Source organism: Cottoperca gobio, chromosome 1, assembly GCF_900634415.1.
Source record: "Cottoperca gobio chromosome 1, fCotGob3.1, whole genome shotgun sequence".
NCBI lineage: Eukaryota > Metazoa > Chordata > Actinopteri > Perciformes > Bovichtidae > Cottoperca > Cottoperca gobio.
In genome coordinates, this window is record NC_041355.1 from 1,677,256 (window position 1) to 1,792,628 (window position 115,373).

General features: G+C 43.4%; 6 protein-coding genes, 1 long non-coding RNA gene and 1 pseudogene across 8 annotated transcripts in view; all 8 read right to left on the minus strand.

The window, feature by feature from the left end:
• LOC115026449 (MICAL-like protein 1) overlaps nucleotides 1-203 on the minus strand; it is a 16,950-nt gene extending 16,747 nt beyond the window's left edge. Inside the window, exon 1 of the mRNA XM_029459324.1 lies at nucleotides 1-203. This exon is cut by the window's left edge and continues 132 nt beyond it. Coding sequence (XP_029315184.1) covers nucleotides 1-11 — 11 coding nt within the window. The 5' untranslated portion in view covers nucleotides 12-203.
• Nucleotides 204-2,569: 2,366 nt separating this feature from the next.
• On the minus strand, nucleotides 2,570-16,847 carry gaa2 (alpha glucosidase 2). Of its 2 annotated transcripts, none has more exons than XM_029458166.1 (21): nucleotides 16,693-16,847; nucleotides 16,107-16,200; nucleotides 15,170-15,745; nucleotides 14,046-14,191; nucleotides 13,728-13,893; nucleotides 12,108-12,204; nucleotides 10,921-11,040; nucleotides 10,287-10,405; nucleotides 10,063-10,194; nucleotides 9,831-9,941; nucleotides 9,383-9,496; nucleotides 9,205-9,289; nucleotides 8,985-9,102; nucleotides 8,747-8,880; nucleotides 7,912-8,063; nucleotides 7,666-7,814; nucleotides 7,219-7,360; nucleotides 7,036-7,134; nucleotides 5,735-5,899; nucleotides 5,115-5,261; nucleotides 2,570-4,896 (listed from the first exon to the last, which is right to left on the minus strand). In XM_029458166.1, exons 2-21 carry the CDS (start codon nucleotides 16,197-16,199, stop codon nucleotides 4,834-4,836), a joined length of 2,928 nt encoding a protein of 975 aa, XP_029314026.1. In that variant the 5' UTR covers nucleotide 16,200; nucleotides 16,693-16,847; the 3' UTR covers nucleotides 2,570-4,833. The 2 variants fall into 2 exon arrangements, with proteins under 2 accessions (XP_029314026.1, XP_029313953.1); XM_029458093.1 differs by having other exon boundaries at nucleotides 16,107-16,230.
• A 1,025-nt stretch (nucleotides 16,848-17,872) lies between these two features.
• On the minus strand, nucleotides 17,873-25,234 carry LOC115026857 (endothelial zinc finger protein induced by tumor necrosis factor alpha-like). Its single transcript, XM_029459889.1, has 6 exons — nucleotides 24,889-25,234; nucleotides 23,368-23,501; nucleotides 21,495-22,447; nucleotides 21,164-21,347; nucleotides 20,942-21,070; nucleotides 17,873-19,467 (listed from the first exon to the last, which is right to left on the minus strand). Exons 2-6 carry the CDS (start codon nucleotides 23,483-23,485, stop codon nucleotides 18,776-18,778), a joined length of 2,076 nt encoding a protein of 691 aa, XP_029315749.1. The 5' UTR covers nucleotides 23,486-23,501; nucleotides 24,889-25,234; the 3' UTR covers nucleotides 17,873-18,775.
• Nucleotides 25,235-25,852: 618 nt separating this feature from the next.
• On the minus strand, nucleotides 25,853-44,426 carry LOC115007024 (zinc finger protein 658-like; annotated as a pseudogene).
• A 9,510-nt stretch (nucleotides 44,427-53,936) lies between these two features.
• LOC115007027 (uncharacterized) lies at nucleotides 53,937-62,303 on the minus strand (the record flags this gene model as incomplete). The annotated part of the gene is made up of 5 exons (XM_029429684.1): nucleotides 62,103-62,303; nucleotides 60,981-61,115; nucleotides 60,029-60,861; nucleotides 56,286-56,289; nucleotides 53,937-54,653 (listed from the first exon to the last, which is right to left on the minus strand). Coding segments are annotated over exons 1-5 (1,890 nt in total), but the record flags the coding sequence as incomplete, so codon positions are not given.
• Nucleotides 62,304-64,037: 1,734 nt separating this feature from the next.
• Nucleotides 64,038-65,846, minus strand: LOC115006428 (gastrula zinc finger protein XlCGF8.2DB-like). Its single transcript, XM_029428683.1, has one exon. It carries the CDS (start codon nucleotides 65,831-65,833, stop codon nucleotides 64,901-64,903), a length of 933 nt encoding a protein of 310 aa, XP_029284543.1. The 5' UTR covers nucleotides 65,834-65,846; the 3' UTR covers nucleotides 64,038-64,900.
• Nucleotides 65,847-80,036: 14,190 nt separating this feature from the next.
• On the minus strand, nucleotides 80,037-92,509 carry LOC115006716 (uncharacterized). Its single transcript, XR_003832106.1, has 2 exons — nucleotides 92,463-92,509; nucleotides 80,037-80,637 (listed from the first exon to the last, which is right to left on the minus strand). It is a non-coding gene; the product is annotated as an uncharacterized LOC115006716 (long non-coding RNA).
• A 662-nt stretch (nucleotides 92,510-93,171) lies between these two features.
• On the minus strand, nucleotides 93,172-95,690 carry LOC115027790 (gastrula zinc finger protein XlCGF26.1-like). Its single transcript, XM_029461327.1, has 2 exons — nucleotides 94,114-95,690; nucleotides 93,172-93,530 (listed from the first exon to the last, which is right to left on the minus strand). The coding sequence occupies exons 1-2, from the start codon at nucleotides 95,675-95,677 to the stop codon at nucleotides 93,376-93,378; spliced, it is 1,719 nt and encodes a 572-aa protein (XP_029317187.1). The 5' UTR covers nucleotides 95,678-95,690; the 3' UTR covers nucleotides 93,172-93,375.
• Nucleotides 95,691-115,373: the final 19,683 nt, after the last annotated feature.

Consider the following 115,373-nt stretch of genomic DNA (forward strand, 5'->3'; position numbering starts at 1 on the left):
ACGGCCGACATCCCCGGAGCTCAGAGCCGAAGTGATCCGTGTGAGAGAGCAGCAGCGCGGCTGTAGATCTCCCCGAGCTCCCCCCCTCCTCCCTCCAACAACAAACTTCTGAAAGTTTCCACAGAAGCTTGGACACACTGGATCCAGGAAATGACAGACAGCCGGGCTCTGTGTAAGTAAGTGTGTGTGTGTGTGTGTGTGTGTGTGGAATCACCCTCTCTCGACTGAGGAGAAACTGGATGTGACACCTGCGAAAGGTCGATTGTGACGCGACATGGGAGGAGTTCAGTCCGCTTTGTGTTTCTCCTTTGTGTGTGTGTGTGTGTGTGTGTGTGTGTGTGTGTGTGTGTGTGTGTGTGTGTGTGTGTGTGTGTGTGACACATGCAGAGTAATCACAGGGCTATAGATACGTTTTTAGAGATATGAGTTCATAAATCATTTAAAACGTGTTACATTATATGTATTTGATCTGGGAGTGCTGAGTTACATGTTCTGCTCATTGTATCTCCCTACAGGATGGTGAACTCCTTCTCAAAAACCCACCCAGAAACAAAAGTTTCCATAAAATAAATGTTATAGTGTAAGTAATAGATGGTAATAGGTTTGAATATTGAGTTATTTAAATAGGATGAATGGTGGAACCAGTTAACCAGGTGTGGTTGTGTCTTGTGAAAGTCGGCCTGTCCCGTCCTGTCTGCTGGGTGTGTTGAAGGAGGAGGTGAAGTTACCTGACACCTGCACACTTCACAAAGCAGCAGCAGCAGAGCAGCAGCAGCAGTGTTACTGACACACACTACTGACACACACTACTGACACACACTACTGACACACACTACTGACACACACTGTCTCTACTTTAGCTTCACTGTCGTCCAAAGTTTGTTCCTGGTCATTTGTATTTCTCTGTTGACAGAATGATCTGCAGATATCAAATCAATGAGGAGGAAAAAGAGTTCATGGGAAATAGAGAAAGGTTGTAGTTGTTGGTGCTGATAGCGCCACCATGTGTTCATTTAAAGAAACACCACAAACATACCTGTCATATAATCTCTCTCTCTCTCTCACACACACACACACACACACACACACACACACACACACACACACACACACACACACACCTTAGTGGAAGGTGAGATAGAGAATAGTGTTTGAATGTTTTGCCACATCTTGACTTCTTTGTGTCCATGTGAGACGTGTTTTCACTTCAATCATAACCAAAATCTAACTTTTAAAAACAGAAACCTCAGGATGTAAGTAAATAACTTGAGCTTCACAAAGCTGGGGATCTTGATGGATGTATATCAGTGGACATAAGGAGCACACACACTGAAGAGCTGTAGTTTGTTGGATTGTTGCCGGTTTGAAACTCGCACAGAAAAACAATGAAGCTGCTTTTAGCTTTAATATGACCCTCAAGACTCCGTTACACAATAACCATCTGGCAACAAGGATTCAAATCAAGTTGAACCTATTTTTACAACAATATCTAACAGATTCTTTTGTGACGCTTTCAGTATGAAATGTGTATAAATATACACAGAATACATTATGTGTATAAATATACACAGAATACATTATGTGTATAAATATACACAGAATACATTATGTGTATAAATATACACAGAATACATTATGTGGACAAACAATACAAAACCCTGAAACTAAATCACTTGTATACATCTGTTCCCCTCCTCCCACGTACGCATGAGGAGCAGTCGACTCAAACATGTACAGAATCCCCTAAAAGTCCCGTGAAGTCCTGCACTTTGTCCTTCTCCCCACATGCCGACCATACAAACACCCCCCACGCACAAATACTTAATCCTCCCAAATCCAGACAGGAAATGCCCTCGTCAGTAGAGCAGAATGCTTTTGACAGACCCCCGCTGCTCTCTCTCTCTCTCTCTCCCTCCTCCCCCTCTCTCCTCCCCCTCTGCTGAATGATATACGTGCCCTCCACAAACTGCCATCTGGAAACAGTTAGCCTGTGAACGTTTGCACAGAGCCAATAAAAACATGTCTATCTCAAGTCTATCAGTAGTGGGGGATAATTCACCCTCGCTATCAGAAGGGGAATTCAGGACGAGTTGTTTGCTTTCACTTTCTGGCACTGATGGGGGGGGGGTTTGTTTGGGACAATTACATAATTGTTTGGTGTCATGACTCATGAGATCTTTCAGCCTCTTTCAGAGTTCACAGCTTGTTTCCTGGTTAGTTTCTATGCAGCACACAACAGACACTTCCATTGCTAACATGCATCAGTGAAAACGCTTCACACAGACAGAAGTGTGGAGACATGACCGTGTGATGCATTCAGTGACCGTGTGATGCATTCAGTGACCGTTACACTCTTTTCTCCACAACCTGCAAAACTCCATATATTTGCAGCATCATCTTTTCTCAAATGCAAACACGCAGTTTGAGAACAGAATGATGACAAATGTTGTTTCTGTGTTTGAATATACAGAGAACCAGACCCTCCCCAGGTGTGGACCAAAGGGTTGGACAGTACGAGCGATACACCTGTACATGTTGACGGGTTTTTAATTATCACTGTAGCCATGGAAACTCAGGAAGTAGTTTTATTTTTCACAAGTAAATGACTATATGCAAAGACACAGAAAACATAAGTATATTAAAGCAAAAAGCTGCAATTGAATTATTAATGACTTGTTCCATATGGTTTACAGGATGGGGTTTCAACATGGGGTCTGTGCCCCCGAGGTGGTCCTCGCCGTTATCGCAGGGGAGCCTTTAAAGTGTTCTTTAGCTAAATATACACATTACAAGAACACTAATCCAACAGATTATAAGCAAAGATAAGTGTAAAAATAAAGAGAGATTTTAAAAGGTATGCACCATAAAACATGTTTATACAGATGTAGGGGTTCCCTGCTCCGGCTCTTACAGCCACGACCCCCCCTTTACTGATTTATGGGAAACATTATTGAAACTTCAAATATAAAACGTTCATCACGAGTGTAACGCTTCCTGTTGCGAGTGCTTTTACATCAGTGTGTTATGAGATTATTGTGAGACACGTATGAAGAGCTTGAGGAGAGAATACATAACTCACATTATTAATATTAATATTGAATGTGTTTCTGTTCATTTGAGCCGACACAGTAACTTTAGTAACTGCTGTACAATAAACATTCAGCTCACATGTTGCAGTGTCTTGGTCTTCAAAGGTTGTTATTCGCTCGAACAATGGGTATTAAAAGATAAGACTTACATCATACTTCAACGTTACAGTAAAGCAGTTTGTAGATTAACTTTATACTCTCGGTTACTCAGTACTTTGGACCCGTTGTGGATTAAATATCTGCTCTTCACATTCTTTAAAAAGTGTGTCCTCTAGTGGCACCTGTGCTCCGGCAACTCAAGGTTCAAATCCAAACACAGGAATATAAAAAGTATTTAAATTAAAACTGTTGATCAAAACGGGCAAAAAATAAAACATGAAAACAGGAATTTTCTTTGGCAAAATAAAAAAAAAAGATCCAGTAAAACTGCAGTTTATATTTTGTTTTTATAATTAAATTCAAGCAATTACAGAAAAATATAAGCACAACAATGATAAAATACTGCATGGTTTAGTCACCTTCACATGAATGACAGTAAAATATACTCTGTATCGTATCTTCACATGCTTCGCGTACTTTCTTTACAACACACATGCATCGACGATGTGCTTTGAGAAGGTGCAAGCTTTCCACAGCTCCGTGTTCTCGGAGAAAGACTAGAAATTATAAAAATCAGATTTTCACAGCATTACGGTCAAATTTAAGCAGAATGATCCTGAAAACTTCCCTCAACAAGCTGCAGGACCGCTTCCTGCCACCAGAGCACGCAGCAACAGGATCGCAGAACACGTGAGGCTGCTTTAAAGTAATCATCGTGCAGCGCAGCACTACGGTCATCAGCGTTTAGCACAGGCTCACAATATAAAGCGGAACAAAAGGGAACATCTGGAACAAAGTCAGACGCTCACGGAACACAAACAGGAATCATAAGGCACCTGCATCCATCTTTACAACACTGCAGTTAATTAGTGCAACAGTAAGCTGTGAGCAGCACATATTACATGATGAAGTGTTCGTCCTCGCTGTCACTTATTGCACATTATCTTCCTGCTGACGCTCAGATAAAAGATCAAAGATCACCGAGCCGTTTGTTTGAAACCAGGTGAAAGTTAAGCGATAAGTTATCAGGCAATAAATTAGATTCTTTTTTTAAACGTCACACTTTCAATATGAACACACGTTTGACCTCTCGCTCTGAGTAACTCTATCTGTTCATCTTTTCTGTTTGCTCTCTGGACTCCAGCACGTCAGAGACGACGTGAAACAACGACGTGAAACAACGACTACGAGGTGAAAGTGCTGAGCTTTCATTTACCGAGGGTCTTTGCAGCCACATCTGATTGACCCCCCCCCCCCCCCGAGGGTAAAAAGGTTGACGAGTCCTGCACTGTTCCCCCAAAACAAATGTGAAAAGGAACACGTGTTCCCTTCTTGTGCTGCGACTCTTATGATGGTATTTTATTCTCTTGACTCTTTAATTACCGTTTTAATTATATTTATGTCCTTTTATGCACTCGGTCTCGATGCTTTGGATGTTTTATGCAAATCATTTTGAATTGCCTTGTTGCTGAAATGTGCTTTATAAATAAACTTGCCTTTAACCTGCAATGTCGTCATCATCATCATCATCATCATCATCATCATCATCATCATCATCACTTCCCTAAAGGCTGCAGCGTGTGTCCGCTTGTAACTTTATGAGCAAATAAAACCAACGATGAACTTAAATAAAACATCTGATTGGTTACATCCAGCTGATGGTGAAGTTCTGACTGAGGTTGAGACCCAGATCTGCGACCGTCAACACCTGCAGAGAGAAAACATCACGTCAGCATGAGAGCGTTTTCATTCTGATCTAACAGAAGCCTCCTGCAGAACGCAGTGCTGCCGAGCTGTGACACGTAGAGTCACTGTTTCTGTCAGAGGAGTCTGGTGGCTTTGAGGAGAGTAAAGAAAGCAGCTTCAGCCCCCCCCGTCGGTAGAGGGCCGTCTGAAGGCAAACATACAACCCACGCCTGACCTCACCTGGTTGGCTCTGTAGGTGAACGTTGCATCTTGGGAGTTCACCAGCACTCTGCTCGGCTTCTGCTTCACCCCGTAGAAGGAGGCCGTCTCCACGGTGATGTATGTGGCCTCCACGTTGCTATGGAGCACCTGTGACGTCATCACGTTCTACGAAATAAGCAGACGGACGACTATAAGCAACACACACGAGTCCCCCTGCACACGCAGTTTAAAGTATTATACTCTGCTATGATTAATATCTCTTGCTCAGACATCTTTTATTTTATTCCCGCTCAGTGATCAACCCACCAACAAATATTCACCTCCGCTCTGTGGAGCGTTTCACTTTTACATCCCATAACTTTACTGTTGGGTTCATTCTCACTGCTCATCAACTGCCCAGCACCCAACGGCAGACAAAGTTCGCAACTACCTGATGAACAATTGGCTAAAAGAGTAAATATTGGAGCCGGTATCCATAGAAACCACTCAGAATGATGTTAATGCTGGATGGGTACTGTAAACAGGCAACTGTTTGATTTGCTGCAACTTTAGAAGAAGATAAAATGTCTGTTTTCACGACCAAAATATCAAACAAATACTGCTTTACAATTCCCGTCTTGTGCGTCACTTGTGAGCACCTGAGCGACGTTGAAGAGGATGTAGGAGTACAGGTTGTTCTCGTAGGTGTCGATGCTCTCTCCGTCGTCCCAGAACAGATCTCCGCTGGCTGCACCTTCGTCAGAGAGAGCGGAGACCAGATGGAGAGGCTGACCGCTGCTCACCCACAGCGTCAGGTTGGGCGCCTGCACACGCGCACATGGAGGGAGACGAACAAACGTGACATTAGAAATCACTGATTGTACGATGTGCATGTGTCAGATCCACAGGCTGTCAGGTGTGACAGGCTTAAAGGGCCAGTTCACTCAACCCACACCTCACGAGGGTCAACAGGTTTCACAGGAACTACTTTCTCCAGTGGATTTAGATCACCTTTTTAATATCATGCACAATATTACTTTTCTATTTCACTTTACTAAATGTTACTTTTATTGTTATTATATTAGACACGGGTGTCTTCTTATACACTTTATATGCATTACTCTGTTGTGTTTTTTATTCTTATTGTCATTGTAATTTCCTTCCGTGTTATTAAAGTGTTGTCTTCTCTTATCCAGAGTATATCGGACTTCCACAACTTTAGGGAGACAACAGAAGTTTTAGTTTCAGTTGCATTGCTAAATACTACAAAGTGTTAAGTTAAGTTAAGTTAAGTTAAGTTAAGTTAAGTTAAGTTAAGGCGACTACAGACAACAACAACAGCTCTTAGTGAACAATCTCTTGCTGATTTGGAGGCGTGTCGGGCGGTGTGATAAAATGCGCTGACATAGAAATATAAGAAAACCAGAAGCAAGCAGAGACTTGACATCCACCCCCATCATCGCCTCATGTTTTGAAAAAGAACTAAGCAGTTATAAAATGACAGCGGTCCGGTCTCTGCTTCAGTCGCTACGTAGTTCTGAAGAGACTAAACTCTTTCAGCACGATATAACAGCAGTGCAAACATGTGTTACTGTACACAACGTGTTGTTATCCTCTACTGTCTTGTTTGGAATATGTACTCCCGTCTTTCTTTTAAATATATACATGTTTGTATATTGGGGGGGGGGGGGGGGGCAGCATATACAGACGCCTTTAATCTAAATGTTGGGCTTTTTCCCATCTCACCTCTGCAATATGTTATTGTATATGTCTTTGCTTCCGTTTTATAGTTTTATATGCACAAATAAATAACTTAAATGTTGCAAAACAATAACCAAACTGTGGCCATGAGGCTGGCACGTCTTTGCATCGAGAACCTCCAAAAGGAGATTGTGGACACGGGGGCCTACGTGTGAGGACACTTAGAAGCATTGAGAAATAAACCAGGACTCTTGTTTACCTGTGTTGGTGTAACGGAGCCCTCACGCAGGTGCAGGTTGATCTTATCTAGAGGAGCATGGAGTCGAAGGTCTTCACCCTCACTGTGCAGAGAGTCGCCCTGAGAGGTACATAAATACATTTGTTCCCGACTCATACGACACTGTGCACTCCGCGTGTACTGCGCTGAGTGTGCGGGTCTTACCGTGTAGTAGTCGTACCACAGACCCGCTGGGAAGTAACCGTCCACATAGTCCACTTCAGGCTCCAAGACTGGCGTCACCAATAAACTCCTCCCCCACAGGAACTGCTTGTCAAGCCCAAAGGTTTTGACATCTTTTGGGAACCTTTGGAGTTCACACAGGAAACACACATACAGATCCTCCAGACTAAATAACAAATCAGACTTTGTTTTAATTGACATATAAAGTAGACTATGGAGACGTGTTGTCGGCTGTTCCTTCATCATCACACGTCTGAAACTCGCCTCACAAGAAGACGTCGACATCGACATCGACTGCAGTTTATTTGTTTCGTCTCATCATCTTTTTTGTTGAATGTTTTGTGTAATGGAGCTCGCATTGTGTCATTGTTGACGCACCCCCTTGAAAACGAGATGGCACATTCCTAATAAAGACTTTCCAACACTTACTCGAACATTATGGGCCGTGCGACGGTGTGTCCGTGCACGTGTGCGTGATGGAAGAGGGTGTAGAGGACGGGGAAGAGAGAGTAACGCAGCAGCAGAGCCTGCTTCATGGCTGTCCGAGCCAGAGGGCTGAACGCTGTCGGGTGTTGAGGCTGGAAATTAAAACAGAAAAAAAAACGGTTTCTAAAACAAAAAGGAGCATTTTTACCCATCATGCTTTGTGGTCACGTTGGAGCGGCGACGTCTCACCTTCATGTCGATGGCGTTGTGGTTGCGTGTGAAGGGATAGAAAGCTCCCAGCTGAGTCCAGCGGACACACAGTTCCTCCTGAGGCTCCTCGCTGAAGCCACAGATGTCTGCTCCCACCAACGGGATGCCCAGAAGGTTAAAGGTCAAGATACCTGAGACCAAAGAGAGGTGGGCAACTTGAGAAAGGTAACCATAAAGAGACGCCAACAGTGACGGAGAACCATCACCACGTGATTAAATGTGCACCGTTATACACAATTCTAAGAAATCTAAAAATAACACATCACGTGGACGTTACTCTTCCTCATCGTGCTGATGAGGAAGAGTACAAAGTAGAATAAATAAAACATGTGAAACCATAATGCAGATTTTTAGAGTTGCAGAACCTTCAATTGATCAGTTCTACAACAACATAAGGGTCAAAGTGCTATAAATATAACGATATGGCCACTTAAAGCTGCTGTTATTTGTTTGCCCACATGTCAGCAAACAGTGCTTTGTTTCTACACCCACAGAGACACGGAGCAACATCTGCGTTCATCTCGTGCCGTGCGTTTGTCCTCCCCGACTCCTGAGGGAAATATCTGGCTCTTTAGCTTTAGCTCCTCAGCTAGCTTCAGCTTTTCTTTTGTGTTGGGCATGTGGTGCTGAGAACTTAGTGTACAGTTGGTTTATCAGAACTGAAAACAGCTGGAGACAAACTGTCCCTACGAAGGAGCCCGTTCACATTACAACTAGGCATTTCATTGTTAATATACAAAACATAATAAGTGCATTTTAAATCCCTCGTTGAATGTTGGAGAAGCAGAAGAAGTTTTTTATTATTGTGTCTAACCTGCTATAGAAGTGTACAGGTCCCTCCACTGGCTCCTGTTGTCCCCCAGCCAGTGACCGGAGTACATGCCCTGACTGGGGAAGGTGGAGCGAGAGATCACAAAAGGTCTCTTTGCCACGATCCGCTTCAGAGCGCTGGACACGAGGACACAAACAAGACAGGCAGAAGATTTAAGGGAAGTGCACAAACTGTGTGTGTGTGTGTGTGTGTGAGTGTGTGTGAGTGTGTGTGTGTAAACCTTGCAGACGCCTTAGCTTCCATGAGTCCATAGAGGCTGTGCATATTATAGTGTACAGACTGCTTCTGCTGTGCAGTGGCGCACACAGTTTTGGCTCTCAGTAAACCTCCTAGTATACCTAAAGAGAAGAAGGAAACATTTTCAAACTTCAACAATCATAAGTAACTCTGTAATTGTTTATATTTTACGTTTGTTGTAGGATTTGTGCCTGAGATCCCACCGGGTGTGTAAGGAGGATTTTCTAGACTGTTTGATGGACAGCCATTGGTCGACCCATCCAGGAAATTCGACGGCTCATTCATGTCCTAAAAACAGACGAGACAACAAAGGTCAGGGAGAAGATGTCATCAAGTCCAGAAAGTCAGTTCTTCAGTAGTAGCTCACGTTTCTATACTTACAATCCATAATCCGTCAAAGGGCACCTTCTCATGGAACCTCTGAAGGTTGTCGTACCACCATTCATGCGTCACATCATCAGAGAAGTCTGGATATGCTGTCAGACCAGGCCACACCTGCAGGAAGAGATGGAGAGTCTTATTTCTGATACACCCAAACCTTCTTAAACATCAAGATCAAGGACGTTCCACGTCAAATTCAAAAGGCAAAGTTTGAGACACGATAAACAGTTAAACTACAAACACACAGCTTTCATTTCATTTGCTTTGGAACAATTAGCATTTAGCGTGCTGTGGTTGTGTAAAACATCATATCAACATGTTTATGCTTATTATTGCACAAAATATAAAACATTAGATTTACAAAGTGTTAAAGACCCATGGGAACCTTGCCTTTGGACAGCGGGGAGGGTAGAGATTGTGAGGTGAGAACATCATGACAGCGTCTCACCTTCCCAATGAGTGTTCTTCCTTCAGCGTCTTTAATAAAAACGTCTCTCTTCAGCCCGTCATCGTACGGCCAGTACGAGCCCGCCACCTGGGAGCTGCTGATACCCGGGTCCTGCAGGTGGAAATATAACAGTTAAACCAAAACACACACACACACACACACACACACACACACACACACACACACACACACACACACACACACACACACACACACACACACACACACACACCAGGATCATGACGTAGCGCTGGTCGTGAGCGTGCAGGTCCTTCACCAGGTCCGGCAGTGTGCCAAACTTTTTAGAGTCAAAAGTGAAGTCCAGAAATTGGTCCATGTAGTCGATATCGTTCCACTGGACGTCCTGTGAACAAATAAAAAAACACACAAATAATAGTTTCCACAAAAGAATGGAAGAAAGAAATCCTGACAAACAGTCTGCCGGGTCCACTTCACCTGGGGTATCCCAGAATCCCTCAAGCTCTTCACAACCTCCCAGGTAGCATTGCTGGTGTTGTAACCCCAGCGGCAGAGATGGTACCCTAACGCCCAGTAGATGGGCATCGTCGGGTAGCCTGGGAGAACGTGGAGGGACGAAGAGAGAGGAGTGAGCACATCATCAGTAACGTGTTGTGTACTGCATGTCAGGTGTGGAGCTCAGGACGATTACCATCAGAAAAAGGGCATTCTTACAATAAACAAATACAATAATTATATACATAGACGGAGCCATAAAGCAAAAACCAGGAAGTCAAAACTGCACAGTAATGGTCTGTGATACGGAGGCAGGCGACACTAAAACAGAAGTCTTCTGTGAAGTGTCTTTTCTCTCATCTTCATCGGCTTTCTTGGAAACTAAAAGCAGCGTGGCTCCTTTACAGAGAGAAGTGTTCACAGTTCTGCCCCCTGAAGTGTTCATGTCCGTGTACTAAGGTCATCTTATTCACCCAGGGTTATGATGTAACGTCCATCAGGTGGATCGTTGCTGGAGTTCCTCAGAGCGACTGAAATGTGAGTAACAGTTGAAACATGCTACAGTCATGCAGCTGCTGTACACAACAGTCCCACCTCCCAGCAGACTCCCACTGACCTATGACTTCCACATACTGTGCGATCACCGACGCAGGATCAGGACCAAGGAAAACGTAAAAGTCAAGGATTCCACCGATAGTGCGCCAGGTGAGGGCCGGGGCGGGCTGCAGGATGACATCTGAACAAACGGGAAAAACTGCTGATGAAACATTTTGTTATTTGTAAGAAAATCCTTGTAAATAAAGTTACAATTAGGGACCAGTGAGAGCACGTACATGAAGCAGAGAGCAAAGAAAGAAAGACGGTATGTGGGATATAACCAACAGCTGATTACGGAGCAAACGGATGGAAACAGAACAAGAACAAACATCTGCATTAAAACATCAAAATATAATCTTCAACATTCCTGATTAAGATGCCAAAGAGAAAAATAACATAAGTTTGCAAACCGCTCAGTATCTTTGTTAGGAAATACAACATCACCTCTACATGACGTCTTTGCACAACGCTGGAAAAGTGATATTCACTCACACACAGTCACACACAGTGACACACAGTCACACAGTGACACACAGTGACACACAGTCACACACACAGTCACACACAGTGACACACAGTGACACACAGTCACACACACAGTCACACACACAGTCACACACAGTGACACACAGTCACACACAGTGACACACAGTGACACACAGTCACACACAGTCACACACAGTGACACACAGTCACACACACAGTGACACACAGTCACACACAGTCACACACAGTGACACACAGTCACACACACAGTGACACACAGTCACACACACAGTGACACCACAGTCACACACAGTCACAACACAGTCACACACAGTGACACACAGTCACACACAGTGACACACAGTCACACACAGTGACACACAGTCACACACAGTGACACACAGTCACACACACAGTGACACACAGTCACACACACAGTGACACACAGTCACACACAGTCACACACAGTCACACACAGTCACACACAGTGACACACAGTGACACACAGTGACACACACAGTGACACACAGTCACACACAGTCACACACAGTGACACACAGTGACACACAGTCACACAGTACAAACTGCCATTTAGGGACTTCTGTTTTTTATAAATTGCTTAATGTTGTTATATGAATATGTCATATGTTGTGACACTGTAAGAATCATGATGTGTATTATTGCACGTAGTGAAACCTGAAGGGCGACTAGCAGACTGACCCATTGCATTGCTGTTCAGCAGGAAGAAGCCGTGTGCGTTCCCGCCGTCGTCCATGGCCAGGTAAAAGGGATGAGCTCCGTAGAGGTTCGTCTGTTCCTACATTGTAGAGAAGGTTCAAAGGTGAACTGCACATTCAAGTCAAGCCATAATCCTAAGTAGCAAAGTCCAGGATGTTATATATTTTGGCCTTTGTCACATAAGACATTTTTAAGAAATAGAATTAATGATTGCTCGGTGCTACTAAGTGTCTCAGAAAGCTGTTCCAGGGAGCCGGCGTGCACAACCCCCGGGCCTCCCTCAGTCGGGTGCAGCCATCACTGATGCATCAAATACATCCGAGCCTTTCATGCCACGACGTGTCAAAACGTGTGGTGTAAAATAAAATAATGGTCTATTGTGCATGCTGACTCTCTGTCATCGAGCCATCTGTGCTTTTCCAACTGAAAGTAAAATGTTTTTATATTTTATATGGAAATGTCCAATACTTAAGCAATTTTGGGAAGACATTGGTCCAGTAGTGCAGAAGATCTCATCACTAGCTGTGAAACCAAAGTGTTTTGTCCCTGGTATCTATCAGGAGGGAGGGAGATCTTTGTGTGCCGTTTTTACAAGACAATCCAAAGCATTAACATGGAAATGTACCAGAAGAAGAAGTATCGGGCTGTGGGTTAAGGACAAGTCTCTGTTTACCTGTGGAAACAATTACATACACACTTTATCTGTGGCCCATTTATAAAGTATCTTAGAGACAAGGATCTCATATGTTGAACGAGTCTAGGGAAGAATAATTATAGAATATGAATTAGAGGTTAATTAAGCAACTGTTCTAGTTTGATTATTTAGGTATTGTAAATGAGCTCAGTGCTTCCCCTACCATTGTCTTGGAGGGGCGCTGCGCCGCCTGAAATTCAAGGTGTTTTTTGTTTTCCTTCTCAAAATATAAAAAGAAAATATATTTTTTATTCACAACTCACTTTTCACATTGACAGGTCTCTTTTATTAAATAAACTAAACACTTATGCTATTGATCTAATTTATGTTTAAGTTTCAATTTGTACGGTCGACTTTGCTCATTCACATTCTCTTATTCGCTCCGTTTTGCGAAGGGCGGGGCTTCGCACCTGACGCGCACACACACACACACACACACACACACACACGCCTATAGAGCGGAAGAAAGGAGAGCTAAAGAGAAACCGCGCGGAGAGAGCTAAAGAGAAACCGCGCCACACACACACGCACAGTTTACACCTCTTTTTTTCTTTTCTTATTGTTATTACTAGAATTTATGTAATGCAAGTTAATTTATTAATTATTTTAATATTGTTTGTCCATTAATATTAATATATATATTAATATTAATATATATATTAATATATATATATTAATATTAATATATATGTATATATATATATATATATATATATATATATATATATTACTATATTACTATATTACTATATTACTATAATACTGGATATCTGTAAGTATGCATACATAATGTTTTTTATTAAATATTGAAAACGCAATAAAAAGCCTATTAATTGAATGTTAATATCCGTGTCTGTGGCTTTAATGTAACTATAAGCAGAGCATTGACAATAACAGGAGATCCCTACCATAGGAGGCACATCTCTGGCCCACATGGTGAGTGTGTTCCAGTGCACATCGTGCAGGAAGGTGGAGCGGTGCTCGCCCAGCCCGTAGATGAACTGACTCTGCAGGGAGGTGGATAACTGGAGGAACTGATCCGCGTAGAAGAGAGGAGCCACTGTGGTGTTCAGGCTAACAGGTAACCATTGAAAGGAGACAGCATTATATTGTTAATTATCATCATCATTCCAGTTCAAGAGAGTTTATGTATATAATATATGTCCGATTGTGACCATCGTCCTTTCTTTACGCAACCTAACGAGGTCTATAGAAGTCAGACTTACAGCACGGCTCCTGTAGAGCTCCTCTTCACGATGAGACCAAACGGCTGCTTTGAAAACTCAACGATATATTCTGGACTTTCTGCCTTCTTGGTGGCAGCTGGAACAGAGATCGGAACCTCGAACCGTGAGTTCGACGGGTCGGTAAGCTAGATTGAGAAACATGACAAAAATGTACAGTTTGTAAATAAATTAAAGTGCAAAGAATTTACAGCAGTGTGTAATAAATATGATATCAACTGACCCGTCACAGATATTGTTTTCTCAAATGAATGATAGGTTGAGATTTCTTACTTTTTTTTTTTTTTAAATAAACTTTAGTTAATTAAACAAACAAAAATATGTGTGATTGTGGCAATGGTGTGCGGTTTGTTTAAACTATTAACTGGTCATTTCAGGGATGTCTTCACAGTCAATCACACAGAAAAGGGCTCGATGGCGTTTCCTTGAAGGCCTCTTTCTTGCACTTATGGGGTTTGGTGACCCGAGCAAACGCTAAACTTAACTCTGCCAAACTTCAACATCAAAGGTCGAATCGCCGGGAAAAAAAACCGTTAAACTCGTCTGTGTCGGTGCAACATAATTCACAAAATAATCATTCAAATGAAGAAAACACTCATTCGTGTATAGAGTCTAATTAATTCCTTTAATTTACGCAAGTAAAATGTTTCAATTCTTTTCAAGCTGCACTTTACTTCAGTGATAATAATATATAATAATATTGGCGAGACAGAAACAAAACAGGGAAGTTGTGAGCTGCAAAACCAAAACAATATGCTGAAAGATGCTAAAACACTCCATAGAGCTGAGGAAGTGCAGAACTGCTGAGTCAGGTGATTATTGTTAGGTTCCTAGCACTGGCTCTTATTGCATTTGATTGATTGTTAATAGATAAACATTGATTGACAGTCAGTAAAGGGGAGCAGCTGCTAGGACAGCTGACATCAGCGCTTTTTAGCATAACAAACTGGGTAAAGTACTAAATATTCTGGCTCATCTCTCATATGCCTTAGAGGAACTTTCAGTAGGATTACATGAACCTCGAATACATGCTAGATCCCTTATGACGCTACATGTCTTCCGCACAGATATAAAGAGTAAAGTTCTTGAGTACCTCGTTCACTCACCCTGACACGTAGCCGTGTGTCTGTCTCATGACGTACTTCCACCTCTAGGGTGAGGATGTCTGCTGGGTAGTAGGTCTTCACCTCCCTTACGAGCGTACCTTTCTGTCCCAGCGATGTGTCGTTTATTGACACAAGCGAGTAGGAAGGAAAATCCTGAGGATAGAAACACCACGGGATACCATTTCTGTCTGATGGGCGGGTGGCAGAGGAGGAGGGAGAGGATGCGGGGATAAAGCAACAGTTCCTTGCCTCACACAACTCTTGGGTCACAACCACCCCTCTTTCAGGGTAGCAGTCAAACCTCCACGCTTCAGGGATTAAACTGCAAGTCTCACGGCGGGAAGCAGCTGCAGTGTCATTTACTCCTGTTTTTACTTGAGTGTCTGGTGTTTGTGCAGAGGCCGGTGACGGAGGTCTATGTGGCTGTTGGTTAGACGGACGGTGCAGCCAGAACATGGTGCCCAGTAACCAGCCTCCGCAGATGAGCAGCAGCAGGCAGCCAATTACCAGCAGGCCTGTGGTGACGGAGCATGACGGCCTCCGTGGAAGCAACGAGGCTTCCTCTGGCTCCGGCACCTTAAACACATGACAACAAAATCAATTAAGAAACACACTCAAAAGCAACCAAGAGGAACCAGACTAATTACTTTATACGTAAAAAGGATTCTGATCCTTTCCAGTACGGGTAACCATCAAGCGAGAGCGTGTCCAAAACAGGCAGCAACAACAGTGTGTTACAGACTAAAGACGTGCAGAAGTTCTGCTCTTTTACAGAATAAAAACATTAAAGAAACAATATACAATATTGAGTAACAATATAAAAAGTGGCACCTTATTAAAGCATTATTTAAAGACCTTCTTAAACCATAACAGAAATAGAAACTAGGGCTGAGGTTGGAGGCAGAATAAGAAGTATACATAAAACATATCAACTCACTGGAACTTCTTCATGGACTGGACGGAGCTCTTCTGATAAAACTGCACTGGAGAACTGAACATCTTCAGGGTTCAGTCGCTTGTATGACACCATCCTGAAAGTGTGTGTTCGTCAAAGTGAGTGACTGAACACATGAGAGACAGCAGAACAAAGTTCATTTCCTGCTGTTTGGAGAAGTGATCCAGTGAAGTAAACATGATAGTTGCATTGTTTCGACAGTTGATTTAGATGGTTTGACTTGGTGTACGTCTCAAACCCCGTTATTATAAATGAATCTCGCGTTATTATAATGTAACGTTGAGGTAATACGAAGGCCCATACTGATATAACGTGTAGCACATCTTGTCCAATATGTTGCAGCTAACTGTAGCTAGCCCTACACAGGAAACACATGAATGTCAAAGTTCACCAAGGAGACATTAAAAAAATGCAGTTTTGTCAGACAAGACATTATAGCGAAGAAAAAACGTTAACTACCGTTAGTGATGTTACGTTATTGTTGCAACGGTTTTCGCGTTAGCTAACTTTAACAGCTGTGTAACTTTAGCTAACGTGACGTTAGGACGTTAACGTCAGTTTCACTTACCTGGATATTATTTTAGTCTTACACACTGAAATAAAGACAGCATACAGAGCAGCTTTTCCTTTAAATAAAAGTATCGTTAGCTAAATAATCCATAACGCTGATAACCTCAACCTTCTGCATGGTGTGCGCGTGGTGTGTGCGTCTGTTTATCTTCATGTCACGTTCACCAGAGCTCGTAATTTTGACGACTTCCGTTTGAAGAACCCTCCAACAATCTGTAAATGTAACTCTAAATGTCGTGTAACATACTTATTTCAACATCTATATGCTATATAAAGAGGATTTATTTATGATTGGTCATGTTGTATTCTTTTCTTTTCTTTTTATTGAATGGGTTAGGTCTCCTTTCCACAGTGCTGCCTTCAGGAGCAGCTTGTAGACCTGTAGATGAACAGTTCAATATGAGTTCTGAAGCAATGCAGGGTCAAGAAGATAGATGTAATATTTCACAATAATATTGTTCTGAGTCATAACAGGATGAGCTTACTACTTGTAATAGTGCTTTAAATGGTAATAATTATTTATTTACATAGTACACCGCAAGGGATGAGCAGTGTGATGAGGTTGATGAAGTGAAGCAATGTGGTGTCTTGGTAAAACAAAAAACACAATTTGTCCACGTATTTTTCCTTGTAAATAAAGACTTTATAAGAGAATATTCAAGTTTATTCTCATTAATTTACAACTCTTAATTTCTGAGAATATAATTTTTGTGGAAGTTTACGACTTTAATCTCTTTTCTAGGGATATAACCCAACACCCTGGCTCTGTAATTGTTTTGTATTTTTGTTTGCTTTTACCAACAATGGAAATTAAATTGATATTGCCAAAATATTGGTACAAAGTGTCTTACATAGCCTAGCAAAGTAAACTGTATATATTCCTGGCACATGCTGATTTATGTACAATGTTATGTATGTTATATGTAATATGTTACATACAGACTAATCTTGAGCAGAACGGCACTTGTCATGCATGACCAGGTAACTCTCTGGTAGGATTGGCTGAAACAATAATATTTGCAACTTTTTCCATGCATCAGTTAGAAACCTACTGCGTGGCTCACTGTGCCACCTTTCCAGTAATATGTTATATACTGTATATCTTAAATATTCATGGTTTTGTGTAGATATATTTGTACCTCTTTTAAATTAACTCCTGCAGTCAGAAACCCGCAAGCAAAACAATCTTAAGTACTTTCACTTTTATTCTTCCGTATAACATGTCCCATACAATTAGACAAGAGGCAGCACGGGGCGAAATTGACCATCGACGTGGTTTCAAAATGCCTTTCGTCTCACAGCCTTTAGGATGACTCCTTTATTCACAAGTTACTTGGCCTTTAAGACTTGTCTAAACCAGGTGAGCCTGATTCATGATTTGGTTGTTGAATAGCATAAAGAGATATAAAGATTAATCACCACTAAGGCAAAAAGGTTTTGGCAAACAATCTGATGAACATCATGATCCCATTGCTTTATTACTGGATAAAATATTTCTGACATTTCAGTAGCTCATAACCAAAGAATGAATTCCAGTTTCACCTGATTCGCAGACTGCTCACTGGCCGTCGTAACGTCCGATACAGAAACAAAATTACTCTTCAATCCATTTTCCACATACACTGTTAGTTTAAATGACAAATACTGCATGGAAAAATGTGAAATCACAGACCTTAAATTAGTTATTTGTTCTACAATAAATACTCTAACGGTGAGTGCGATATTTCGATGCAGCTAACATAGGTAAGAGTGATAACAGAGAGTAAATATGACCTCTAACATTTCTCCTCCAACAGTTTCCAAGATAAAAGTGTTTGTAGTAAATATTTGTTTGGTCATTTTGTCTGAAACTGTGTTGTTAGTTGCTGAACATCACCTGGTACGTGTCCGTTTATTCATTTCAGGGAGTTAAATATTTTAGCTTTAATACTTTTTTGTGAACCACCACATAAAGTTTTAATGACGGCCTATTCACAGAGGTAGTCTTCTTCATTTCCCTCCTTCTGCTCATGTTTTACTGCCTAAAATCTTGTATCCTTATACTACTGGTACATATCTCTATGGTTTATATAAATACATTATCAGTCATTTTTGTCCGCTATACACATATTAATTGGAGAGTTATCGTCGCTCTGTGATAAATCATCGTTCTTCCCACTGAAGTCCTCCTCGGTGTGATTCGGCTCGTGTTTGCGTTTGTGGAGCCTCAGGCTCTGCGAGCGGCTGAAGCCTCTCCCGCAGACGTCGCAGGCGTACGGCCGCTCTCCCGTGTGAAGCCTGAAATGGTTCTTGAGGCTTGAGGCTCGTGTGAAACTCTTTTCACACTCGGGACAGTCAAACTTCTCCCCAAAGTGGATTTTCTCGTGTTCCCTCAAGCGGCCGGACTGGTTGAAGCTCCTGTCGCAGACGGAGCATTGGTAAGGCCTCTCTCCCGTGTGTGTGAGCCGGTGTCTGTTCATCGCCCCCGAGTGGGCGAAGCTCTTCCCGCAGTCCGGGCAGGAGAACGGTTTCTCTCCTGTGTGGACTTTCTGGTGACCTTTGAGTTGACCTTTCTGGGTGAACTGCTTCCCACACAGAGCGCATTGGTAAGGTTTCTCTCCTGAGTGAATTCGCATGTGAATCTGAAGAGCAGACATCTTGTGACAGTCTCTGCCACAGAGCCCGCAGCAGTACGAGCTCTTTGTCAGACTGTCGCTACTCTGCTCCTGCCCCGGTGAGGCTGGAGGACTTTCTTTATCGCTGTCAGACACATGTTCCAGATCCTCTCCAGACACTGTGGAAACATAAACGACAAGTTGAAACACGCCATTTAGACAAATGAACAACTCATATTAACCTCCTTCCTTGTTAAGACTCGGCTCACTGTGGAATCCAACATGATACAAGATTGATAAGAGAAATGAAATAAAAACAAATGATCCCATTATAGTCCAGTCAAGAAGTGAAGCTCATGTTGGTTTATGTTTATCGAGTAAGACAAAATGTCCACAGCAGCAGCGTTCATCCTAGAGCTGCAGCGGTTAGTCCATCGACAGAAAAAGAATCAACAACTCATTTGATAATCAATTAAGTCTTTCAGCTTCTCCTGAGGATGACCTCTTCTCTGTTTTATATCATATGAAAGGAAATCTTTGAGTTCTGGACGGACAAAACAAGACATTTAAAGACATCACCTTGGACTTTAAAAAACTGGGACATTTCTCACTACTTTGTGAATTTAATAGACTAAACGATTATTCTACAAAATAATTGGCAGATTAATCAATAATGAAAATAATCGTTAGTTGCAACCCTAATGTATTCCCCTGCCATCTCTATGGGCACAGGTTGAGGCTCCACTTCGCAGCGTCGGCCAGTGTTTCACTTTAGTATTCCGCTGAATTGAAACATCGAAGGTTTGACAGAAGATGCAACGTTACAGTTTACTACTCGGTCCCTAAAGGAATCTAATGTTTAGTAAATGTCTAATTAATCATAGTGAATTTAATAAAAACCTATGAATCATATAAGAAATAAAGGAGCCTTAAGAAGAAACACAAAATCAACACTAACCACAAGTGCAGGGTTCTCATTTTCAAAGCAGTCAGTCAGAGACAGCAAAGAGTCAGTCGGAGTGAACTGAAAGAAGACACAGTCCCCGTTCTATCATTTCAAATATCAAAAGAATAGAGTGATGGTTCTTTCTCCAAGAATCCACCTTTGGTTGTGAGACAAACAGTATTTTTTAAAAAAAGGAGCTTTTAAAGAGCACATTAACCAGACAAAAGCCAATCATTTCATTTTAACTCATAGCATTAAACTACAGGTAATGAAATGTCATTTTATCAGGCTACAAAAACATCGGCTAAAAAATGAGAAGCCTGCTACTCCAATCTTCAGGTGAACTGTGTAAACTCAGACTACGTCTACACTATCTTAATCTAAACAATGTGTCTTTTTCTTTCCCTCCCAGCAGCATGCGAGCCAGCATGTTAACTATTTCTATTGAGATTATTCATGTCCTCAGAAAGATTCAGGGTTTTATTGCCTCTAACTTTGTGAAACAAGGGTTTTTGTGGATATAAATCTGAAGATTAGTGAGGACGTAGACTCAGCGTACCGAGGGTAAGTAGAGAAGGCTGGGCTGAAATCAGTTGTTCAATTGAACACGGTCGCAGTTAATGACTGAAGTGAAGACCGTAACAGTTCTGAACAATATCTTTACTGTGCCGAGTGACATTTGCACTCCGGTAAATGAATTCCCTTACTGTTCACAAGTTCCTCTTCTTCCTCCTTTACTGTAATCCTAATTTCTGTGTTGCTTTCCTGATGCTGCTCCTCCGTTTCCTCCTGCACGGTGCAATCCTCACTACCAGACATCTGGTCAGGAGCTTCTTCTATAAACACAAGTGAAACAATCCTTAAATGTTACAAATATGAAATTCCTTTTATTACACAAGAGGGCAATGTGGAATCTGATGTTTACGTACCACACAGAGGTTCCTCTTCTTCCTCCTCCTTCACTATTACATTCATATGCGGACTGGAGGCGACATCCTCCGCTCGGTCTTCTGGTGCTCGCAGGTTATTTTCACACTGAGCTGCTTTGTCACCGTTTACAGCCTCTGAGGTCTGGGGCTCAACTGCACTGGGCAAACTCTGACTGTCAGACACCTATAACAAGCCATTTAATGAGAACAAATGTAGGCAACAAAGGTGTTAGGAGGTTTTAAAGGACCGTTTGAATAAATGCAGGAGAATAAAGATAACAGAAGTAATCAAACGAGAAAGAAAATTGTAATTGCTGTGTATCGTCTCTACCTCAGCGCTGGTGTTGTTGGCCAGCTCTTCCTGGGAAGATTCACCAACTGCACCTTGAAGTGGCTCTGAGACGTCACCTGTAACCGATACATTCTTGTTCTGTGTACACGACCTTTTGTGGTTTCTGAGCGTTCCCGCCAGTGAGAAGTGCCTCCCACAGTCCTTGCAGGTGTACGGCTTTTCTCCCGTGTGAATCCTGGTGTGCCTCCGAAGCTCTCCTGGAGCTACAAAAGACTTATCGCACTGTGTGCAGCTGTAGGGTTTTTCTCCCGTGTGAGTCCGCATGTGTGTCGTCAAAGTCCACTGCTGTGCAAATGTCTTACCACAGTCGGAGCAGTGGTAGGGCGTAATGCCAGTATGCAGACGCTCGTGCCTCACAAGTGTACCCGACAAGGCAAACCTTTTGTCACAGAAAGAGCACTGGTAGGGCCTCTCTCCGGTGTGAGTCCTCTGGTGATCTCTCAGCTCAGCTGCTGAGTTACAGCTCTTATCACAGTCCGAACACGGAAACTTCTTCCTCGTGAAGCCAGCGACGACCTCGGAGTGCATCGCCTCCAAGTGAGTTTTCAGATGCCAGTGTCGGGAAAAGCTCTTGAGGCAGATGGAGCAGTGATACGGCCTCTCACCGGTGTGTGTCCGCCGGTGCAGCCTGAGCTCACCCTGACTGGCAAATCTTTTCTCACAGAAAGTGCATGGGAATGGCTTCTCCCCAGTGTGGACCCTTTCATGGATCATGAGCAGCCCCTTTTCTGGAAATCTTTTCTCGCACATGGAGCAGGGAAAAGGCCTCTCTCCTGAGTGAGTGCGTAGGTGTCGCTGAAGTTTAGAGGCGTAAGGGAAGTCTTTCCCACACACTGAGCAGCTGTGAAGGGACGGAGGTTTTTCATTCTCGCTTTGATCCAATGTCTTGGAGGGAGTCTCTGCAGGTACAACGCCAGGGAGGGCATTCTCTCCTGCGAGAGCGGAAAGATGAGAAAGCATTTTATTTAGGAGAACAAGAAGGTGAAAGAAACATTTTGAAGTCTTATATACGCCAGGTCTTTTCTCCGCAATAAAACAATTAGTCTTTTGTTATATTATAAATCTTAAAACATAATTTACAGTCATAGAATTATCTCACAGGCAAAATAAAGTAAAACCACATCATACTGGGACTTAGTTTAGAGCAATACCCTGATTATAGTATCAGAGTGGGAGAGAAAAGTGGAATCATTGCATCTCTATGCTGTGTGCAAGCTGTCAGACATGGTGCATTCAGGGACCTTCACATCCTAATCGAGATGTCAAGCTTTGCTGGGAATGCATAAAAGTGGCCATGGAGTTCAGAGTAAATGTGTTTCACAGCAGATGCGTGCAGTGCTCCCTCTGAAGTCAAATCAGCATGACATATGTAGATGTTTACCATCTTAGATCTAACTTCCCCTTGTTTATATATGCTGTTGCCAAAGTTACAGACTGCTGTATTAAGATAATTACTAATGTAGCCTTGGGTCTGTAAAGTGTGAATTCATTCATTACTAATCATATTTACAGACATTTGCATCCTGTGTGATGTATTGCGATGCAATAAAATAAATATTTCTTCACTTAAAATGTTGTTTTCAAACAAATACTTCAGTAGTTTTAATGTTTGAACCAGTACTTTGTTGAGGTTTACTGCACAGCATTATATTAGGAAGGTGTTTCTAATATATTGTGAATATAATTTACGACAGAGCACCACCACAAACTACAGAAGCTCAGTGTCAACTCAAAATATTAAGTTTCACTCAGTTAGCATTTATTACACGACCGTCGTATTGGATTGCATTCAAATGTGCTCTATTGTTCCCGTCACTTTGTAAACTTTGCTGGTTACAATCTATTTGCTCACTGAGATCTGAGAAATCCACTTCTTCTCCATCAGAGTTGATCAGGCCTCCGATTTCTTGCTGCTCTTCCTCAGCGATGATCACAGCTGGTCCAAAGTCCTCTGGGTTTTCAGAGCCCATCTCTCAAATATAAAACCTTGAAGAGGAAGAAGAAAAAAAGAGTTTCAAGACATTCAAATAACAATTTATATCAAGTGACTGAATATATAAAATCAAACCAATGACTGAGGAACCACTGCTGGACTATTAGTAAATTATAGAGCTAAACTAAACGCTATTTTTAGTGTGAAATACACATTTAAAGAATAGTTTGAAGCTTTATTCGTACCGTTGACATTCAAATTTTATTAACATTTGAATGCTGCTCAGCTTTCCCTTTTTTCTTTCTTGTCTATTTATTGTGTGTAAACCTGTAAAGTCTGCAAAGTTGCAGATAAAGATTAGGCTACAGTCAATAATAATCCTACTACATAGTATAGGCTGTTATACTGTACATATTAATACACATTATTTCAAATGTTACAAGCGTAAACCGAACCTCCCTTGACAGATAAATCCGACAAAAAGATACAATTTCCTTTATTCCTCAACATATCCGATGATACACGTCAGGGTTCTTGTTATTAGGTCTAAATAATTATTTCAAATATTAGTGACATACTGGTGTTTGTGACAATATTTGATTATTATATTTCAACCCTGTGCTTCATCTCAGTCGTTTTCTTCCTATTCTATCTTTAGATGTTCAGCCTCCAGCACCAGATCTCTTTGGGGGACGTGTTCCTCGTCCCTTGCTCTACAACAGAGCCCCCTCCCTGGAAGACATCCATCGTCCTGCTCAAGGACACTTCAGCAGGGCGGATGCTTTATTGTGATAGGGGTTTACACATGGCTGGGCCCGATGGACAGTCTACCTTAAAAACGTGTTGTATACACAAATAAACTATTCAGGTGCAACAGCATTAGTAGTGGAGCTGTTATAGTGTACACCATCAACATATCTGACAGGGCTTTCAGGTGAATGTCAGGGGACGCACTCAATAGCCAAGTTAGCTAAGTAGCTAGCTTGATAGGAAACACTTTAAATCTCACATTAATTGTAATTTGAGTAAAGCAGCAACCTAATTGACAAACCTGTTATTGTGTCATATTTACACCCATTACATCAGGAGCACCCTGCCACACAGACGCCAGTATTTGACCTCTGGAGGAGATGTCTCGGCGGCGGTGACCAGCGCTTTGGTGGCTGACCACCTCTGCCTTTGAGGAAACTGTTATTAGCCAGCTAGCCACCGACATGGCGTTCACTAGCATTGCTGATATTAGCAATTAGCTAACAGTTGCCTCCCCTTAAGCCACAGCCGCTACTCAACAATAACAAATAACAGTTCCGACAGATTCACCATCAACTCCAACGTGCAAATAATACGTAAATGATGCTGCAAACATCCCCTCCGCTTGTGTCACACTCGCTATTTCAGCTAGCTAACGTTTAACAACAGACAATAGACGTTTTGACCAACCTCAGCATTGATTTCTCCCTCAGGTAAAAAGTAGTCGTTGGAATGAAGTTTATTTAAACGACTTGGCTGTATTTCTACTTCTCTCTCATGTTCATGCTCATTATGTCCTAACAATGTGTCAAATTAATGCCACCTTACTCATGAGTTAAGTTAAATAAGCGTTTGGCTCTGATGATAACCTTTCTAGCTTTAGCTGCAAGCCACTTCCAGTAGTGTCGGAACTTCCGGTTGACTTTTCAAACCAAAATAAAAGCCCCACTAATACAACTTCTTTCATTTTAAGTTTGTTATATACTTTTATAGTGTTAATTATAATACATCAATTTAAAATATCTATTATACTCAGAGTAATTAAATGTGGTAAGTAAATGATGTGTTAAAAGTATTTAAATATCTCAATTAACGACTCTATTTCCTTATTCTGTATTTACAGTAATTGAATTAATAGCGATGAATAAATGTCAATGTTGTGTTTATAGTTTGTTTTGTTTTCTGCAGCTTCTACAAACACACACGTGAACACTAACATAAGTGAAAGTATCAGCAAAGTGTAATGTAATTAAGCACATTCACACCATAAGTATTATTATTATTATTATTATTATTATTATTATTATTATTATTTTGAAATACTTTCAGAGGGAAATATTGTACTTTTTACGGCACTAAATCTATTTGACATGTATATTTACTTTTAACATAAAAAAACATGATATGCTTATATGAAATGATGCAGCACTATACTACTAATCTACCCAGTAGTATACAAAGTATCTAATGTGCTACTTCATGCACCACTGCCAAATGCTTAACAGTAAGAAAAGGGTGAAGTGTGTGTTGATATATTATTATTAGTGTGTATGTTAATATATTCCGTTGTGGTTGGAGTAAAAGCCGATCCTTTGTTTTGGAAAAGATAAACTGACAACGTAACCTTTGGGTCAAAAATAGTAAAACAAGCAGGAAAGTTCCAAACTTTTTATTTGTTATATTGTTCAATGATCCTAGATGCCTCAGACTAAAGGTTCTCCAGGCAATCAGCTTAAGTCACTGTAATATATTTACTTTCCAGTTTATAGTCTCAGACTGTTGTGAACTCTCAGGTGACATTATCATTAATTTACCACTAACAGCTGTTGCTTTGGTCGCCCTAATGTTTTTTTTGGAGGTTTTGGCTTCTTGTCGTGAATCGTTAGATGCTTTCGATACCCTTGAGAGTAATAGAAACACTTGCCACATTTCTCACAGGTATACGGTTTCTCCCCGGTGTGAACTCGCAGGTGGACCTTCAGAACAGATGCTTTGGAGTAGCTTTTACCGCAGATTGAGCAGAGGTGAGGCCGCTCGCCGGTGTGAGTCTGGAGGTGCATGTTGAGGTTGTAGGATTTTGAAAATGCCCTCCCGCACTGATCACAGTGGAAATTCTTTTCTCCAGTGTGTGTCAACTCGTGTTGTTTAAGTGAAGCTGCCGTGAGAAAACTCTTCCCGCACTCTGAACAGAGGAAAGGTGAATCTCCTTCCGAGTGAACGCGCTTATGTATTTTAAAATAATATTCGTTTTTGAACGTCTTGCTACAGTCAGGACACTCGTAAGGGTTTCTGTGACTCTGACGGTGTTCCTCCAGCTGTTGCTTCTGAGGGAAGTCCATGCCACACTTTTCACACACGTGAACTGTTGCAGGAGCTTCTTCAGGCCGACTCTTCTCTTGAACTAATGTCCAGTTTGGTAACTCTCCTGTGAGAAAAAACAAAGGCATTTAAAGTCATTCTGCATGGTTAAGGTCACACCAGCATTTATAAGATATTAATATTTCACTGTGAAATCAATTCATATCAATGAAATCACTGCAATCAGTGGATGACTGCAGTTCTCCTGAGAACATGAACAGAGCGTTCCTCAAATAAAGACAAAGGAGCGTCTTGTTGCCTCTGACCTTTGTGGACTTTCATGTGTGTTTTGAGGTTTCCGCTCTGCGTGAATCCTCTTCCACATATGAAGCACTTGAAAGGTCTTTTCCCCGAGTGAATCACAAGGTGTCGTCGCAGAGAGGTGTTAAGAGAGAAAACTCTTCCGCAGGTCGGACAGTCGTAGTTCTTCCTCAGTCTGCGAGGCCCCTGGCATTGTTTTGGCCCCTCAGATGGCTTTTCCTGAGGCTGTTTGTGGCAGCTGCTGTGTTCAGGTTGTTCAGGCCGTCTTAAAATTCTGTCTAAAAAAAGGGGGAAAAAACACAAGGTAGTGCACAAATAATGGCATTTTCCAAGGAACATTTAGGTGCTCCAATAGTAGAATCGTGCGGGTCGAAAATGGCATCACATTTGATGAAGAGCACATTATGACTTCTTTAGGACTAGAAACTCAAAGTTCAGGACTTGGGACTTGACTTGAGACTTACTTGTGTCTTGTAAAACAATGACTTGGCCCTCCTTTTGGAATTTGAACAACACGATAGACCAGAGTCTTGATTATAAATGTATAAGAGGTGTGTGTGTGTTTACAAGAAAGACATAATACCACCACAGTCGAACTCACCTGTATGTGCTGTCCTGTGATCCTGCTCTGTGTTCTTCATGGTGAGTCTCGCTCAGGTGCATCTTCTCTGACGTGGTGTTGTGTGTGAGGGCTGTGGGGAGGGAAGTCCCACAAGGCCTGGGGGGGGCTGCTCCGCCGCACAGCTCTCTTCAAAGTGCTCCTGATCCTGTGACTATGACAGGTTTTTAATCACCACCACTTGAATAGTAATAGGGTTTCATTTCATTGTCAACCAAAGTTGCTCACTAGTATTTATGATATTAGCAATTAGCTAACGTTTCGACCCCCCGTTTAAGCTACAGCTGTTAATCAACAATAACAAATAACAGTCCCGACAGGTTCTCTATCACGATAAGATAAGACGTTAAATCTGCTGCAAACACCAGCCCCGCGTGTGTAACACCTGCTATCTAAGCTAGCTAACGTTCACCAACCGTTACCAACGGACAATAACGAGTTTGACCAACCTCCGCATTGATGTTTCCCTCAGGTAAAAAGTAACGTTGGTCGCTCGGCAGAAGTTTATTCAAATTACTTGGCAATATTTTTTACTTATCTCTCATTTTCATACTCAAAACGTTCAAACAATGTGGGAAATTAATCCCCGCTAACCAATAAGTTAAGTTTAATAAGCGTTTGGATCTGATACAATTTTTGGCTAGCGTTACAGTAGTGTCGGAACTTCCGGTTGGCTTTTGAAACCACAATAAAAGCCCCACTAATAGAGCTCATTTAAATACAGCGTGTTACATTCATGCACCTCTTAAATCCTTTAAATCTACCGTATTTCTACTGTTTATTTCTATTATTTATTGTGTTTTGTATGTTTATGCTGATACAATTTTTGGCTAGCGTTACAGTAGTGTCGGAACTTCCGGTTGGCTTTTGAAACCACAATAAAAGCCCCACTAATAGAGCTCATTTAAATACAGCGTGTTACATTCTTATACTTATGCACCGCTTAAATCCTTTAAATCTACCGTATTTCTACTGTTTATTTCTATTATTTATTGTGTTTTGCATGTTTATGCTGATGCACTTTGCCTTAGTGTCTGAAATGTGCAATATATAAATAACTTTGCTTATATTGGAGGTCGTTTTCTACAGCCTTTTCGCAAACACACGTGACTCACATATCACATAAAATAATACTTAGGCCTACTTAGCAATCACTCATTCTTAAAATATAGACGTGTATTATATTCACGTCAGCTATATTGTGCCTAACGCCATACTTGTAATTTATTTGAGTTTTTAGTGTAAATGTTATGCTACATTATACTTCTACTCCACTACAGGGAAATATTGTACTTTGTTACTGGAATACATTTATTTGACACGTATTGTTACTTTAATAAAAAAAGCTTAATGCAGAACTATTACACTAATCTACCCAGCAGTATAAAAAGTCTCCGCTTTGATAAACTGCAACATTAAAATGCTCTTACATGTATTCATAAGTGATTAAAAAAAAAAAGATAATGTAATAATACAACACTTTGAAAAGAGCTTTATGGGTACTTTTATCTTTGACACTTTAAGTACATTATGATAATACTTTTACTTAAGTAACATTTTCAATTCAGAACTTTTACTTGTAATGGAGAATTTTCAAACCACTTCTAATACTTCACCATCTGAGTTCTTCTTGCACCACTGCCTAGTATAAAGTGTTTGTTTATAGATTATTATTAGTAGTATTATTGTGTACGTGAAGATTTTCTGTTGTGGTTGGAGTAAAAGCCAATCCTTTGTTGGGGAAAGATGAACTTAAACATACAATATGGGTCAAAAACAGTAAAACCAGCAAAGAAGTTCCAGACGTTCTATTTTTTGATGATCCTAAATGCATCCTGCTGAAGGTTTTTCAGACACGTTGGACTGGCAAGACTAGGGGGGGATGCCTCAGGACCCCCCTGGAGGAACAGGAGGACATCATTTGAGCCGACTGTACACCATACTACATGTTACTACTATCATATTGCTCGAACAATAACTTCAGTCCCTTGAAAGATTACAGTAATAGGTGGTAAAACTAATATATTTACTTTCCAGTTTATAGTCTCAGACTGTTGTGAACTCTCAGGTGACATTATCATTAATTTACCACTAACAGCTGTTGCTTTGGTCGCCCTAATGTTTTTTTTGGAGGTTTTGGCTTCTTGTCGTGAATCGTTAGATGCTTTCGATACCCTTGAGAGTAATAGAAACACTTGCCACATTTCTCACAGGTATACGGTTTCTCCCCGGTGTGAACTCGCAGGTGGACCTTCAGAACAGATGCTTTGGAGTAGCTTTTACCGCAGATTGAGCAGAGGTGAGGCCGCTCGCCGGTGTGAGTCTGGAGGTGCATGTTGAGGTTGTAGGATTTTGAAAATGCCCTCCCGCACTGATCACAGTGGAAACTCTTTTCTCCAGTGTGTGTCAACTCGTGTTGTTTAAGTGAAGCTGCCGTGAGAAAACTCTCACTGTGACATTGTTACGGTCACACCAACATTTACAAGACTGATATTTCATTGCGTAAGTGGATTTGCCTCAGTGAGCAAAGTAGATCCACATAAAACATTTTGCTTTTAGGCCGTGTAGCACCAAGAAGATTCACAGAAAAACCAGAGCGTTCCTCAAATAAAGACAAAGGAGCGTCTTGTTGCCTCTGACCTTTGTGGACTTTCATGTGTGTTTTGAGGTTTCCGCTCTGCGTGAATCCTCTTCCACATATGAAGCACTTGAAAGGTCTTTTCCCCGAGTGAATCACAAGGTGTCGACGCAGAGCGGTGTTAAGAGAGAAAACTCTTCCGCAGGTCGGACAGTCGTAGTTCTTCCTCAGTTCTTCTTTTCTTATATAAATACAAACGTGATCTGCATTGAAGTAAAATCATGTACTTTGAGTTTATTCCATATTTTCCTCTCTTTACTATTATGTAAACACACAGTACTGCATCTTCTTTCCCTTAAATGTGTCAGGATGTAAAAGTCACAAAACGTTGCCGTCGTGTTTAGTTTCAGGCTTTCTGTCTGAATTTCCAGATGGACAGTAGATTGCTTATAACTCAGAGTGGTTGAATTATAACAACAAGAAAGTGCAAAGTCATGATTATAAATGTGTAAGAGTTTCATGTGTTCACAAAGAAACACATCATCACTTCAGTCAAACTCACCTGTAGGTGCTGTGATCCTGCTGTGTTCTTCATGGTGAGTTACCTCTGGAGCCGTGTCGCTCAGGTGCATCTCCTCTGACGTGGTGTTGTGTGTGAGGGCTGTGGGGAGCCTGAGCTCAGAGGACGGTGAGCCAGAGGAAGACCCCCAAGGCCAGGGGGGCTGCTCCGCCGCACAGCTCTCTTCAAAGTGCTCCTGATTCCTGTGATTATGACAGGTTTTTAATCATCACCACGTGTCTAATTATAGAAACAAACTCAAACCGTTTTTCATACTTACATTTTTTCTTTAACAGAATGATTAAAAAGGACAACATCTCAAAACATTAGCACTATATATTGATTCTGTGATTGATACACAATGTGAAGCAGATGTCTAGTACAAGTGGATTTACAGCACCACCTACTGACAGTTTGAACAGTAACCTCCACTCAATTCAGCCACTTTCTTACAGCAACATGTGAATCCGTTGCTTCCATCGTCTTGTCCACTTTTATTCTGGCAGGTCAAGGTATCACTTACCGTCGTGCCCCTGAGAGGGCACCTGCTGGAGCAGTGTAAGCCTGGTGGGCCTCTCCTGTGTGATCTCGCGTGTGGTTCTCCAGTCCCTTTGAGGTCTGGAAACCTTTCTCACACTGAGCACTGGAAGGGCTTCAGGAACCTCGTGGCCAGCTTTGTGTTCTTTTAATTTCTGGATTTACATGAAGCTTTTGCCACATTGTGAGCAGGGAAATGGTTTCTTTGATTCATGGACTTGTTTCAAATGTTCATCTAGAAGTTGTTTCTCTGAGAATTGTGTCCAACACAAATGACAAACGCAGGTTTCCCTGGATGATTGCGCCTCGTCAGGTTGAGGGATACGTTCCTCTAATGCTGCCATGTTGGTGAATTTCACTATTGGAAGAAAATAAAAATAAAAATTCACAATTCTTACTAGATGGTGGTCGCTTAAAGTGAAGATAATCACACAACTCTGCAGTTCCCCTCAGCTCTACGGAGGGTTTTAGCTCCTTTTAGCTCACATTTATGTATTTGTACAAGCAGTGACACTACAACAACAGTTAGCATGAGACACTAGTAGAGACGGATTGAGGCTAGCTAGGTTTAGGGTTGCCATATAAGAGGACAGAAGTAAGCAATCTAAGCTGTCAGATATAGAGCCCCATAATGACTGGTCTGGCAAATATCCCTAAAAACATTCAACTTCGTTTTAAAATTTATTCCACAAGGATTACTATTAACTATGTTATCTATACAATATATATATATGGATCCGTTTTCTCTTCAGAGCAACACAATACTTTTAATACACACTGTAGGAATGCTCTAATAGGACTTTGTTTTTGTCAGATAAATATCTAGTGACCATAATTGAAGTAATTAAAGCGGCAGTAATATTGATTGATATATAATAGTAAAACAATGACAGGCACAATGGGTACTTCTGATACTTTAAGAAAAGCTGTGTAGCAATACTCTGTTACAAGTACAAGTCCTGTATTCAAACTTTACTCAAGTAAAAGTACAAAAGTATTAGCATCAAAATATATTTAAAGTACCAAAAGTAAAAGTACTCACTATGCAGAATGGTACATTTCATAATAACATTGAATTATAATTACTGGTGCATTATTGTGTTTACTTTAATGTTGCAGCTGCTAAAGGTGGAGCTCATTGTAATTACTGTATTAACTGCTGGGTAATTTATTCTATAAAAATAATAATAATAATTAAAAATAATTTATTTGTTGATACTGAACTGGTGCTGAGCTGAAAATGAGTAATAATTCAATGATAATTACTTTTCTGATGATGTAGTATTACAAACATTTAACCAGCTTTGAAATAAAACCAAACTCATCCATCCTGTCATTTCTGTTCATGCCGCACAGGTAGGTTTGACAACCACAGATGGTGTAATAGCACCACTGCCAAGGTGTGATGTATTTGTTTGTTAGTATTTCACTTACTTAACCAGTTTTACAAATTAACTGTTTGACAATGAAGTGAAACTAAATCTTAGTCCTACTCACCCCTGAAGGCTTGAAGAAAGGAGACGGTTTCCTCCTTCAGTGAACAGCAGGCAGTCATCTTGGATCTATGCTATCGTACTCAAGTGATCAATCAACAATCAATAATCAAAAAGTCAACAGAAGCCTCTCAAGCATGTAGGCAGTATGTTCCGAACACTCAAACTTTAAAAACAATATATGAGTACTATGGAAACTAAATATGATTTTGTCTTACAACACTGAATCAAAATCAGTGTTATTGCATTTTTTACATTGTTTAACAGACAAATAAAAACCTCTTCAAATTAATATAAATTAAGTAGAGAATAAAATAACAAATTGACAAAAGAAATAACCCGAAAATCTGAAAAAGATAAATTAGCAACAGTACAGTCAAACAGTTTTTAGAATCACTTAATAAGTAGAATGGAGATCAAAGTGTAGACTGAGCTATTCACCACATCGTGTGGAGGATCAAACATCTGGATCGTCAATAAGAAAAGATGGATGGAGGTGAATCCTTCTGCATTTCAGGTTCTAAAGATTGTTTTCACTTTGACATTAATTGCATCCGCTGTGGTTAAATATTGTAATAAGAGAAAGAATATAAAAAATCCAAGGGGGGTAAATATTTTCTGAACGCTCAGTGCACAAGTGGAACATGGACGCACAGTCTTCAGACAGATTTTGGGGAGAAATGTGAGAATTAGTTTGAAATATACTCTTAATTCAGATCAACAACGAAGAAGTTGATTTAATGCCGCAGGATTGGTTCAAGTCAGGCCTCCTTACATGATTGGTGGAGTTTTTGTGTAGTATGTCAGAGCTGAGTGGAGAGAATCTGTCTTACTACAAATGTCATTATGTCAGGATACGTTATGTCAAATGTAGAAAAACAACCCAGACAGGTTTCTGAAAATGTCTGTATTCCATCGACATGGATTTTAAAATAACAATGATATTGTGCATACTTTCTTTAACATTAAGTATTAGTATTTGGCATGCAGGATACAAAGGCACTCAAATTGTACAGATGGACTACTGGAGAAAACATAAAAGCATGGGTACAAAACATGACACAAGAGAAACAACACAGTAAACTTCCACATGTTTCTTGGCAACCCACACTGACTCTGTCACGCATATTTTTCAGACACAGTAATCGTCTCTGCTGAATGAGGTGGGAGGAATGGAAGAAAGAAGAACAGGAAAGAAGCGCAATTTACTGTAATATCCTTAAACACAGCTAACAACTAAAGATTCATCAATAGACCAACTGTTAAATGTCCAGCCTGGCCAGTTGTTTCGGTCTCCCGAGCTGTCTGGTCGGGCCGATGCGTTTTCCAGCATGTGTGCGCTGATGCTGCCGCAGACCCTGGCGGTAAATGAAGCTCTTCCCACACTCTCCACACTCGTAGGGTCTCTCTCCGGTGTGCAGCCTGTGGTGCACCTTCAGTTCCTCAGCTCTGGAGTAGCCTTTCCCGCAGACACTACAAATGAACGGTCTGTCTTTAATGTGCGTCTGATAATGTGCAGTTAGGTACGAGTTTATCCGAAACGTCTTCCCGCAGATGGAACAAGCGAACGGCCTCTCCCCGGAGTGCTGCATCTCAGTGCAGCTTGAGAGAGGAAGCTGTGTGGAAACCTCGGCCGCACTGCGAGCAGAGGAATGGTTTCTCCCCGGTATGGATGCGCTGGTGAATTTGTATGTAGCTCTCGTTGATGAACTTCTTGCCACAGTCGGGACACGAGTAGGGCTTCGCCTTGATGTGGGTTTTCATATGCTCTTCCAGCTTTTCTTTTTCATTGAACTGAATGCCACAGCGGCGGCAGAAGAGAAGCTGTGATGCGCCGTGCTCGGCCTCGTCAGATTCACCAGCTGTTTCTGTGTGCGTAGTAATGTGATGTGCCTGTAAAGCTGAATGACTCTCACACTCTGTTCCACATTCCAGGCAGCGCAGGGATGATCTGATCCTGGACTCCCCCGGCAGAGACTTTAAGTATTCAGAGAGTTCTGATGCCATGGGGTGCACGTCTTCGTCATAATCCACAGAGCCCTTACGACCTTCACAGACAAAAGGAGAAAAAATTATGTTTTACTCTTAAACCTTTGCATCCTTTAGGAATTCAGTTTTACTTCACTTGTGGTTTACATTGAGCCAAGTATATATTACTTATGTCACCATTAGTTAGTTTATTTGGACAAGGTTTGAAAAAACGTTGCAGACTGTTGTTGCTGCATTGCTCTGTGTACAATGATGCAATAAGAAAAGGTCAATTATTCAACATATGTTTATGGTATCGCCATAGTGATGTTTTTTAAATAAATCTAGGCACTATATACAAAACAATACCAGTCATCTATACAAAATGCCAAACTCAGGATACATGTTTTTGGTATCTTTGGTAGGAATAATTTTAAAATCAAGTTTAAAAAAAATATATGTTTCTTATATTTGCATGTATGGGAGATATGTAAATGATTAGGTATGATTCAGCAGTCTGCCACAGCTCTCACCTAAGTGGACTTTGTAGTGTGTTTTGAGGTTTCCCTTCTGGTTGAAACCCCGACCACAGATGGAGCAACAGTACGGTTTCTCTCCCGTGTGGATCAGCTCGTGCCTCTCCAGCTTGTATGCATGAGGGAACTCTTTGAGACACACTGAGCAGTGATACTCCATCTTCTCTTTGGGCTTCTTCAGGAGCTCAGGAGGTATTTCTATTGGAACACGAACCATCTTTCTGCCTGGGCGCTTCTTCCCTATGAGGGGAGAACAACAGTGGAATTAAAAGGTCAGGTTTTTAACCTAACGCTTACAAAATGAGCTTGTAGACTTATCAAAGGGAAATAATAAGCAGCAGTTGTTGACATGTTTTTGCTGCAGGCTAAGTAATAGCTGCTGCATTTCCGCGCAGCACCACCCTTAAGCGATGCGCATTACAGCTGCAGTTACTTCTTCTTCATGGCTGCTGCTTTCTTTGTGTGTACACATTTAGATGTGTTGTTGTTTGCCGTGTTTGAAGATAATACAGAGAATTAGGCTTGTTTCTGTGTTCACACGCTCGGCCAACGGAGCGGATTCTGATCGAACACAAAGAGCCACGACAGTCGACGATGCTTCACATACGCATGTTGCTGCAAAGAAGCTTCAGATTCTAAAACATGGTTAGATACATCTTTAAGATTAGTGTGACCATTTCAGTATCCAACCAAATGTGAAATTATCGTTATATATATAAACATTTATATATAGATTTGTATATTTATTGTAATAATTAGCACATGAATTATTGAGTTATGGCCACTTTGATCATCCAAATCTAATCTTTGAGTCCAAATGGATGTTTGTGTCACGTTTGAAGAAATTCCCTCAGGGCGTTCCTGAGATTATGCCTTCACGAGGAAGGGACTGTCCGGATGAGCCAGAGTCCTTCTGTTTCTGAACACAACTATTGCAGACGCGGAGGCATAAAAACATTTCCCCTGTTTTTAAGAAGCATCGAAGGCCTCTTTCAATCCCTTGACTAGCTTGAGATAAGACTCATCGGCGTGTCTACGTCTTAACTGTAGCGGTGAAACAGGTTTGACTGGAACTACTGATGCTGATCATCAAAGACGCTTTGTGTTCTTCTGTGATGCGTCTCGTGTCGATGAGTGACGCTGGGAAAAGCCTAACATTTGTAGATTAATATAATAGTTCCTCATAGTTCATGTCAAAGGTGTAACCACTGTTATTAATCCACGCACCAGGTTACTTAACTGCAGGCAGCCATGCAGAAGTACTTTAACTATGATCTACATTATGAGACCATAAGGTAACCATGAGATAACCATGAGATAACCATGAGGTAATCTATAACCATGAGGTAACCTATAACCATGAGATAACCATGAGGTAATCTATAACCATGAGATAACCATGAGGTAATCTATAACCATGAGGTAACCTATAACCATGAGATAACCATGAGGTAATCTATAACCATGAGATAACCATGAGGTAATCTATAACCATGAGGTTACCATGAGGTAACCTATAACCATGAGATAACCATGAGATAACCATGAGGTAATCGATAACCATGAGGTAACCATGAGGTAACCTATAACCATGAGATAACCATGAGATAACCATAAGGTAATCTATAACCATGAGGTTACCATGAGGTAACCTATAACCATGAGATAACCATGAGGTAATCTATAACCATGAGATAACCATGAGGTAATCTATAACCATGAGGTTACCATGAGGTAACCTATAACCATGAGATAACCATGAGATAACCATGAGGTAATCGATAACCATGAGGTAACCATGAGGTAACCTATAACCATGAGATAACCATGAGGTAACCTATAACCATGAGATAACCATGAGGTAATCGATAACCATGAGGTAACCTATAACCATGAGGATAACCATGAGGTAATCGATAACCATGAGATAACCATGAGGTAACCTATAACCATGAGATAACCATGAGGTAATCGATAACCATGAGGTAACCGATAACCATGAGATAACCATGAGGTAATCTATAACCATGAGATAACCATGAGGTAATCTATAACCATGAGATAACCATGAGGTAATCTATAACCATGAGGTAACCATGAGGTAATCTATAACCATGAGATAACCATAAGGTAATCTATAACCATGAGGTAACCATGAGGTAACCATAAGGTAGCCATGAGGTAATCTATAACCATGAGATAACCATAATAAACCATGAGATAACCATGAGGTAACCATGAGATAATCTATAACCATGAGGTAACCATAATAAACCATGAGATAACCATGAGGTAACCATAAGGTAGCCATGAGGTAATCTATAACCATGAGATAACCATAATAAACCATGAGATAACCATGAGGTAACCATGAGATAATCTATAACCATGAGGTAACCATAATAAACCATGAGATAACCATGAGGTAACCATGAGATAATCTATAACCATGAGGTAACCTATAACCATGAGGTAACCATAAAGTAACCATGAGATAATCTATAACCATGAGGTAACCTATAACCATGAGATAACCATAAGGTAATCTATAACCATGAGATAACCATGAGGTAATCTATAACCATGAGATAACCATAAGGTAACCTATAACCATGAGGTAACCATGAGGTAAACTATAACCATGAGATAACCATGAGGTAATCTATAACCATGAGATAACCATAAGGTAACCTATAACCATGAGATAACCATAAGGTAATCTATAACCATGAGGTAATCTATAACCATGAGATAACCATAAGGTAACCTATAACCATGAGGTAACCATGAGGTAAACTATAACCATGAGATAACCATGAGGTAATCTATAACCATGAGATAACCATAAGGTAACCTATAACCATGAGATAACCATAAGGTAACCTATAACCATGAGATAACCATAAGGTAACCTATAACCATGAGATAACCATAAGGTAACCTATAACCATGAGGTAATTTATAACCATGAGGTAAACATGAGGTAAACATGAGATAACCATGAGATAACCATAAGGTAATTTATAACCATGAGGTAACCATGAGGTAAACTATAACCATGAGATAACCATAATAAACCATGAGGTAAACATGAGGTAACATGGTACAAGACAATTTAAACACATTCATCTTTTCTTTTCTAAATCAATTATGTGTGCAGGATTAGCTGCAGCTGCTCAGTTATGACCATTTTATTTTCTCTTACCAGCAGAAACACTTGTGTGTTTTCCTTCTCCTTCAGCAGACAGTTTGGTATCTTTCCTTCTTCTGTAAGGTCGCTTTGCTGGTAAAAAAAAAAAAAAATTGGTTTATTGCTTTAGTCTTATACATAAAACTGATGTTAGACTATCATGTGAATGGGTTGGATATCGAGAACTGGTTCAAAATTAGATTTCATATTTCTGAGGACCGATGATTTGTTAGGAAGTCTTTCAATTCAGCTCATTAATCTCTGAAGGTGAAGTTTGCACATGTATAGTGTTGACATTATAACTAATCAGAGATGGGATCTAAGAGAGGCTGAAGCTCAACCAAACTTCACGACACGAGTGGTTTTCAATAGAAAATACACGGGGAAATGTTGTCACATGTAGTTGTCAACATTTAAAACATATCCACATCACAAATATCCATCTTTATGTCTTTATGTCGACCTACTTTTATTTTCTTCATCAAACAATATGCAATGAACCAGAATCAGAGAGCGAAACGATATCTAACCAGACTTCTTGTCTTACCAGCAACCCGACGGACAGTTTTGGGGTTTATTTCTTCCGATTCCACGACGGTCGGGACATTTCTCTTTCTCCGGGTACGCCTTGATACTACAACAAAACAATAACATGGAAAATTATCATTTTTAGAAGCGTAAACATGGATTCATTTGTTTGGCATAAAGATGAAGAACACTCACTTCCTGGTTCGGCCTCTTCAGCCGACAACAGTGGAGCTTTTGAAACTTTTCTTCTGCCCCTTCTTTTGACTTTGTGACAAAGAGGCAGCAGAAATTTTTTTTAGATTGATGCCGAATACCAGGTTACAATAAAACATTGTGTATTAAAATGAAAATCTTCCCTCACCAGGACTTGCAGGAACTTCTTTCTCCGCGTCCGAGACGTCCAATGACGCCACCGTTATTTCCGGAACCTTCTTCTTCCTTTTGTGTCTCTTTCCTGGTAACGTGTGAGAAAAACCACACATAGCTAAGTCACAACTGTTATTTACAACCTGTACACTTTTCATTGTTCGTTGGACTTGTGTTTACCACGATATAAGGGCGAGACAGCTGCCATCTTTACTACTCTCTCTTTTTCCTCCCCTTCTTCCCTTTCTTCATCTTCCCCCACAACTTCCATGATGAGCGTTGGACTACTGCTGTCTCTCTGGTTTTGGCCTTGCAGATGAGACTCGGACAGGACGACACCCTGTGATCATAATCATTAAAAACCATCAGAATCTTGCTGTGCACGGCTTAAGCTGGCAAGAGATAAAAAGAAACATGGGAAGAAATGCTGCTATTGCCTTCAAGAAGATCAACATGCAAACGAAAAAATGCCGATGCAATAAAATGTTTTACATATCTCCATATAAATTATAAGACGTTTACAACCCAAGTGCAAAAGAACTACTGGAACCAGACTACATGGTGTTTGGGTTGTGCAGAACAATGAAATTATTCAGGAGATGTATGCGTGTAAATGATTAAGTCTGGTGACCAGTCCACCTGTATGCCGACTGGGAAGTGCAGCGGACTCTTTCAAGGTACACAAAGAAACGGTTCAATTTGTATTTGTTGCAAAAAATAATGAAGAATTTGGCTGGTGATGAATCTGCTTCTGTTCAATTGTGGAAATCTCTGATGTTGTCACTCGTTGAGATACCGTTTTGGTGGGAGAGCTCAAAATGAGAGCGACCTTTTAAAAATCTCCTCGGGATAAAGTGCAGTTTGCCATGAAGATAACTGACAGAGCTGAAGGATTGTTTAATACTCGTGTGCTCCTGGGACTAAATGTTTCCTGGAACAAATATGCAAACACTCTGTATCTGGTTCTAAGTTGGTGTTATGCTAAAATAAAATAATGTTAATGGCTGTAATACAAAGTATTCTGTGGAAGTAAAGTCGGCAGATTTAAACTCTTCTTCATCCCTAAACAAAGCTCTGATTTAACAAACACACTCTGCAGGGACATCAGTCAAAATGACATGTTGAGGTCTTCAGGGACAATGTATTTACTAAAACTCATTGTTTTCAAGACGTTTCCATGAAGTCACGTTTAGCTGTAGCTGCTTTGCACTAACTCAACCGTAGTGTCCTTCTGGAGCTTGTATATGTGGTGCTGTTGAACTGTTATATATGCTTTATATGCAGCCAGAGGTTTCAAGAGACATGAAGGGGACAGACCTTATATATGCTTATATATAAATTGACTCTGAAGACAAATTACCTTGCTAGGCTGAGGACTTTCTCTGCAGTCAGAGCCTCGGTTTGGACTGTTTTCTGTAAATAAATCAAGATAGTTAGCTCAGATAAGAGATATTTGTATTCAACATTAGTTCATTCATCAGTTTGAACTGTAGTTTATGCATTCAGTCATAACTTAAACGGCTCATTAACAACGTGAACAGAATTATAAAAGGAAAACAAAAGAACTAAGACATTTAAAAAAGGTTTGTTTTGGAAATACTTCATTATATCTGGTTAATTCCCAGTTAATGTCTTCTATTTTTAACGGCTACTTATAATACGCTTTACCAAATAAACCTTTATGAATCACTTACTGGCATCCCATTCAACAACTTCTCCATCAGAGTTGATTAAACCACCAATTTCTTCATCTTGTTCCTCCTCCTCCTCCTCCTCCTCCTCCCCTGCCTGCAGTCTGACAGTCAGATGGAGCGTTTGGTCCTCTAAGTTTGCAGATGCCATCTTGAGTCCGTGTGACATCAGGGGCGTACGTTCAGGAGAATCCTGAATTCAGAACATTAAGTCATTCGCTTCCTGCAGAGAAGCGACTACAATCTGCAGTTTTATTATTTCAAAATAAGGGCTTCATGCCGGAGCTTTTTTATCTATTTTTTCCTAAACCTCTACATTTTCACTGTGATCCACCAAACTCTCCTAACTGCACAAACTTGTTTTAAATTGCTTATTTCAGTCTGATTAAAGGACGAGGTCCACGTCCCTGAGGTGTGATCATTAGCATAATCTACCGCTCCGTTTGTGGACAAGTTTCGGACGGAGCTTCAAGTCTTGTCTATCCGTCTATCCTAGGTCTTCCCACTACTGTGGGCGGGGGGGAAAGGGAGCCCTCTGGCCAGCGGCGCTCCCTCAGAGAGCATTGTGTCGCTCATCTCTGTCCCTCTCTCAGTCCTGACTACTACATGAAGGGATCAGGTGGAAGATTAACACATATTTTTGTGATGCGGATTGGCTCCCGTAACTTGATAAGCGTTGAGTCAATATGTTTGGCCTAACAAATAGCCTGATTGTTTTGTTTGTAATATAACTACAGGCGCCTCCCCTTGTGACAACTTAGACGGCTTGTTCTATTTTCGGAAAGCATGTGAACATGGGCAGGTGCACATTTCTTTTTTTTATATATAATTAATTTAGGCTACCAGGTAGTGCAATCCGTGAACTGTGGCTGATTCAGTTCATCTAGAGATAACGTGCATATTTCATTTCACCATTGGTTGAGGAGGAGGTAAAGACTTTCTTTGCTTGACTACAGTTCTACTAGAGAGACATTTATTTTCTTATTACTAATGTTTGCAGAGTGTTATGAGTTTCTACCAAACAAAGATGTTTTACATACTGTTTGGCAAAGTGCTGATCTTTTGGTCTCTTCTGCTTCTGTTGTCAAAGATGTGCTTTGTTTTCCGTCGAGGCTCTGCTCCTGAACACAACACTCATGCCCTGCATGAGTTCTCTGATGGGAGTTCATGTTCCTTTTGTGGCTGCCGGTCGTCTCACGTACTGAGCAGGAGAAGGGTTTCTCTCCTGTGTTATTGCACTGACGCACAGTCACATTTCCCGGCGTTTTTCCACGTATACAGGAAATCCTAGGTTTCTCATCTGAGACCATGTGCACGTGCCGCCCCTCTGTGGCAGAGGAGCTCTGCCCATAGAGAGCAGGGCCTCCAGACTGCTCCGAACATTTCTCCACCGAATACTCCCTCTGCTGTGTCTTTTCTCCGTACGAAATGGAGCTCTCCTCCCCGCAGGCTTTGATGTCGGGATGACAAGAGTGTATGGAAGTATCCTCTTTCTCTCCCTCTGAGCTGAAGCTCTCATCTGTGTTTAACATTACAAAAGGAAAACAAAAATGTGAAAAATCCCAATTGAGCAATGTTTTGTGTATGTCATCTCGTAAGGTGATGCAGATATTTAAGATTTCACACTCACGATTTTCACTCACAGTCCAGCTTTCCTCTTCCTCTTTGATGATTACTCGAATGTCTGGTGTCTCACAATCATAGTCGGGGCTTGCTGGTGCTTTTTCAGAAACATGGTTTTGGTTTTCATAGTTTTCATTTAGACTGAGTGACAATGGTTCTTGGAGTTCAGGATCCTGTTAAGGAATAAAAGACAGAGACAAAAATGCTCAGTAATCAACAAATGCATTAAGATGTGTTGCCACCACGAGTGTAGTGCAGCAGTAATTAATGAAAAACGCTAAACAATAAAACAAGATTCATCTGGCGGTTTATGAAACTAAATAATACCCAGTTGGCCCCTTATAGCTCAATACGTTTTTTTATATTTGGGTCAAGTGAGACGAGTAACACATGCACGACAGCAGAATAAGACAACTTCCCATTATTACAACTTGGGTGTGATCATATATCATTTCAAGAATGTGCGCCACATAGTCAGTCCTGCAGTTTCTCATTAAATGTGTAAACTAATGATGTCTAATGTAAACCTTGTAGACAGCGGCGCACGGGTTTAAAACAATGCAAAATAAGGTAGTGAAATCCTGCACTGTGTTAATCATAAAAGCAATGTTTGTCATAGAGGCGTTCGATTCAAAATATGAAGCAACGATATCTTTATACTCCAGCCACAGGCTGTAGTCAATCTAAAAAGTAGTCACATTACCGCCAGAGGGTCTAATCCGGCCCGCGGGATGACTTTGCAAAGTGTAAGTTGTAACACACATGTGTAAATGATAAACTAATACTATTATTGAAATTGCACCTTTTCTTCTTAAGAAATGTCAGGTTGTTCATAATGTTTTGTAAAATGATCAAATTTGAACATTTTCAGAATGTATTTGTACTTTTTTGCACTAAAACGAAGGGAAACATTTGGAGTTGTTGTTATTTACAGGTTATTATGCTGTGATGTTACTGGTCCGGCCCACTTGAGATCACATTGTGCTGCATGTGGCCCCTGAACTAACATGAGTTTGACAATTTGACAAAGTTTTGGCAATCGAGAAAATATTTGGGAGATTAATCAGTAAGGAATCACAGAAAAACAATGAAAAAAGTTTTTTACATTTTGAAATGTACATTTATGAAGAAAAACTAATTGCCACTATTATTATATAATTAATTCTAAAAAAATATATTTCATATATATTATATCTATGGCAAAATAAAAAGGTGTGGAAATGAAAGAGCAGTTCGTGTTTATGTCTCTTTCTGGATGTAGTGATTGACATTATGAATCTTTGACCTTCTTTCAATAATTATCCTTTACGTCCCAATACAATATGCCATGACATGTGGAATAGAGACAACATTTCTTTTAAATAGTGCACCGTGAGCAATGTGTCTGATGTTTTCTTCACCAACACATAACATATAAAAAGCCTGTGTACCTGACAGTCAGGGGCAGCGCATAGATAAGTTTTATACTGAAAGCAACGCGCGTGAGTTTAATAACAAACGTCACTAGCTAACTAGCTAGCAATCAAGCTATTCTAACTATATTATAAGCTGTTGTGTAATGTAGGAGCAACAGGGGGTTATATTTAAAACCAATGTCACCCCAGTCGACCCACAATACTTCTAATTCATCTACATGCCAGGTTAACGAGCTGCATCTACCTAGCTAGTTAACTATAACAGTTAAGCTATATCCAACATCCCAGCAAACGACAGTTAGCTGTACAATAATAGCCGAAATGTAAGCTCCGTTACCTCAAACATAATGCGATGTGGTCGCCGAGTTTGAAGGATGTCATAAGAAAACCAGGGTGAAAAGTGAAGTAAGCTAAATTGTTGCGTTATTGTGGATGACAGCAGCCCGCCATGAACTAACCGCTACTGTCTGCTAGGCCACTTCTTCTTCTTCTTCTTCTTGTTTTGTTTTTTTACCTCCCGTAACGGCACAAGCTCGAAAGATCATATCGCCACCTACTGGATGGTACAGTATTACAGTAAAAATACTTTTATCTTTATTTTTTTTATGTACTCACCAACTCAACATAATGAATTTGAATAGAAAACATGCATAATAATAATGAAGATCATTAAAAAAAAGGGATAAATAAACTTAATAAATACATTTTAAAAGTATACATTATTCTTTATTAAAGATTTCATCATACAATTTGATACTCTTAAGGTTGCGAAGGTTGAAGTCACCAGCCACAGTAAACATAGTGTCCGGCGGTCTCGTGTTTGTTGATGACGTCATGAAGCAGCCCCAGTGCAGTCGTGGCGGGATGTAAAAAGTCTAAATAAACACTGCACTGAACTCCCTGGGCAGGTAGAAGGGTCTGCATTTCACCATCAACAGTTCAATGTTAGCCGAACACTGTCTTTCAACATCCTTTACGTCCGAGCACCATCTGTTGTTCACGTAGACACAGACGCTGCCGCCTCTGGTCTTCCCAGAGGACTCCGTACGGTCCCCGCGGAAGACAGAATGTGTTCCAAGCTGGATGGTAGAGACATGTCTAGCCATTGATCTTTGATTTAGGTCACACACTAAATCCAAATCCATCGTAAAACGGTAACAATCACCATGAATAAAATGGAAGTTTCACAGACAGAGGTGATGCCGGAGTTGGGAACGAACGATGTTCGTCCACTCATTGAAGTCTGTTCCCCCATCTCACTGAGACTAGGATCACACCTGATAACACATACACCCCTGCTGCTCTCTCCACAGCCTACTCCTTCACCCACTCACCCAGACCAACTGGCAGAGAAGTGTCTGGTCTGCTGATCTCCCCCAAATAACCTCTCCGTAACCACGCTTCACATCTCTGGTCATTTTTTCATATCTTACTCTCTCCCTTCTCCTTATCTAACAAACCTATCACCCTAAATACTGTACCTGTCGGCCATAACCTTCGCTCTTTCTCTTACCTCAACTGTCCACTCGGCCCTTCCTTCACCTGACTCCTTCTCACTCATGCTTGACAACTCTGCCACAGACACTCTCCTCTCTACTCTGTTCTCTCTGGACTCCCTCTGTTCTCTCATCTTGCAGCAGGTTCACCAGTCCCCTCTTACTTCCTGTTTGGATGACTCAGTATGTGGTGACAGAACCATCCTACGTTCAGCTGAAAGAAAATGGTTGAAATCAAAACACCCTGACAACCTCCTGACCTTTCAAACTCTTCTCTCTTCATTCTCTTCCTCTATTTCTGAAGCAAAAAGCGCTTTCTTCCAACAAAAATTTAATTATCTTTCTCCAACCCCAAGGAACTCTATTCTAGCTTCTTCACCCTCCTCGACCCACACTCTCCTTCTTCCCTCCTACAATCTCACGTTGTCAACCACTTTGTAAAAAAAAATAGATGACATCTGCTCTTCATTTTCCAACTTACCGACTGACATCAGCTGCTCACCGTCCACATCACTTCCCCCCACTCTAACTTCTTTCGCCCACCTCTCTCCTAATGAAATTCTAACCCTTGTTATTTCTGCCCGCCCTACCACCTCTGGACCCTATCCCCTCTCACCTTCTCCAGTCTATGGCTCCTGACTTCCCTCCTCTTTCTTTTCTGATCCATCTCATCAACACTTCCTTAACAACTGGTTGCTTTCCAAAGAATATTAAAGAAACCCACACTCGAAATTTCTGAAGTGAACAACTACAGACCTGTCCCTCTTCTCACATTTCTTTCCAAAACACTTGAACGTGCAGTCTTTAATCAACTCTTGTCTTACCTTCACCAGAACAACCTTCTTGATCCGCACTAATCTGGTTTCAAAGCAGCCACTCAACTGAGACTGGCCTCCTCGCTGTTACTGAGGAACTTCACATTGCTAGATCAGCCTCTCTCTCCTCTGGTGTCATCCTTCCGGACCTTTCTGCTGCGTTCGAAACAGTGAACCACCAGATTGTTCTCTACACTCTCCAAGAAATGGGATTCTCAGGCTATGCTTTCTCCCTGCTCAAATCCTACCTACAGGACAGCACCTACAGGCTAACTTGGAGAGGGTCTCTGTCGGACCCTCGTCAACTCACCACTGGGGTTCCTCAGGGTTCCGTCCTGGGTCCCCTCCTCTTTTCTCTGTACACCAACTTACTCAGCTCTGTCATTCACTCTCATGTCTTCTACTATCACAGCTATGCAGATGACACTCAACTGATTCTGTCTTTTCCCAGATCTGAAACCAAGGTGCAGTCACAGATCTCGGCTTGTTTGGTGGACATCTCTCAGTGGATGGCCGCACACCACTTAAAACTCAACCTTGACAAGACCGAACAGCTTTTCCTTCTGGGGAACGGCTCTCCCTTCCAAGACCTTACCATCAACATCGGCTCCTGGGTTGTTTCCCCGACTCGGACTGCAAGGAATCTGGGTGTGACACTGGACGACCAACTGTCCTTCAGATCCAACATCGCTGCAACAACCTGCTCCTGCAGACACACTTTGTACAACATCAGGAGGATACGTCCCCGACTGACTCAGAATGTGATGCAGGTTCTTGTCCAGGCTCTTGTCATCTCATTTGGCTTATTTGAAGCTATTGTACTGCATTTAAATAATTAAACCAATTTGAAGCTAATGTGCTTGCAAGATTCTTGTTGTTGATCTGAGTTGTATCCTAATTATTGTTTGCACTTATTGTAAGTCGCTTTGGACAAAATCGTCTGCTAAATTAACTGTAATGTAATGTATCAAATATAACAGCACAATGATCTGACAGATAAGCATCAATTATTTCCATATTGCAGATCAGAAAACCAGACGCTAACACTACTGTCAGCTGAGGGCCTAGGTTGTGAGTAGATCCGGTGGAAAGCAGAGCAAGGTTTAAAGACTCAACCAGATGCATAAATTAACAAGAGGCTTAGCAGGACAGCGGACATGAATATTAAAATTTCCAAGAATCAGAAGTTGATGGGAAATGTGTTTAAGACGAAGTCTGCAAATTGGGTGACAAAGTCCTATTTTTGGGGAACGATACACAAGAGAAATTAAGAGGGGATTGACCCAACATCCTTTAATTAATTGCACCTCGAAGCTTGGGAAATGTTCAGCTTTCAGTATATGGCGGTTAAAATGTTTCTTAAACACAGCGGTTACACCCCTGCCACGGCTGGAGGGTCTAGGTGTTCTGAAAAAGTTACAATCGTTGGAACAGAGTTCAACAAGTGGAGCGAGATCACCAGTGTTAAGCCAGATTTCTGTCACCAGTAAGAAATAAGCAAGAGGATAAAAGTCTTATTGGATATGGATCTTGCATTGATGAGAGCCACTTTTACTGGGATATCAGTATAATCCGACAACAGTTTGCACCACAGAGGGTGGAGATTCTAGAGACGACACTGCCACATTTTCCAGAGAGAGCTTTGCGGGGAGCCCGCATCACTGAGGTCTGGTATCTGGGATAATCATTCGGAGAAAGGCATACCTGATCTCACAGGAGTGCCTTAGAATGGAATGTGATTTTTAAATTGATGGTTTGAATTCTGATTCTTTCACTTTCTACTGCAGATGTAATTTTGGATGTGTTCTTTGTTTTGTTTTTCAAAGGCAGTTTGCATCCAAAAAAAAAAATCAAAGTTCATCACCACCCCTCGCCCCATTCTTTAATAAAAAGTATTAAATCAATCTACGCTCTGAGAGGGCTAAAAAGCCTCTCAACCAGCGGTGCTGGTCTACCAGCTAGTTCCCATTAATGATGCTGGTCCATCAGCATGCTACTGCTGGTGAAGCTGAATTACCATTTTAGCTCATTTCTCTGTACATAAATATGCAGCCAGTACTTACATGGCCGTGTAGTTGTAACTTCTTTGATTGTGTATTTCTATGTATAAAATAACTGAAATACAAGAGAACTGAAATAGAAATTAGGCGAGAGATATAAAGGAGATCTTTAAGGGAAGTAAATACATTTATTGTAATTACTTGGCATGAAATACAACACATACCATTATCTCCATGTTCATACAAATGCATTTACAAAAAAAATCAAAACTGAAAAAACAAATAAGAATATATTAATGAACGTTAACATTTGATCGGATTACATTTTTATTTATCACAATATGTTTGCACCATTTAGAAAGAACTTACTTGATAGCATCTCTTCAAGACAATGTTTACACACATTCATTATTTACAAACCGTAAAATGTGATGCACCATTCTACCATGGTAACAAACATGTGTGATATGAATACGTTCTCTTTAAGCTTCTATATCTTCTGGCCTTTCCAGCAATATGTTCTGTCACAGTCGGTCTTCAAACAATGTGCAGCAGTATAACACATTATGTGAACAGTGTTGCTACAATCATCCATGCTCAGTGTCATCGTTGTTGAATTAAGAAGTTTCATACAATGCAGTAACATTCATCTGGTTAACAGTTTGTTCATCATTGTCAGTTACATTAACTTTCCCCTTAAAAAGGTCCAGTGTGTAGAACTTAGTGGCATCTAGCGGTGAGGTTGCAGGTGCAACTAACTGAATACTCCTCCGCTCACCTCCTTTTCCAAGTGTTGAGAGAACCTACAGTGGCTTCTGGTAACATAAAAACAGGAAAGACCCTTTCTGGAGCCAGAGTTTGGTCTGTCTGTTCTGGGATACTAAAGAGGCAACATGGAGGACACGCTCCTCATGTAGATATGAAGGGCTCATTCTAATTTAATGAAAACACAACGATTCTTAGTTTCAGGTGATTATAGACAAAAGAAAACATAGTTATGAATACTATATTCCATTTCTGCCAATAGATCCCCCTGAATCCTAAAGCTGAGTTCTCCTGCTCGCGGAGCCGTGCAGGGACTGCCTGCATGTACCAGTATGCATTACACACGAGCTTCTGAAGCCCAGCATCCCACCAGCCATGTCCTCCATCACAGCTGCAAACTCCTTTTAGTTCCTCCTGTTACTCTTTAATCTCTGGACCCTCTGTGCCGCAGTGATGCAATATCCAATAACCCAAAACAGACGGATAATCTTCCTCTAACGAAGAAATAACCTCAGTGACCTCATTGCTGAGGTAGTGTTTAGAAATAGTGTGTGATCCAACACTTATTACAGAGTGTAACCCTGAAGTCAGGAGTGTCAAACTCATTTTAGTTCCTCCTGTTACTCTTTAATCTCTGGACCCTCTGTGCTGCAGTGATGCAGCTTTTCCCCCATGTGTGTTCTCATGTGGGCTTTCAAGTTATCATTACGCTGGAATTTCTTTTTGCATGTTTTACAAGAATATGGCTTCTCACCTGTGTGGGTTCTCATGTGGCGTGTCAAGTGAGTACTATCTCTGAAAGCTCTCCCACATGTTTTGCATGCAAACGGCTTCTCACCTGTGTGGGTTCTTATATGAGAGTCCAATGATGATTTCTGCGTGAATCCATTCCCACACATTTTGCAAGAATATGGCTTCTCCCCTGCTTGGATTCTCATGTGACTTTCTAGTTTTGATTTCGTCTGAAAGTCTTTTCCACATGTGTCACATTTGAAAGGCTGTTTACCTGTGTGAGTATCACAGTGCATCTCTGACAGGTTAGGGTTGACTACATTGTTACTGTGACTTGTGCTTTCGTGATGTAGACTCTGTTGATTTGGCTCTGCAGTTCTAGTTGAGCCTGAGTCTCCATGCTTGCCTCCTTTCTGATCTTGGCTCTCAGCTACGTGAGAGTTGTGAGAGAGGAGCTGGTGGTCACTTTCCTCATCAGTAGGAGTCAACATAAAGGTATCAGTCTCCTGCTTCAGTACAAGCTGCTCTCCCTCCTGACTGGTGCAGAGTTCCTCCTGCTCCTCTTTAATCTGTGGAGGCTCTGGGTCCTCTTGGTCCAGACTGGAGTTCCTCTCCTGAATACAGAGCTGCTGGTCAGAGAGGACCTCCTCCTCCTTACAGACATGTTGCTGTGGGAGCTCTGGAGGGACAGAGAACAAAAGGAATAGGATACTACTGCAGACATGCGAGCAAATTAGTACCAGTAACGTAATCTATTAAAACACAAGGGGTTAAATATACATACAATTCCTCCGTTTTGTGTTATTACGTTTTACTCACCTATCCTGTGTAACTTTATTTCGGGTTTCCAAACGACATCCAGCAGTCTGCGCTGACGATGGATCTCTGCCTCGTACTCGACGACAGCTTCTTGAAAACCTCCGAATATTTCTTCAGCAGCAGCATTTAGTCGCTCGTTGACAAACTCTCTCAAACACTCAACTGAAGACATTGTTGCTTAACTAAAAGTCAAATATTCATCCACGCAACGACTACAACCTCGTCTCACTGCTAGTTTCATACATCCAGAGAGCTGAGCTAACGCTAATAGTGCCTGTACTGTTTACTTCCGCTGCATGGCTTCTTCTTCTTCTTCTTCTTCGTTGGTTTTACGGCGGGTTGTAACCAGTGTTTAGATGAATGACCTCCACCTACTGTGTTGGAGGGTGGACTAGAATTATCTATCCCAGTGGTGGGCACACTTTTTGGCTCAGGGGCCACAATGAGTTTTAAAATTTGACGGGCCGGGCTAGTAGTAAATAGATGGAGAGTGTTTGTGTGAACTAATATACATTACAAGTAAAAGCCATTTTGGGAACAGTGCTGTTGACAGTGCATCAAAGTTTGGTGTCAGTTTGGTTGGGGCAATTCTCAGGACAGATCTGAGGTGTTCAGTTAACTGGGATCTGTGGCGTGATTTGTTCATCACGCTGAACGTCTGCTCACACACGTAGGTAGAACCAAGCAACACCAGCATCCTCTGTGCCATCCTCCTAATGTTTGGAAACCTGGCTTCTGTTAGTGAAGCATAAAACTCATCCAGTTTAAGGGAGTTGAACATCTCCATTAAAACAGAGTCACATTGAAGATCGATCAGTTCCAATTGCAACTCTTGAGGCGCTGTTTCAGAATCTTGTGACAGGGGACATGACACCAGCTGAAGTGAATTGTCCATTTTTTCAAAATCAGAGAACCGACGGCAGAATTCTCCGTGCAGGTCGTCCAGTGATTTGCTGTATTTCTTCACATGTCGAGGAGCCTCTTTCAACGCTAGTGTGGGGAAATGAGCGAATGATTTGTTTAACATTTGTCTTGAGAATAAAGTCAACTTGGCTTTGAAGTCTTTTACATGTGTGTATATTTTGTGCACAAATTAATCTTTCCCTTGTAGCTTCATATTCAGCTCATTCATGTGTGTCAATATATCCACAGCTAAAGCAAAATCACAAAGCCAATTGTCAGGACAGACAGACGAGGACCCAGGAGCGCAATTTCGAGATCAAGGATTTATTGAAATTCACACACAACAGGACCGAATGAGGCACGGCAGTAGTACAGTTCAGGGATATTCAAAACTCATAGTCGTAAGGCGGAAGGCTGGAGATCAGAGTAGTAGTAACAGGTCCAGGATCACAGATCAGCAGGCAGGCAGGCAGGCTTGCAGACGATCTGACAAGTGTGGACTGAAAAACAGGGCTTTCTATACAGGGCATGATGAGTGGTAAATGCAGTGCAGCTGGTAGGTTAACGAGGGTGGAGCAGAGCAGAGCAGAGACAGGTGGAGGTAATCAGACAGAGTAGAGAGAGCAGGGAGCAGAGTGGCACATAATTGAAAACAATTAGTGGTGTTACCAGGCAGGGAGAGGGCTCATGACAGGATCCCCCCCCCAAAGGGACGGCCCCAGAAGTCCCCAAGAAACACCACCAAGCCGGGCGGGAGGAGGGGGAGCCGGCGGAGGGTCAGAATTCCTCTGAGCGGTCAGAGTCCATATCCTCAGCGGCACCGTCTCCATCAGAAGACTCGACATCCGAGGGCCCCAGCTCAGAACCAGGTTCAGGGTCAGGATTAGACACCGGAGCAGGGGCAGCAGGGCCTGGAAGTGGATCTACATGGCAAGAAGCCCTGCGCCGACCCCGTCGGAGAGATGGCTGGTCAGGGTGTTGGCGATGGAATTCAGTGATGAGGGCCGGATCCACAATTCTTCCAGCGGGAACCCAAGCCCTCTCTTCAGGACCATAACCCTCCCAGTCCACCAGATATTGGATGCCCCTACCCCTTCGTCGAGAGCGGAGCAGTCGCCGGACCGTGTAGACGGGGCCACCGTCGAGGAAGCGCGGAGGAGGAGGCGGCGGTGCTGCTGGGACCAGTGGGCTCTCATGTACAGGTCTGAGCTTGGAGACGGGGAAGGTTGGATGTACCTTCATGGTCTTGGGTAGCAGTAGTCGGACCGCCGTAGGGCTGATGACCCTCTGTATGGGAAAGGGTCCAATGAAGCGAGGCGCCAGTTTCCGCGACTCCACCCGCAGTGGTATATCTCGAGCAGACAACCAGACCTTCTGTCCGACATGGTAAACTGGTGCTGGGGTCCTCCTCCAGTTGGCTCCGATAGCATAGCTTGCACTGGACTTCAGGAGTGTGGCGCGAGCCTGGGCCCATGTGCGGCGGCAGCGGCGGGCATAGGCGAGCGCAGAGGGACAGGTAGCATCTCCCTCCTGACTGGTAAACAGAGGTGGTTGATATCCATAAACACATTGAAAGGGGGAGAGTCCGGTGGCAGAACTGGTGAGTGAGTTGTGGGCATATTCTACCCAGAGAAGATGTTGGGCCCAAGCACGGGGGTTGCGTGAGGTCACACACACCTCAGTGCCTTCTCCAGCTCCTGGTTCATGCGCTCCGTTTGACCATTCGACTGTGGGTGGAATCCCGATGACAGACTGGCGGTGGCCCCAAGAAGGTTGCAGAATTCCTTCCAGAAGGCCGCAGAGAATTGAGGGCCTCGGTCTGACACAATATCCCTGGGCAGACCATGGACTCGAAACACATGTTCCAAGACCACCCGGGCGGTCTCCTTTGCAGTTGGCAGCTTTGGGAGGGGCACGAAGTGGGTCATTTTACTGAAGCGGTCAACGATGGTGAGGATGACAGTGTTTCCTTCAGATTGCGGAAGGCCTGTAACGAAGTCCAGGGAGATATGGGACCAGGGTCGCATGGGCACTGGCAGAGGCTGGAGTAACCCAGCTGGGGGCTGACTGGGGGTCTTGTGCTGGTTGCAAGTGGGGCAAGCTCTAACAAACTCCTGGATATCTTTCCTCATCAACGGCCACCAGAAACGTTGGGAGAGCAGATGGAGGGTGCGTGTGATTCCGGGGTGACAGGCCAGGCGAGAGTCGTGCCCCCACTGAATCACCTGAGACCTCAGATCTGCTCGGACAAAGAGACGGTTAGAGGGGCATGCACTGGGGCTCGGCTGGTTCCGGATGGCTTCTCTGACCTGCTCCTCAATGTCCCAGGTCAAGGCAGCAACAACACAGGGGCTTGGGAGGATGGTTGTCGGCTCCTCATTGGATGCCTCATCCTTCTGAAACATCCTGGAGAGTGCGTCGGGCTTGATATTGCGGGAGCCAGGACGGTAGGAGAGCATGAAGTTAAAACGGGTGAAGAATAATGACCACCGACGCTGGCGGGAGTTCAGCCTCCTGGCTGTCTGGATATACTCCAGGTTTTTATGGTCTGTCCAGACCACAAACGGAACTTTAGACCCCTCCAACCAGTGGCGCCACTCCTCGAGGGCGAGCTTGACAGCCAGTAGCTCGCGGTTGCCGATGTCGTAGTTGCATTCTGCTGGAGTCAGTCTACGGGAGTAAAAGGCACAGGGGTGCATCTTGCCATCCTCTGCTGCTCGTTGGGAAAGCACCGCTCCAACTCCTACATCCGAAGCATCCACCTCCACCACAAACTGCCGTCCAGCGTCAGGCATTTGGAGAATAGGGCCTGAGGTGAAACGAGCTTTGAGGGTCTTGAAGGCTTTATCATTGACTGCTGTCCACTGAAACGGCTGTTTCACGCTGGTCAGCGCAGTGAGTGGTGCTGCCACTGTGCTGTAACCCCGGATGAATCTCCTATAAAAGTTGGCGAACCCCAGGAACTGCTGCAGTTTTTTACGGGTCTCTGGAACCGGCCACGACATCACAGCAGACACCTTTGCAGGATCCATTTGAACGCTGCCTTCGGTCACCACATAACCCAGGAATGAGACAGACTTGGCGTGGAACTCGCACTTCTCTGCCTTCACGAAGAGAGAGTTCTCCAGCAACCGGCGTAGAACCAACTGGACATGGTGAGTGTGTTCTGTATGAGTCTTTGAAAAGATCAAAATGTCGTCAAGGTAAACGAAAACAAACTGCCGCTCCCCACAACCGAGCTCGGCCAGTGAGAAGGGTAATGACGTAACCCACCCTGGCTCCCTCCGTCGAGAAGGTCCTGGGCTGTAATGCAAACTGCACTCGGCAGCTGGTCAGGAAGGCTCGGATCTGCTTCGGTTCACCGTCAAAGCGTTCCGGATGGCCAATCTTCGGTTCTGGAGGCGGTACTGCCGGAACTGCAGCGTTGGACCCTGAGGCAGCTGGAGAAGACACAACAGCGGGATGGAGTAGGGCAGACGGTACTGGAACAGACGAAGCAGGAGTGGCCGCATTGGTGAGTAGCAGCAGGGCTTGGGCTAGTAGTTGTTGCTGCTGTTGGAGCTGTTGCTGCTGTTGTTGAATGTGTTGTTGCTGCTGGTTAAATTGTTGTTGTTGTTGGTGGCTGAGTTGGAGCAGGGAAGCGATATCGCCGGTCATCCGATTGATGTCTCCCTCAGTGCGTTCCAGTCGCTGTAGGGCAGACATCTCAGTCTCTACCTGCATGCTGGTCTGGGCGTGCGCTGGGTCCATGATGGTCAGATCGTTCTGTCAGGACAGACAGACGAGGACCCAGGAGCGCAATTTCGAGATCAAGGATTTATTGAAACACACACACAACAGGACCGAATGAGGCACGGCAGTAGTACAGTTCAGGGATATTCAAAACTCGTAGTCGTAAGGCGGAAGGCAAGTCGGGTTTACCGGGGCTGGAGATCAGAGTAGTAGTAACAGGTCCGGGATCACAGATCAGGAGTCAGAGTTGAAAGCAGGCAGGCAGGCAGGCAGGCAGGCAGGCAGGCAGGCAGGGTTCCGATGCAGGCTTGCAGACGATCTGACAAGTGTGGACTGAAAAACAGGGCTTTCTATACAGGGCATGATTAGTGGTAAATACAGTGCAGCTGGTAGGTTAACGAGGGTGGAGCAGAGCAGAGCAGAGCAGAGACCGGTGGAGGTAATCAGACAGAGTAGAGAGAGCAGGGAGCAGAGTGGCACATAATTGAAAACAATTAGTGGTGTTACCAGGCAGGGAGAGGGCTCATGACATGCACCAGTATCAAGCGTTCACCCTAGCTTCCTACAGAATTTGACTCTTTGCCCTATGCATAATCCGTAGGAAGAGCCGTGTAGGCATGTTTTTAGGGACTACAAAGAATTGTCAACAGATCCTAAACTGCACCTGTGGTCCCGGCGAATTCAACAAAACTAGCTAATGTCCCAAATCCCAAACACACCTCAACACTCCTAGCCTGGCCTTCTGATGCCGGATCAGGAGCCCCACAAAATTACGTCTGGCTATGCGGAAATAAATTGTACCAGACTTTGGCACTAGTATGGACTGGCACATGCACTCTAGTAGATCTGATCACATCTCAAGGAGAAAAAGGGTTCAGCGGCATATGTCCTTGGTGGGTATTATAAATAATGCTCACAATATCGATAAGACTCATACCCGTTTAGAAAATCTCACATTCGAGGTTACACAGGGTTTCCAAGCATTCACTCCATTTATGGTAGCAAGTAGAAACATGTTGCTACAGCATCAAATGGGCCTTGACATTTTGTTTGCCTCAGGAGGAGGCTTATGCCACGTGATAGGAGATTCATGTTATACTTACATTCCTGACAATTCCGAAAACATCACTCACACTATAGAGCACCTCAACAACCTTTTGGCACACATGAAGGCGGACGACAAGCCAAACAACCCTGGTGGCTGGGACTGGTGGTACAGGCTGACCTCCGGGGGTTGGCAGGCTTGGCTGGTTGGACTAGCAGTGCCGTTCCTCACCATCATTTCTCTACTCTGTTGTTGCACATGTGTTGTCATCCCCATAATTAAGAAAGGTATCTCTAGCATGATAGCATCCGCGTTTGTACAATACACTTAATTTCCCCAGTTCCCCACTGACGCCCGATACAGCCCGGTACCAGACGGCTCCGATGATGAACCAAACAATTCCGACGGCTACGAATCCGACACTGAACTGTAAATATAACTGATATACATTATTAAGTACCCTCATGTTTCATTAACTTTTGCTTACAACCAATAGGAGGACTACTCTCCACAAAAACAGCTACTTTCTCATGACTAGTCATTATGAAGTGCATATTAAAATAATTTTATGAATTATATGTGTGGATGTCCAAGACTGTTATGACTGTCCTTTTGTAGTTGATCAAATATGATCAAAAGGGGGGAATGTGATAGCAATTATTATATGTTCATGTACTTTTCTGTTGTTCTATAACTATGCAAAACATTCACTCGTCCTTCACCAGAAAACTGCTATGTGTGCAAGGACGTGTTTTGTGTATCCAACTGATATCTTGTTGTGAGACCAAAAGAACATCTTGCTCAGGACAGGTGTCCCGACGGCAACTAATGCTTTGCGAGGTCACCTCATGTGCGATATAAGATGTATGTTTTCTCTCTGTCTTGAGAGAGAGCGTTTTTCAGCACTCTTCAGCACTCTCCTGCAGACTGTTTTCGCACTCTGTACTGCAACTCTTTACTCTTGCAAGGATCCTGGAGGGGGCCTGGGAGTACGCCCATCCGGTCTACATGTGTTTTGTGGATCTGGAGAAGGCGTATGACCGGGTCCCCCGGGTGATACTGTGGGAGGTGCTGCGGGAGTATGGGGTGAGGGGGTCACTTTTGAGGGCCATCCAATCCCTGTACGCCCAAAGCGAGAGTTGTGTCCGGATACTCGGCAGTAAGTCGGACTCGTTTCCCGTGAATGTTGGCCTCCGCCAGGGCTGCGCTTTATCACCAATCCTGTTCGGGATTTTCATGGATAGGATATCGAGACCTTCAACCTTCAACAGTCACTGGATCGGTTCGCAGCCGAGCAGCGGTTGGGATGAGGATCAGCACCTCCAAATCTGAGGCCATGGCTCTCAGCAGGAAACCGGTGGATTGCCTACTCCGGGTAGGGAATGAGCCATTACCCCAAGTGAAGGAGTTCAAGTACCTCGGGGTCTTGTTTGCGAGTGAGGGGACAATGGAGCGAGAGATTGGCCGGAGAATCGGAGCAGCGGGGGCGGTATTACAGTCACTTTACCGCACCGTTGTGACGAAAAGAGAGCTGAGCCAGAAGGCAAAGCTCTCAATCTACCGGTCGACCTTCGTTCCTACCCTCACCTATGGTCATGAAGGCTGGGTCATGACCGAAAGAACGAGATCACGGGTACAAGCGGCCGAAATGGGTTTTCTCAGACGGGTGGCTGGCGTCTCCCTTAGAGATAGGGTGAGAAGCTCAGCCATCCGTGAGAGACTCGGAGTAGAGCCGCTGCTCCTTTACGTTGAAAGGAGCCAGTTGAGGTGGTTCGGGCATCTAGTAAGAATGCCACCTGGGCGCCTCCCTAGGGAGGTGTTCCAGGCACGTCCAGCTGGGAGGAGACCCCGGGGAAGACCCAGGACTCGGTGGAGAGATTATATCTCCTCACTGGCCTGGGAACGCCTCAGGATCCCCCAGTCGGAGCTGGAGGATGTGGCCCGGAGAAGGGAAGATTGGGGTTCCTTACTAGAGCTGCTGCCCCCGCGACCCGATCCCGGATAAGCGGTAGACGATGGATGGATGGATGGACACTTTACAAAAAGCACGAGTTTGCCCGACTCTGCTTTTAATAAATAAGGGAAGGTCTCCTCCCATTTGGTACTTACATAAAGTTTTAACTTGTTTGGCAGGTACAACTGCGTCTCCATCTATCTCCCTTTCACTGTGACTCTCATCCATATGCTTTCGTCTTCTTCTGTGTTATTGTTCCTGTTTTCTTCTTCTGTGTGTTTACTGGCGGATAACGTTTTTCAGCTAAAGTTAAACATAACTTTACACTTTTTTTTAATTAGGCCTATTTTTCTTTTTGAAAGGTTAAAAATACGGGATAATTATCGGAAATATTTAAACGGGAGAAAAACGGGATAGAAGTAAAAATACGGGATAGCCCTGGGAAAAACAGGAGGGTTGACAGGTATGATTTATGGACAAGATGAACGCTTTCCGCACTGCTGGTTTTCATGAATTTTCACGAACCAGCAATTGAAAACTTTATTACCTCTTCTTTCAAACACCACCTGATGACATCACCAAAGAAGGCATGCGCCATCTACAGATTCTTCTCTTCTGTGGGAAAAGACATCTCCAACCCCTTGACTCCAGAGTTCAGACGTAGAGTTAGGGGTAGCCTTGAAAAGTTTGGAAACAGCTTCCAAGAAAGCATGCTCTCTCCGGGGGCAGTGTTTTGTTTTTTTGAATGGTGATGCTTTTTCATCTTTTCAGGCAATAGAGAGTTCAAGTTCTGCCTCCTATCCAGACGAGTGGGACAGGATTTTAGCTCTCAAAGCCACCCTAGTGTTCAACTGTGTAACCTCACATTTGAGTGTTCGGTTATCCATATCGAGCCTTTGTCTGCTTTGGTTTTTCCACGGGTCCTCCCATTTTCTTAAAACCATACAGCAATTGGGCGCTCTCAATATGCCCCAAAAGATAATGGGTTTTATGTATAACATTAATTGATTCAATCAATATAAAATAAATGTGATGAAAATCATATTTCTGCTTATCTCTCTTATCATTTTATCAAACTTCCAGAATCTCCTTTCCCCAAAATGTAGATTGTATTGTCAGAAAGCCACTCCAACAAAAACATTCAAACAGAAATTATGTTTAAGGAGTAAAAACAAAATACATAATGTTTATAAAAGATATTCACTGATATCTCAGTGTCAATGTTCACCAACTACTTTTCAAAGTAAGCACTAGTAAATAGAATACAAATCATTAAAGCTGTTGTAGCATGACACAATATCATATGTTTGTGTAAAATGAGTAGGCCTACTTTTGCTTTTGATATGTCAATTTTACTTTAATGAAATTTCAGAGAACTAACCACTGCCCTGTAATATTACTGGATATTGTTCTTTAGATATTATTCACTTGAGTTTGTCCCATAAACACTAACAAAACAAATTAGTGAGTTAGTTGTTCTATTGATGATCTGTTTTGATACTACTTTACATATTCTGAGTGCTGAGAGAGCACATGAGTTCAGATGAGCAACGTTATTCATCTCACTCAGTTTTTCTCCAGTTGGTTTGCCTCAAAAAGTCCAAACAGTTTGGCTTTGTAAGCTCTTTATCTGTAAAATAGTAAAAATACAATAAATGTTTTTATCATACCTGAATGATTTGTTGTATATTTGCATGAACAGATATGTATGTACTGTCACGATATGGTACAGGAAAGGACCCAAATGCAGAAGATTTACAACAAAAAGCAAGCTTTAATAAAACAAAGCTGAAACATTCATACAAAGTACAACAAAATAATAGTGAACAGACAAGCCGGGTAGATACAGGGTAGACACGAGCAGGACACGAACAAGCAGAGCAGGGGCAAACGAGGCCAGAAAACAAAACTGGAAGGGGAAGTCCGTGCAGGAAGTCGGGGGAGGCCAGCAAGACTGGGCTGGAGGCCGGCGAAGCGGGCAGGACTGCCCTGAAGGCAGACGGGGTGGTCGGAGCCACGCTGGAGGCAGTCGAGGTCGCTCTGGAGGACGGCGGAGAGGCCAGGCCAGAGCCTGGCGAAGTCGCTCAGGAGGCCGGCGGAGAAAATGGCCTGGAGGCCGGCAAAGCTGCTCTGGAGGCTGGCCCGGAGTCACGAGAAGCGAGGGGGGCACAGGGACTGGGTCCTCGAGAAGCGAGGGGGGCACAGGGACTGGGGTCACAAGAGTCGAGGGGAGCACAGGGACAGGGGTCTCGAGAGGCAGCTGGGGAACAGCTGGGGTCTGCAGCGGTCTGGCAGACGCTGGAGCGGATGTCTGCGGAGGTCTGGCAGCGGAATTGGGGGTCTGCGGAAGTCCGGCAACAGGTATGGGGGTCTGCGGAGGTCCGGCAGCAGGAACAAAGGTCTGCGGAGGTCCGGCAATAGGAGTGAGGGTCTGGAAAGGACCGGCAGCAGGACTGGGGTGTTGTCGCAGCATGAGCTCAGCAAACGAGAGTTCTCGCAGTCCGGAGCTTGGCTGCGGACAAGGCGGGCTAAGCGGAAGGCTCAGAAATTCTTCAAGGAACTTTCGAAACTCACTCCTTAGCTCAGGCTTTTGGCTCATGGAGACATAGGAGGGTATATGCGAGGTCATACAGTTCACTACCCAAAACCTCTGCTGGGTCCATATTATGGTCAGATCGTTCTGTCACGGTATGGTACAGGAGAGGAACCAAATGCAAAAGATTTACAACAAACACAGCTTTAATAAAACAAAGCTGAAACATTTATACAAAGTAACAAAATAATAGTGAACAGACAAACCAGGTAGACATGGGATAGACACAGGGTAGACACAGGGTGGGCAGAGCAGAGCAGAGCAGGGTAGGGTAGGGCAGGGCAGGGCAGGGCTAGGCAGGGCATGGCAGGGCAGGGCAGGGCAGGGCAGGTAACCGACACCTAACATGAAACAACGATCCAACAAGGCACACTGGGGCAGACAGGGATATATACACAGACACCAAACGAGGGAACAAGACACAGCTGGAGGAGAAAGGCAAAAACACAAGGGCAGAGTAAATGGACACAGGAGGAACACATTACCAATCAGGAAAGGAGGGAAAACACACAGACATGATAATCTATTTCAGTCGTGTTACAAAGATGGGTCGCGTTAACATGAATGACAATCAGCAGGTTTTTATACGTGAGTTTTCAAACCCAAGAGGCCTGCATCAGTCAAAAATAAAAAGTTTAATTATTGAATTATCAAGAAGAACAGTGTTAAAGTCATTACTACATATGCTAGATGACAAAGAGGGTACAGTGGTAACGAATTGAATTCCCCTGCTTTCCGGGGAAGACCAGCGGGCAGAGCAGTGGAAAGGAAAGGAGTGAAATAAGCACCTGTACCCCCCATCCGTCACACGGACCTCAGACAGCACCAGCACCCCCCGCACCCCACCCGTTGCACAAACAGCACCAGGATTTGGCTGCGGCGTTCTGGACCACTCGCATGCGGGACAGGGATGACTGACTGATCCCAGTTTACAGGGAGTTGCAGTAGTCTAGGTGTGGATGACTTGCTCAAGATCATTGGCTGAGAAAAATGGCTTAAATTTGCCAATAGTGCCAAGCTGAAAAAAAATAGCTTTAACTACTGCATTGACCTGATTGTCAAACTTAAAGGCGGGCTCAAATATCACAGCAAGTTTTTTGACGTGGGGTTTGACAAGGGTGGACAGGTTGCCAAGACTGTTGTTAATCACTTTGATGGATTCAAAGGGGGCAAAAAGGACAACTTGAGACTCATACGATTGGACCGGTCTTTTGGTTTCACAGGGAGTTAAGGCTGAGTGTCATCAGCATAATAGTGAAAGGTCATATTGTATTTTTCCATGATTGCTGAGGGAAACATGGAGAAAAAAATGGGACCAAGAATAGAACCTTGTGGGACACAGAAGAAAAGTTGCCCATGTTGATGGAGAAGCTTCTATTTTTGAGGTAGGCCGTGAACCAGCTCAAGGCAGTGCCATCAACACCAACCCTGTAGTGGAGACTGTCTATTAAAATGTCGTAATCCACTGTATCAAAATCCGTGCTCAGGTCAAGTAGAATCAGGATGGCACAATCACCCGAGCTGGTCATTCTACATTTTAACCAAGGCAGACTGTGTGCTTTGGTATGCCCTAAAACCTGACTGAAATCTTTCAACAGATCTATTATCTCTCCTATATTATTGTGCTCTCTCCCTGCCCCCACCTATTCACAAAGCTGGCAATAACCGTGACCTCATACTCACTAGAAACTGTTCTACCTCTTACCTCTCCGTAACCCCGCTTCACATCTCCCCTCTCCCGATCTAACTATCCTATCTCCCCAAATACTGTACCTGTCCGCCATAACCTTCGCTCTCTCTCTTGCCTTCACCTGACTCCTTCTCACTCATGCTTGACAACTCTGCCACAGACACTCTCCTCTCTACTCTGTTCTCCTCTCTGGACGCCCTCTGTCCTCTCACCTTGCAGCAGGTTCGCAACCTCCTGGCCTTTCAAACTCTTCTCTCTTCATTCTCTCCCATTTATTTCCAAAACACTTGAACATGCAGTCTTTACTCAACTCTTGTCTTACCTTCACCAGAACAACCTTCTTGGTCCACACCAATGTGGTTTCAAAGTAGGCCACTCAACTGAGACTGACCTTATCGCTGTTACTGAGGAACTTCATACTGCTAGATCAGCCTCTCTCTCCTCTGGTGTCATCCTTCTGGACCTTTCTGCTACGTTCAAAACAGTGAACCACCAGATCCTCCTCTACACCCTCCAATAAATGGGATTCTCAGGCTATACTCTCTCCCTGCTCAAATCCTACCTACAGGACTGCACCTACAGGGTAACTTGGAAAGGGTCTCTGTCGGACCCTCATCAACTCACCACTGGGGTTCCTCAGGGCTCTGTCCTGGGTCCCTTCCTCTTTTCTCTGTACACCAACTTACTCAGCTCTGTCATTCACTCTCATGGCTTCTACTACCACAGCTACGCAGATGACACTCGACTGATTCTGTTTTCCCAGATCTGAAACCAAGGTCACGGATCTTGGCTTGTTTGGCGGACATCTCTCAGTGGATGGCCGCACACCACTTGAAACTCAACCTTGACAAGACCAAACAGCTTTTCCTTCTGGGGAACGGCACTCCCATCCAAGATCTTACCATCAACATCGGCTCCTGGGTTGTTTCCCCGACTCGGACTGCAAGGAATCTGGGTGTGACACTGGACGACCAACTGTCCTTCAGAGCCAACATCGCTGCAACAACCCGCTCCTGCAGACACACTTTGTACAACATCAGGAGGATACGTCCCCGACTGACTCAGAATGCGACGCAGGTTCTTGTCCAGGCTCTTGTCATCTCATTTGGCTTTGGCTTGAAGCTTTTGTACTGCACTTAAATAATTAAACGTACGTAAATGTACTTACAAGATTCTTGTTGTTCGGAGTTGTATCCTCATGATAGTTTGTACTTATTGTAAATCGCTTTGGACAAAAGCGCCAGATAAATTAACTGTAATGTAATGTATCAAATATAACAGCACAATGATCTGACAGACAAGCATCAATTATTTCCATATTGCAGATCAGAAAACCAGACGCTAACCCTACTGTCAACTGAAACAAAGTTCATCCCCACCCCTCGTCTCATTCTCTAATAAAAAGTATTAAATCAATGTACACTCTGAGATTACCATTTTAGCTAATTTCTCTGTACATAAATCTGCTGAATAACTGAAATACAAGAGAACTGAAATAGAAATTAGGCGAGAGATATAAAGGAGATCTTTAAGGGAAGTAAATTCATTTATTGTAATTACTTGGCATGAAATACAACGCATACCATTATCTCCATGTTCATACAAATGCATTTACAAAATTTAAAATGAAAAAACAAATAAGAAAATATTAATGAACGTTAACATTTGATCGGATTACATTTTGTTTTATCACAATATGTTTGCACCATTTAGAAAGAAATTACTTGACAGCATCTCTTCAAGACAATGTATACAAACATTCATTATTTACAAACCGTAAAATGTGATGCACCATTCTACCTTGGTAACTAACATGTGTGATATGAATGCGTTCTCTTTAAGCTTCTATATCTTCTGGCCTTTCCAGCAATATGTTCTGTCACAGTCAGTCTTCAAACAATGTGCAGCAGTATAACACATTATGTGAACAGTGTTGCTACAATCATCCATGCTCAGTGTAGATATGAAGGGCTCATTCTAATCTAATGAAAACACAACGATTCTTAGTTTCAGGTGATTATAGACGAAAGAAAACATAGTTATGAATACTATATTCCATTTCTGCCAATAGGTCCCCCTGAATCCTAAAGCTGAGTTCTCCTACACGCGGAGCCGTGCAGGGACTGCCTGCATGTACCAGTATGCATTACACACCAGCTTCTGAAGCCCAGCATCCCACCAGCCATGTCCTCTATCACAGCAGCAAACTCCTTTTAGTTCCTCCTGTTACTCTTTAATCTCTGGACCCTCTGTGCTGCAGTGATGCAATATCCAATAACCCAAAACAGACGGACAATCTTCCTCTAACGAAGAAATAACCTCAGTGACCTCATTGCTGAGGTAGTGTGTAGAAATAGTGTGTAACCCAACACTTATTACAGAGTGTAACCCTGAAGTCAAGAGTGTCAAACTCCTTTTAGTTCCTCCTGTTACTCTTTAATCTCTGGACCCTCTGTGCTGCAGTGATGCAGCTTTTCCCCCCATGTGTGTTCTCATGTGGACTTTCAATTTATCATTACGCTGGAATTTCTTTTTGCATGTTTTACAAGAATATGGCTTCTCACCTGTGTGGATTCTCATGTGGCGTGTCAAGTGACCATTCATTCTGAAAGCGCTCCCACATGTTTTGCATGCAAATGGCTTCTCATCTGTGTGGGTTCTCATGTGGCCTTTCAAGTTAGCATTAAATCTGAAAGCTCTCCCACATGTTTTGCATGCAAACGGCTTCTCATCTGTGTGGGTTCTCATGTGGACTTTCAAGTTACAATTAAATCTGAAAGCTCTCCCACATTCTTTGCATGCAAACGGCTTCTCACCTGTGTGGCTTCTTATATGAGAGTTCAATGCTGATTTCTGAGTAAATCCTTTCCCACATGTTTTACAAGAATATGGCTTCTCATCTGTGTGGGTTCTTATATGATAGTTCAATGCTGATTTCTGAGGAAATCCTTTCCCACATGTTTTACAAGAATATGGCTTCTCACCTGTGTGGATACTTATATGATAGTTCAATGCTGATTTCTGAGTAAATCTTTTCCCACATGTTTTACAAGAATACGGCTTCTCTCCTGTGTGGGTTCTCAGATGTGTCTCTAGTAATGATTTATACTTAAAGTCTTTTCCACATGTGTCACATTTGAAAGGCTGTTTACCTGTGTGAGTATCACAGTGCATCTCTGACAGGTGAGGGTTGTCTACATTGTTACTGTGACTTGTGCTTTCGTGATGTAGACTCTGTTGATTTGGCTCTGCAGTTCTAGTTGAGCCTGAGTCTCCATGCTTGCCTCCTTTCTGATCTTGGCTCTCAGCTACATGAGAGTTGTGAGAGAGGAGCTGGTGGTCACTTTCCTCATCAGTAGGAGTCAACATAAAGGTATCAGTCTCCTGCTTCAGTACAAGCTGCTCTCCCTCCTGACTGGTGCAGAGTTCCTCCTGCTCCTCTTTAATCTGTGGAGGCTCTGGGTCCTCTTGGTCCAGACTGGAGTTCCTCTCCTGAATACAGAGCTGCTGGTCAGAGAGGACCTCCTCCTCCTTACAGACATGTTGCTGTGGGAGCTCTGGAGGGACAGAGAACAAAAGGAATAGGATACTACTGCAGACATGCGAGCAAATTAGTACCAGTAACGTAACCTATTAAAACACATGGGGTTAAATATACATACAATTCCTCCGTTTTGTGTTATTACGTTTTACACACCTATCCTGTGTAACTTTATTTCCGGTTTCCAAACGACATCCAGCAGTCTGCGCTGACGATGGATCTCTGCCTCGTACTCGACGACAGCTTCTTGGAAAACTCCGAATATTTCTTCAGCAACAGCATTTAGTCGCTCGTTGACAAACTCTCTAAAACACTCAACTGAAGACATTGTTGCTTAACTAGAAGTCAAATATTCATCCACGCAACGACTACAACATCGTCTCCCTGCTAGTTTCATACATCCAGAGAGCTGAGCTAACGCTAATAGTGCCTGTACTGTTTACTTCTGCTGCATGGCTTCTTCTTCTTCTTCTTCTTCGTTGGTTTTACGGCGGGTTGTAACCAGTGTTAAGATGAATGACCGCCACCTACTGTCTTGGAGGGTGGACTAGAATTATCTATCCCAGTGGTGGGCACACTTTTTGGCTCAGAGGCCACAATGAGCTGGGCTAGTAGTAAATAGATGGAGAGTGTTTGTGTGAACTAATATACATTACAAGTAAAAGCCATTTTGGGAACAGTGCTGTTGACAGTGCATCAAAGTTTGGTGTCAGTTTGGTTGGGGCAATTCTCAGGACAGAACTGAGGTGTTCATCAGTTAACTGGGATCTGTGGCGTGATTTGTTCATCACGCTGAACGTCTGCTCACACACGTAGGTAGAACCAAGCAACACCAGCATCCTCTGTGCCATCCTCCTAATGTTTGGAAACCTGGCTTCTGTTAGTGAAGCATAAAACTCATCCAGTTTAAGGGAGTTGAACTTCTCCTTTAAAACAGAGTCACATTGAAGATCGATCGGTTCCAATTGAAATTCTTGAGGCGCTGTTTCAGAGTCTTGTGACAGGGGACATGACACCAGCTGAAGTGAATTGTCCATTTTTTTTAATCAGAGAACCGACGGCAGAATTCTCCGTGCAGGTCGTCCAGTGATTTGCTGTATTTCTTCACATGTCGAGGAGCCTCTTTCAACGTCACTAGTGTGGGGATATGGGCGAATGATTTGTTTGACATTTATCTTGAGAATAAAGTCAACTTGGCTTTGAAGTCTTTTACATATATTTACATTTCGTGCACAAATTGATCTTTCCCTTGTAGCTTCATGTTCAGCTCATTCATGTGTGTCAATATGTCCACAGCTAAAGCAAAATCACAAAGCCACTCTGCGTCGATCAGCTCAAGTAAATCTTCAGCTTGCCCGATTAACTTAAAAAATAAGCTAATCTCCTCTTTGAGCAAGTAAAGCAAAGTCCTGGTGATCAGCATCAGTTTCTTCAAGGAACTTAATAAATTGACGATCCCCTTGCTCGTATAAAGTTAACAAGTTTTACGACTGGCTTCACAACATGATCAAGGCTCAATACAGATTTACACAGGGCTTCCTGGTGGATTATACAGTGCAGGAAAATGACATCCAGCTCAGGGTTTTCCTCTTTCACCTTATCCTGGATTCTTTTCAGCAGCCCGACGTGTTTTCCTGTTAAGTTCAGCGATCCATCTGTGGTGACATTGGCAAGTTTACACCACGGTAGCTTCAGCCTCTCGATGACACCAGACACCTTGTCATACAAGTCCTCTCCTCGCGTTGTCCCCTTAAGAGATTCCATGGTCAAAAATTCCTCCGTTATCTCAAAATTGTCATTAATCCCTCTGATAGAAATTAGGAGCTGAGCGGTGTCTTTTACGTCGTTACTTTCGTCCAGTGCTAACGAATATAACTTAAATTACTCTGCTTTTTTGTTTAACTCGCTGGCTAAATCTTCGTCATTTAGCTCTACACGGCGAGTTACTGTCCTGCGTGATAAACTACATTTTTCAAATTTGTTTTTGCTCACTGGACACAAGAGACCGGCTGTCTCTACCATGCATTCTATCAAAAACACCCCTTCGGAGAAAGGCTTGCTGGTCTTTGCTAATTTGAATGCTAGCAAACAATTTGCCTTGGTGCTTGACTCTTGAATTGCAGTTTGAAGAAGAAAAATAATTTTGCTGAGTCTGTAAATTGGCTATCACACTTCTCAGCCTCCCTGATAAAGTCTACTCCAAGGTACTGGAAAGGAGGGTTCGGACGGTAGTCGAACCTCTGATTGAAGAGGAACAATGCGTATTCCGTCCTGGTTGTGGAACAATGGACCAACTCAACAGTATTTTTGGCAGTGCTTCAGGACCTCCCACAGTATCACCCAGGGGACCCGGTCATACGCCTTCTCCAGATCCACAAAACACATGTAGACCGGATGGGCGTACTCCCAGGCCCCCTCCAGGATCCTTGCAAGAGTAAAGAGTTGGTCTGTTGTTCCACGACCAGGACGGAATCCGCATTGTTCCTCTTCAATAAGAGGTTCGACTATCCAAAATGTCTTCGTCAAAAAAGGAGAAAAGTGGACACGGAGTGTAGAGTTTTCCAAGAAAAATGGACCTGTTACGTGTTCAAAATCTGTAAAAGAGATGGACCAGGAATCTTTGGGTTATAATATCAAGTTATTTATTAAAATCAAAAGTGCAGAAGAACATCAAATTGTACTCATGAGGGCCGATCGGCTTCACTGTTCCACAGACCACCAGACCACCAGGGAAAAGCAGTTAGCTGTCTCGCAGTTTCACAAAAAGGCCCCGAAGACCATTTCACATACAGTATATACACACTAGCAAAATATGAGTATCCCTTCTTCTTATTGGTTGTTGTAGGCCACCATCCAATGGTGGCCTTTGTTGGTGCGGTAGGCGTGATCATGCCTCTTGGCACAGTTTCATCTTTGGTGTCCTGATTTGGTACCTTTTATTGGGAACTTACACTACATTAATTATACATATTAGAACTTACACCTACACTACATTAAGTATACATGCTTGAACTTACACTACATTAAGTATGCATATTGAACAGTAAATCTCTGGTCTGTGTCTCAGCCTGACACAGGGTGGTAAAGTTTTACCATAACATCTTCAAGGTCTTCTCATGCCTTGCGTTACTGCCGTTCAACACAACACCTGCTGTGATTGCGGAATGGGCATCTTTTCTCACGCATACCTTATCTGGTTATAGTCTAGACAAAGCTAGCTCCCTGCACCCTGTGTGCCACAGCTCAACTCACTCTGTGTGAGTGAATCAAATCAAATCAAATTTATGTATATACCCAATATCACAAATTATACATTTGTCTCAGTGTGCTTTACAGACTGTACAGGATACGACACCCTCTGTCCTTAGACCCTCGCATCGCACAAGGAAAAACATCCTAAAAGAGACCCCATAATTAAAGGGGGGAAAATGGAAGAAACCTTGGGGAGAGCAACAGAGGAGGGATCCCTCTCCCAGGACGGACAGACGTGCAATAGATGTCGTATGTACAGGATAAATAACATAGTACAAATACAACATTCGACAGAAAATGATGTTGTGTTGAAAAAGAGAAAGTTTGGATGAATCCAGGATAATGTCAAAAAGGCTTCCCGGTGTCCAGAAGGACCAGGGCAGCAGGCGCAGCCACGATTCCTGATCCTGACGTAAACTTTATCAGTGGCAACCTGCCACATGAGACATAGAAACTCCGGGGATGATACCCCGGATGATGAGTTAGCAATATACATTTACATAAATGCATACAGATAGAGAGGGAGAAGAAGAGAGGGAGGGGAGGAGAGAGGAAGAGAAGGAAGAGAGCAGGGAGGTGTCCCTCGGCAGTCTAAGCCTATAGCAGCATAACTAGGGGCTGATCCAGGGCAAACCTGAGCCAGCCCTAACTATAAGCTTTATCAAAAAGGAAAGTCTTTAGCCTACTCTTAAATGTGGAGAGTGTGTCTGCCTCCCTAACACAAACTGGAAGCTGGTTCCACTGGAGAGAAGCTTGATAGCTGAAGGCTCTGGCTCCCATTGTACTCTTAGAGACTCTAGGAACTACAAGTAACCCTGCAGTCTGGGAGCGCAATGCTCTAGTTGGTTTATAAGGTACTATGAGATCTTTAAGATATGCTGGAGCCTGACCATTAATTGCTTTGTAAGTCAGGAGAAGGATTTTGAATTCTATTCTGTATTTTACCGGGAGCCAGTGCAGAGCAGCTAATACAGGAGTAATATCATCCCGTTTCCTTGTTCTTGTCAATACACGTGCCGCTGCATTTTGGATCAACTGAAGAGTCTTAAGCGACTTTTTGGGACAACCTGATAACAATGAGTTGCAGTAATCCAGCCTTGAAGTAACAAATGCATGGACTAGTTGTTCTGCATCATTTTGAGACAGGATGTGTCTTATTTTTGTAATGTTACGTAGATGAAAGAAGGCAGTCCTTGAGATTTGTTTTATGTGGGAGTTAAACGACAGATCTTGATCAAAGATGACGCCAAGATTCCTTACAGTGGTGCTAGAGGCCAAATTAATGCCATCCAGAGCATCTATGTCATTAGAAAATGTGTTTCGGAGGCGTTTAGGGCAAGTATAATAACTTCAGTTTTGTCTGTGTTTAAAATCAAGAAGTTGCTAGACATCCAAGTTTTTATGTCCTTAATGCATGCTTGAAGTTTAGCCAATTGATTGGTTTCATCTGGTTTAATTTATAGATATAATTGGGTATCATGCGCATAGCAATGAAAGTTTATAGAGTGGTTCCTTATAATATTGCCCAAAGGAAGCATATATAAGGTGAATAGAATTGGTCCAAGTACAGAACCCTGCGGAACTCCAAGACTGACTTTGGCTGTCATGGAGGATTTATCGTTAACACGTACAAATTGAGATCGCTCAGATAAATAGGACTTGAACCAGTTTAATGCGGTTCCTTTTATGCCAACACAATGTTCCAGTCTCTGTAGTAGAATGTCATGATCAACAGTGTCGAAAGCAGCACTGAGGTCTAACAAGACAAGAACAGAGACAAGTCCAATAGAAGGTCATTGGTAACTTTCACCAGTACCGTCTCTGTGCTATGATGAACTCTAAATCCAGATTGAAAAACCTCAAATAAACTATTATTATGTGAAAAATCACATAACTGTTTTGCAACTGCTTTCTCAAGGATCTTTGCGAGAAAGGGAAGGTTAGATATCAGCCTATAGATGGCTAAAACCTCTGGATCAAGACCAGGCTTTTTAAGAAGTGGTTTCATTACAGCTACTTTAAAGGATTGTGGTACGTAGCCAGATAATAGAGACAGGTTGATCATATTTAATAACGAGGTGTTAATTAAGGGTAAAACTTCTTTAAACAGTTTAGTTGGAATCGGGTCTAAAAGACAGGTTGATGGCTTAGACGATGAGATTGTTGAAGTTAGTTGGTTAAGGTTGATTGGAGTAAAACAGTCTAGATATATTTCAGGAGTTACTGATGTTTTTAAAATTCCGGAGGTTGAAGTTAAGTCATTCCCAATTTTGTCTCTAATAATTATAATTTTATTGTTAAAGAAGCTCATGAAGTCGTCACTACTGAGAGATATACCAGGTGGAGTGATTTCATTTAGACTGACATATTCTCTGACAAAATAAATCAATCTTATTATCTGATATTAAATCATTTACCAATCCAGCTTTCGTTGATAAAGGTCTGATATTTAAGAGCCCACATTAAATTTTTCGATTTAGTTGCACTTTTGCAGCAGTGGTGTTTATTTTAATTAGGTTTTCATGTATAACTCCTCTTCTGTTAACCATAGATTTGATTAATTTCAGTGGTCGTGGGGCAGACACAGTCACTATGGGGATTTGAGTGGGTGACTGCCCGGAAAGAAGCACAGAGAAGTGTGTAAAACTGCAACTCTTTCACCTGGTCTCAACTCTGGGTTGTCATGGATTAGGTCCACTAATAAACTTTGTAATATTATTGGATATGAGATCTGCTCCAGCCAAAGTAGGATGGATGCCGTCACTCCTAATCAGACTAGGTCTTCCCCAGAAAGTCCGCCAATTGTCTACGAAGCCCACATCATTATCTGGACACCACCATGAGAGCCAAATTAATTGTTAGTGGGTCTGAAGAAACAGCAGTCTGTTGTTACCCGTAGCCGAGATATCGGCGATGCGGCAGTGAAAACTGCCAGACTTCACTCACTCGTCTTTCTAATTTCTGCTGTCACTGTAACAAAGCTGGTTACATGAAACATTGTTGTTCTCTACCGTCCTCCAGGTCCTTTGGGGGAGTTTTTGGAGGAATTGGACGTTCTCCTGTCCAACATCCCTGAAAATGGCCCTCCGCTCGTACTTCTCGGTGACTTCAACATCCAGTCAGAGAAGTCAACAGACTTATTATCTCTACTATCTTCTTTTGCTCTCTCCCTGTCTCCCTCCTCTCCTACTCACAAAGCTGGCAACCACCTAGACCTCATATTCACCAGAAACTGCTCGACCTCAAACCTCTCTGTAACCCCACTTCACATCTCTGATCACTTTTTCATATCCTACTCTCTCCCCCTCTCCTAAACTAACAAACCTATCTCCCCGAAAACTGTATCCCTCCGCCATAACCTCCGCTACCTCTCTCCCTCCTCTCTTGCCTCAGCTGTCCTCTCGGCCCTTCCTTCTCCTGACTCCTTCTCACTCATGCTTGCCAACTCTGCCACAGACACTCTCCTCTCTACTCTGTCCTCCTCTCTGGACTCCCTCTGTCCTCTCACTCTGCAGCAGGTTCACCAGACCCCTCCAGCTCCCTGGTTGGATGACTCTGTGCGTGCTAACAGAGCCTACGGAGAGCTGAAAGAAAATGGCTGAAATCAAAACACCCTCACGACCTGCTTACCTTTCAAACTCTTCTCTCCTCTTTCTCTTCTTCAATTTCAGAAGCGAAAAGCACTTTCTTCCAACAAGAAATTCAATCCTCTTTCTCCAATCCCCAAAAACTTTTCTATCTTCTCCACCCTCCTCAACCCTCCCAGTCCCCCACCTCCTTCTTCCCTCCTACCGTCCCACTTTGTCAACTACTTTGTAAAAAAGATAGATGACATACGCTCTTTATTTTCTGACTTGCCGACTAACATAATTTGTTCACGATCCACATCACTTCCCCCCACTCTAACTTCTTTCTCCACTCTCTCTTCGAATGAAGTTCTATCTCTCATTACCTCTGCCCTCTTGTAGGACACTACCACCTGCCCTCTGGACCCTATCCCCTCTCACCTTCTCCAGTCTATTGCTCCTGACCTCCTTCCTTTTCTCACCCATCTCATCAACACCTCCTTAACATCTGGTTGCTTTCCTAACAATCTTAAGGAGGCCAGAGTGAACCCTCTCTTAAAGAAACCCTCACTGGATCCTTCTGAAGTCAACAACTACAGACCTGTCTCTCTTCTTTCTTTTCTTTCCAAAACACTTGAGCGTGCAGTCTTTAATCAACTCTCGTCTTACCTTCACCAGAACAACCTTCTTGATCCGCACCAATCTGGTTTCAAGGCGGGCCACTCAACTGAGACTGCCCTCCTCGCTGTTACTGAGGAACTTCACACTGCTAGAGCAGCCTCCCTCTCCTCTGTTGTCATCCTTCTGGACCTTTCTGCTGCATTTGACACAGTGAACCACTAGATCCTCCTCCACACCCTCCAAGAACTGGGAGTCTCAGGCTCTGCTCTCTCCCTGCTTGAATCCTACCTAAAGGATCGCACCTACAGGGTAACTTGGAGAGGGTCTCTGTCGGACCCCTGTCAACTCACCACCGGTGTACCTCAGGGCTCTGTCCTGGGGCCTCTCCTCTTTTCACTGTACACCAACTCTATTGGCTCTGTCATTCACTCTCATGGTTTCTCCTACCACAGCTATGCAGATGACACTCAACTGATTCTGTCTTTCCCAGATCTGAAACCCAGGTGGAGGCACGCATCTCGGCATGTCTGGCTGGTATCTCTCTGTGGATGGCCGCACACCACTTGAAACTCAACCTTGACAAGACTGAGCTCCTTTTCCTTCCAGGTAAGGGCTCTCCCATCCAAGACCTTACCATTAACATCGGCACCTCTGTTGTTTCCCCGACTCTGACTGCAAGGAATCTGGGTGTGACGCTGGACAACCAACTGTCCTTCAGTCCCAACATCGTTGCAACAACCATCTCCTGCAGATGCACTCTGTACAACATCAGGAGGATACGTCCCCTACTGACTCAGAAGGCGACGCAGGTTCTTGTTCAGGCTCTTGTCATCTCCCGCCTTGACTACTGCAACTCCCTCCTCGCTGGACTGCCTGCATGTGCCATTCGACCTCTACAGCTCATCCTGAATGCAGCAGCCCGACTGGTCTTTAATCTATCCAAGTTCTTCCACACTACACCGCTTCTCCACTCCCTTCACTGGCTACCAGTGGCGGCCCGAATCTGCTTCAAGACTCTGGTGCTGGCCTACTGTGCTTTGAATGGATCAGCCCCTTCCTACATCCAGGCCATGGTCGAACCATACACCCCAGCGCGTTCACTTCGCTCTGCGTCGACCAATCGGCTCGCCACTCTCTCACTACAAGTGGGATCCAGATTTCCCTCAAACAAAACCCGACTGTTTGCTATCCTGGCTCCAAAATGGTGGAACGACCTCCCCATTGATGTGAGAACAGCAGACAGTCTTCACACTTTCCGGCGCAAACTGAAAACTCACCTGTTTTGACCGCACCTCGGGGAATGAAGAAAACTAAATAACTGTACTTTGTGTGTTGCACTTGTATTGGTTTAGCTTATTTATAGCTAATAGATGAATTTGTATTCTATTGTTTCTGTATGTTGCACTTATGTTGTTGCACTTCAAACTGGCTATTTGAAGAGTGTTCACTTATACGATTGTACCTATTTGAAGCTATTGTATTTACAAGATTCTTGCTGTTCGGAGTAGTATCTCCATGATTGTTTGCACTTTTTGTACGTCGCTTTGGACAAAAGCGTCAGCTAAATGAACTGTAATGTAATGTAATGTAATGAAAGCTAGCTACCTTATTGCTAGCGAAATAGCATTAGCATCAAGGCCATACTGCAGTGTTTCGCTCGCCGTTCACTGTCAAGGCTTCTGATCTACCAGTCGAGGTCCAACTTGAAGTAATCAACTTGCAGTGTGATTCAGATTTGAAGAACACATTTGCCTCGGTGGGCTTGGACACCTTTCATCAGCATCTCTTGCCAGGGTACCCCACATTGACAGCCCTCGCTGCAAAGGTTTTTTTGCATGTTTGGGACTACCTACCTTTGTGAACAACTCTTCTCTGTAATGAGCATCAATCAAAGAATGCTGCACTCAAGGCTCACACACAAGCACTTAAATGAAATCCTGAAATTGGCTGCTACTCAGTATTTCACGCCTGATATTGATGCACTTGTGACGCTAAAAGATGCCAAGTTTCAGGAGCAAACTAAACAGTGAGTAAGCCTACTTAATGTCAAATGCTGCTTCAGACACTTTTGCACGTTATATATTTCTGTAAGAATATATTTCTGTGAAAATGAATACTTACTGTGGAAATATTTAAAGACATTGAACAGTTTGAAATATAATGTCAGCAGTGTTAAGATAATCTATAATGAACAATGTCTTATTCATTAAGTTTACAATAGCCACCCTCTGTATGACCCATACCATATGTGCAGGATATAACTTGACATGACTGACATGGTCTCCATGCTCTAATGAATTTAAAAACCTCTTCCCGTGTGCGGGCCCGCTGGAGTTTTATTGCGCCTGTACATGTGCATTTTCTAATAAAAATAAATAAATATATATATTTTTGGAAAGCTTAGAATCTCGTCTATTTAGATATTGAGATGAAAATCACAACAGCAGTTACAATCAGCTCCTCAAACTAGCAAGTACACTCAAAATCAAAATCATAACTTTGAGCCCACTTACCTATAAAGCATGGGTCTCAGACTCGCGGCCCGCGGGCCAATTGAGGCCCGCTGGACGATATTTTGTGGCCCCCTACTTGACATCAAAGTTAAGTGTTAGTGCGTTTTTCCCACACGCACCTTTTTCCGGAGTCGTTGCACGAGTCGTTGCACGAGTCATTGCCCTGGGCGTTTTATATTGTTTTAATCACTGATAGGCTACCATAGCTCAGGCTCGTGACAGCAAAGTTTTTTTTGTCACCCAGCCCCAGTCATGTCTTTCTCAAATCCTGCCGTGAAGAGAAAGGTTGTTGACGAGCACAGACAATTTCAGGAAAAGTGGGAGACGGAATATTTTTTTGTTGAGCACAGGGGCATCCCGACGTGTCTTATACGCATAGAGAAAGTTGCAGTGCACAAGGAACACAACATCAGACGTCACTACTCAACTAGACATGCTGAGGAGTATGCAAAATATCAGGGAGATGAGAGAGAGGACCAGGTCGCCAATCTTAAAACATGTCTACTGAGGCAACAAGATTTTTTAAGAAAGCAAGCAAAAAGAGTGATGCGGCAGTCGAAGCTAGCTACGTGCTGAGTGAGATGATTGCTAAGGCGGAAAAGCCATTCAAAGACGGCGAGTTCATCAAAAAGTGCATGTTACAGGCTGCAAGTATAGTCTGTCCGGAAAAGAAGGGTCAGTTAAGCAACATCAGCCTTTCAGCCAACACAGTGGCAGAGTGCATTTCTGACCTGTCAGGTAACATATACGATCAACTGCGTAAGAAAGCCAAACATTTCCGTGCATACTCAGTCGCTCTTGATGAGAGCACTGGTGGCACTTGTTCAAAGAAAACTGGGAGATGAGGGTGTGGAGGAGGCCATTGCTCTGCACTGCATTATCCATCAGCAAGGCCCTTTGCAGCAAATGCCTGAAGTTTGACAATGTGATGTCTGTCGTTGTGAAATGCATCAACTATATCAGATCCAGGAGCTTAAAGCACCGCCAATTCTGCGCCTTTTTGGAGGAAATAGAGTCAGCATATGAGGATGTGTTCTACTTCACTGAGGTACATTGGCTCAGCAGGGGAAACGTCTTGAAGAGGTTCTTTGAGTTGAGAGCAGAAGTGAAAGCCTTCATGGAGAAGGATGGGATGGCTGTTCCTGTGCTAAGTGATCCCAAATGGCTCATGGACTTAGCTTTTCTTGTTGACATCACACAGGAGCTGAATGTACTGAACAAGAAATTACAAGGCCAGGGGCAGCTGGTCAGTGCTGCCTATGACAACGTCAGAGCATTCTCCACAAAACTTGTGTTATGGAAAGCCCAGCTCTCTCAGACAAACTTCTGCCATTTCCCAGCATGCAAGGCACTCATGGATGTGGGCACACCATTCAGTGGTGATAAGTATGCTGATGCCATTGTAAAGCTACAGCAGGATTTGATCACAGGTTTGCAGACTTCAAGACACACAGAGCAAATTTTCAAATTTTTGCTGACTCCTTCTCCTTCGATGTGCAAGATGCCCCTCCTGTGCTTCAAATGGAGCTCATTGACCTGCAGTGCAATTCTGAACTCAAAGCCAAGTTCAGGGAGGTGAGTGGAAAAGTAGGCAACCTTGGACAATCTTTGAGAGAATTGCCCCCCACCTTCCCTGAGCTTTCCAGGGTGTTCAAGCGGACCATGTACCTTTTTGGGAGCACATATCTGTGTGAAAAGCTCTTCTCCACCATCAACTTTACTAAGTCAAAGTACAGGTCCAAACTTACTGATGAACATCTTCAAGCCATACTGAGGGTCTCAATTGCTTCCTCCCTCAAGCCAAATGTGACTCAGCTGTGTAACAGGAAGCGCTGCCAGGTCTCTGGCAGCAAGGAGTAGGTTAGAGAAGCATATGTTCTGAAGAACCATTCATGTTCTGACCTGTTATTACTAAAGATTGAGAAGATTGGATCAGTTGTACTTTTTTTTGGAATAATAGAAACCCTTTTTTTGTGGAATATTTGATGCGGCCTAGCCTCACCCAGACTCTACCTCCAGCGGCCCCCAGCTAAATTGAGTTTGAGACCCCTGCTATAAAGCCTCATAAATATCCTCTTTTCAGCAATATTTTGAAAAAGACGCTCATAAGCCATTGCCAGATGTCCACACGTTCGTTTCCGGTAAAAAGATATCCTCCGTGAACATCGTCACATCGATAAAAGCCCATGAACAGGTGTTGCAATCTGTGAAATCAGCTGATCGATTTTTACATTGTGCGATCATAAACAGTCATAACTTAATATCTCGTGCGCTCATCACTGGTTTTAGCGCGGGTTTCAGCATTAGATTGACAATTCATTTGAGCCAATCGGAGCTTCGATGGGTTTTTTACAACCTTCATGAGCCAATGAGTGTCAACTTGATAAGAAAGTGCCCGCCCTCTTCTTTTGTTACAGACTGACCCAGGATCAGCTCAGCATCCTGGTGGCGTTCGCATCGTATAGACAATGAACAAACAATAATGCGATCTCGTTCGTTAGATGCGTCACTTCCCATGGTTTGTTTTTTCAAAATAAAATGTATTTTCAAAATGATATTTATTATTTATTGTTCAGACAAAAAAAACATAAAAGTATTAGAAGAAAATGTGTTTATACTTCACTTACTCTTTGTGATTACTACTAACAGGGAATATGGGTATATAATAGTTATCTATAAATAAATAAAAATAATATTTATTAAGGGGACCCCTCAAAGGTCATGAGGAAGTGACCTTCACATCTGGAATAGATTGCCTTTGTGCCATGGAGTCTGGGGTAATTCAATATATGTTACAAGCTTGGGGCGTTCACTCAGAACTACTATTTAAGGATAAGATTATTTTTGTCAGTTGGGACTCTTCACGGTTGTATGCTTGATAGCAGGTAGAGTTCGCATTATTGTTTGTTTGTTGCGCAACAAAATTATAATGAATCAACTATATCTGTGTTTGTGTTTTATTGATTCCTCTCTGTTTCATGCTTTCATGTTATGAGCGATAAATATCCACGACAGCAGCTGCAGTACAAAGAGACATGTATACATTTTATACATTTACAAGGCAGGGGATAACTTAACCTTCTTCCTTAATAGTTGCCACTTTAGTTTGTATTTGTATTTGTGTGGTGTGTCAGGATTACTACACAGATGTGGAAATGAATGTAATATTTTAATTATTTCTATATCTTGACAAGTTGTTTTGATCATAAAGTAAAATACTATATTGTTCCAGATACCTGTGACTGTGAAATGTTTTGTACCTGATACACTGTGATCTGTAAGTTGTAATGCAACTAAATGATAAACTGAGGCTTAATATTGTTGAAATTGCACTTTTAGGTTGTTCATAATGTTTTGTAAAAAGATAGTTCAATAAATGTGAACATTTTCAGAATGTACTTTTTTGCACTAAAACAAAAGGGAACATTTTGAGATCTCGTTATTTACAGGTTATTATGATATGATTTTACTAGGTCCGGCCCACTTGAGATCAAATTGGGCTGCAGGTGGCCCCTGAACGAAAATGAGTTTGACACCCCTGATATAAAAGACATTCACTGATATCTCAGTGTCAATATTCACCAACTACTTTTCAAAGTAAGCACCAGTAAATAAAATACGAATCATTTAAGCTGTTGTAGCATTACACAATATTATATGTTTGTGTAAAATGAGTAGGCCTACTTTTTTTTACAATTTTACTTTAATGAAGTTTCAGAGAACTAATCACTGCCCTGTAATATTACTGGATATTGTTCTTTAGATATTACTCACTTGAGTTTATCCCATAAACAATAAACACTAACAAAACAAATCTGTTTTGATACTACTTTACATATTCTGAGTGCTGAGAGAGCACATGAGTTCAGATGAGCAACGTTATTCATCTCACTCAGTTTTTCTCCAGTTGGTTTGCCTCAAAAAGTCCAAACACTTTGGCTTTGTGAGCTCTTTATCTGTAAAATAGTAAAAATACAATAAATGTTTTATCATACCTGAATGATTTGCTGTACATTTTCATGAACAGATATGTATGTACTGTCACGATATGGTACAGGAAAGGACCCAAATGCAGAAGATTTACAACAAAAAGCGAGCTTTAATAAAACAAAGCTGAAACATTCATACAAAGTAACAAAATAATAGTGAACAGACAAACTGGGTAGACACGAGCAGGACACGAGCAAGCAGAGCAGGGCAAAGCAGGCGGGTAACAGACACGTAACATGAACAACATAATGAACACACAACGATTCTTAGTTTCAGGTGATTATAGACAAAAGAAAACAGTTATGAATACTATATTCCATTTCTGCCAATAGATCCCCCTGAATCCTAAAGCTGAGTTCTCCTGCTCGCGGAGCCGTGCAGGGACTGCCTGCATGTACCAGTATGCATTACACACGAGCTTCTGAAGCCCAGCATCCCACCAGCCATGTCCTCCATCACAGCTGTATTTACACCTGCACGTTCAGGTGATCAAGCACTATCCCATTGCAATCCAATAACCCAAAACAGACGGACAATCTTCCTCTAACGAAGAAATAACCTCAGTGAGCTCATTGCTGAGGTAGTGTGTAGAAATAGTGTATGATCCAACACTTATTACAGAGTGTAACCCTGAAGTCAGGAGTGTCAAACTCCTTTTAGTTCCTCCTGTTACTCTTTAATCTCTGGACCCTCTGTGCTGCAGTGCTGCAGTGCTGCAGTGCTGCAGTGATGCAGCTTTTCCCCCATGTGTGTTCTCATGTGGACTTTCAAGTTATCATTACGCTGGAATTTCTTTTTGCATGTTTTACAAGAATATGGCCTCTCACCTGTGTGGGTTCTCATGTGGCGTGTCAAGGTTAAATTAAATCTAAAAGCTTTCCCACATGTTTTGCATGCAAACGGCTTCTCACCTGTGTGGATTCTCAGATGCATCTCTAGTAATGATTTATACTGAAAGTCTTTTCCACATGCGTCACATTTTAAAGGCTGTTCACCTGTGTGAGTATCGCAGTGCATCTCTGACAGGTGAGGGTTGTCTACATTGTTACTGTGACTTGTGCTTTCGTGATGTAGACTCTGTTGATTGTGTAGATTTGGCTCTGCAGTTCTAGTTGAGCCTGAGTCTCCATGCTTGCTTCCTTTCTGATCTTGGCTCTCAGCTACATGAGAGTTGTGAGAGAGGAGCTGGTGGTCACTTTCCTCATCAGTAGGAGTCAACATAAAGGTATCAGTCTCCTGCTTCAGTACAAGCTGCTCTCCCTCCTGACTGGTGCAGAGTTCCTCCTGCTCCTTTTAATCTGTGGAGGCTCTGGGTCCTCTTGGTCCAGACTGGAGTTCCTCTCCTGAATACAGAGCTGCTGGTCAGAGAGAACCTCCTCCTCCTTACAGACATGTTGCTGTGGGAGCTCTGGAGGGACAGAGAACAAAAGGAATAAGATACTACTGTGGTGGCAAAGTAACAAAATGCAGACAATGGGGCAAATTAATACCAGTTTATATTCAAACACATGGAATTATTTATAAATCTAATGCCTCTGTTTGTTATCAAACCTATAAAAGCTGTACACACCTCATGTGAACCAACAAGCCACATTATGAAATCTCTTCCACATGTTTTCCATGTAAAAGGCTTCACATGTGTGCGTTCTCATGAGGACAGTCAAGTGACTCATATCGGAAATGTTTTCTAAATGTTTCTCAACATTAAGGTGCCGTGTCATTCTTTCTTTAGTTTTGAAGTCTTAACATTTGTTTTTCATACTAATATAATCTTTTGTGCTTGTTTATTTGGTTGAATTTAATATATTTTAACATATGCTTCATTGTTGTCATTTTCAGAATGCAAAATTACATTTATTGTTGCATACATTTAGTTTTTCTTGTCTGTGCTGTGTTGCTCTGTGAAGCACTTTGGGCGCTATGTATGAATGTACTGTATGTATGAAAGGTGCAATATAAATGAAGTTGAGTTGAATATTGTTTCTCACCTGTGTGGATTCTTGTATGATGAGACGTCAATGCTGATTTCCAAGTGAATCTTTTCCCACACGTGTTGCAGGAATATGGCTTCTCTCCTGTGTGGGTTCTCATGTGGTCTTTCAAGTGACTATTATGTCTGAAAGCTCTTCCACATGTTTTGCATGCAAACGGCTTCTCACCTGTGTGGATTCTCAGATGTCTCTCTAGTTTTGATTTAATCTTAAAGTCTTTTCCACATGTGTCACATTTTAAAGGCTGTTTACCTGTGTGAGTATCACAGTGCATCTCTGACAGGTGAGGGTTGTCTACATTGTTACTGTGACTTGTGCTTTCGTGATGTAGACTCTGTTGATTTGGCTCTGCAGTTCTAGTTGAGCCTGAGTCTCCATGCTTGCCTCCTTTCTGATCTTGGCTCTCAGCTACATGAGAGTTGTGAGAGAGGAGCTGGTGGTCACTTTCCTCATCAGTAGGAGTCAACATAAAGGTATCAGTCTCCTGCTTCAGTACAAGCTGCTCTCCCTCCTGACTGGTGCAGAGTTCCTCCTGCTCCTCTTTAATCTGTGGAGGCTCTGGGTCCTCTTGGTCCAGACTGGAGTTCCTCTCCTGAATACAGAGCTGCTGGTCAGAGAGGACCTCCTCCTCCTTACAGACATGTTGCTGTGGGAGCTCTGGAGGGACAGAGAACAAAAGGAATAGGATACTACTGCAGACATGCGAGCACATTAGTACCAGTAACGTAATCTATTAAAACACATGGGGTTAAATATACATACAATTCCTCCGTTTTGTGTTATTACGTTTTACACACCTATCCTGTGTAACTTTATTTCCGGTTTCCAAACGACATCCAGCAGTCTGCGCTGACGATGGATCTCTGCCTCGTACTCGACGACAGCTTCTTGGAAAACTCCGAATATTTCTTCAGCAGCAGCATTTAGTCGCTGGTTGACAAACTCTCTAAAACACTCAACTGAAGACATTGTTGCTTAACTAGAAGTCGAATATTAATCCACGCAACAACTACAACATCGTCTCCCTGCTAGTTTCATACATCCAGAGAGCTGAGCTAACGCTAATAGTGCCTGTACTGTTTACTTCCGCTGCATGGCTTCTTCTTCTTCTTCTTCTTCTTCTTCTTCTTCTTTCTTCTTTTTTCTTCTTCTTCTTCTTCTTCTTCTTCGTTGGTTTTAAGGCGGGTTGCAACCAGCGTTAAGATGAATGACCGCCACCTACTGTGTTGGGTCCTTTCTTCCTGCAGCGGTCAGACTGTACAATCACCACGGCCCGTGGTAGACCACCACACCAACTAAAGTCTATTCCGACAGTGTGCAATTACCAATGCCTTGTGCAATATTCACTTTTTATTTATTTTTTGCAATTACACTATCATGTGCAATATGTACTCCTACACTTTTATTTTTCTCCAATGACTGTACTCATATTACTTATATTACTGTTACTGTATGTTTATTCTATTTAATTGTTACTCGTCACTTTACTCTCTTTGATGTATTTACCCGTCGTGGGACAAATAAAGGATTTCTGATTCTTATTCTGATTGTAATTTGATAAAAGATGGCGCCACGGACAGCTGCCTCGGTGTGCATTGTTTTGTCTTCTTTTGCTCGTAAACTCCGTTTTTTATCATACCCTGAACTCTTTCACTCAAGAAGAGCTCATTAACATCAGAGGATCAACTCCAGTGGATTTATTTCCCACGTTTCTCTGCTCATCAGTTGAATTATTGGACATTCTGGTCAAAGGTGTGCTCACTTTTGCTCATGCAGTTAAACGCCGGAGGAATGGAAAACGCGCTGGAGTGCTTGTGCGTCTCCGCAGGCGCGGTCACTGTACCCCACTACCAGGCATATTTCTCTCCAATGTGTGTTCACTGTTCAACAAACTGGACAAACTTCAGCTACTTGTGTCGAAAAACAGAGACGTTTCCTCATCCTCCACTTTGCATACCTGTCAACATTGGAATTTCAAAATAAGGAACATTTTTTGTCGGACTCCACCCATATTTTAACAGCTCTCAGCCACCAATGTAAATGTAAACACATAAAGGACGGGTATATACCTGAATGTATATCTGAATGGCACACTGGTTTTCTCTGGGAACCATCACCTTATCGTGGTGGAGAGGTTTGTGTGTCCATATGAACCTGAGAGCTGTGTTGTCTGGAGCCTAGTGCTCCTGGTAGGGTCTCCCAAGGCAAATTGGTCTCAGGTGAGGGGCCAGACTAAGAATGGTTCAAAAACGACTTCATGAAAGAAAGGGAAAGGAAAGGAGAGACCCTGCCCGGAGGAAGCCCGGGGCCCCCGTCTGGAGCCGGGCCCAGAGGGAGGGCCCGACAGCGAGCGCCTGGTGGCCGGGTTTGCCACGGAGCCCGGTCGGGCACTGCCCGAAGAAGCTACGTGGTGCCTCCCATCCATCCATCCTGTGGGCCCACCACTCATGGGAAAAACCGCTGGGGTCGGGTGCGCTGTCACACGGGTGGCAGTGATGATCAGGGACCTCGACGGACCAGACCCGGGCAGCAGAGGCTGGTTCTGGGGACGTGGAACGTCGCCTCTCTGTGGGGGAAGGAGCCAGAACTAGTGCGGGAGGTGGAGCGCTACCAGTTGGATCTGGTGGGGCTTACCTCCACGCACAGTCTTGGCTCTGGAACCGTACTCCTGGATAGGGGTTGGACTCTATTCTTCTCCGGAGTTGCCCAAGGTGTGAGGCGTCGGGCCGGGGTGGGGATACTCACTAGCCCCCGGTTGAGCGCCGCTACGTTGGAGTTTATCCCGGTGGACGAGAGGGTCGCCTCCCTACGCCTTCGGGTTATGGGGGGGAAAACTCTGACTGTTGTTTGTGCCTATGCCCCAAACCGCAGTTCTGAGTATTCTGCCTTCTTGGAGACCCTGAATGGAGCCTTGCAGGGGGCTCCAGTAGGGGACTCCGTAGTCTTGCTGGGAGACTTCAACGCACACATGGGAAACGATGGAGACACCTGGAGAGGCGTGATTGGGAGGAAGGGCCTCCCTGATCTAAACCCGAACGGTCGTTTGTTGTTGGACTTCTGTGCTAGTCATGGAATGGCCATAACAAACACCATGTTCGAACATAAGGATGCTCATAAGTGCACGTGGTACCAGAGCACCCTAGGCCAAAGGTCAATGATCGATTTCCTAATCGTATCATCTGATCTGAGCCTGCATGTTTTGGACACTCGGGTGAAGAGAGGGGCGGAGCTGTCGACTGATCACCATCTGGTGGTGAGTTGGATCAAGGGGTGGGGGAAGACTCTGGACAGACCTGGTAAACCCAAACGGGTAGTGCAGGTGAACTGGGAACGTCTGGAGGAAGCCCCTGTCCTGGGGATCTTTAACTCACACCTCCAGCGGAGCTTTTCAGCGATCCCTGTGGAGGTTGGGGGCATTGAACCTGAGTGGGGATGTTCAAAACTTCTATTGCTGAAGCTGCGGTGATGAGCTGTGGTCTCAAGGTCTTATGTGCCTCAAGGGGCGGTAACCCTCGAACACCGTGGTGGACCCCGGTGGTCAGGGAAGCCGTCCGACTGAAGAAGGAGTCCTTCCGGGTTATGTTATCCGGGAGGACTCCGGAAACAGTTGCAGGGTATCGAAGGACTAGAAGGGCGGCAGCTTCTGCCGTGTCAGAGGCAAAGCAGCGGGTGTGGGAGAAGTTCGGAGAAGCTATGGAGAAGGACTTTCGGTCGGCACCAAGGTGCTTCTGGAAAACCATCCGGCACCTCAGGAGGGGGAAGCGAGGAACCATCCAAGCTGTGTACAGCAAGGGTGGGACCCTGCTGACTTCAACTGAGAAGATTATCGGCCGCTGGAAGGAGCACTTTGAGGAACTCCTGAATCCGACTAACACGCCCTCTATGGTTGAGGCAGAGCTGGAAGCTGATGAGGGATCATCGTCTATTTCCCTGATGGAAGTCACTGAGGTAGTCAAACAACTCCACAGTGGCAATGCCGCAGGGGTTGATGAGATCCGTCCAGAAATGCTGAAGGCTTTGGGTGTTGAGGGGCTGTCTTGGTTGACACGCTTCGTCAACATTGCGTGGAAGTCTGGGACAGTGCCTAGGGGTTGGCAGACCGGGGTGGTGGTTCCCCTATTTAAAAAGGGGGACCAGAGAGTGTGTGCCAACTACAGGGGTATCACACTTCTCAGCCTCCCTGGTAAAGTCTACTCCAAGGTACTGGAAAGGAGGGTTCGGCCGGTAGTCGAACCTCTGATTGAAGAGGAACAATGCGGATTCCGTCCTGGTCGTGGAACAACAGACCAACTCTTTACTCTTGCAAGGATCCTGGAGGGGGCCTGGGAGTACGCCCATCCGGTCTACATGTGTTTTGTGGATCTGGAGAAGGCGTATGACAGGGTCCCCCGGGTGATACTGTGGGAGGTGCTGCGGGAGTATGGGGTGAGGGGGTCACTTTTGAGTGCCATCCAATCCCTGTACGCCCAAAGCGAGAGTTGTGTCCGGATACTCGGCAGTAAGTCGGACTCGTTTCCCGTGAATGTTGGCCTCCGCCAGGGCTGCGCTTTATCACCAATCCTGTTCGTGATTTTCATGGATAGGATATCGAGACCTTCAACCTTTAACAGTCACTGGATCGGTTCGCAGCCGAGTGTGCAGCGGTTGGGATGAGGATCAGCACCTCCAAATCTGAGGCCATGGCTCTCAGCAGGAAACCGGTGGATTGCCTACTCCGGGATAGAAGTAAGAATACGGGATAGCCCCGGGAAAAACAGGAGGGTTGACAGGTATGATTTATGGACAAGATGAACGCTTTCCGCACACCTGGATCACAGAGGTCGAGAATAAGTCAGGACACCGAAAACTGTGATAAACGCTGCCAGTCAGCAGCCAAATCTGTGGAATCAGAAAAGGTTTCAAGAAGATCCGAGGACAGCTTTGTGATTGCAACAAATAAAGCTGTCCAGGAAATAATTAGAAAAGAAGTCAGTGAAATCACAGAACCTCTTCTGAATGATATTGTTATGTTCTTAATTTGGAGATGGAGTTTCTAACTTCAATCAATCCAGTAAACTTCTTATTTATATCAAAGCATTTATTAAAGTGAGACAGGTGCTGGACATGTGCAGGATGCTAAAGCCCAGGCAGAGAGAAACAAACTCTATGTCAGGGTAATTTTGAGGAGGTTGCTTTCACGGACCTATGAGGAAGCAGAGGGTAACAGCATATTTTTAAACCCAGAGACCATCATTGAGCGTCTCTTTCAAAACATATGGGCCGAAATTGAGGGATCAGATTATAAAATCATCTCAGACACTTTGATGCGCCTAGACAAGGCAATTTTCAAGGACCTGTGCAAAAGGTGGGGAAGCGCAGAGACCGTGCTGGTTTTCATGAATTTTCACGAACCAGCAATTGAAAACTTTATTACCTCCTCTTTCAAACACCACCTGATGACATCACCAAAGAAGGTGTCCTCCCATTTTCTTAAAACCATGCAGCAATTGGGCGCTCTCAATATGCCCCATAAGCTAATGGACTTTATGTATAACATTAATTGATTCAACCAATGCAAAATAAAAGTGATGAAAGTCATATTTCTGCTTATCTCTCTTATTATTTAATATCAGAACTCTAAATATTACACTCAGGCTGAAGTTCTGGTGATGATTTTTTACTCAGTTTTACTCAGATCAAAGGTGTGGTGTAGAAAATACAAAAGAAAGACTGTACTTTTACAACAGTGATTTTTCATTTAAAAATGAACTGTTCATGGGTTAAAGTTATAGTCATGACCCAAAATAGTTAGTCGTTAAACTAGGGTTAAGGCTGTTAAGCTATGATGTACTTGGTTGCGTCCCTCAATTCATTCAAACTTCCAGAATCCCCTTTCCCCAAAATGTAGATTGTATTGTCAGAAAGCCACTCCAACAAAAACATTCAAACAGAAATTATGTTTAAGGAGTAAAAACAAAATACATAATGTTTATAAAAGATATTCACTGATATCTCAGTGTCAATGTTCACCAACTACTTTTCAAAGTAAGCACTAGTAAATAGAATACAAATCATTAAAGCTGTTGTAGCATGACACAATATCATATGTTTGTGTAAAATGAGTAGGCCTACTTTTGATATGTCAATTTTACTTTAATGAAATTTCAGAGAACTAACCACTGCCCTGTAATATTACTAGATATTGTTCTTTAGATATTATTCACTTGAGTTTGTCCCATAAACACTAACAAAACAAATGAGTGAGTTAGTTGTTCTATTGATGATCTGTTTTGATACTACTTTACATATTCTGAGTGCTGAGAGAGCACATGAGTTCAGATGAGCAACGTTATTCATCTCACTCTGGGGAACAGCTGGGGTCTGCAGCCTGGCAGACGCTGGAGCGGATGTCTGCGGAGGTCTGGCAGCGGAATTGGGGGTCTGCGGAAGTCTGGCAACAGGTATGGGGGTCTGCGGAGGTCTGGGAGAAGGAACGAGGGTCCGCGGAGGAACGGCAACAGGAATGGAGGTCTGCGAATGTTCGGCAGCAGGAACGGAGGTCTGCAGAAATCCGGCAGCAGGTATGGGGGTCTGCGGAGGTCCGGCAGCAGGTATGGGGGTCTGCGGAGGTCCGGGAGAAGGAACGAGGGTCTGCGGAGGAATGGCAACAGGAATGGAGGTCTGCAAATGTTCGGCAGCAGGAACGGGGGTCTGCGAAGGTCCGGCAGCAGGAACGGAGGTCTGCGGAGATCCGGCAGTAGGAAGAGAGGTCTGCGGAGGTCCGGCAATAGGAGTGAGGGTCTGGAAAGGACCGGCAGCAGGACTGGGGTGTTGTCGCAGCATGAGCTCAGCAAACGAGAGTTCTCGCAGTCTGGAGGTTGGCTGCGGACAAGGCGGGCTAAGCGGAAGGCTCAGAAATTCTTCAAGGAACTTTCGAAACTCACTCCTTAGCTCAGGCTTTTGGCTCATGGAGACATAGGAGGGTATATGCGAGGTCATACAGTTCACTACCCAAAACCTCTGCTGGGTCCATATTATGGTCGGATCGTTCTGTCACGGTATGGTACAGGAGAGGAACCAAATGCAAAAGATTTACAACAAACACAGCTTTAATAAAACAAAGCTGAAACATTTATTTATAGGGCATGGCAGGGCATGGCAGGGCAGGTAACCGACACCTAACATGAAACAACGATCCAACAAGGCACACTGGGGCAGACAGGGATATATACACAGACACCAAAAGAGGGAACAAGACACAGCTGGGGGAGAAAGGAAAAAACACAAGGGCAGAGTAAATGGACACAGGAGGAACACATTACCAATCAGGAAAGGAGGGAAAACACACAGACATGATAATCTATTTCAGTCGTGTTACAAAGATGGGTCGCGTTAACATGAATGACAATCAGCAGGTTTTTATACGTGAGTTTTCAAACCCAAGAGGCCTGCATCAGTCAAAAATAAAAAGTTTAATTATTGAATTATCAAGAAGAACTGTGTTAAAGTCATTACTACATATGCCAGATGACAAAGAGGTACAGTGGTAACGAATTGAATTCCCCTGCTTTCCGGGGAAGACCAGCGGGCAGAGCGGTGGAAAGGAGAGGAGTGAAATAAGCACCTGTACCCCCCATCCGTCACACGGACCTCAGACAGCACCAGCACCCCCCGCACCGTTTAACCAAGGCAGACTGTGTGCTTTGGTATGCCCTAAAACCTGACTGAAATCTTTCAACAGATCTATTATCTCTCCTATATTATTGTGCTCTCTCCCTGCCCCCACCTATTCACAAAGCTGGCAATAACCTTCACCTCATACTCACTAGAAACTGTTCTACCTCTAACCTCTCCGTAACCCCGCTTCACATCTCCCCTCTCACGATCTAACTAACCTATCTCCCCAAATACTGTACCTGTCCGCCATAACCTTCGCTCTCTCTCTTGCCTCAGCTGTCCTCTCGGCCCTTCCTTCACCTAACTCCTTCTCACTCATGCTTGACAACTCTGCCACAGACACTCTCCTCTCTACTCTGTTCTCCTCTCTGGACGCCCTCTGTCCTCTCACCTTGCAGCAGGTTCGCAACCTCCTGGCCTTTCAAACTCTTCTCTCTTCATTCTCTCCCATTTATTTCCAAAACACTTGAACGTGCAGTCTTTACTCAACTCTTGTCTTACCTTCACCAGAACAACCTTCTTGGTCCACACCAATGTGGTTTCAAAGTAGGCCACTCAACTGAGACTGACCTTATCGCTGTTACTGAGGAACTTCACACTGCTAGATTAGCCTCTCTCTCCTCTGGTGTCATCCTTCTGGACCTTTCTGCTACGTTCAAAACAGTGAACCACCAGATCCTCCTCTACACCCTCCCTCCAATAAATGGGATTCTCAGGCTATACTCTCTCCCTGCTCAAATCCTACCTACAGGACTGCACCTACAGGGTAACTTGGAAAGGGTCTCTGTCGGACCCTCGTCAACTCACCACTGGGGTTCCTCAGGGCTCTGTCCTGGGTCCCCTCCTCTTTTCTCTGTACACCAACTTATTCAGCTCTGTCATTCACTCTCATGGCTTCTACTACCACAGCTACGCAGATGACACTCAATTGATTCTGTCTTTTCCCAGATCTGAAACCAAGGTCACGGATCTTGGCTTGTTTGGCGGACATCTCTCAGTGGGTGGCCGCACACCACTTGAAACTCAACCTTGACAAGACCAAACAGCTTTTCCTTCTGGGGAATGGCTCTCCCATCCAAGATCTTACCATCAACATCGGCTCCTGGGTTGTTTCCCCGACTCGGACTGCAAGGAATCTGGGTGTGACACTGGACGACCAACTGTCCTTCAGAGCCAACATCGCTGCAACAACCCGCTCCTGCAGACACACTTTGCACAGGTTCTTGTCCAGGCTCTTGTCATCTCATTTGGCTTTGGCTTGAAGCTTTTGTACTGCACTTAAATAATTAAACGTACGTGAATGTACTTACAAGATTCTTGTTGTTCGGAGTTGTATCCTCATGACAGTTTGCACTTATTGTAAATCGCTTTGGACAAAAGTGCCAGATAAATTAACTGTAATGTATCAAATATAACAGCACAATTATCTGACAGACAAGCATCAATTATTTCCATATTGCAGATCAGAAAACCGGACGCTAACACTAGGTCAACTGAAACAAAGTTCATCCCCACCCCTCGTCCCATTCTCTAATAAAAAGTATTAAATCAATGTTCGCTTTGAGATAACCATTTTAGCTAATTTCTCTGTACATAAATCTGATGAACTGAAATACAAATTAGGCGAGAGATATAAAGGAGATCTTTAAGGGAAGTAAATTCATTTATTGTAATTACTTGGCATGAAATACAACACATACCATTATCTCCATGTTCATACAAATGCATTTACAAAATTTAAAATGAAAAAACAAATAAGAAAATATTAATGAACATTTGATCGGATTACATTTTTTTTTAAATCACAATATGTTTGCAGCATTTAGAAAGGAATTACTTGATAGCATCTCTTCAAGACAATGTTTACACACATTCATTATTTACAAACAATAAAATGTGATGCACCATTCTACCTTGGTAACAAACATGTGTGATATGAATACGTTCTCTTTAAGCTTCTATATCTTCTGGCCTTTCCAGCAATATGTTCTGTCACAGTCGGTCTTCAAACAATGTGCAGCAGTATAACACATTATATGAACAGTGTTGCTACAATCATCCATGCTCAGTGTCATCATTGTTCAATTAAAACGTTGCATACAATGCAGTAACATTCATCTGGTTAACAGTTTGTTCATCATTGTCAGTTACGTTAACTTTCCCCTTAAAAAGGTCCAGTATGTAGGATTTAGTGGCATCTAGCGGTGAGGTTGCAGGTGCAACTAACTGAATACTCCTCCGCTCACCTCCTTTTCCAAGTGTTGAGAGAACCTACAGAGGCTTCTGGTAACGTAAAAACAGGAAACACCCTTTCTAGAGCCAGAGTTTGGTTCGTCTGTTCTAGGATACTAAAGAGGCAACATGGTGGTCTCAGTGGAAGAGGACACGCTCCTCATGTAGATATGAAGGGCTCATTCTAATCTAATGAAAACACAACGATTCTTAGTTTCAGGTGATTATAGACCAAAGAAAACATAGTTATGAATACTATATTCCATTTCTGCCAATAGATCCCCCTGAATCCTAAAGCTGAGTTCTCCTGCTCGCGGAGCCGTGCAGGAACTGCCTGCATGTACCAGTATGCATTACACACGAGCTTCTGAAGCCCAGCATCCCACCAGCCATGTCCTCTATCACGGCTGCATTTACACTTGTACATTCAGGTCATCAAGCACTATCCCATTGCAATCCAATAACCCAAAACAGACGGACAATCTTCCTCTAACGAAGAAATAACCTCAGTGACCTCATTGTTGAGGTAGTGTGTAGAAATAGTGTGTAACCCAACACTTATTACAGAGTGTAACCATGAAGTCAGGAGTGTCAAACTCCTTTTAGTTCCTCCGGTTACTCTTTAATCTCTGGAACCTCTGTGCTGCAGTGATGCAGCTTTTCCCCCCCATGTGTGTTCTCATGTGGACTTTCAAGTGGTGATGGCGAGATGAAGCTTCATGAAGCATTGAAGCTTTCCATCCAATTGGTTTGCACATGTGCCGAAGCTTCATTGTGCTTCATTTGCTCTACTGCGCCATCAAGTGGACAATAAATGTAAAATCGGCAACGTGGAAGGCTGCAGTGGATTTAAAGTATCTTTGCCCTGAAGATTCTTTGACGCACACATCTAAGACTGAATATAATGTTCTATTTAAAAATAAGATTGATGTTGTTACGTGTTATTGAGAAGAGAGTGCCATGAAAAAAATGTGGGCGTTTTACACCTTAAATGATAGTGCAGTTTAAGATTGGACAGAGAGAAGGGGAATGACATGCAGCAAATAGCAGCAGGTCTGTTTCGAACCCCGGGCCGCTGTAGCAAGCATTTGAATGTGGGTCGCCTGCTCTACGAGCTGCGCCACCAGGGATGTGTAATGTACACGTTGGATGTACATTATCTTTTCAACAGATTTAGATTTGGTATTTTTACTTGCTCACAAGGAAGATGATGCTGGCGTGCATAACAATTGTTTCGCTAGTTGGCTGGCTCCATAATGATCCAATACAAACGCAATACCAACAACTCAACAGCAACAACGCATACTACGACAACAACAACCCACAAAATTCGCGGTTATATAAAGTGTTGATTATGAGGGGGCTCAATTGCGGTTTGCTCCCCCTTATATTTCGAATCGCACGCCAAACCCGCGAGGCTTCGAACGTCATCACATACGTCATCGACACAAGCCTCGATACGCACTTCACAAAAATATTCCGCGATTTTGTTTTACAAGAATATGGCTTCTCCCCTGTGTTGGTTCTCATGTGGTCATTCAAGTGACCATTATCTCTGAAAGCTGGTGCAGAGTTCCTCCTGCTCCTCTTTAATCTGTGGAGGCTCTGGGTCCTCTTGGTCCAGACTGGAGTTCCTCTCCTGAATACAGAGCTGCTGGTCAGAGAGGACCTTCTCCTCCTCACAGACATGTTGCTGTGGGAGCTCTGGAGGGACAGAGAACAAAAGGAATAAGATACTACTGTGGTGGCAAAGTAACAAAATGCAGACAATGGGGCAAATTAATACCAGTTTATATTTAAACACATGGAATTATATATAAATCTAATTCCTCTGTTTGTTATCAAACTTATAAAAGCTGTACACACCTCATGTGAACCAACAAGCCACATTATGAAATCTCTTCCACATGTTTTCCATGTAAAAGTCTTCACATGTGTGCGTTCTCATGAGGACAGTCAAGTGACTCATATCGGAAATGTTTTCTAAATGTTTCTCAACATTAAGGTGCCGTGTCATTCTTTCTTTACTTTTTAAGTCTTAAAATTGTTTTTTCATAATAATTTTATTTTTTGTGCTCGTTTATTGGAGTGAATTTAATTTATTTTAACATGTATTTGTTCATTGTTGTCATTTTCAGAATACAAAATTACATTTATTGTTGCATACATTTAGTTTTTCTTGTCTGTGCTGTGTTGCTCTGTGAAGCACTTTGGGCGCTATGTATGAATGTACTGTATGTATGAAAGGTGCAATATAAATGAAGTGGAGTTGAATATTGTTTCTCACCTGTGTGGATTCTTGTATGATGAGACGTCAATGCTGATTTCCAAGTGAATCTTTTCCCACACGAGTTGCAGGAATATGGCTTCTCCCCTGTGTGGGTTCTCATGTGGTATGTCAAGTGACTATTATTTCTGAAAGCTCTCTCACATGTTTTACATGCAAACGGCTTCTCACCTGTGTGGATTCTCGTGTGGCGTGTCAAGTGACTATGAATTGTAAAAGCTTTCCCACATGTTTTGCAGGAATATGGCTTCTCACCTGTGTGGATTCTCATGTGGTCTTTCAAGGTACCATTAGCTCTGAAAGCTTTCCCACATGTTTTGCATGCAAACGGCTTCTCACCTGTGTGGATTCTTACATGAATGTCCAATAATGATTTCTGCGTGAATCCATTCCCACACATTTTGCAAGAATATGGCTTCTCACCTGTGTGGGTTCTTACATGAATGTCCAATAATGATTTCTGCGTGAATCCATTCCCACACATTTTGCAAGAATATGGCTTCTCACCTGTGTGGGTTCTTACATGAATGTCCAATAATGATTTCTGCGTGAATCCATTCCCACACATCTTGCAAGAATATGGCTTCTCCCCTGTGTGGATTTTCATGTGGCCTTTCAAGTAACGAGCATCTCTGAAAGCTTTCCCACATGTTTTGCATGTAAACGGCTTCTCTCCTGTGTGGATTCTTGTATGACGTTTCCATGCTGATTTCTGCGTGAATCCTTTCCCACATACTTTGCAAGAATATGGCTTCTCCCCTGTGTGGGTTCTCATGTGGTCTTTCAAGGTACCATTATCTCTGAAAGCTCTCCCACATGTTTTGCATGTAAACGGCTTCTCTTCTGTGTGGATTCTTGTATGACGTTTCCATGCTGATTTAGTCGTAAATCCTTTCCCACATATTTTGCAAGAATATGGCTTCTCCCCTGTGTGGGTTCTGATGTGGATTGTCAAGGTAGCATTCATTCTGAAAGCTTTCCCACATGTTTTGCATGCAAACGGCTTCTCACCTGTGTGGGTTCTTACATGAATGTCCAATAATGATTTCTGCGTGAATCCATTCCCACACATCTTGCAAGAATATGGCTTCTCACCTGTGTGGATTTTCATGTGGCCTTTCAAGTAACGAGCATCTGTGAAAGCTTTCCCACATGTTTTGCATGTAAACGGCTTCTCTCCTGTGTGGATTCTTACATGACGTTTCCATGCTGATTTCTGCGTGAATCCTTTCCCACATGTTTTGCATGCAAACGGCTTCTCTCCTGTGTGGATTCTTATATGTCTCTCTAGTTTTGATTTCGTCTGAAAGTCTTTACCACATGTGTCACATTTTAAAGGCTGTTTACCTGTGTGAGTATCACAGTGCATCTCTGACAGGTGAGGGTTGTCTACATTGTTACTGTGACTTGTGCTTTCGTGATGTAGACTCTGTTGATTTGGCTCTGCAGTTCTAGTTGAGCCTGAGTCTCCATGCTTGCCTCCTTTCTGATCTTGGCTCTCAGCTACATGAGAGTTGTGAGAGAGGAGCTGGTGGTCACTTTCCTCATCAGTAGGAGTCAACATAAAGGTATCAGTCTCCTGCTTCAGTACAAGCTGCTCTCCCTCCTGACTGGTGCAGAGTTCCTCCTGCTCCTCTTTAATCTGTGGAGGCTCTGGGTCCTCTTGGTCCAGACTGGAGTTCCTCTCCTGAATACAGAGCTGCTGGTCAGAGAGGACCTCCTCCTCCTTACAGACATGTTGCTGTGGGAGCTCTGGAGGGACAGAGAACAAAAGGAATAGGATACTACTGCAGACATGCGAGCAAATTAGTACCAGTAACGTAATCTATTAAAACACATGGGGTTAAATATACATACAATTGCCTCCGTTTTGTGTTATTACGTTTTACTCACCTATCCTGTGTAACTTTATTTCCGGGTTCCAAACGACATCCAGCAGTCTGCGCTGACGATGGATCTCTGCCTCGTACTCGACGACAGCTTCTTGGAAAACTCCGAATATTTCTTCAGCAACAGCATTTAGTCGCTCGTTGACAAACTCTCTCAAACACTCAACTGAAGACATTGTTGCTTAACTAGAAGTCAAATATTCATCCACGCAACGACTACAACCTCGTCTCCCTGCTAGTTTCATACATCCAGAGAGCTGAGCTAACGCTAATAGTGCCTGTACTGTTTACTTCTGCTGCATGGCTTCTTCTTCTTCTTCTTCGTAGGTTTTACGGCGGGTTGTAACCAGTGTTAAGATGAATGACCGCCACCTACTGTGTTGGAGGGTGGACGAGAAACGTCTATCCCAGTGGTGGGCACACTTTTTGGCTCAGAGGCCACAATGAGCTGGGCTAGTAGTAAATAGATGGAGAGTGTTTGTGTGAACTAATATACATTACAAGTAAAAGCCATTTTGGGAACAGTGCTGTTGACAGTGCATCAAAGTTTGGTGTCAGTTTGGTTGGGGCAATTCTCAGGACAGATCTGAGGTGTTCATCAGTTAACTGGGATCTGTGGCGTGATTTGTTCATCACGCTGAACGTCTGCTCACACACGTAGGTAGAACCAAGCAACACCAGCATCCTCTGTGCCATCCTCCTAATGTTTGGAAACCTGGCTTCCGTTAGTGAAGCATAAAACTCATCCAGTTTAAGGGAGTTGAACTTCTCCTTTAAAACAGAGTCACATTGAAGATCGATCAGTTCCAATTGCAACTCTTGAAGCGCTGTTTCAGAATCTTGTGACAGGGGACATGACACCAGCTGAAGTGAATTGTCCATTTTTTCAAAATCAGAGAACCAACGGCAGAATTCTCCGTGCAGGTCGTCCAGTGATTTGCTGTATTTCTTCACATGTCGAGGAGCCTCTTTCAACGCTAGTGTGGGGAAATGAGTGAATGATTTGTTTGACATTTGTCTTGAGAATAAAGTCAACTTGGCTTTGAAGTCTTTTACATGTGCGTATATTTCGTGCACAAATTGATCTTTCCCTTGTAGCTTCATGTTCAGCTCATTCATGTGTGTCAATATATCCACAGCTAAAGCAAAATCACAAAGCCAATCTGTGTCGCTCAGCTCAAGGAAATCTTCAGCTTGCCCGATTAACTTAAAAAATAAGCTAATGTCCTCTTTGAGCTCCCACACTCGTTGACATACTTTCCCCAAACTTAACCAGCGGACATGACAGTGGTAAAGCAAGTCCTGGTGATCAGCATCAGTTTCTTCAAGGAACTTAATAAATTGACGATCCCCTTGCTCGTATAAAGTTAACAAGTTAACAAGTTTTACGAAATTCCTCCATTATCTCAAAATTGTCATTAATCCCTCTGATAGAAATTAGGAGCTGAGCGGTGTCTTTTACGTCGTTACTTTCGTCCAGTGCTAACGAGTATAACTTAAATTACTCTGCGTGATAAACTCAATTTTTCAAATTAGTTTTTTGCTCACTGGACACAAGAGACCGGCTGTTTCTACCATGCATTCTATCAAAAACTCCCCTTCGGAGAAAGACTTGCTGGCCTTTGCTAATTTGAATGCTAGCAAATAACTTGCCTTGGTGCTTGACTCTTGAATTGCAGTTTGAAGAAGAAAAATAATTTTGCTGAGTCTGTAAATTGGCTACCAACCTCTGAGCAGTAGCCGCCCGCTCTTGCGTTGACTGTTTCCTAGCGTAGTTAGCATGCTTGGTGGAAAAGTGACTGCTGATATTGTATTCTTTAAAAACCGCAACGGTTTCTTGGCAAATAAGACATACAGCCTGTGATCGCACTTTGGTGAAAAAATATTTAGCTGTCCATTCTTCACACTCGGCACTCACTGTCGACTTTTCTTTTCTTTTGTCCACTCATTGTTAAAGATATTACACTCAATGCAAAGGTGAATTGGAGAGGATAGATTCAACAGTATTTTTAGCAGTGAAAAATGACATGCTTCACTGATTCCAGGGCTCACATAATCCTGAGGGAGGTTTCCTTATGAAGTGCAGTGTTTCATTGAGTCTGGTATGTTCTACTCTCAGCCTTGTTAAGCTGTTCTCCTCTTTAGTGCTCCTTCTAGCTGTCCTCACTGTGAGGGCATTGTCAGTGGGGGTCTCTGGCCTTGTTGATGAGGCCAACTGCAGAGGGGAAGAAACTGTTCAAATGACGTGAGGTTTTGTTCCTGATGGACCGCAGCCTCCTGCCGGATGGGAGTGACTGATAAAGTCTTTGTCTAGGGTGTGAGGGGTCAGCTGCAATCTTACCTGCACGCTTCCGGGTCCTGGAGACGTATAGGTCCTGGAGGGATGGCAGATTGCAGCTCCACGGGTGCCCGCGGTCCGCTTCCGTCTGAACCACGGCTCCCTGCTCCCGAGAGGTATGAGGGTAACCACAAGGACTGCCGGGCTTTCCTAGCCCAATGCTCTCTCACCTTTGAGCTTCAACCTTCCTACTTCCCTTCAGAGCGCTCTTGTATCGCTTACATCATCACTCTCCTGACTGGAAAGGCCCGGTCATGGGCTACAGCCGTCTGGGAACAGCAGGGCCCTTCCTGTAATGACTACAGGGCCTTTACTGATGAGATGCGCCGGGTTTTCGACCATCCAGTAGGAGGTAAAGACGCTGGTAACAGACTGTTCCAGCTGCGTCAAGGCGGCTCTAGTGTGGCAGAGTATGCTGTGCTCTTCCGAACCCTGGCTCCTGTGAGTGGGTGGAATAAGGGGGCCCTGATGACAGCGTTCCAGCATGGCCTCTGTGGCGGAATCAAGGATGAGCTGGCAGCTAAAGATCCGGTGTCAGACCTGGAGTCCCTAATGGACCAGACTATCCGTCTCGATAACCGTCTGTGGGAGAGGCGTCGTGAACGACAAATGGACAGTCGCCCCAGTTCCGGAGTCACAGCTTCAACCTCCGCTCCGCTTCAGTGGCCTCAGGAACCTCAGAGTAACCCACCTTGTCCTGAGGAGCCGATGCAGCTTGGCGGTACTCGCTGCCTCTATTGTGGAGGCCCTAACCACTTTCGTTCCTCATGTCCCGAGCTTGCGGGAAAAGCCCAGCCCCGTCCAGGAGAGGGAGAACTGTGACGGGTGCGACTCTTACTCCCTCAGCCTCGACTTCGTGCCTGCAGCTCCCGGTCACCATCTCCTGGGAGAACCAACATCATCCTCTTCAGGCCCTCATTGACTCTGGTGCTGCAGGGAATTTCTTGGATCTAACCCTTGCCAGGGCCCTTCACCTGCCCATCTCCAGGCTGGACCATCCATTCTCAGTGACCGCCTTGGATGGTAGGCCCTTGGGACAAGGTACTGTGACTCATATTTCCTCTCCTGTTGTCTTGTCTATTTTTGGCAATCATCACGAAAAGATTCAGTTTAATCTTATTCATTCTCCCGAGTTCCCTGTTGTGCTAGGGTTCCCCTGGTTATCTCACCACAGCCCTCACATCAATTGGTCTTCAAGAACTGTGGTTGAGTGGGGTCCCAATTGCAAGTCCTCCTGTCTCCTCACTAGAGCTGTGCCTCCAGCCCCTAAGCTTCCTAGCTCTCTCGAGTTGTCCCGAGTCCCCTCAGAGTACCACTACCTAGCTGAGGTATTTAGCAGGAGGATGGCCACTTCCCTGCCCCCTCATAGGCCCTTTGACTGTGCCATTGATCTCCTTCCAGGCTCTTTCCCTACACGAGGTAGGATCTTCTCCCTGTCACCCGCCGAGACCCAAGGTATGGAGGATTATATCAAGGACTCCCTGACTGCTGGGATCATTCGCCCCTCGTCCTCCCCTGCTGGTGCCGGATTCTTTTTTGTTGGGAAGAAAGACGCCGGCCTCAGGCCTGTGCATAGATTACAGAGGGTTAAACAAGATCACGGTGAGGAACCGTTACCCCTTGCCTTTAATGACCACCGCTTTTGAACTCCTCCAAGGGGCAACCGTCTTCACCAAATTGGACCTCCGTAACGCCTACCACTTGGTCCGGGTCAGGGAGGGTGACGAGTGGAAGACGGCGTTCAACACACCAACGGGCCACTACGAGTACTTAGTGATGCCGTTTGACTTAACCAACGCCCCGGCAGTGTTCCAGGCACTCATCAACGAGGTATTGAGAGAGACGTTGAACCGTTTTGTCTTTGTTTATTTGGATGACATTTTGATTTTCTCCAAGTCCCTCCATGAACATGTACATCATGTCAGAGTCGTCCTCCAGCGCCTGTTGGAAAGCCACCTCTTTGTCAAACCTGAGAAGTGTGAATTCCATGTCTCCGAGATGTCCTTTTTGGGCTTCATCCTGTCCAAAGGGAGTCTCATCACGGACCCCAAGAAGACTCAAGTTATCCGGGATTGGCCCCAACCCTCTTCGGTCAAGGAGGTACAACAGTTCATTGGCTTTGCCAATTTTTATAGGAAGTTTATCAGGAACTTCAGTGCTGTTGCCGCCCCCATGACCGATCTCACCAAGAAGAAATCTGGCCCCTTTAAGTGGTCTCCAGTGGCAGAGCGGGCCTTCCAGGATCTGAAGGTGAGATTTTCCTCCGCCCCCATCCTTACCTTACCCGACCCCTCCCTCCCCTTCATGGTTGAGGTGGACGCTTCGGATGTGGCAGTGGGGGCTGTGCTCTCTCAGCGTCCGGCTGATTGCAAACTCCATCCGTGTGCCTTCTTCTCTGCTCGCCTTTCGCCTGCTGAGAGGAACTATGATGTTGGAGATCGTGAGCTCCTGGCTATCAAGATGGCCTTGGAGGAGTGGCGCCACTGGCTGGAGGGGGCCCAACACCCTTTTGTTGTTTGGACCGACCACAAAAACCTGGAGTACATTCAGAGGGCCAAACGTCTCAACCCCAGGCAGGCAAGGTGGGCTCTTTTTTTTAATAGATTTGATTTTGTTTTGTCCTTCCGCCCCGGTTCAAAGAACCAGAAGCCTGATGCACTCTCTAGACTGTTTCACAGGTCAGATGGTGAGAGAGTTCCAGTACCCATCCTCCCGAGCTCGAGGATTGTGGCTCCTGTCCGATGGGGAGTCGAGTCACTGGTTCGCCAGGCCCAGAAGAGGGAGCCAGACCCCGGGAATGGACCCTCCAACCGGGTATTTGTCCCAACTGTGGTGCGATCCCGAGTTCTGCAGTGGGGGCATTCTTCACGCCTTACCAGCCACCCGGGAGCACGCAGGACTCTGGAGTTTGTTAAGAGGCGGTTCTGGTGGTCTGGCATGAATGCGGATGTGAGGTCCTTTGTTGCTGCTTGCTCTGTCTGTGCCCAGAGTAAGAGCGCCCGTACCGCCTCATGGTTTCCTTCACCCTCTACCCATCCCCAAGCGGCCCTGGTCCCACATCTCCTTGGACTTTGTTACAGGCCTTCCCCCCTCTCAGGGAAACACAGTCATTTTGGTTATTGTCGACCGCTTTTCCAAGGCGTGTCGGGTCGTTCCCCTGCCCAAACTCCCTTCGGCACTAGAGACCGCCGAGGCTGTGTGCCATAATGTCTTCAGGTTCTTTGGTCTCCCCCTGGATGTGGTCTCGGATCGTGGGCCCCAGTTTACCGCGCAGTTTTGGAGGGCCTTCTGCAAGTTGATTGGGGCTACGGTCAGTCTCTCCTCAGGGTTCCATCCTGAGTCCAATGGTCAGACTGAGATCAGACGTCAGACGTCACTACTCACTACTCTATGCTGAGGAGTATGCAAAATACCAGGGAGATGAGAGAGAGGACCGGGTCGCCAATCTTAAAACATGTCTACTGAGGCAACAAGATTCTTTCAAGAAAGCAAGCAAAGAGAGTGATGCGGCAGTCGAAGCTAGATACGTGCTGAGTGAGATGATTGCTAAGGCGGGAAAGCCATTCAAAGACTGCGAGTTCATCAAAAAGTGCATGTTACAGGCTGCAAGTAGAGTCTGTCCGGAAAATAAGGGTCAGTTAAGCAACATCAGCCTTTCAGCCAACACAGTGGCAGAGGGCATTTCTGACCTGCCAGGTAACATATATGATCAACTGCGTAAGAAAGCCAAACATTTCCGTGCATACTCAGTCGCTCTTGATGAGAGCACTGGTGGCACTTGTTCAAAGAAAACTGGGAGATGAGGGTGTGGAGGAGGCCATTGCTCTGCACTGCATTATCCATCAGCAGGCCCTTTGCAGCAAATGCCTGAAGTTTGACAATGTGATGTCTGTCGTTGTGAAATGCATAAACCATATCAGATCCAGGGGCTTAAAGCACCGCCAATTCTGCACCTTTTTGGAGGAAATAGAGTCAGCATATGAGGATGTGCTCTACTTCACCGAGGTACGTTGGCTCAGCAGGGGAAACGTCTTGAAGAGGTTTTTTGAGTTGAGAGCAGAAGTGAAAGCCTTCATGGAGAAGGATGGGATGGCTGTTCCTGTGCTAAGTGATCCCAAATGGCTCATGGACTTAGCTTTTCTTGTTGACGTCACACAGGAGCTGAATGTACTAAACAAGAAATTACAAGGCCAGGGGCAGCTGGTCAGTGCTGCCTATGACAACGTCAGAGCATTCTCCACAAACTTGTGTTATGGAAAGCCCAGCTCTCTCAGACAAACTTCTGCCATTTCCCAGCATGCAAGGCACTCATGGATGTGGGCACACCATTCAGTGGTGATAAATATGCTGATGATCCATTGTAAAGCTACAGGAGGATTTGATCACAGGTTTGCAGACAAAAGATATCCTCCGTGAACATCGTCACATCGATAAAAGCCCATGAACAGGTGTTGCAATCTGTGAAATCAGCTGATCGATTTTTACATTGTGCGATCATAAACAGTCATAACTTAATATCTCGTGCGCTCATCACTGGTTTTAGCGCGGGTTTCAGCATTAGATTGACAATTCATTTGAGCCAATCGGAGCTTCGATGGGTTTTTTACAACCTTCATGAGCCAATGAGTGTCAACTTGATAAGAAAGTGCCCGCCCTCTTCTTTTGTTACAGACTGACCCAGGATCAGCTCAGCATCCTGGTGGCGTTCGCATCGTATAGACAATGAACAAACAATAATGCGATCTCGTTCGTTAGATGCGTCACTTCCCATGGTTTGTTTTTTCAAAATAAAATGTATTTTCAAAATGATATTTATTATTTATTGTTCAGACAAAAAAAACATAAAAGTATTAGAAGAAAATGTGTTTATACTTCACTTACTCTTTGTGATTACTACTAACAGGGAATATGGGTATATAATAGTTATCTATAAATAAATAAAAATAATATTTATTAAGGAGACCCCTCAAAGGTCATGAGGAAGTGACCTTCACATCTGGAATAGATTGCCTTTGTGCCATGGAGTCTGGGGTAATTCAATATATGTTACAATAGTTGCCACTTTAGTTTGTATTTGTATTTGTGTGGTGTGTCAGGATTACTACACAGATGTGGAAATTAATGTAATTTTAAAATTATTTGTATATCTTGACAAGTTGTTTTGATCATAAAGTAAAATACTATATTGTTCCAGATACCTGTGACTGTGAAATGTTTTGTACCTGATACACTGTGATCTGTAAGTTGTAATGCAACTAAATGATAAACTGAGGCATAATATTGTTGAAATTGCACTTTTAGGTTGTTCATAATGTTTTGTAAAAAGATAGTTCAATAAATGTGAACATTTTCAGAATGTACTTGTATTTTTCTGTACTAAAACAAAGGGAAACATTTTGAGATCTCGTTATTTACAGGTTATTATGATATGATTTTACTAGTCCGGCCCACTTGAGATCAAATTGGGCTGCAGGTGGCCCCTGAACGAAAATGAGTTTGACACCCCTGATATAAAAGACATTCACTGATATCTCAGTGTCAATGTTCACCAACTACTTTTCAAAGTAAGCACCAGTAAATAAAATATGAATCATTTAAGCTGTTGTAGCATTACACAATATTATATGTTTGTGTAAAATGAGTAGGCCTACTTTTTTTTACAATTTTACTTTAATGAAGTTTCAGAGAACTAATCACTGCCCTGTAATATGACTGGATATTGTTCATTAGATATTACTCACTTGAGTTTATCCCATAAACAATAAACACTAACAAAACAAATCTGTTTTGATACTACTTTACGTATTCTGAGTGCTGAGAGAGCATATGAGTTCAGATGAGCAACATTATTCATCTCACTCAGTTTTTCTCCAGTTGGTTTGCCTCAAAAAGTCCAAACACTTTGGCTTTGTGAGCTCTTTGTCTGTAAAATAGTAAAAATACAATAAATGTTTTTATCATACCCGAATGATTTGCTGTAAATTTTCATGAACAGATATGTATGTACTGTCACGATATGGTACAGGAAAGGACCCAAATGCAGAAGATTTAGATTTGCAGAAAGGTGGAGCCGCTCAGGAGGCCAGCGGAGAGAACGGCCTGAAGACCGGCAAAGCTGCTCTGGAGGCTGGCCCGGAGTCACTGGGGTCTCTAGAGTCCAGGGAAACCTGGGAACTGGGGTCAGAGGCAAGGAGAGCGCAGGGACTGCAGCAGTCCGGCAGCAGCTTTAACGGATGTCTGTGGAGGTCCGGCATCGGGAATGGGGGTCTGCGGTGGTCCGGCAATGGGAATGGGGGTCTGCGGAGGGCCGGCAGCGGGAACGGGAGTCTGCTGGCGGTCCGGCAGAAGGAACGGGAGTCTGCAGAGTTCCGGCAGCAAAAATGGAGGTCTGCGAAGGTTCGGCAGCAGGAACAGAGGTCTGCGGAGATCCGGCAGCAGGAACAGAGGTCTGCGGAGGTCTCAGGAAAAAGGTGGAGCCGCTCAGGAGGCCGGCAGAGAGAACGCCCTGAAGGCCGGCAAAGCTGCTCTGGAGGCTGGCCCGGAGTCACTGGGGTCTCTGGAGTCCAGGGGAACCTGGGAACTGGGGTCTCGAGAAGCGAGGAGAGCGAAAGGACTGGGGTCTCGAGAGTCGAGGGGAGCGAAGGGACAGGGGTCACGAGAGTCAAGGAGAGCGCAGGGACTGGGTCACGAGAGGCAAGGAGAGCGCAGGGACTGCAGCGGTCCAGCAGCAGCTTTAGCGGATGTCTGTGGAGGTCCGGCATCGGGAACGGGGTCTGCGGTGGTCCGGCAATGGGAACGGGGGTCTGCGGAGGGCCGGCAGCGGGAACGGGAGTCTGCGGTGGTCCGGCAGAAAGAACGGGAGTCTGCAGAGTTCCGGCAGCAAGAATGGAGGTCTGCGAATGTTCGGATGTTCATTGTAATGTCCTCAATCTTGAGTGAAAGAGTTAATGTAGTGAGAGGAACATACAGAGAGATGAGGTTTAGTTGGAGTCTTGGAAGATGTTCTACTAAACTCTGAGAATATTGTTTACTAAGTTAAAGTGTATTTGCTTTTAATTCGTGTTCTAAAAGTATTCTTTGTTTACCACTAGTCTTGATAGCTGAGTGAGTTTCAATTGTTGGCCGTCTGTCAGGGCCATGTGCTGGACTGATTACAGTGGGTGTGGCTAACACAGCTGTAGCCACCCAAGTAATCAAGTCTTAATTGAAAGAAACAGCATTAGTTTGAAGCGGCAGCTCCAGCGGCAACCTCATCAGACGAAGACTATGGAAGACAAAGACAAAGGAGTCTTTTGCAGGAGTATAAGTGGGAGTGCACAGACAACACTACTGGGCTATTTATCTCGTTTTGCTTTCTGTTGTCTGTTCCCCCCGCTCCTCCCATACCCAACAACTACCGGTCAGCTACTCGCGAGTTCATCTCTGGCTACGCCTCCCAGCAATCCCTCGACTTCTTTGCTATCACTGAGACTTGGATCACACCTGATAACACATCCCCCCTTCTGCTCTCTCCACAGCCTACTCCTTCACCCACTCACCCAGACCCACTGGCAGAGAAGGCAAGCACTGGTCTGCTGATCTCCCCCAAATTAAGTTTTTCTCTTTATCCATTGCCACATTTGACCCACTCCTCTTTCGAATTTCATGCTGTCACTGTAACTAAGCCAGTTACATTAAACATGGTTGTTCTTTTCTGTCATCCAGGTCCTTAAGGGGAGTTTTTAGAAGAAATTGGTCGTTCTCCTATCTAACATCCCTGAAATTGGCCCCCTTCTCGTACTTCTCGGTGATTTCAACATCCAGTCAGAGAAGTCAACAGATCTATTATCTCTCCTATATTATTGTGCTCTCTCCCTGCCCCCACCTATTCACAAAGCTGGCAATAACCTTCACCTCATACTCACTAGAAACTGTTCTACCTCTAACCTCTCCGTAACCCCGCTTCACATCTCCCCTCTCACGATCTAACTAACCTATCTCCCCAAATACTGTACCTGTCCGCCATAACCTTCGCTCTCTCTCTTGCCTCAGCTGTCCTCTCGGCCCTTCCTTCACCTGACTCCTTCTCACTCATGCTTGACAACTCTGCCACAGACACTCTCCTCTCTACTCTGTTCTCCTCTCTGGACGCCCTCTGTCCTCTCACCTTGCAGCAGGTTTGCAACCTCCTGGCCTTTCAAACTCTTCTCTCTTCATTCTCTCCCATTTATTCCCAAAACACTTGAACGTGCAGTCTTTACTCAACTCTTGTCTTACCTTCACCAAAACAACCTTCTTGGTCCACACCAATGTGGTTTCAAAGTAGGCCACTCAACTGAGACTGCCCTCATCGCTGTTACTGAGGAACTTCACACTGCTAGATCAGCCTCTCTCTGCTCTGGTGTCATCCTTCTGGACCTTTCTGCTACGTTCAAAACAGTGAACCACCAGATCCTCCTCTCTGGGATTCTCAGGCTATGCTCTCTCCCTGCTCAAATCCTACCTACAGGACTGCACCTACAGGGTAACTTAGAGAGGGTCTCTGTCGGACCCTCGTCAACTCACCACTGGGGTTCCTCAGGGCTCTGTCCTGGGTCCCCTCCTCTTTTCTCTGTACACCAACTTACTTAGCTCTGTCATTCACATGCATGGCTTCTACTACCACAGCTACGCAGATGACACTCAACTGATTCTGTCTTTTCCCAGATCTGAAACCAAGGTGCAGTCACGGATCTCGGCTTGTTTGGCGGACGTCTCTCAGTGGATGGCCGCACACCACTTGAAACTCAACCTTGACAAGACCGAACAGCTTTTCCTTCTGGGGAACGGCTCTCCCATCCAAGACCTTACCATCAACATCGGCTCCTGGGTTGTTTCCCCGACTCGGACTGCAAGGAATCTGGGTGTGACACTGGACGACCAACTGTCCTTCAGATCCAACATCGCTGCAACAACCTGCTCCTGCAAACACACTTTTTACAACATCAGGAGGATACGTCCCCGACTGACTCAGAATGCGACGCAGGTTCTTGTCCAGGCTCTTGTCATCTCATTTGGCTTTGGCTTGAAGCTTTTGTACTGCACTGAAATAATTAAACGTACGTAAATGTACTTACAAGATTCTTGTTGTTCGGAGTTGTATCCTCATGATTGTTTGCACTTATTGTAAATCGCGTTGGACAAAAGCGCCAGATAAATTAACTGTAATGTAATATATCAAATATAACAGCACAATGATCTGACAGACAAGCATCAATTATTTCCATATTGCAGATCAGAAAACCAGACGATAACACTAGGTCAACTGAGGGCCTAGGTTGTGAGTATGTCCGGTGGAAAGCAGAGCAAGATTTAAACGCTCAACCAGATGCATAAATTCACTTACAAGAGGCTTAGCAGGACAGCGGACATGAATATTAAAATCTCCAAGAATCAGAAATTGATCAAAGTTGGGCATAGTGGAGGAAGTATACCTGGTCTGACAGGAGTGCCTTAGAATGGAATGGGATTTTTAAATTGATGGTTTGAATTCTCATTCTTTCACTTTGTCTACTGCAGATGTAATTTTGGATGTCTTCTTCTTTGTTGTTTTCAAAGAAAGTTTGCATCCAAAAATCCACCCCTCGTCCCATTCTCTAATAAAAAATATTAAATCAATGTACACTCTGAGATTACCATTTTAGCTAATTTCTCTGTACATAAATCTGCTGAATAACTGAAATACAAGAGAACTGAAATAGAAATTAGGCGAGAGATATAAAGGAGATCTTTAAGGGAAGTAAATTCATTTATTGTAATTACTTGGCATGAAATACAACACATACCATTAACTCCATGTTCATACAAATGCATATACAAAATTTAAAATGAAAAAATAAATAAGAAAATATTAATGAACGTTGATCGGATTACATTTTTTATCACAATGTTTGCACCATTTAGAAAGAAATTACTTGATTGCATCTCTTCAAGACAATGTTTACACACATTCATTATTTACAAACCATAAAATGTGATGCACCATTCTACCTTGGTAACAAACATGTGTGATATGAATACGTTCTCCTTGAGCTTCTATATCTTCTGGCTTTTCCAGCAATATGTTCTGTCACAGTCGGTCTTCAAACAATGTGCAGCAGTATAACAAATTATGTGAACAGTGTTGCTACAATTATCCATGCTCAGTGTCATCGTTGTTCAATTAAAACGTTGCCTACAATGAAGTAACATTCATCTGGTTAACAGTTTGTTCATCATTGTCAGTTATATTAACTTTCCCCCTAAAAAGGTCCAGTGTGTAGGATTTAGTGGTATCTAGCGGTGAGGTTGCAGGTGCAACTAACTGAATACTCCTCCGCTCACCTCCTTTTCCAAGCGTTGAGAGAACCTACAGTGGCTTCTGGTAACGTAAAAACAGGAAAGGCCCTTTCTAGAGCCAGAGTTTGGTTCGTCTGTTCTGGGATACTAAAGAGGCAACATGGTGGTCTCAGTGGAAGAGGACACACTCCTCATGTAGATATGAAGGGCTCATTCTAATCAACGATTCTTAGTTTCAGGTGATTATAGACAAAAGAAAACAGTTATGAATACTATATTCCATTTCTGCCAATAGATCCACCTGAATCCTAAAGCTGAGTTCTCCTGCTCGCGGAGCCATGCAGGGACTGCCTGCATGTACCAGTATGCATTACGCGCGAACTTCTGAAGCCCAGCATCCCACCAGCCATTTCCTCTATCACAGCTGCATTTACACCTGTACGTTCAGGTGATCAAGCACTATCCCGTTGCACTCCAATAATCCAAAACAGACGGACAATCTTCCTCTAACGAAGAAATAACCTCAGTGACCTCATTGCTGAGGTAGTGTGTAGAAATAGTGTGTGATCCAACACTTATTACAGAGTGTTACCATGAAGTCAGGAGTGTCAAACTCCTTTTAGTTCCTCCTGTTACTCTTTAATCTCTGGAACCTCTGTGATGCAGTGATGCAGCTTTTCCCCCCATGTGCGTTCTCATGTGGACTTTCAAGGTACTATTACGCTGGAATTTCTTTTTGCATGTTTTACAAGAATATGGCTTCTCACCTGTGTGGGTTCTCATGTGGCGTGTCAAGGTTAAATTAAATCTGAAAGCTTTCCCACATGTTTTGCATGCAAACGGCTTCTCACCTGTGTGGATTCTCAGATGTCTCTCTAGTAATGATTTATACTGAAAGTATTTTCCACATGTGTCACATTTTAAAGGCTGTTTATCTGTGTGAGTATCACAGTGCATCTCTGACAGGCAGTGGCGGGCTATGAATTTCACACCTAGGCCTTCAGTGATGTCATACACAGTCCTACCTGAATTATTCCCCCTCTTAATACCATCATTAATCATTAATCATCGTTGCATCACCTTAACATAGTCAAGTACAACAGAGTTATATTAATATTTCCGAAGCATTTATAATCAATAAATCCGCATTTACAATTAAGAGTGTTAAACTACCAGCTTTAAGATCGCTAGGATACTGTCAACACTTAAAAATAAAAGGAGCTTTTAAGGGATTAATCTACAAAGTTTTATTAAGTCCACTAAAAGTATGTGAGCTTTAACAAGTGTGTTCACTAAATAGTGCATTGTCGCACTTAAAGCAGCTTCATTTAAGAAACGTGACGATAAAGAATAAAGACACATAAACTATTCACTGAAAAGAAAAGAAAACAAACAAATAATGTGCATTTGTTCATGAGGATATATTTGCGACAGTGGTGAAAGTGTATTCCTAGCCTTGAATGTCCACTTTGATAAAGGTTAAACCAAAACATTTCAACAAGTCTCCTTGAGTACTGTTACTGCACAGCTGAGCCAGTGCGCCACACACATCTCTACATCTCTTGCAGAAGCATCAAACATTTTATGTATTTGTCAAAAAACTAAACGCTTGTAACTCACCAAAACAACTGATTATTTGAACACAAAATCCATCCTCCTTTCTTTCTTCAAGAACACTTCAATGACTCTGTTGTACAGTTTATCTGTGCATTTCAGTTCCACCAATAAGTCCTTTTCTATAGACATGGAGGCTAATGCTGAAAGCCGAGTCTGTCCAGCAGCATTTCTGCCATAAGTTTTAATTCGCTTTAAGGCCGAGAATGACCGCTCGGCAGAAGCAGTGGACACAGGGATAGTCACTGCCACACATGCCAATGTGTAAAGCTGCCCCATGCTCTAACTCAGATTTTTCTGCTTAAGGAAATCAAGGAGATCAGTGGGACTTTTCCCTTCAAAGTTATGGCATACATTACAGTCAGTTCTGTTTTTAGCCGGAACAGATCGAACAGTGTTCCGTGACTCTGTGTTAAGCTGGAGAAGGCTATTTGCAGGAATTTTTTCCGGTAAGTCTGAAAGTGCTGGGGGTCGAGGAGGGAGAGAAACATACATTTTTCGTGGTCTTGAAACCTATTCCGTATCTGGCAAAGAATATTGCTGTGAAGTTGTTGGTAGTGTGTGCGAAGGTCTCCTTGTGCTGTACGTGGGCCTCTGCGTGCTCTCGGACCACTTGAGGTGCACGCTGTGTCCTCGTAGATCTGACTAAACCGGCACCTCTCTCGCTCAATTGTGTCACAAAACTCGTTCACCCTTGTCAGACAGAATTGCACATCCAATGTTTGTTTCTGTAATATTCCAAAGAGCACATCTGAATGCTTAAAAATCCCATTGAATGTTTCAAGCAAAAAACAAAACTCAAAATCATCCAGACGTGCATTAAATCCATCAGCGCTAAGCACAGTATCCCCATCATACTCCTCATGATGTTCCAGTATGTGGTCAAACAGCTCCTTTAGGGCAACTCTCTTCTCAAAGACTGAATTGACCAATCTCGATGTATATTGCCACATTAGGAAGACGACGCTTGTAAATGTCATCCAGCAGTTGCGTGCACTTAGGGGATCTGGAGAGCTTTTTTATCTCCATTTTGATCTCTTCTCCCATCACTTCAGCAATAGCATGAATCAGGTCGTTTTGTATTTTGCCTGAAGTCCCAGTAAACACTTTGTTTGTGGACAGGTGGTAATGCAAATCTGTCTTGTTTTCAGCAAGAAAAGAAAGAAGTTCCACGTAGTTTCCTCTGTTTGTGGACTCGGCACTGTCATCATGTCCTCTAAATGAAAGTTCCTGTTTACCCAAAAACAGGACACAATCAATCAGTCTTTTCAATATTTCCCTATTTTTGTTCACCCTTTCGTTGTGGAGCTCCGTTTCCCTGCGCATTTGATCGTTGAGCTTTAGATCCACTCGGGTATCCCCAAAGGTTTTCAAAAGCACCGTAGCTTGTAAGTGCCCAGCCGTGCTTTGGTGTCTCGTTGCTGCCTTGGTTAGACAACTCAAGTTTGCAAACCCAGTGTGACTCCAAACACCAAATCGATCCGTTTTAAATAGGGCAGGCATTCCCAGCAGTACAATTTGCAGTGCCTCTCAGAGGCTGTGAGCCAGGGGTACCGCTCGTAGTTCGTGATTTGAAAGTGGCGGACAAACCCTTTTCCCACCTGTGATAGACTCGCTAGCGTCGGAGTTGGCCTTTCTCTTCTAACGATATCTAGCTTTTCTTGAAAAGTTTGTCTCGAAAATGGCGGTGTAATTATATCTGCGACCAAATCGATATCTTCTCCTTCATCAGCCATTGTGGGTTGAAAAGACAGCTTGTAGAAATCTACACAAACTAGGTCGTTCAAGTTCAGTTGCTAGCTCTGCATAGCTCTGCCTCTCAATAGTGCGTATTGTGAAGTAAATAAACTCCTGATTGTATTGTGTCACATTTAATGATTATCACATGTACTCGTCCACCTCAATCAAAATGTATTATTGCACAACATGTATTTCTGCACAAATGTATAATGAGCACAATATTAGTTAGGAATGTGAAGCACTGTAGGTTCTCTTCAAAGAGTTTCAGGTCTACCTCCATCTCGTCACAACAAGACTTCCCACCAAGGGGCATAACCGCGCCAACATGGACCAATGAGAGACGACGACACCCTTCTGTAGAGAATATAGCAAAATGTTTATGATGTTTTTGTACCACTTTCACTTTTACCAACAGACAGCTAACTGGTTCTTTATTGATTCGGACTGTGGACTTGGTGTGTGAAAGTGTCCTCGGCTGAGGGTATTTTTGAAATGCTGTCATCATCACTTTAAATAAATAAGTATCTTGATCATCTAGAAGTTTACTGGATTCATTTGAAAGGCAATCACAGCGCCCTTTGGGCTTCAAAACCCAACAAAAACCTGGTGACCCCGACTGCGATGACCTGAAAGTTCTGGACACGAGGGCGATTGGAAGAGGAGCCAGAGGAGAGAGTTCTATTGATACTTACAACAGGCCTGACAAAAAACAAGGTAAGCAAACCTGTTTTAAACGAAATTGCATTAGATTACTGTAGGATAATAGTACTTGTAAGTATTAAAGAACACACCCTGAAAGCTGTCTCATAAAAATAAACTACCCATGCTAAGTTTGCATATGATAAAGTGATGGTGACTAAGTTATGAAAATACTACGTTAAACTGTGCACAGAAAATGTTTTAAAAGTGACTCCGGTGTAAGAAATAAGCTTTTCGAGTAGCGCTCGATTTAATAGTGTAAGTTAAAATATCAAGTCCTTTACGTTGAAAGGAGCCAGTTGAGGTGGTTCGGGCATCTAGTAAGGATGCCACCTGGGCGCCTCCCTAGGGAGGTGTTCCAGGCACGTCCAGCTGGGAGGAGACCCCGGGGAAGGCCCAGGACTCGGTGGAGAGATTATATCTCCTCACTGGCCTGGGAACGCCTCAGGATCCCCCAGTCGGAGCTGGAGGATGTGGCCCGGAGAAGGGAAGATTGGGGTTCCTTACTGGAGCTGCTGCCCCCGTGACCCGATCCCGGATAAGCGGTAGACGATGGATGGATGGATGGATGGGAGAAAGCGCAGTCTGAGCGACTGGTAGGAGTCTGCGGAGGAAAAGACCAAAGCGGCCTGTTCTGGCTGAAAAGAGAGAGCCTTAACAATGAATATTTTGATGTGACTGGGTGGTGGAGGTTGACAAATTCCCCATTGTCTCACTATATATTTATTCATCTTCCGTAGACGACCATAGACATATAATTAAAGTAAGTAAAGCATTTTGAATTGTTTTAAAAAGATTGCGGAATTCGGCTGTGTGAGAAGAGTGAGCTTCTCTTAGCGGGGGCTATAAAACCCTATTTAATCCAACGATAACGGCATAAAACGAGTATCAATGCAGTGTGGTTTGGAAACTATATGTTGATGAATGTGTGTGTGAGTTGTTGAAAAGCAATGTTGTTTGTAAGTGAATGAATTGAGGCGTTAAAGTCAAGCTATTTTAGAGCTAACGGCTATACAGCTCCGGGCACCCGCCTGAAGCTAACGTGGAGCTAACGCTTGTTTGGTGATACATTTACGTTTGTAGCGGAAAAATTAACCGTGCAAATTGACTGTTTGACTATCGATAGATAAAGGGGAATCACGGGATGGTGTTGGTGTTATTAAAAGTTGAAAAGTCTCACCAGAAGGAGCTGGTTGGTACGAGTGCTTAACAAGGCCAGCAACTCAGGCGTGTAAAAACAGCAAGAAGTTGTTAGACTGTGGAAAGTATCTCGGAACAAACAGAACCTTGAGTCTCACGCTGAAAACATTTGGGGTGGGAATTAAAACGAAGAATTTGTGTATTGATAAAAAGTAACGAATACAAAGCTCCAGCTCCAGGGAATGTACTCCTGCTAAGGAATGTGCTCCCTGCAAAAGTAGTTTCATTGATTTGATTTGTAGTCCATTTCCTGTTTTTGTAATACAGTAAGTTCTCCATTAGGAGTTCAAAAGGGACAACGGCGCAAGAAAAAATGTATAGTTTCATTGATTTGACTTGTAGTCCATTTCCTGTTTTTGTAATTCCGTAAGTTCTCCACAAGGAGTAAAAAGTTTCCTGAACTATTGAACTTTGACCGAGTAAACTTAAGTTGAACTTTGAATCTCTTGTTGTGGATATATCCCTCCATCTGGTGGACAAAATTGAATTTACACCCAAAATTCAAATACCTACTAAGAGTACAATGATAGTAGTGTACCAATTATAATAATTGTCATAAATTGCCCATTAGAGAAAAAGTTTGAATAAGTCCTGCCTTTGATTTACCTTTGATTATACTTATATTTCAGATTTACATTTTATGGTTTTGATGTTTTCTTTTTATTTCTGATTTCAGATTTAAACTTAGGAGATTTACACTTCCAATTGTTATTTCTATTTTAGATTTAAACTTAAACATTTTTGATTTCTAAATTTTATTTCTCGCTCAATTAATTATGAACTTTAAACATTTTTTGATTTCTAATTTTTATTTTCATTTCGCGCTCAATTTATTTGACATTTGAGTATCTCCACTGACTGAACAACATTTGAGGAATTTCAAATTTTCAACATGATGGATCCATCTGAAAGCTCAAAGCAAGTCAAGGTTGTGTCCACAGCTCGGTACAAAGAACAAATGTACCAACGATTGGATGCCTGCACCAAACCGAGTGAAAGAAAGAAGGTTCGAGCAAAGACAGAAAAGCTACTACTCGCATGGCAAGAAAGAGGACTGTTTCCAACTGATGATCAACCAGGTCCAAATGAGGACCAAAGAAGGGCAGTTTACGACTTTGAAAATGACAAATATCAACAAAAGATGGCAGCATGGGAGAAGACAGGAGAAAAACAAAGATTTGGAGCTGCAAAGAAAGCCGCATTGAAAGCTGCAAACAGAAAATCCAGAGCTATGCATCTCCTTCTACTCTTCAAGAACCTACCTCAGACCGCACCTGAGACAATTTGTGTAATCAGGGAAGCAAAAGAAGAAGAAAAAGGCACCAAACATGAAGAAACTACACCTATCCAGCCTACACCTCAACTCTACCCAGATTTGACACAAGCCTCCACCCCTCCAGCATACTCACCCAGTCACAATCCTGTTAATCCCACTCCAATACAGGCACCGTGATGGGCATAAAGGGAGGATGTCTGGAAGTAGA

Bases quoted from the DNA above. Each gene is read 5' to 3' on its own strand.
- LOC115027790 (XM_029461327.1), bottom strand. From the start codon at position 95,677: ATGTTGACTCCTACTGATGAGGAAAGTGACCACCAGCTCCTCTCTCAC. The intron at 93,531-94,113 runs GTGAGAAACAAT...CTGTCCCTCCAG, and splicing joins TCATACAAGAATCCACACAG to AGCTCCCACAGCAACATGTC.
- LOC115026857 (XM_029459889.1), bottom strand. From the start codon at position 23,485: ATGGGCTCTGAAAACCCAGAGGACTTTGGACCAGCTGTGATCATCGCT. The intron at 22,448-23,367 runs GTGAGCAAATAG...CCGCTCTCGCAG, and splicing joins AGTGGATTTCTCAGATCTCA to GAGAGAATGCCCTCCCTGGC. The intron at 21,348-21,494 runs GTAGAGACGATA...GGCTTGTTATAG, and splicing joins CCAACAACACCAGCGCTGAG to GTGTCTGACAGTCAGAGTTT.
- gaa2 (XM_029458166.1), bottom strand. From the start codon at position 16,199: ATGGTGTCATACAAGCGACTGAACCCTGAAGATGTTCAGTTCTCCAGT. The intron at 9,497-9,830 runs GTGAGACGCTGT...CTCTTCCTGCAG, and splicing joins GAAGAACACTCATTGGGAAG to GTGTGGCCTGGTCTGACAGC. The intron at 8,064-8,746 runs GTTAGACACAAT...CTTTGGTCTCAG, and splicing joins CCTGTACACTTCTATAGCAG to GTATCTTGACCTTTAACCTT.
- LOC115006428 (XM_029428683.1), bottom strand. From the start codon at position 65,833: ATGTTGACTCCTACTGATGAGGAAAGTGACCACCAGCTCCTCTCTCAC.